A 143,819-nucleotide genomic window follows, 5' to 3' on the forward strand; every position below is an offset into this window, starting at 1 on the left:
AAAGTCTGGATCCTCACAAATTTTTTATTGTATCCAATGAGCAATCATAGACTTCTCAAATACATCCATAGTATTTGGAACTTTGATTATCTGTTTTAAAAAAGGCCAAGGGATTCTGCCTTTGAACGCAATTTCTTTGTGGAAGGAAAGTTTCAAGATCTTTATTTCCGTTGTTCTCTTTCAAAGAACGTCTTTTCTGTCAAAGGCCGCAGAAGATGCACCCGGAAAGCCCCACTGGAGACCCAGAAGAAAAGGAACAGAATCTGGGCCCCAAATGACTATCAATATTACAGTCTCATTCAGACTCTGGTCCAGGCCTTGAATGCCGCTTATTCCTCTAGATCGAGGAGGAGAAACAAGGAGGGAGGAAAGAGTTTGGTGTCTCCAAGGCTGCAGCCGTGGCAGGTATCGGGGTCCCGATATGGATCCATTAATCTGAGATCCTTTGGAGGAGGAATCCAGAGGAGAAGGAGGGGAACCAACTCAACAGATCTGGCCAATTCAATTGCTCAGGGAATAACGGTTCCAAAGAGTAGATACCATGGCATTTTGATATTAAACTCTGCTAATTTGAAAATGCTGTGTTCTTTTTTGAAATGAATTCCTGTATTTGTGGGTTTGTGATGAGCATGGTGGAATTTCCCCTTTGTTCCGTCCCCACTGCAGGTGGGTCTGTGTGCAGCTCAACAGGCAGCTAAACCCCCCTCTTCTCCTCCAGTGAAAGGGAGCCTGGGGTGGATCTGGGTGTTTCATTGGGAGAAAAGGGCACGGAGAAACTGAGGAGATGCAAAGAGTGAGAATCAAAGATAAATAGGAGATAGGCAGCATTAACTAAGAGCCAACAAAGAAGCAGCTGGAACCTCTCCAAGGATGCTCCGTGTGAGGGACGGAGGTCTCCGGATGACCAGGTGTCTCGGTCAAACCGGCTGCTTCCGTCTCCTCCAAAGGCTGAGAGAAAAGGGAGTCTGGCTTCAGACCATACAGTTAGGCTTATCTGCCCCCGGCCACTCGGTGGGGCTAGAGCAACAACAGAACAATAGATACATGTTGTGGCATGACAACCTTTATAAATTTGGAGGAGACCCTGAGACCATCTAGCCCAACCCCTCCTCTCTGCAGGAATCCCAGTTAAAGCTTCTCTGACTGATGGCTGCTCAGTCTTTGCATTCAGATAATCCATGAAGAGGAGACTGAAATTCTCTGCTTCACTGGTTCAGCTCTAAAACAGCAAATTCTCCTCCAAGCGTGGTGCCTGCAAGGGGACCTGGTCCTTGAGTTGGGGTCTCCCCAAACCACAACGTTCACTTCCTGAGATTCTTATGGCTGCATTTGCCTTCTTTCCATGAACATCTCCCTGCTGACTCAGATTCTGTTTACCTTATTTTTCGGACTATAAAACGCACCTTTCCCCCCCCCTAAAAGGGGGTGAAAATTTAGGTGTGTCTTATACACCAAATGTAGCCCTGCCCACCCACTGGCCCACACCCTTTGCCCTCTGCCTCTTTGCAAGCAAACAGGAAGAAAAAACAGCTCCTTTCAGCTTCAGCACAGCCTACTTAGCACAAGTTAATTGGATCGGCCTCCCGACTCTCAGCTCATTTGTTCTCAGCTGTTTTGCACAGGGCTCTGCTGCTTGCCGGAAAGAGGTAAATTGCTGGAGCAGATTTTTTTCCCCTTGTGCTAATCAAGCTATGCTGAAAATGAAAATGAAAGTAAAGCAGGCTGTTTGCTGTTTGCTGCAACGAGGCAAAATTGCTCAGAGGCAGAGGGAGATTTCTTTTTCTTCTTTTCCTCACCAATAAAGATAGGTGTGTCTTATACTCCGGTGCATTTTATATTCCGAAAAATATGGTAACTATGATTTTGAGATCATTTTCATAAACATTTGCTGATGATAAATATTGTTTCTGGAAACTTGATATTCCTCTCATTAAATTTTATTTTATTCAAAAAGGTAAAATACAAACTTCAAAAAATGAAATTATTACAAAGTCAAAACAAAATTAAATGAAACATTTTTTTAAAAAAATTGTGCATTAAAAACAGATAAAATCACATACGCATATATTGTTTCCCAGTTGAATACTGACAGGTGTATATTTCTCCCCCTTGCAAAATAGGCCCACAATTATATTATATATATCCAGTCACTAATTGCTGTTAGGACAGCTGCCTCATAGTATAATCTTAAATTGGGCATTTTGAGACCTCCTCTTTCACGTATATCTTGCATTATTTTTTGTTTTATTCTTGGTCTCTTTCCTGCCCATACAAAATTACTAATCCCCTTCTGCCATATCTTCAAATTTGCATCTTTTTTAAGTATTGGTATCATTTGAAAAAGAAATAAAAACTTTGGCAAAACATTCATTTTTACTACTGCTATTCTTCCCAACAAAGACAGTTGTAATTTTTTCCAGTTTTCAATCTCTCTCTGAATTTTTTGCCACAACGGTTCATAATTATACTTATATAATTTCACATTTGATATCGTAATATAAACCCCTAAATACTTGACCTTTTTTACTATTTCAAATCCTGTTACTCTTTCTAGTTCTTCTTTTTGATTTGTAAACATGTTTTTAGCTATTATTTTTGTTTTCCCTGCATTTATTTTGAATCCAGATACTTGTCCATATTGATTAATTATATCCATTAAACCTCTAACCAATTATACTGGTTGGGTTAAAGTAACAACCAAGTCATCTGCAAATGCTCGTAATCTGTAATCAAAATGCCTGATTTTAATTCCCTTTATTTTATCTGACCCACGTATTTTATTCAACAAGAATTCCAAGGTCAAAATAAACAGTAGTGGAGACAAGGGACATCCTTGTCTTGTTCCTTTTTCTATATTAAAGTTATCTGTTAAACTACCATTGACTATTATTTGCGCTGTTTGTTTCTGATATATTGCCTAAATAGATTGTGTAAAATATTCTCCAAACTGCATCTTTTCTATTATTTTCAATAAAAATTGCCAATTCAATCGATCAAATGCTTTCTCCGCATCAAGAAATATAAGCACCGCAGGGATTTGGTTGTTCTTCCCCAAATACTCCAATAAGTTAACCACTTGCCTTACATTACTTTTCATTTGTCTCCCATTTACAAAACCAGTTTGATCATTATGAATCATTTGTTGCATAACTAACATTAACCTATTTGCTAATATTTTAGCAAAAATCTTATAATCTGTATTTAAAAGTGATATAGGCCTATAATTTTTTGGCTGAGTATGGTCTTGGTCCTCCTTTGGAATCAAAGTAATAAAAGCTGTCCTCCAGGATGGGGGTACCTCTCCTCCAGATTGTATTTTCGTAAATAATTCCTTAAGTGGTCCCACCATTTCTAACTGCAGGTTTTTATAATAAGCAGCTGTCAAACCATCTGTCCCAGGAGCTTTACCCACTTTCAACTGCTTAACTGCAGTTCTTACATTCTTTTACATTTTCCTCATATCTACACAGATTTTCATTTAACCCCCAAGACCTCTTAGGTCCCTTCCCATACTCCAGTTCCATCCAAACCGGTCTATGATCTGTTAAAACTCTTGGGCATATCTTTGTCTTCTTCATCCTAGGAAAGAGATCATTAGTAATTAGTATAAAATCAATCCTGGAAAAGGATTGATGTCTATCAGAAAAAAAGGTAAAATCTTTTTCTTCAACATTCCTCTCTCACCAAATATCTCTCAACTCCATATCATCCATCATTTCAAAAAAAGATTTTGGCAGTCTAGAGCACATTGAGATGTTTTGCAAGAGCCCTTTTCTATCTTTTTTGATATCCAGAACTCCATTCCAGTCACCCAGTAAAATACATGATTTATAATCCCAATGTAGTAACTTGGAATGTAAAAGCTTGTAAAATTTTTCTTGTTGTTGATTCGGTGCATATACTCCGATTAAAAGTGTTTTTCCCCCTTTATTAAAAGTTCAATTGCTATAAATCTACCTTGATCATCTACTTCAATCAATTTAGCCATTAAATCTTTTTAAAAATATATAACTATACCATTTTTCTTCTCTGGAGCAGATGCAACAAAATGTGTTTCTAATCTTGCATTTATCAGATATTTTTGATCTTTCATTTTAATATGTATCTCTTGTAAACAAATTACTTCATTTTTAAACTGTTTCAGGTAATTTTCCTCCTCTCTTGTGGTGAATTTAGACCATTAACATTCCAAGTCAGAAATCTAGTTGCCATCTTTGGCTCTCTGAAGCTTCTGGAGCATCAGCTGAAAATCTTCATGAATTCTCTTTGGCCTTGTCCTCCCACTGCTTCTGTTTTTGTAGTTTCTTGAGTTGTCATCTGAAGTTGCTGTGCCTTTAATTCCTCTTTACGCTTGGCAGCCGCTCGGGTAAACCCAGGGGTGAAATTCACTTACCTTCCCTACCGGTTCGCAAATGTGTGCGCACTACCACTGAGCCCTCATCAGAGCCTCCCCCAGACTCCAGGACTGGCCCATGTCCCTCCCCAACCTCCTCACTGTCCGAATCTGCTGCCAGCTCCACTGGCCTCTGGTGGGCCACAACAGCTACACGGATTCTTCCTTTGGCTTCTGTCAATCCTGTCTCCAGGCGCAGAAGTGCATTTGAGACACAACGTGGCATCTGGAGAATTGATCTGGTGAATTTGGATTGAACTACTTCTAATGATGTAAAACATGAAGCTGACGGTCCGAGCAACGTCCCATAAAGGAGCTGTGCTAGCGACTTGGGCACAAGAAGTTTAAGAGCAGCAGGGACATAGTATTCTCCCTTTGTGCGGAAACAATGAAGAATGGTGCTGGCTGATCTTTGGCCCAGGGCAGCTGCATCTCTCTTGAACCCTTGGCCTGAATGGCCACCCCAGGGATTTGAAGGGGCTTCCCTGCTCTATTTTGTGGCCATTTAGATACCATGGATCAAGTTTTGGCCTTTTTGATCTTTGTTTTCTCATCATTTATGCCCAGTTGATTGTAATTACAGTACTGGAGAAGGGCTCGCAAGGCTCTTTTAAGGCCTTCTGGTGCCCTGGAGAGGATCACAGGGGCATCTGCATAGAGCAGGAGGGCGATGCTTCGGTCACCTATGTTTTGGGGGGACGGTGATTTGGTTTGTTTAGCCATTTTACCATGCCAGTTGTGTAAAAGTTGAAAAGCAGGGGGGGCAAAATGCCCCCGTTTAACCCCCTTTTGAGTTTTAACTGACTTCAAGATGGACCCCTACACCTCAGCTTGAGGGATGTTTTAGTATGTAGGGCAGGTAAGAGATGAAGAAGCCTGTGGTCAATTGAGGCAGCTTCCAGCTTCTCCCATAGCTTAGTCCTGGGAACCGTATCAAAGGCTGCCTTGAGATCTATGAAGCAGGCGTAGAATGATGCAGGTCTATTTGATATGTATTTTTCCATCAGTTGATGAAGAACTAAGCACTGATCGGTAGTGCCTCTCCCCTCTCTAAGCCCGGCTCCCTCTTCAGCGATCAAATTCTCCAGAGCCAGCCACTCTCCATCTGGAGGTGTTTTCCATCAGGATGACCAGGGAGAAGATTAGCCTGACAACTTTCTTCTTGATCAACCCATGCTTTCTGGGAATCAACCTCTTGTTTTCAAACAGTTTATGAATCGTCTTTTTTCTTTCTCTGTTCATTTTATTTGTCATCTGCTCTAGAATGTTCCCTATAATTGATCAATTGTGTCAATTATGTTTTCTCTATGCTTTGTCATATATGATGGACAAATCTTTCTCAAACCTTTTCATTCACTTATGAAGATAATGGCAGTATTTGTATCCCATTTAACCATATTTGGTGATTAGACAATTGTGGAAGAAAGATTCAATGTGGGATAAGAAACAAAGTTTTCAACTTTTCAAATTCTTGGATGTTCCCATTCTAGTTTCATCCCTTTCTGGAGAAGAACGAGTTTTTCAATATTTCTCAAAGAAAATTGTACTTGGACCAAAATGGAGAGATAACGGCAGATCTGGGCATCAAAACCTTCTTGGTCCTCCCCAAGGAGGATCCCAGGACAGAAATTCTGGCATATTTTGAAAGACAGAGACTTTCTATCATCCAAGATGTTCTTTCACAGCTAAAGTTGCTCAATAAGGTGGGAGAAGTTATGCCCTCTTTTCTCTGTTTTCCATTTTAAGTGGGAAAAGCCTAGAGTCTCCAGGGTGGTTGGCCTTCTATGACAGATGGTGTCATCTAATGGAAGCTCTTCGAGAGACGGGACCTAAGTGGAGTGGCTTTGCCATGTTTTATGGAAACCTTTCAAGATCTTACTGGTCAGAGGTTTCTTTCTCCATCATAGTTTTACTCTACATTAAAAAAAATCTAGTGGAATAAAAGCTTCCTCAATTTTTTACAGTAAACATTGTTCTCAGTTTTAAGATGAATATATCATTATACTTAAATCTTTTTTTCAATACCATCCCTCAAGACTTTATTAAGTAGAAAAGTAGTTTATTGCAATGTTAAATTCCAAAGCAAAAGGGAGGAACTACATGAAGATCTGCCAGTTGTTTTACCTCCTGCATCTGTTTAGAAGTAATCAAAGATTTCATGTTTACCTCAGTGAAGACCAGAGGTTACTTGTCTTCATCCATTTCTCCCTCCATTTTCCATGGACGGAGAGTCCTAACACCTTTTCTTTGGCATTCCTTGTTTTTCTGCTCAGTCCCTGCCTCAGTCCAAATGTGTGGAAAGTTGTCATCCTGGATTTGTCAAGAGGGCTCGAGAAGGAGAGCCAGTTTGCTGCTACGACTGCGTTCCTTGTCCAGAGGGGACCTTCTCCACTCAGGAAGGTGGGTCACACTGAGGAAAATGGGAGGCTTTGTGGAATTGGATCCATCCAGAACCTTTTCATGAAAGTGGAAGTTAAAAGACAGATTGAAGTTCACCTGGTTTTTTTATTTTTAACCTGCACAATTTCTTACCTAAAGTAAATCAAAAAGACTTTGAAGGAGAGGTTGGGAAGAGATGGGAGCTGAGAGATAGTGGCTGGCCCAAACCTATCTATTCAGATTTCATGTTTAAAGTGAAAATTTCTCTTTAGTGTGGATGTTTCCTGCCACATTTAACTCTCTGGGACCATCCGAGTTCTCTGAAACTTGAGGGACTGTCTTAGGTCCATCACCTGGAAGGATTACTATGATACCTTCTACATGCGCCTCCCCTTGAGGATCTCCGAGTTGCTGGTCCACAGGGAGGTAGTGTGGACAGTTATGGGGGAACCTCATTACACGAATATTCTGACAGCCAATTAGATATCCCAGGATAGGAACCCTCTGAGTCAATATATTAAGAAGTGCCATGGGTCAGGTCTCAGGATGTTTGCTTAGAAAGATTAGCTGATTCATTATTAACCTCTAATAACGTAGGTTCCTATGAAGATTCTGCACATTAACCAGGAAATAATTAACATCCTAGGACTTCCTCCAGTTTCATAGACTTCGCTCTACATTTGTTTGCAAATACATATTCTTTTGGTGAAATTGTTAAGGAACAAATCTTGGAAATTGATCCTGCTATCAGTTTAAGATCTTTGTTGAAAGATAGGAGGATAGAATATTAAAGAAATATTATTCTTTGGCTTTCTCAGATACACAAAAATGCACCAAGTGTTCAGATGATAAACATCCAAATGAGGACAGAGTCCAATGTATCCCCAAATTTATAACCTTCCTGTCTTATGAAGAACATCTGGGCATCATCCTGGTCTCTTTTGCCCTCCTCTTGTTCTTAATCACAGGCCTTGTTTTAGTCACCTTCATTCAATACAGAGAAACTCCCCTTGTCAAAGCCAACAACAGGGACCTCTCCTACATCCTCCTGGTCTCCCTCCTGCTTTGCTTCTTGTCTCCTCTTCTCTTCATTGGTCAACCAAGGAAAGCCACCTGCCTTCTCCGACAAACGGTTTTCAGCCTCATCTTCTCAGTTGCCGTTTCTTCTCTCTTGGCCAAAACCATCACGGTGGTGCTGGTTTTCCTGGCCACAAAACCAGGAAACCGAGTGAAGAGATGGTTGGGGAAGAGCTTGGCCAACTCCATCATCCTCTCTTGTTCTGCTGTCCAAATTCTCATCTGCTCCACCTGGCTGGGAGTTTCTCCCCCCTTCCCTGACTCTGACCTCCACTCCCAGCCTGGAGAGATCATCCTGCAATGCAACGAAGGGGCCGTTGTCATGTTCTACATCACCCTCAGCTACATGGGCTTCCTGGCTGCCATCTGCTTCACGGTGGCTTTCCTGGCCAGGAATCTGCCTGGGGCCTTCAACGAAGCCAAGCTGATCACCTTCAGCATGCTGGTCTTCTGCAGTGTCTGGGTGACTTTTGTGCCCACCTACCTGAGCACCAAAGGGAAATCCATGGTGGCTGTGCAGGTCTTCTCCATCCTGACCTCCAGTGCTGGTCTGCTGGGCTGCATCTTCATCTCCAAGTGCTACATTATCCTTCTGAGGCCAGACCTCAACACAAAGGAGCAGCTCACAGCCAGAACAAATGTAAAAGCATGAGACATAACACAAATATAATATTGGAAGAATTATTACATTTTCTTTTATTTGAAAGGAGATATTAAGTTCTTATATAGTATGCAGAAGTCAAAGAAAATCATATCTATATGTTCCACAATGGAAATTTTTGAATAACTGGAATTCTTGTTGTTCCCTCCCCTTTCAATAAATCTTGCTAAAGAGAACTTTGAAAGTTATTGAGAGGAATTTGCCAGCTACTTTATGTGACACTTATAGAAAATAATAATAGCTACTGACAGCAGCTAAAAGTGTGTTTGTGAGAGGGAATGAGTAGGAGAAGAGGTCAGGAGGAAGCTGTGGGAACCAAGCACCAGCCTGGTTGCCTGATCCTCTCCGTGAGAATTTATTTTATTTTTTTTATTTTACTTCGAATTTATATACTGCCCTTCTTCCTGGGAACTCAGGGCGGTGTACAGCCAGATAAAAACACATAATATAAACATTAAGAACAAATTAAAAGGAAATATCTCAATTTGGCCAAAAAATTTAAGAAACATACAAATTTAAAATCATTTAAAAGGCATTGTTAGGCCAGCCCGGCTTGTTGGAAAAGGAAAGTTTTAAGGGAACGGCGGAAGGCACGGAGGTCTTGGATTCTCCTTATCTCTGGGGGCAGCTGATTCCAGAGGGTAGGTGCCCTCACAGAGAAGGCCCTCCCCCTGGGGGTCACCAGCCTGCATTGCTTGGCTGATGGCACCCCGAGGAGGCCCTCTCTGTGGGAGCGCACGGGACGATGGGAGGTCATCGGTGGCAGAAGGCGGTCTCGGAGATAACTAGGTCCTATGCCATGGAGCGCTTTAAAGGTGGTAACCAACACCTTGAAGCGCACCCGGAAGACCACTGGGAGCCAGTGCAGCTCACGCAGGAGCGGTGTTATGCGGGAGCGCCATGCAGCTCCCATAATTACCTGCGCGGCCGCATTCTGGACCAGTTGGAGCCTCCGGGTGCTCCTCAAGGGGAGCCCCATGTAGAGAGCGTTGCAGTAGTCCAGGCGAGAGGTGACGAGGGCATGAGTGACTGTGCACTCGGAATCCCGATCAAGAAAGGGGCGCAACTGGCGAATCAGGCGAACCTGACAAAAGGTCCCCCTGGCAACAGCCGTCAGATGTTCCTCCAAAGACAGCTGCGTATCCAGGAGGACTCCCAGATTACACGCCCTCTCAACGGGGGCCAAAGACTCGCCCCCGATAGTCAGCGATGGAGTCAGCTGACTATATCGGGATGCCGGGAACCACAGCCACTCAGTCTTGGAAGGGTTGAGCTTGAGAATGCCGGAATGATGTGAAATATGCCATGTTTGACTGTCTCTCAACTGGGGAGGGAAATCTTATATAATTCTTTCTTGATTTCCTCATGAAACCTCCTTTGCAGAAAGAATTCAGCAGGACAGCTGTCTGGGATTTCAGTTTGGGATTGTTTTAATTTTGGTACATACGTTACACTAAAATAATAATACAAAGTAAATAAAAAAATAAAGTGTGTAAAGAAATTTAAACTGTATGTTTTTTTCCTTTCCTCAACCAGAGAAAGAAAATAGCAGTTTTCAGGCCCTTTAATTTTCAACTCCACAATTTCTACCTAAAGCATTTTCTCTGCTCCTCTTCCAAGCTTGTCTTGTCTGTGAAGGGCTGGAGAAGATGCCCATAGACAGAGGACCTTGAGACTCTCCCCAGGAGGAGGTGGAAGGCAGGGGTGAAATTCAAAATTTTTCCCTACCGGTTCTGTGGGCGTGGCTTGGTGGGTGTGGCTAGGTGGTCATGTGACCAGGAAAACCCACTATCAGACTTTACACAAAAAAACACAAAAGCTACACAACTGACTCAGACATAATGCAAAAGCAGCTGGACTTCACACAAAAAGTCTGTCACAGAGAGCTCAAAAACAAACTATCACAGTTTACACAAAAATTGTGTTTTGTGATGAGCTTCCCCCCCCCAAAAAATGTGCATTTCCAGCTGTGGAACAAGAAGCGCTCCTAAAACAAAATGTTCCTTTTTATTTTTTATATTTTATGAAGATGATCATGGCAAAAAATAGAAAATAAAGGTAGGAAAGGAAAGGGAAAGGGAAAGAAAGGAGAAGGAGAAGAGTGGGATAAAGGGGAAAAGAAAAGAAAGGGGAAGAAAAGGAAAGGAGTGGAGTGGAGTGGAATAGCTGAAAAGTCCAAAGTCCAAGAAAAAGGCTTCTTCCCCCCAATTCAGAACCGCCGATTCCTCCTCTGGGGTTGGAAGCATCGGGCCAGGACACCCCCCCTCCTCCCTCCTTCCTTCCTCCCCATTCATTTCAGGTGAAGATTCTGCTGCAGGAAGAGTTGCTGCCTGGATGACGAGGGGGGAGAGACTTGGGGGTCACAGACAGACACCCCCACCCCAATCTGAAGGGAAGACAGGAAACCCGTCAGCTAAACCATGAAGAGGCGGAGAGGATCTGCAGGGATCCCTCCTAATCCAGAAGGATCCTCCTTCCCTCCAGCCCCCCTCCCAATAACCCCCCCCCGTCTAACAGCTGCTGTTGCTGCTGCGGCTGTTTTCTTTTGCCTTGTCTAGCCAGGCTTTTTGCCTCTGCTTCTCCCCCCCCCATGGAATTATAGGGGGGGCAGAAGCAGCCCCTTCCTTCAGTGAAGCCCCTTCCAGGTTTCCAAGGCCCAGGAGCCTCTGGGATGTCCCGCCGACTCTCCGGAGTGGACGTCTCCGTGCAACCCGCCTTCCGACAGAAGCAATTCGGAGATCCAGTAGATTCCGCTCCCACCCGGCCCGCCTGCCCATTGGGTAGCTATTCCTGCAGGATTTGCACCCTCTGCCATCGGAGGTTGGGAATTCACCTCTAGTATGTATATATCTATTTTGTGCGGGAAATTCAAATGTTCTGTGAATTCTGATTAGTTAATGGTTGCCTCTGAAAAGTATATAAAGAGGACTGTTGCCTGTGTTTCTTTGCTGAAGTCTCACCCTGAATTAAAGAGCTGTTGTCACTAGCTTGCTTGTGCCTCTCGTTATTCCCACGCTACAACATTGACGACGAAGGTGGGATTGAGGCCACAAGAAGCAATTCAAAAAAGAGCTCTAACTTCCAGCCAGGGTAACGAACGGACTACGGAGACATATTGCGATGTCTGCCTACGTCCCGCCCAAACCTTTCGATCTGACCCGAGAGAAGTGGGGATCGTATCTGACCACATTCGAGTGTTCCCTGGAAGCAAGCGAGATGCAAGAGCTCTCAGCGAACCGAAAAAGAGCCCTGTTCTTAAACTACTGTGGGCCAGACATATTTGAGATGGCCTAATCCCTCTGTGAGCCAACCCAGTCCAGACGGTTCCCTGGGACGTTCTTCAAGCAAACCTGAGAGCACACTACGCTCTAGTTCCTTCGAAATTTGTACAGCGCTACGAGCTTCGACAACGTGTACAAAGGGAAGGAGAACTGGTCAGCGCATATATGGCCGCACTTCGAAAAGCTGCAACGCATTGTGACTACAGAGATCTAGACGACGCACTACTTGAGCAATTGATTTGTGGCATTAGAGACACTCGTTTACAGAGGTGCCTTCTGGCCAAGCCAGATCTAACGTTAGCCGGCGCGCTTGACGAAGCCAGAGCACACGAAGCATTCACGAAGGCTTCTGAAGCGCTACAGCAGCCACTACCTAGCAAAGACGGCCTGAAAACAGCCCCCGTTCACAGAGAGGAGGCGCGGACCAGCACAGAGGAAGAGTCAGACGAGGACATCTTCCACACGGAAAAGAAAAAGAGTGAGCAAAGCTGCCGCCACAAGAGCTGTTCTAGCTGTGGCGGGGATCACGAGAGACAATCGTGTAAATACAGAGACGCCATTTGCAGGCATTGCGACAGGAAAGGCCACCTAGCATGAGTTTGTAGAGCTCAATTTCCGTGTAGTCGCAGGCCACGTGACTACCACGACCAACCAGAACCGGCACGTTCAAAACAGCCAATCAAAGTTGACGGCGCAAGAAAACGGCGCGAGAATCAAAAGCGGGAGACCTACAGCACGAGAATCAGCCAAGCCAGCATGACCGACGATGAAAAAGTCTACATGAAAGTAGAGATCGAAGGCAGACCATGCAAAATGGAAATCGACACCGGGTCTACACTGTCTATCATGTCCTGGACAACACTCAAAGCACTCCTGCCTAAGTTCCAGAAAGCCCAGCTGTCTCGACACAGAGTTCGCCACCTCGACTACCAAGGAAACCGAGTTCCTGTGGAAGGCGTGGGCACGTTCCGGGTCACCTACGGCGAGTTCCAGAAAGAGCTGCCCCTGACCATCATAAGCAAGCCGCTACCAAGTCTCCTGGGCATGGCGTGGTTCCGAGCCCTCGGCATGGGCTTCACGGGTGTCCACAGCATCGGCGGGCCATCCCTCAAGGAAACCATCCTTCACGAGTTTCGGGACGTTTTTGAGGAGACTCTGGGCAAGTACGTGGGGACCCCTATCTCCTTTAATTTAGACCCCAATGTAGCACAAATCAGGCTAAAAGCAAGACGGGTTCCATTTGCGTTAAAGCCCAAAATCGAAGCAGAGCTCGACAAGATAATTAAGCAAGGGGTGCTAGTTCCTGTAGATCACGCTAAGTGGAAAACCCCAATAGTCACGCCAGTTAAATCGGACGGGTCAATTAGAATTTGCACTGACTATAAGTGTACGATCAACAAGGCGTTGCAGCAGAGCGCCTATCCCGTTCCGATCGTCCACCATCTATTACACTCCCTTGGGCCTGGCAAGCTATTCGCAAAATTAGACCTTGCGCAGGCGTACCAGCAGCTGCCAGTAAATGACGCTACAGCAGAAGTGCAGACCATAGTAACTCACAGAGGTGCCTTTAAATGCACTAGGCTACAGTTTGGGGTTAGCATCGCCCCAGGGATCTTCCAGAGCACCATGGAGCGCCTTCTACAAGGCCTCCCAGGAGTCGTCCCTTATTTCGACGACGTCCTAATTAGTGGCCAAGATGAAATACAGCTAGGGAATAGGGTTAGACAAGTCCTAACCAGATTCAGAGAAGCGGGACTCAAACTCAAACAATCAAAATGCAAAATAGCGGTTCCATCCATGGAATTCTTAGGCTACCGAATCGACGGCACAGGCATTCACCCCACGGAAAGCAAAGTCAGGGCCATTCGGAACGCGCCCACCCCCAAATCGAAGCCTGAACTGCAGGCCTTCTTGGGCCTTCTTAATTTCTACACCATGTTTTTAAAAGACAAAGCCACCATTGCAGAGCCATTGCACAGGCTCCTAGGAAAAAATGTTCCCTGGGTGTGGGGCAAACGAGAAGTGGCTGCATTCAACGCAGTTAAAAAACTTTTGTCTAAGGACAGCTTCTTCATTCAATACAACTCATAATTGCCTCTAGTACTTGTGTGTGACACTTTCCCCTTTGGCGTAGGCGCAGTGTTAAGCCATAGACTGCCAAATGGGTTAGAGGCGCCCATTGCATATTATTCTCGCACTTTATCTAGTGCCGAAAGAAACTACAGCCAGCTGGACAGGGAGGCATTAACAGCTGTAGATGGGGTCAAAAAATTTCACGAGTACTTGTTTGGCCGGAATTTTGAACTTGTCACGGACCACCAGCCTCTCTTGGGACTTTTGGCTAGAGACAAACCAACCCCGGCTGCTCTCTCCCCCCGGATGACCAGATGGTCCATTTTCTTAGCCGCCTATTCCTACAGACTGCTCCACTGGCCGGGCAGAACTCTGGGCCATGCTGACGCGCTAAGCCAATGCCCCTTGCCTGAACTGTTAGACAATCCGACTCCGGAAGCCCCCATTTTACTCATTGATGTTGTGTCCCTGGGCCCCATTTCTTCAAGCGAGGTGGCGAAGGCTTCTGCCAGGGACTCTGTTTTGCACACTGTAATGGGCTGGGTAATGCGGGGTTGGCCTACCAAGGTGGACAGTGGGGATTTTCAATTGTATTTTAACAAAAAAAATGAACTGTCAATGTTGGGGGGCTGCTTATTTGCGGTTAAGGCCTAGGGTTTTGGAAATGCTGCATGAGGGACGCCCTGGTATTGTTCGCATGAAAGGCCTAGCTCGTAGCTATGTTTGGTGGCCACACCTCGACCAAGACGTCACTGAGTGGGTGGGGAAGTGCAGGCCTTGCCAGGAATCCCGCTCAGATCCTCCTATAGCTCCCGTTCGGGAATGGGAAAAACCAAAGGGTCCGTGGGGGAGGATTCACATCGATTTTGCTGGCCCGTTCCACGGCCAGAATTTTCTAATCATTGTAGATGCCTATTCTAAGTGGCTAGAGATTGCTCTAATGCCATCTACAACTTCTGAGACCGTAATTAAAGTATTCAGGAAACTGTTTGCAATGCACGGATTACCGGACATCCTAGTGTCCGACAATGGGCCCCAATTCACGGCAACTCAATTCGAGGGCTACCTGGCCGAGTTAGGCATACGTCATGCATTATCTGCTCCTTTTCATCCGGCTTCGAATGGCCTTGTAGAGAGATTTGTGCGAATGGCCAAAGAAGCACTGTCCTGGCTCGAGGCAGGGGATTGGCAAACTAGGATAGACCAATTCTTAGCAATTCAGCATGCAACACCATGCCCCACATCGGGCCGCAGCCCAGCCGAGCTATTAATGGGCCGAAAGCTTAGGTGCATTCTCGATCGCTTACACCCCAATTACTCCTCCGATAGCTTCAAGGAGGAAGAGGGGGGATTAAGACAATTCCAAATTGGAACACCGGTATTCACCAGGAACTACACCAACGGGCCATTATGGGTAGAGGGAACCATCGTAGGAATCACCGGTCCAAAATCATACACAGTCGATATAGGGCATGGTAAAATTTGGAGGAGACACATAGACCAATTGCGTAGACGATTACAGCAACTCAAACACTGTGAGCCCTAACTTCCAAAGTTTTCCTGACACAGCTACCTCAAGCCCGAGTAAGCCAGAATACTTATCTGGCAAACAAGAGTTCCAGCGCTGCCCCAGTGAGTCAGCGCTCCCAGCCGGGGATAGCCACACCTCCGGAGAAATCCAGGAGGTTCCATTGGCGGAGCCAGGAGAGACAGGAGGTCCCTCTGACCGGCTCGACACCTCGCCAACAACTGAACTGTGCAGGTCAACCAGAACTAAGACACGCCCTGGTCACCTGCGTGATTTTGTATGTAAATATGTAAATAGATAGGATAAGTGCCTTCTGGGAGTGGAGGGGTGTTATGTATGTATCTATTTTGTGCGGGAAATTCAAATGTTCTGTGAATTCTGATTGGTTAATGGTTGCCTCTGAAAAGTATATAAAGAGGACTGTTGCCTGTGTTTCTTTGCTGAAGTCTCACTCTGAATTAAAGAGCTGTTGTCACTAGCTTGCTTGTGCCTCTCATTATTACTGCGCTACAACAACCTCCCTTCTAACCTGGCTGCCTTCGAGTTCGATCCCGGACTGAACCCCGCTCGCAGGTTTTGCGGAGCTGATGCTTTCTCCCCCCCCCGCCCCTTCTTTTTGAAAAAAAGAAACAAAAGACGGGAATGAGAAGTTTGAAGAGGGATTTCTCTGTCACCACCAAAAAGACAATTGCAAAGCAGGAGGGGGGAGCTGGCACAGAATGCAAGGAAAGCTTCTCCCCCCTTAATAAAGGATCCTCAGGAAGAGAGAGAGGGAGAGAGAGAGAGAATGCCAGCACAGCCCCCCCACCCCCCAGGCCAAGGGTGCCGCTGCTGCCCCGCCTGCCCCACCCCCCGCCCTGCGCCTCCAGGGCTCAGAAGAGACCCCTCCTCGGAGCCCCGATTGGCCATGGAGCCCCTCCAGCGGAGCCTGAGCGCCGGGGGCTGTGCAGGGGCTGGAGGGCCGGGGCCAAGGCTAGGCAAGCCCCCGCCCAACTTCTCCGGACGCGGCTGCCCCTCCCCTCTCGGCTTCCTCCGCTCCAGGTGGCAAGGTCTCCCGAGGACCCACCCTAGCTGCCCCCCCAACACACACAGCGAGGCCCCCAGGAGCAAGAGGGGCGCCCGTGGCAGCCCCATTGCCCTCCAGCCACCTGGGCTTTTCCACCTGCAACCGAAAACCCCCGAGGAAGCCTCCGGATCCGCCCAGCAACAGTCGATCTCCACTGACGTGGTTTGTGTCTTCTGTCAAACTGAGGATGGCCTCGAAGAAGAAGAGCCGGAGGGGCTGATGGGCTCTCGAGTCTCTCCAGCAATGGGTTCATTGAGTGGGCAATGGCTGATTTTGATGGGCTGGTTTAGAATGTCGCGTTCTTCGCCTTTGGGCTAAACCAATTTGACGCGGTTTCCTACGTCTTTTCCCCCCATATTCCATTTTATAGAACTTTCAATAAGGGAACTTTTCCTGGAAACCTCCCCTTGCGGAAGACTGCAGCTGCCCAGCAGAGGAGGAAGAGTCGACCGTTACTCAAATCCCGGTCAGTGAAGCCCTTTAAACTTCCTCTGAGCATCCAAGGACGGATAAGACCATCCGGGTCCTTCAAAGCCACCCAAGGATTCTGAGTCCCACCTTCCGTCTAGGATCTACTCCGTTTATGGATTTCTGGTTCTTCCTTTCATCTCCGACTGCAATGCCTCCCCTGGGGGTCGAGGGATCAACAGCTGCTGCCAATCAGGATGTTTCCTATACTGTTGTGGATTTAATAAGACCAACACAACTTTTGGGTTAATCAGAGACAATTTGTATATTGCGCAATAGGTTCAAAGCTCTGTACATGAAGCGTTGAACAAAGACAGAAATTAGGTACAATGGTTTTTATACCCTTCTAGACAAAGGATTCTTTTGAAGTCAGCAATTCATATGGTCATATACATTTGTCATTTTTAATTGACATTTCCTAATTACTGTTTCATTTTATTCTTTGCCAACAGTTATAATTCTTTTTGTAGATTACGGAAGCATAGACTCAAATCATCTTCTGATGATAGACAACTTTTAACTCATGTGGATCCCCTTGACCCAACCAACCTTTAAGCTGTATGTCATTAGAATGTTCCTTTCTTCTGACAACTTAGAGGCCTCCTAGAGGTACCAAAAGGATTTTGGCTGAGTTTGTACTTTTTCCAACCGGATGCATTTCCTGCTTTTAGAATAGAGTGAATAGAAATTTATCCAGTAGTCATCTATCAGAGCCCGCTTCATTTACATTAATACAATCCTCCCAGACCCCCCCTTCAATACAAATTCCTAATTCTCCAGGGTGGCCTTGATGAGGCCCTTGGACAGGAGACTAAACAGAAGTGCAAGGCAGTGGGACAGGCAAGGGCAGAAGCCACGGCTGTAAGTTTGGGCAAGGCGAGAGGGGGTCGTGGGGAGAGCCTTACTACCCATCTCTTCATCCATCCATCCACTTATCCATCCATCCATTCACCCATCCATCCATCCATCCATCCATCCATCCACGTGTGTCTGAGACTAGGTTGAGTGTCCACCTCTCTCCACTAAATCAACAAAGAGAAGATGGGATTTCTCTTCCATCTCCAACGGCCTCATCCAGGCCCCCCTGGAGAAGGAGGAATCTGCATGAAGTCTGCGTGAGTTGGCGGGAAACGGGAAGGGAAAGAGGGATTGAAAGAGGAGGGGGAGGGGAGGGGGAAGAAAGCCCCGTCCCCTTCCCTTGTCTTTGGATGATTTTCTAAGTACAAACACCCGAAGAAGAATCAGCCTGACCTGCTCAAAACTTCCGAGATCAAAGCAATCCGAAGGCCGCCCTCTTCAGAAGGGACCCCGTGCAGCTGTCTCGGCTCTGTTGATTTCCCTCCCCTTCCCCCTCTTTCCCCCCTCCCTCTCGTCTTTTCCTCCCTCCTCACCTGCCACCAGGTGTCCGCCACATATTTGTGACCTTCCCTTACGCAGCTCTTACGCAGCAGAGCAAACCCCACCCAGCCAGGCTACCTCAACAACCAACCCAAAATACCCAGGAGCTGCCAATCATCCCCGGCCAGACCGAGGTCCCTGCCAGAGTTGAAGAGGAAGGGATCTAGCAGGACGGCCAGTCTGGGCCGTTTGACCGAGGAAGGGAGGGTCTCCTGGGTCTGAATTGAAGGGCCCTCGTGAAGGGGCCTCTGCAGATCCCCAGAGCCGGAAGGTCTGGAGGGGAGGAACCGGGTCCACCTGAACTCAAACAAAAGGAGGATTTTGGCCCCCTGAATCTGGGCAGCTGCCCTTATTTCTCTCCTCCCCCAAGGCGGAGGAAGCCCCTCCTTCTCCAGATGTTGCTGTCTACAGTTGTGGGACTGAAGAAGGCCCCAGTTGTCCCAATCAACCCTCCCCCACCTGCAACTTCCCAATAAACCCCGAGATATGGTGGGGGGGAGGGGGCAAGATTCTAGAGTCCCTAGGACTTAGCCCACCTGCTCTCCACAAAGGCAAAGGGGGAAATGGGGGGGGGGGCGCCTGGACTTGGGCACAGCTATTCTATTCTATTCTATTCTATTCTATTCTATTCTATTCTACTCTACTCTACTCTACTCTACTCTAATTCTCCCCAGTGAAAAAAGAGATTTTAAGCTTTATTATTAATTCAACAGAATTAAACAAAACCATAAAGGCACAGCCTAAAAAGCATCCATCTCAAGCAAGATGACCCCCAATCTCCCCTAAACTGCCAGGATCTGCTTAAGGACGACAACTGAGAGACGCGAAGAGAGCAGCCAATTCCCAGAGGACCCAGCGCCAAGCTCCATCCAGAGGCTCCCAGGTCAAAGGCAACTTCGGGGCTTCCATCCCAGTCTGGACTCAGGACCTCCTGCCTGTTTGCAGGGGACCTCAATTGGGGGAGCCCAGCCTGGCTGCATGGAGACCCTGGTTGAGGCCCCCTCCCAAATGCCTGGGAGACGATGGAGAGGAGCAGATGCTTCTGTCCAGGCTCTCAGGGTTCTCTCTTCTCCCCCTCCCAGCCCAGCTTCAAGTGGAAGCGAAAGAGAAGCAGGTGAGCTCAGAAAGAGCTCTAAACTTCTAAGAGACAGATTGTGATTTCTTCTCCACGCAAAGGAGATTCTAGAATCCAGCCTCCCCCACTCGGGCAACGGGGCAAGGCGAGAGGGGAGCAGGGAGGCGCAGCTGCCTGGATGGTCTCTGGTGCTAAGCAGGGATGCGGAGGGTCTCCTCTGGATGGGCGACCCCAGCGATCTCTGAGGAAAAGCCAGCCAGCCAGCAGGGAAGCCTGTTTCCCCCCAAGAAAAGCAGCCCCCCCTCCTCAGAATCCCAGCTCCTCCTTCCCCTTCGCTCTGCCCCCCAGTTCCCAGGTGAGCCCCTATTAGGACACACACACACACACATATTAGTCTAGCCAGATCGCTGCCTCGCCCTTCCTACAGGGGGCGCTCTTCCTCCCCATTGGCCAAAAGCCTTCAGCCCCACCGAGGCTCCCTCCGCAGCCCCCGAGCGCTCCAGCCCCCCCCCCTTCGCTCTTTGGACTCCCAGGCGCCGTCCGGGGCCTCCGCCGGCCGAGCTGAAGGGCGCGAAGGAAGGTGGGGAGGCGCCGAGCAGCCCTTCAGCTCCGCCGTCCCAGGGGCTCCTCCTGCCTCCTCAGCCTGGCCGTCCCTCCGCCTCCCTCCCGCTTCTCCTGGGCCACGGAGCCCGCTCTGGCCGGGGGTGATGGGCGCTCCCGGGGATTCTGCCTTGGTGGTTGAGCTGGACTGGCTGGCTGGGCTGAATTGGTTGAACTGGGAAAGTCTCCGCCTGACCGACTCAAACCAAGGAGAAGCTTCTGGGAATTTATTCATTTGTCCCCCCCCACAGCCCCCCCCTTTCCTTCCATGGCGTTTTCCTCCCCCTCAGCTGCCCCAAAGTCTCCGGAGCTCTTCGTGGCGCCTCTCCTTCCGCAGCCCTTCCACAGCGGAGCCCAACCCAGCCGGCCCCAAAGCCCCGGAGCCTCGCTCAGCCCCGGGAAGCCGGAGGTCCCAGCCCCAGTGGCAGAGAGAGGGGGCCCGCGGGGGAGCCACGCGGAGGAAGGCAGAGGCTCTGGGACTCTCCGGGGCGGCGGGGGAGCCTGGGGGGGGCGGAGGGGAGGGGAGGGGCCAGGAGAGCCGGGGGGGCTTTGGGGACCGTCGGGCAGGGCGAAGGCAAAGGAGGGGCGGCGCTTGTGGGCGGGGGAGCCTCTCCTGCTGCTCCTTCGGGGGAGGGAAGAGGGAGGGGGGGCTTCCCGGCTCTTGGGCTCCTCCGCAGCGCCCATCCAGGCGAGACCTTCCGCAGCCCTGCTTAGCCCCGGAGACGCTCCAGGCGCTGCGGGAGAATCTGCGCGGTTCTTCGGCCCCTTCAACTGTGCAGCCGCCGCTTCCTCCGGCCGCGGCCCCTTCCTCTCCCCCGACCCCAAACGCCGCCTCCCTCCTCCCCCCTCGCCTGCCCCAAACGCCCCTCCGCCTTCCCCTGCCCCGCCCCCTTGCGCCCCGACCCCCCCTCCCCCGACTTTCAAGCCCTGGTCCCCCACTGCCCCAACCCCCCCCGCCCTCTGCCCCCCGCGGTCGCCCCTCCGACCTCTCCCCCGCGGAGGACACGCCGCCCCGCCGCCAATCCATTGCCCCCCCCCCCATTTTCTCAACGATTCCTGCCTTTAAAAAAAAAGCTTTAACAATGTGATGAAACCACGAAGGCCTCGGTAAACAGGCACAGAAGTAGAAATCAGGGGCCACCCAGGTGGAGGCTGCCTACTGCGGCTCCCCTCCCAAGAGCAGCTGGGGGGGGGTCGGGCAGCGCGGGGCCAGGGCGTGAAGGGGTGTGTGGGGCTGGTGTGGCTCCTCACCTGCATGGTGGCAAAGGAAGCCCCGCCTGGGTGGCGCCTTCCGCCCTTCTTCTTCCCCTCCCAGAGGGAAACCTGCAGTCCGGGATTGGGAAGATCCAGAGAAGGGAAGATGGTGGGATCCACCCATTATTCTTGCTAGTCCATTAGTGGGGAGGGTTGGGTCTTGATTGCGGGGGAAGGGCAAAGGCAGAGGGTTAACCTCTGGGATCAGCGATTGGCCCAGAGCCCCCCAGCTGGTGGGATTCGAACCCGGAATCTCTCCGTTCCTAGGCTGCTGCTTGGACCACTGGGCCGCCTCAGGCAGCCTCCGCGCAGGGAGAGTGAGCAGCCCCCCCCCCAAGCTCCAGGCAGGGCGCCATGGCTTCCCGGGAGGTCCGGCTCTGCCCGGGTAGGGAAGCGCCCAGGAGCGACCGCCGAGTCAGACCCGACCGCCTTCAAGCGCAGCGCAGAAGAATCGATGGAAACGCCTTGAGTGGCAGAGACGGCCTGGACTCCCCGCGGGGGAAGATGGGGGCCCGGGAGAGCCGAAGGAGACGCGGAAGACCGACTCTCGCTCCAGAGGGAGCCGCGGAGGGCAGCCAAGGGAGCGCAGCCCCGGGGGCGAGAAAAGCAAGAAGGGCCCCAGCCCCTCGGGGGAAGACCAGGCGGAGCTGCTCGGCTGACGTCACGGCTTTTCTGGGCCACTTTGCCTCCGGTTGCGCCCAAGGGGGAACCCCACGCCTTGCAAAGACCCCAATTGTGCCCCCCCCTTACTCAGCAGACCTTTGGAAGCCGGTTAAGAAGGGGGGGCTGGGGTCCTCCCCTCCCCCTCCTTTTTTCTCTCCTTCCTACTTCTCTTGCTTTCCTCGCTTTCTCTTTCTGGGCCCTCGTCCTCTTGGGCGGATCCCCCTCCCTGTCCCCTCCCGCCTTGGCCCCCCAGGAGCCCCCCCCTCAGGACTGGCTGAGGGCCCCTCTGGGAAGCGCAGCGGGCGAGGAAGCAGCGGAGCAGTGGCTGCCTGCATTGCCTTCCTCCCAGCCCGGCTGCGGGGATGGAGGGCTAAGCGGGCGGCTCTGCGCCTCTCCCCTCCCAGCCCCGTCGGAGCTCAGAGGCTGCGGGAGCCCCACTGAAGAGAGCTGCCTGGGGGATCGAGGCAGGGAGGCCTCTGGGACGCTGGAGCCAAAGCGGGGCTTCTGAGCGGCAGCTTCACCCGATGCCTCCCCACAAGAGGAGGACAGCTGGGCAGGCGAGGAGGAGGAGGGCGACTGAGAAGTTATTCTCCGGGTTAGCGGATCCTTCACCGCTGGGCTCCGGGAAACCTCGGAGGCTTCGCTTCGCAGTGCCCTTCACCGAGGTTGCAGCCCCGCGGGCTGGGGAGGAGGGGATTAGATCCGGCTGTCGGAGGGGTCCTTATCACCCACTAAAGGGACGGAGGGGGGAGGATGCAGGATCCCTTAGAAAGCCCTCCTTCCCTAGGGAGGGGCAGCTGCTGGAAAGAGGTGCTGATGGGGTCTCTCGGTGAGAGAGCCTTCAGGGACGCCCCCACCCCCACCTGGCTTGGTGAACAAGGGTTCTCATGAAGATGATGGTATAACTCTTGGAGGATGGGTCCTACAGCTTCCATCTTACCTCTTTTCCTACTTTCTCTTTCTACACATCTATATTTTCAGTCACTGACAGTAGGAATATTTGCTCAAATTATAAAGTGTCTGGTTCTTGGGAGCTGCAAAATATTTAAAAATTCCTATGAATGACTTTCACCGATTTCTCTTTAGCTAGATTTATTGGGATGAATAATGCAATAATTCCAGTCATTCAACCATTTCCCATTTCAAAACAAACTATTTAAGTGGGGATAATTACTGCCTTCTTTCAAATAAAAGAAACTTTTAACAATTCTTTCAATATCACATTTGTGTTATATCTCATGTTTGTACACTTGTTCTGGCTGTGAGCTGCTCCTTTGTGTTGAGGTCTGGCCTCAGAAGGATAATGTAGCACTTGGGGATGAAGATGCAGACCAGCAGACCAGCACTGGAGGCCAGGATGGAGAAGACCTGCACAGCCACCATGGATTTCCCTTTGGTGCTCAGGTAGGTGGGCACAAAAGTCACCCAGACACTGCAGAAGACCAGCATGCTGAAGGTGATCAGCTTGGCTTCGTTGAAGGCCCCAGGCAGGTTCCTGGCCAGGAAAGCCACCGTGAAGCAGATGGCAGCCAGGAAGCCCATGTAGCTGAGGGTGACGTAGAACATGACAACGGCCCCTTCGTTGCATTGCAGGATGATCTCTCCAGGCTGGGAGTGGAGGTCAGAGTCAGGGAAGGGGGCAGAAACTCCCAGCCAGGTGGAGCAGATGATAATTTGGACAGTGGAACAAGAGAGGATGATGGAGTTGGCCAAGCTCTTCCCCAACCATCTCTTCACCCGGTTTCCTGGTTTTGTGGCCAGGAAGGCCAGCACCACCGTGATGGTTTTGGCCAAGAGAGAAGAAACGGCAACTGAGAAGATGATGCTGAAGACCGTTTGTCGGAGAAGGCAGGTGGCTTTCCTTGGTTGACCAATGAAGAGAAGAGGAGACAAGAAGCAAAGCAGGAGGGAGACCAGGAGGATGTAGGAGAGGTCCCGGTTGTTGGCTTTGACAAGGGGAGTTTCTCGGTATTTAATGAAGATGATTAAAACAAGGCCTGTTGTTAGGAAGAAGAATAGGGCAAAAGAGACCAGGATGATGCCCAGATGTTCTTCATAAGACAGGAAGGTTATGACTTTGGGGATACATTGGACTCTGGCCTCATTTGGATATTTATCATCTGGACACTTGGTGCATTTTTGCGTATCTGAGAAAGTCCAAAAGCAATATTTCTTTTATATACTGTTTTTGTTACATTTCAAAAAATACCTTTTTTGGATGACAGCTGTTACCATGGGCATTTTCCAAGAAGTATTTCTTAGCTATTTCATTAAAAAGAGCAAAAGAAGGATATTTTTTAAAAAATGTAGCTAGGTATATGAAGTTGAGGGAAGTCCTAGGATCTTAATTATTTCCTGTGTAATGTGTAGAATCTTCATAGGAATCTACATTATTAGAGGTTAATAATGAATCATATAATCTTTTTAGACAAACATCCTGAGTCCTGCCTCATGGCAGTTAATATCCTGGACTTGGAGGATACCTACAGTATCTTGTAACATCTGGAAGCAACCTGGAATTCAGGAGAAACTTCCTATCAGTGAGAGCAATTAGCCAGTGGAACAGCTGGCCTCCAGAAGTTGTGGGTGCTGCAACATTGGAGGTTTTTAAGAAGAGACTGGACAGTCACTTGTCTGAACTGGTATAGGGCAGTGGTTCTCAACCTTCCTAATGCCGCGACCCTTTAATACAGTTCCTCATGTTGTTATGACCCCCAAACATAAAATTATTCCTAAAACCTTTGAAAATATGTGTTTTCCAATGGTCTTAGGCCAGGGGTCCCCAACCTTTTGGACCTCAGGGACCACCAAGTTCATCATTTTAAATTTTGCGGACCACTAATACGAATCCAGCATGTCGCTTGCTGAAGCACCTGGACTTTCAGTGACAGGATGGGGTCCTTTAGGCACTCTCCCTCCTCTCTCTCTCTCCCACTCTTTCTATCTCATTCTCTCTTTCTCTCTCCCTCCCTCTCTCTCTCCCCCACTCTTCTCTCTCTCATTCTCTCCTTCTCTCTCTCCCCTCTCTTTCTCTCTCTCCCACTTTTTCTCTCATTCTTTCTCTTCCCCAACTCTCATTCTTTCTCTCTCCCCCCTCTCTTTCTCATTCTTTCTCTTTCCCTTTCTCCCCCACTCTCTCATTCTCTCTTTCTCTCTCCCCCCACTTTCTCCCCCCTCTTTCTCTCTCTCCCCCACTCTCATTCTGATTCTCTCTCTGATTCTCTTTCATTTTGTCTCTCTCTCTCATTCTCTGATTCTTTTTCATTCTCTCTCTTTCTCTCTCTCTCATTCTGCCTTTCTCTTTCATTCTTTGTCTCTTTCTGTCTCTGTCTCTCTCTCATTCTCTCTCTCTCTCTCATCTCATGGGCCAGCCAGTGTCTTGGGGCTGAGAGGAAGTCAAGCGTCTCCCTGAGAGACCGAGGTGTGTGGAGCACCAACAAGGGCCGGAAGAAGTGTGGGAGCAAAGCACTACTTGAACTTGCATGAGCATTCGCCTTGGTATATTTGTGCCAGCCGGTGGCCAAGGCAGCCCTCATCTCCTGCCGCTTGGGACTCGGAGCGGTAAATGGTGACTGGTCTGGGGAGCAGCCAGATTTTGCTCTCCATTGCGGATGCCAGATCGGCCTCCTGTGAGCTCTCGTCTCTCGGGGAGCCCAACCAAAGTTTGCAGCGCCACTTCAGGGAGCGCTCCTCGAGAGACGAGAGCTTGCAGGGGGCCGATCTGGCATCCACAATGGAGAGCAAAATCCGGCTGTTCCCCAGACCAGACACCATTTACCGCTCCAAGTCCCAAGCGGCAGGAGATGAGAGCTGCCTTGCGCCGCAAATATACCAAGGCAGAATTCTGATGCCGCACTTACAGCGGAGAGAAGAAGCCGGATTTTGCTCTCCATTGCAGACACCAGATCGGCCCGCTGGAAACTCTCGTCTCTCAAGAGACGAGAGCTTGCAGGGGGCTGATCTGGCGTCCGCAATGGAGAGCAAAATCTGGCTGCTCCCCAGACCAGATGCCATTTATCACTCCGAGTCCCATCGCAAACGCCGCTTCTTGCCGCTTGTGTCGCCCCCTCGACCACCACCACAACAGCACCATTCATTCCGGACGGCGAGGGCTGCACTCCTTTTTCCGTATTGCACCACCTGCAAAAATGCAATACGAAAATTTCTCCGTGGACCACCAGTTGGTGACCACTGTCTTAGGGGATCCCTGTGAAAGGGTCGTTCGACCCCCAAAGGGGTTGTGACCCACAGGTTGAGAACCCCTGGTATAGGGTATAGGGGGTGGATTAAAAGACTCCAAGGTCCCTTCCAGCTCTGTTCTATTCTGGTTGATTGATTGATTGATTGATTGATTGATCTACATGACTGGTAGAATATTTGTGTAATGAGTTCCCCCCATAACAATCCACAGCACCAGATTATGGACCAGTGACACCTTCTCAGTGATCCTCAAGGGGAGGATCCAATATACAGTGGATTGCAAGGTCTTTCAGAAGGTGGACCTAAAACAATTCATCAAATTTCAAAGAAGTCAGATGTTCCTAGAAAGGTGAATTTAGCAGCACATATCCAAACTAAAAAGCAGAAGAGATATTTCCTCTGCTGTTAGTAAAGCTTGCCCAGTCTGCCATCCCCTCCTCCCATCTCTTCCCAGCCCCTCCTTCCAAGTCTTTTTGATTTACTTCCATTTAGATAAGAAATTGTGCAGATTAAAAAAAACAATGACAGCTGAGCTTCAATGTGTCTTTTAACTTCCACTTTCATGAAAATCCTCTGGATGGATCCAGTTCCACAAAGCCTCCCATTTTCCTCAGTGTGACCCACCTTCCTGAGTGGAGAAGGTCCCCTCCGGACAAGGAACGCAGTCATAGCAGCAAACTGGCTCTCCTTCTCGAGCCCTCTTGACAAATCCAGGATGACAACTTTCCACACATTTGGACTGAGGCAGGGACTGAGCAGAAGAAAAGGAATGCCAAAGAAAAGGTGTTAGGATTCTCCATCCATGGAAAATGGAGGGAGAAATGGACGGAGACAAGTAACCTCTGGTCTTCATTGAGGTAAATAGGAAATCTCTGACTACTTCTAAACAGATGCAGGAGGTAAAACAACTGGCAGATTCTTCCTTTAGTTCCTCCCTTTTTCTTTTGGAATTTAACATTACAATAAAGTCCTTTTCTATTTAATGTAGTCTAAAGGGATGGAATTGAAAAATGATTTATGTATGATGATATAATCATATTAAAACTGACAACAAAGTTTACTCTAAAAGATTTAGGAAGCTTTTATTCCATTAGATTTTTTAATGTAGAGTAAAACTCTGATGGAGAAAGAAACCTCTGACCAGTAAGATCTTGAAAGGTTTCCATAAAACATGGCAAAGCCACTCCACTTAGGTCCCGTCTCTTGAAGAGCTTCCATGAGATGACACCACCTGGCATGGGAGGCCAACCACCCTGGAGACTCCAGGCTTTGCCCACTTGAAATGGGACCTCAGGCTTTGGAAAATAGAGAAAAGACACCAAAATTTCTCCCACCTTATTGAGCAACTTTAGCCATGAAAGAACATCTTGGTCGATAGAAAGTCTCTGTCTTTCAAAATACGCCAGAATTTCTGTCCTGGGATCCTCCTTGGGGAGAATCAAGATGATTTTGATGCCTAGATCTGCTTTTATTTCTCCATTTTGGTCCAAATACAGTTTCCTCTCAGAAATATTCCAAAATTCATTCTTCTCCAGAAAGGGATGAAACTAGAATGGGAGCATCCAGGAATTTGAAAAGTTGAAAACTTTGTTTCTTATCCCACATTGAATCTTTCTTCCACAATTGTCTAATCTCCAAATATGGTTAAATAGGATACAAATACGGCCATTATCTTCATAAGTGAATGAAAATGTTTGAGAAAGATTCGTTCATCATTTACTGACAAAGCATAGAGAAAATATAATTAACACAATTGATCAATTATAGGGAACATTCTAGAGCAGATGACAAATAAAATGAACAGAGAAAGAAAAAAGACGATTCATAAACTCTTTGAAAACAAGAGGTTGATTCCCAGAAAGCATGGGTTGATCAAGAAGAAAGTTGTCAGGCTAATCTTCTCCCTGGTCATCCTGATGGAAAACACCTCCAGATGGAGAGTGGCTGGCTCTGGAGAATTTGATCGCTGAAGAGGGAGCCGGGCTTAGAGAGGGGAGATCAGGGCTTAGTTCTTCATCAACTGATGGAAAAATACATATCAAATAGACCTGCATCATTCTACGCCTGCTTCATAGATCTCAAGGCAGCCTTTGATACGGTTCCCAGGACTAAGCTATGGCAGAAGCTGGAAGCTGCCTCAATTGACCACAGGCTTCTTCATCTCTTACCTGCCCTACATACCAAAACGTCCCTCAAGGTGAGGTGTGCTATGCAGGGGTCCCTCTCGAAGTCAGTTAAAACTCAAAAGGGGGTTAAATGGGGGCATTTTGGCCCCCCTGCTTTTCAACTTTTACATAACTGGCATGGTAAAATGGCTAAACAAACCAAATCACCCCCCCCCAAAAAAAATAGGTGACCGAAGCATCGCCCTCCTGCTCTATGCAGATGCCCCTGTGATCCTCTCCAGGACACCAGAAGGCCTGAAAAGAGCCTTGCGAGCCCTTCTCCAGCACTGCAATTACAATCAACTGGGCATCAATGATGAGAAAACAAAGATCAAAAAGGCCAAAACTTTATTCATGGTATCTAAATGGCCACAAAATAGAGCAGGGAAGCCCCTTCAAATCCCTGGGGGTGGCCATTCAGGCCAAGGGTTCAAGAGAGATGCAGCTGCCCTGGGCCAAAGATCAGCCAGCACCATTCTTCATTGTTTCCGCACAAAGGGAGGCTACTATGTCCCTGCTGCTATTAAGCTTTTTGTGCCCAAGTCGCTAGCACAGCTCCTTTATGGGACGTTGCTCAGACCGTCAGCTTCATGTTTTACATCATTAGAAGTAGTTCAATCCAAATTCACCAGATCAATTCTCCAGATGCCACGTTGTGTCTCAAATGCACTTCTGCGCCTGGAGACAGGATTGACAGAAGCCGAAGCAACAATCCGTATAGTGGAGCTGGCAGCAGATTCGGACAGTGAGGAGGTTGGGGAGGGACATGGGCCAGTCCTGGAGTCTGGGGAGGCTCTGATGAGGGCTCTGTGGTAGTGCGCACACATTTGCGAACCGGTAGGGAAGGTAAGTGAATTTCACCCCTGGATTCTCCCCTCTTCTCTGATCCTTCCCTAGGCAGCCTCTCTTCTCCTCATCCCAAAAGTCATTCTCACACATCATTGCACTTCCTAAATAGATTATGGGAACTCTGGTGATATCACTGGATTTCAGTAACGGACTCACAAACAATTGTGTGATGTGATTAGAAAACTGAGGGGCGGATGGTATGATAACTAAATGGATAAAAACTGTCTTCAAAATGATACTCAAATAATTTTTAATCTTTTTAAATTTTTCCAACGACACCTGAAGGTTATGTTTGTTTACTTGATTGATTAGTCCATGGGCCAAATCAAAGTGCAGAGTTCCAAACACAAATTATTACTAAAATCCGATAAAAACAATTTAAAATGGAATTTGAATAAAATGCAATTCAAAATAAGATTGGAATAGAATACAATAATATATGGATAAATAAAATATGATAAAATGATATTTCAATATCACCCCTTCAGTCTACCCCAATCAGCCCCACAAATTCCGATCTCAACCGAGCCATTTTGCTCAAGTTCTGAGCTGTATTAAATGTTGTTTTCAAATTCTGGCTGCAGATAAGGTGAGTCATTTTGATATGGGATTCCCGATGGGTCCTTCCTTTGGTATATGGACCAAGGTACCTGCCTCTCACCCTCTTATGCAGGCAGCAATCAAATGGGATGTGAGCCAGGTCTTCTGCCTCTGCCACTCTGCCAATGCAGAGACGTCCATTATAAGGTCTAGAGTGGCATCTCCCATATCTGACCATTGTGTCCAGCTGTTTGAATCTCCCTCACGTAAATCTCTCCCTAAGATGTTTTGGCAGTTGTAACTTTAAATAGTTGTCTAGTTGAAAAGTAGGTTTGTATTTGCTCAGCCATTTCAACTTACCCACCTTACTAAGAATAGCCATGTCATTTTGTGCTTCTACATCCTTAATTCTTTGGGCAGCTGTTTTTTTTTATTGTTCGCCTGTTACGCAAGAGACAGGAAGGCCACAGCTACTTCCACAATTAATCAGTTTAGTGATCCAAGAGGTTTGTGATTGTGAGTTTATCTGCTCTAGTAAGCATAACTTGGGGAGTCTATCAGTCTCCATTTCATTGACTTTGTGCCAGTGGTTACATGCTTTGATTTTGGATAGTGGATGAATTGTATACATTCCCAATTCAGCTCTAACTGCTGCAGCAGATGTCCTTAGATCTACACCCACAATACAGCTCAGGTGCTGGGACTGTGTTTGTTCTAGAACTGTGGTTGAGTAGAAATCCCAAACTTCTGCTCCATACAAGAGCATAGGGGAAACCTTTATATACTTTAATTAATGGGCCAGGGATTAATAATAGATTAATGGGAATTAATAGGTTAGGGATAACTTTTTGCTATTGGATGTCAATTTTTCTGTTATCATTAATACTGTCAAGTTGATAAATCCCCTTCACGCAAGATTTGATCTAAGATGTAGATCCTAGAGTAAGCTAATTTGATGTGATTTAATTTAAAGAATATAAAGCTTTTCTACTTAAAAATCTTATTTGAAACTTCATTTAAAAAGTTTGATAAAATAACAATGGTTTTAAATCAACTTAAAGGCGATAATCAGAAGCAAGCAACAATTGTTGAATCGGATGGATTGGATGGATGGATGGACTGGAACTGAATTTTTTTTTTTTAAATTTGATTTATATGCCGCCCTTCTCCGGAGACTCAGGGCGGCTTACAATGTGTTAAGTAATAGCCTTCATACTTTTGTATATTTATACAAAGTCAGCTTATTGCCCCCACAAACTGGGTCCTCATTTAACCTACCTTAGAAAGGATGGAAGGCTGAGTCAACCTTGAGCCTGGTAAGATTTGAACCTGCAGAAATTGCAGGCAGCTGTGTTAATAACAGGGTGCATTAAACCACTGTACTACCAAGAATTTGCTGCTGGCATCCCTGAAGAAGGAGTCTGGTTTGAAGGCAGGCTGCTTGGAGATGGCTGGAGAGGCCATGGACCCTGAAGACTCAAAGTGGGCAGAACGGATGACTGAAGAAATGGATTCTTTCAAGAAGATTGAGGGAGATTGGGGAATGGACTTGTCATACTTAACCGGAAAACAAGTCTTAAGAGTTGTCGTGTTTCAATTTACAGGAGGTCCTGTGACTTTGGGGAATAGAAAGCAGTTGTTGGGAAAGATCCTAATTAAAGTTTTAAGGAAACGAATTATTATTAAGAATCAAACAAAGATATTGAATCATGAACAGATTCAGGATGGATCGGAGATAATGACTGTGGTGGTCTGTGGTAGATAAGAAGCTCCTGTAAATTTTCTCTGACTTAAATACAATAGCAGATAACAGACCATTTTGAAGTTTTTAATTTTAACTTTATTGTTGGATTGCCTGTTAACTACGTTTTTTATATACAGCATATAGATGACAAGTCAAGTAGTTGCAAATAGATGTGTAGTTTATAATTGTGGGCCTATTTTGCAAGGGGGAGAAACTATTATTGCTGTATTGTATTCAACTGGGGGGACAATATGCAAGTTTTGTCTGTTTTTAATGCACAATTAATATATATATATATTGTCCAGCTTTTTTTGTCTTTGTAATAGTTTTATTTTCCAAAGTTGTATTTTACTTTTTTGAATAAAATAAAATTTAATAAGAGGAATATCAAGTTTCCAGAAACAATATTTATCATTAGGACACAGAATGGTGCGTAAGTAAAAAGCAATAGAAAAATATTTGATTTTTAGCAACTAGGACTTGACTAACAATAGAGTCTCATATAAGAACATTAATGATGGACTGGAAGAAAGATGAGGGACACCAAACTTGATATTTATGTTTGTGAAAATGATCTCAAAATCATAGTTAACTAGAAACAGAATCGGAGTCAGCAGGGAGATGTTCATGGAAAGAAGGCAAATGCAGCCATAAGAATCTCAGGAAGTGAACTTTGTGGTTTGGGGAGACCCCAACTCAAGGACCAGGTCCCCTTGCGGGCATCACGCTTGGAGGAGAATTTCCACAAAATCTACGTGTGAACTTCAGGGAAGGAGAAATAAGCCAAGGAAGAGATCAGAGGAGCTGCTCTTAGCCTTGAGGAAAGAGAACAAGGAGAAGAGCTGAAGATCAGGAGGAGTCTGGGAGCCCCTTTTCCAACTGACACAATCTCTCGGTTGGAGAAGGGAGGATGCAGCCCTCTTCCAATCACTGACACAGGTTACACACAAGCGTAAGATCTGCTCACTATTATTCCAGGGTGTCAGACACGGAAAAATGAATTCAGTTACAAGAGAGGAGATTTTAGCTGAAGGAGAGAAAAAATATGATCAAAGGATGAGCTGTTTTATAGCTGAGCCAGTGAAGCAGAGAAGTTCAGTCTCCTCTTCATGGATTGTCTGAGTGCAAAGACTGAGCAGCCATCAGTCAGAGAAGCTTTAAGTGGGATTCCTGCAGAGAGGAGGGGTTGGGCTAGATGGTCTCAGGGTCTCCTCCAAATTTAGAAAGGTTGTCATGCCACAACAGGTATCTATTGGGCTGTTGTTGCTCTAGCACCACCTAGTGGCCGGGGGCAGATAAGCCTCACTGTATGGTCTGAAGCCAGACTCCCTTTTCTCTCAGCCTTTGGAGGAGACGGAAGCAGCCGGTTTGACCGAGACACCTGGTCATCCGGAGACCTCCGTCCCTCACACGGAGCATCCTTGGAGAGGTTCCAGCTGCTTCTTTGTTGGCTCTTAGTTAATGCTGCCTATCTCCTATTTATATTTGATTCTCACTCTTTGCATTTCCTCAGTTTCTCCGTGCCCTTTTCTCCCAATGAAACACCCAGATCCACCCCAGGCTCCCTTTCACTGGAGGAGAAGAGGGGGGTTTAGCTGCCTGTTGAGCTGCACACAGACCCACCTGCAGTGGGGACGGAACAAAGGGGAAATTCCACCATCCTAATCACAAACCCACAAATATGGGAATGTATTTAAGAAAGAATACAGCATTTTTAAATTAGCAGGTTTTAATATTAAAATGCCATGGTATCTACTCTTGGGAACCATTATTCCCTGAGTAATTGAATTGGCCAGACCTGTTGAGTTGGTTCCCCTCCTTCTCCTCTGGATTCCTCCTCCAAAGGATCTAAGATTAATGGATCAATATTGGGACCCCCATACCTGCCACGGCTGCAGCCTTGGAAACCCCAAAGTCTTTTCTCCCTCCTTCCTTCTCCTCCTCCATCTGGAGGAATAAGCGGCATTTAAGGCCTGGGCCAGAGTCTGAATGAGGCTGTAATATTGGTAGTTATTTGGGAACCTTCTTCTGTTCCTTTTCTCCTGGGTCTCCAGTGGGGCTTTCTGGGTGCATCTTCTGCGGCCTTTGGCAGAAAAGAGGTTCTTTGAAAGAGAACAGTGGAAATGAGGATCTTGAAACTTTTCTTCCACAAAGAAATTGGGTTCAAAGGCATCATCCATTGGCCTTTTTTTCCCCAGATAACCAAAGTTCAAAATACTATGGATGTATTTGAGAAGTCTACGCTTCTTCATTAGATATATAAAAAAATTTGTGAGGATCCAGACTTTCCCTTCAATGGGTCCTGGCAGACGCATCAATGTTAAATGGAAAGGAAGAATTCTCTCCCAAATGGAATCAAGTTCCATGAAGTGAACAAAGACACTGACTTGTCTCCACTTAGAGAGGGAATCCCTGAGGTATACTGCATATCCAGTTGTTGAGAACAGTTGTGATATAACTACACAAATTCCACTCCTGACAAGCACAGGAGTAAAAGTCCTCATGAAATTCTCTCCCTTCTCTGTGTCTGAAGCAAAGAGGCCAATCAGGGTCCATCTGAAATGGAGGAGCAGGTGGACAATTGCTGGGTACAGGATCCCTTCTTTGGGATTCATCCGGTAAAAAAAGGGGAATTTACTTTTTTCACTCAGAGCCTCTGAAGCAGTTTCAACTTTGATCTGAAAAAGCAATGAAGAATGCTGTGTTATATTTGGGGTCAGATCAAGTCAAAAATATTAGATTTTAATAAATCCAACCTGGTTCTCATGAATATATTAAAATAGTTTGTTTCTCTATCCCAGATTCTTTCTGGAGGAAATTTTTTAACTTCTTTCTCCAGTTATACAAGAAATAGGCAGACCTCAAAGCCTAATAAGATTTGTCAATTGCATAATCCAAGTTTGGTCTTTAATTGAAGTTTTCTCTGTTCCAACAGCCACAATTTTCAGAGTCTGTCAGTTTCCATAGATTAAATTTTATGCCAATGCCCATATTTTCTGAATTTAGACAAAGCAGAAATTGGGTAAATTCCCAAATCAGCTCTGAGGGCAGCAGCTGGAGTCCTTTTACCCACCCCAAGATCCTCCTCAGAGGCTGAGATTGGGTTGGTTCTGCTGGTGGTTTCTCTCTGGAGCCCCAAACATCAGATTGATGGAAGAACATGGGGGAAAACTGGGCCTCAGATACTTTAATCATTGGGGCTGAGGAAGCTGGAGAGCTGAGAGGTTTTCATTTAAGCACCACTTTCACTCCTGCCCTTTCTCTAACTGAGCTCCTTGGATGATGAGGGAGCCAAGATTCAGGCTCAGAGACTAGATCAGTGGTCCCCAACCCCCGGTCCGCGGACCGGTGCCGGGCCGTGGAGTACCTGGCACCGGGCCGCGCAGCGGCCGGGGGACATGAACGCTGCAGCGCAAAGGCTCCTGGGCCGTGCGCAATGGGCCGTGCGCAAAAGCTCCTGGGCCGTGCCCCCACCCCTGCGCGCGCTCAGCGGGCCGCGGCGATAAAAAGGTTGGTGACCACTGGACTAGATGACCTACAAGGTCCCTTCCAACTCTGTTAATCTGTATCAGTCTATACTATTCCAGACAAGTGGCTGTCCAGTCTCTTCTTCAAAGCCTCCAGTGATGGACCACCCACAATTTCTGAAGGGGAGACGTTCCATTCCTCACCATTAGGAAATTTCTCCTTAGTTCTAGGTTGTTTCTCTCCTTGATTAGTTTCTATCCATTGTTTCTTGTCTTGCCTTCTAGTACTTTGGAAAATAGGTGGACCTCCTCTTCTCTGTGGCAGCCCCCCAAATATTGGTACATTGCTATGATGTCACCCCTCATCCTTTTCACTAGACTAGACATACTGAATTCCTGCAACTGTTCCTCATATGTTTTAGTCTCCAGGCCCTTAATCATCTTTTCTGCACTCTTTCCAGAGTCTCTACATCTTTTTTATAATATGGTGACCAAAAGTGGATGCACTATTCCAAGTGTGGTCTTGCCAAGCATTTATAAAGCAGTACCAATAATTCATGTGATCTTGATTTTATCCCTCTGTTAATGCAGCCTAGAATTGCAATGGCTTTTTTGGCTGCTGCCACACATTGCTGGCTCATATTTAAGTGATTGTCCACTTTCACTCAAAGACCACTTTCACAGTTACTGCTATGGAGCCAGCTTTCACCTAATCTCTAAGTGTACATTTGGTTCTTCTAGCCTAACTAAAAAAACCTTACTTTTCTCTACATTAAATTTCATTTTGTTAGATAGGCCCAGGGTTCAAGTCTACCTAGATCCACCTGGATCTTCTTGAGCCTATCTTCTGGGGTGTTGGCTATTCCTGCCACTTTAGTGTTGTCTTCAAATTTGATGATTTCCCCATTTCTCCCCTCATCCAAATCATTCATGAAGATGTTGAAGAGAACTGGGCCTAAAATGGAACCTTGGGGTCCCCCACTGCTTGTTTCCCTCCATGCAGATGTAGTTCCATTGAGGACCACAGGCTGAGCCCATCTGGGGCTGATGCTGTCTATCCCACATATTTTCTGCTTCCCGAGAAATAGGTTGTGGTTTACTTTGTCAAAGCCTTTCTGAAATCCAAGTACTGTATACTACATGCACTGCATTTCACTGGTCCACTAATTTAGTCAGTTTTGTCAAAAAAAGAAATAAAATTTATTTATGATCTGTTTTTTGACCCTGCATTAGTCCTAGTAAGTCATTTCAAATCTATACTGAAGAACAAGGGTTCAAATATGCATCTTTCCCTTCCCCCTTGGTAAGCATAGATCCTTCTTCTCATGGCTCCATTGAACCCAAACCTCCCTCTCAAACAAGGGCTTGGATCAGGGCCAACAGTCTGAGCTCCATTTTGAGGGCAAAACATTTTCTCCATCATATTTCTCTGTTTATTGAGTCAAATGCTGCACTAACATCTAGAAAGCAGCAAACCTAGTTTTATGTCACTGATATAGATTATATATTTCAGGACAAATTTGTTGCCAATATTAGATTATTAGATTATTAACATGCATTATTCCTTATAAAATCTATATGGCTTTTAACTCTACCTTCTACTTCTTCTGCAAAGAATGCATTTTTCTCAAGCTTAACTAAGAGGATCATGGCATAAATTTTAGCCACAATATCTGCTAGTCTATTTGGTCTATAATTATAGAGTAATTTTTATTCCACATTTTAGATAGGTAAAATGCTACTATTGGCAACTTCAATCTGAGTGAATAGGGCAGGCATTATTTATGCGTGAAAATGAAGTTGCCAATAGAGGCCTCAACAACCAGGGATATTTTTTGATCAGTTAATAGTTGTTAGAATATCTTTTCCAGGGAATGTATTGCTTGCTTTTCAGGCCTTTTATGATTATTTTCAACATGAACATAATGGGGTAAAATATTGAGAATATGGAGAAAAGCAGCTATTGAATTCCATGGGGAAGACATGATTGCATCTATTGTTCACCCACCACCACCCACCCCTCACTTTACCAGGTTGAGAAAAACACACACAAACCTGTGGGACTTTGTAGGTGCCTCCTAATGTTGACATCTGGATGGAGATCTCCCTTTTAGCTACATCAATAAGAGACAGGAGGTTCTCCTTCCTTCCACAGCCGTAGTTGGGGACATTGGCTTCTCCAGTGGAGAGCATGTCCAGCAAGGCATCTGAAGTGAGGAAAGTGTTCAAATAGTTGTTGTGGATGTTGTAGCCCAGTGTGAGGTTGTGCAGGAACTGGGAATTCTTGTTGACCATTTGAATGTTGAAAATGAATCGTAAACCATATAAAAAACCATAAACCTTCCTATTGTTAAAACATGTTATTATAATCCAAAGCAACAATAAATACTTTTTTTTAATATATAATCCTCCACAAGCCTACTGAGCCTTAAACCAATATTGATCCAATGATCAGTTACACAAATATGGAAATGGGTTGAGGTACAGCAACTACAACTGATTCCACCACTACTTTAAAATCATTATTCAAGTGAAAAATTAAGGACTGGAGTGAGAAAGGAAAATAATCTGCAGCCCTTTCAGCTTTTTTTCAGATCCATTTTTGGATTTGAGTCTCTTTCACAAAATAGAAGCCATGGAAATCAAAATCATTCAGGAAATTAGACATATTCCCCAATATAGGAATAAATGAAAAATAAGAAACAGAAAAGAAGGAGAGGGTTAGAATGGAGGGAGTGTAACTCAATCACCCTGAATGACTTACGAATCATGGAAAACAAACTGAAGAGAAGGAGCCATATTGAAAAGCAACTTTATATGCAATATTTCACTTCCAGTGAGGACTATACCAATGAGATGGTCTCCTGGGCTGTAAAAGCTCCGTGGTTGTTTTCCATCTTGGTGCTCCAAACTCAGCGGGCATTTCATCCTCAGCTTCCCAGAGACTGGATGGGACAAAAGCAGCATCAGAAGCAGAAGCAGGAGATCCATAATTCATGAGGTGAATCAATGAATCCCTTTCCTGGTTCTAAAGAAGATTTAGAAGAATCAAAGGACTCTCACAAGGTGCAACATACAGTTGCTTTTTCTCAACACAGAGAAACATTCAGCTTCATCTTGAAAAGAGAGAGATGTACATTCAAGAGCACAGACTCTGCCTGTCCCAAAACTCCATATTTCTCTGCCCAAAGTCTCCCCTGGAGGATTCGGCCAAAGAGCAGAGCTGAAATTTTTATCATAATTCTCCCTCTCAGGAGGGATCCCTGGATAATTCAAGTAGTTCTTGGATTTGGAGATTGTTGGGAAATTCTCTGGAGAGAAATGAAAGGGAAATAATCCCCATGTGATTCATAATAACAGGGGCAAAGATGGAATTAAATCGGTCATCTAGAATTGAGAGGTTTGGGGTCTCCATGCTTGAAAGTGGCTCCGGAGGGAATACACGGCACCTGTGGCTGAAGAAAGAAAGAAATCTGAGATTTATTTGCATAATGATGAAAGACAAAACTCCGGGGGCCAGTTAATGCCGGAGCCTGTCACAGATCTGAAATAGCTGCCAGCTGAGTTGGAACCAACATTTACTCTATTTTGAAAGCTAATGCTCAAGGGCATCGCACAAAAGGGCTGATGCAATAGTGTGGCCAGACTCCAAGAACAAAATCAACTTTAATGAAAAACTAGTTTTTTGAACTTTGCAGAGTTAAAAAAATCAGGGAGAGACAAAGACAGAGAGAGAAGTTAGAAAAAACAAGTGAAAAGAGATGGAGAAATCAAGGCTGCCTCTCACCCCATGTGGGGAGGGGAGGGGAAGAGAGGGAGGGAAGGGGAGCTCAGGATCCTCGTGTTGCAGATGGAAAGCTGATCTTCAAAATCCAACTGCCATCTTCAGTAACCCAGGAATGCAGAAGCCCATATCCCATGTTCCCCTGCCAACGTTTCCCATGCACAGGCCAGACAAGGGGGCTCTTGCAGGGATGCCAGACAGGACTCTGCCCGGTTGAGTGGGGAGCCCCTCTTGGGAGAAGGAAGCTGTCAGATCCCTAAAAGTGATACTGCCATTCAATCGGAGGAGGGGGGAGACTTGGATTCAATTTACTAGCATTGCCTGTGTCAACAGATATTTTACAACCTATATCCTGGCGCCAAAGAGCCCTGAGATCCCCTTTACCTGCAGGAAGTTTTATGATAGCCATGTGGGTTGTTTCACTTTAAAGTAAATGGTGGGAATGCATGTTTGTTCGTGTTCTCAGAGAAACTAGTAAAGAAAACATCTTCACACTTGTGTATTGTCTAAAATCTGCATTCTGACTTAAAGGGAGGGGTCTCTACTGCTTTAATCCTACTGCTTTGCCTAAGGGTATTCAGGTCTTGCTTTAACTGGATGGCTGTCACTTCTGCTTAATAAAAGAATCCTTTTGAACAACCATGTTTCAAGAGTTCTCATTTTCTTAAGTTGGAAGGAGAGGCGATCCTTACAGAAAGCACGATCTGCAAAATGGTCAACCCAGAGAAGCAACCTTCGCTCTACTGAGGGGACCTTGCAAACCATGTCTGAACAAAGCAGAGAGCTGGGAGGAACCGATTGCTGGGGGGAGACAGCAACCACCACCCAGTCGGATGCCTGTTTTGTGCACCCCATCGGAGAGGATGAGGTAACCCTGGGGAATCCTGAAAAGCCCTGCTGGTCGATTGGCATCGGGAAGAAAGACGGCTGGGATGAGAGAACCAGAGGAGTCACCCTCAACTGTGACTGTCAGATGTAAATGCCTTATTCTCTAATGTGTAAATAGTGTACAAACAGGGTATCAGGGGTTAACTTATTCTTCACTTCTTAATGTATTCATAATTCACCATTCCCACATATAGCTCCACCCATTGTATATATAAGGAGCTACCTACACCCTTTTCCTTGCTTCTATCTGTGAATATTCAGTGAATATAGAATGCCTAATGTAAATAAAAGAATATATAGTTAAATCTTTAACTCTTGCTAATCTTATTGAGTCTGATCCTGAAAATATTGCAACAAATTTGGTAGCAGAGGATGGTTAATTGACTCAATAAAAAACTTTAAAATGTCTAAGAAAGATAGGCCCAACACCAGGGCCTACAGCAAAGAAATGGAAACGGAACAAGAAATAATCAACGAATCCACGAATGCAATTTCGAGAGAATCCGAAGAATACACCACTGAAGACGAAGAAATAATTGATGACCAGGAGGAAATCGAAATAGAAAATAACGAACTCAGGTCAGAGATATTAAAACTATTAAAAAGCCAGAAGAATGATGAAAGCCTCATCGCGAACCTCCAAGATATGCTGAAGAACAGCGGAGCAGCGAGAGAGAAAAACATCACCAATGAAAAACCTAAAGATCCAAAAATAGTGAGTGATATGACTGCGGAGAAAATCATTACAAAGAAGAAAAACGATGATCCCGCGCGAAAATTTGAATGGCGGCCATCTTGGTTTCAACCGGCCTCCAAGATGAACGAAGCAGAACCAATCAGCAAGCTCAATTCAAAATTTCTGGCGCGAAAAATGTTATCAGACAACGAAAACGAAAAAGAAGATTCAAACACCTCTGAAGAATCAGAACCAGAAAGTGAGGAAGATCCAACAAAACACCAAATAAAATCAGCGATGAAAACGCTCTTTGCTGCATTTGGGCCAAAACTGAAAATTACTAAAAAGATGCCGAAAAAGCGAGCGAGCAAGCCAATGCCTCAAGACCTGCCCGCTCCCATCCTGACTACTAGAGCGCTGACGCCAGAACCCAGAGAGCCCTGCCGATACCGCCCTACGCCGCAGACCGAAGCAAGCACCAACGCTCTCAATAGAAGAGGAAGAACAGCCACCGTCGTCAGAACCCCCAAAGTCGAACCAGAGACCGACTCATCTGAAGAAGAGCAGAGCGAGCAAGCCGCAATGAGGAGAACCTTCCACGACGACGCCGAAGAAGAAATGAGCAACGCGCATGCGCGAAACTACGCTGACGATCCGGGAAGACATGAACTGGAGAGAAGATCATGCAGACTCGTAGCGAGCATCCCCACGCCGTTTTGCAATTTTCTGCATTTACGAGACCACGGACTACCTCAGGTTGTAAGTAATGGACCCAATAATGTCGGAAATTTACCCAGTGACTTCCCAAAACTAAGGGTTGATGGCATTAATTTACAAGAATGGTATCAACAGCTCCAGGTTGTCTTTATGAAGGAAAACTTACTGTTTTTTATCACTAGTCCCCCAAAAAGACCTTGGACACTAAAAATAGATTGTTTACACCATAGAGCTTTTTTCTTAATAATATCTAGTGTGTCTCCTGCAATGTATCACAGCATTAAGCCAAATTTGACTGTTTCAGAAATTATTCAATGCATGTTTAATTTGTTTCACAGTGACAGTGTAGCTACCACCACAAGAATATCTAAAGACTTCTTTTCATCTAGGATAAAACCAGGGGTTTCCATAAGTGAACATTTGATATCTTTGAACAAAATAAGAGCTGAACTGCATTTGAGGGGGGAGGTGATTTCAGACCAAACAATGAAAAGTGTTATTATCAACTCACTTGATCCATCATGGGACAATTTTATGTCACACTTAGAAACAATCAATCTAGGATATTTATCCATAGAAAGTCTATCTAACAAATTGATAACAGAAGATAATTCTAGAAGGAATCGTTCTAACAATCACACAGAACATAAACCATATAGGAAAGTAGCTTTCCAAGAAAAATATAGTGGAACATTTAAATGTCATAATTGTGGATCCAGGGAACACAATAGAAGAGATTGCCCAAAATTCTTAAAAGAAAGATATAGATCAGAATACAGAAACAAATACGATTATAGACAGCCTTCCATAGAAAGGCATAGATATAGGAGCCCACCAAATCACAGAGAGAATAGAGGGGGCAGAGACAATTCAAAGGATAGAAAGTCTGGTTCACTGAATGGATTAAATAAACAAGACAACACTAACACACAACAAAGTGAGAACAATAATTGGCTTATTGATTCTGGAGCAACTAATCACACCACTAATAACAAAAGTATATTGTCTTCATTTGCAGAAGATAAATTTGTAATTAAGGTAGCTAACCAAGAAAAGGTTCAAGTATTAGGTAGAGGAAATGTAACCTTGCCTGGTCTAGGAAAAATAGAGGGGGTATTACTAATACCTGAAATACCTCATAACATATTAAGTGCCATAAAACTAAGCAGAGATTCTGACATTAACATTGTCTTTTCAAAAGGAAAGGCAACTTTGGAAAAGAATAAAATAAATGTAGGCACTGTGGTGACTAAAGGAGGCCTACCTTATCTGATAACAAAAGAAAAATGGTTACATAACATTGATTCAAATATGGAAGATTGTATTGAAATAGATGATGAGAATGTTAGCAACAGTGACAATGATGAATGTAAAATATCTCATGATCACACAGATGCACACAATGATAAAAAGCCAAAGATAGGTAAACCAATTCATGATGAGTGTGCTCACATATTGCATAGGAAGTTAGGACATGCCAGTTTTCCTGTAGTGCAAAAAATGACTGAACACGCAGAAGGTGTTAAAATAAAAAATTGTGAAAATTATCTGGAATGCTCAGTATGTAAATCTACAAAACTAAAAACTAGTCCCAGGCCAAGAAAATCTACCAGATCAACTAACAAAATTTTTGATTTAGTGCACATGGACTTAGTTGGTCCATTAACTCCATCAATCACTTATAGAAAACGTTACTTCCTGACAATAGTGGACGATTATAGCCGCTATGGATTTGTTTATACATTAAAACACAAAGATGAAACATTTCAAAAATTTAAAGAATTTTACAAACGCATAGAAACACAACACAACATCAAAATAAAACAAATTATGACAGACAGAGGATGCGAATTCATGTCTAAAGAATTCTCACAATGGTTAAAAGACAAAGGAATGTTACATTACACATCTAGTCCATTTTCTGCGTTCCAAAACGGGATTGTAGAGAGAAAAAATTCCACGTTACAAACCATGATTAGATGCACATTGGAAGATGCTGGCTTAAGCAAACAATTCTGGTCAGAAGCCTTACATTATTCAAATTACACACAAAATAGAACATGGTCCAGCATTGTAAATAAGACACCATATGAAGTGATGTATAATAGAAAACCAAAATTAGCACACATGCATATATTTGGAGTCACAGCAGACGTACACATACCTAAACAATTAAGAAGAAAGGGAGAAAATGTGTCCAGAAGACTCAGATTTATGGGATATGAGACTGGCACTAAAGGATATAGATTCATTGATAGTAACAACAAATTTATAGTCTCCAGAACAGCTGTGTTCCATGAACAAGCTAACTGGTCTAAATTACATCTTAATGAGATATTCCCAAATAAACATGAAGATACAAAACCTCATGAGAAAGGGACTATAGAAAAGCAAAATATCAACAAATATAAAAACAAAACCAAAACTTGGACAAATAGCCAACACAAAATAAAGACAGACACACTAACAAAAAAGGAAGCAAGATATTTGCATGATAACGATAGTAAACCCGAAAAAATCATTAGAAACACCAGAAATCAAATGCCAAATAAATACAAGGATTATGTAATGCACATGGATGGTGAACCAACAACACCCAATACATACGAGGAAGTGTTAAAACTTCCTCACGAAGAAAAAGAAAAATGGGAATTAGCAATGAAGAAAGAGATGGAAAGTTTACAAAGACTAAATGTATTTACACCTGCAATTGCACCTAAAGATAAGACAATTATTGGTACCAGGTGGATATATAAAATTAAGAATTTAGAGGAAGGAAATACTCTATACAAAGCTAGATTAGTTGCACAGGGTTATGCACAGAAATATCCGGAGGATTATACTGACACATATTCCCCCACTGTAAGAACAGAGAGTGTCAAAACAGCTCTAGTGGTAGCATCAGCACTCAATCTTGATGTATTCCAATATGACATACAGACTGCGTACCTACACGCAAAATTAGATAAAGAAATATACGTGAGAGCACCTCATAGTCAATATACAAACAGAAATGAGACTTGGTTATTAAACAAGAGTTTATACGGGCTAAAACAATCTGGTAAACGGTGGTATGATTGTTTAGTAAAAGTACTTAAGACCATGGACTTCAACGCTACCACTGCTGATAATTGTTTCTTTGTCAAGAGGGGTGATGATTACATTGAATTTGTATTGATTTATGTGGATGACATTTTATACATAGGAAAACATAAAGAAAGAAGAGAAACTTTTGTAACTAAACTAAATGAGCATTTCTCATTGAAATCTTTAGGCAAGGTAAACAAATACCTTGGTGTCCAAATTAATAAGACAAAAAGGGGATTCAAACTTACCCAGAGAGATAAGATCATAGAACTTTTAAATAAATGCAACTTAAACAATGCCAAACCTTGTGATACTCCTATGCAAACTGACTTTCTAAGAAATTCTGATGAATCTTCTCCCGAGTTCAAGGACAATACATTCTATAGATCAATCATAGGTTCACTCCTTTACATATCTAATTGGACTAGACCAGATATCGCTTTACCACTCAACTTATTATCTAGGCATGTCAGCAAACCAACAATGTATCACTGGGAAGCTGTTAAAAGAATTTTAAGATATCTAAAAAGTACACTAGACTTTTGTTTAATGTTAGAGCCTAATGATATTAAAGAACCAAAGCTCACGTGTTATGCAGATGCAGATTGGGCTGGAGACACCTCATGCAGAAAAAGTACATCTGGTTATGTATTTCTCTTAAATGACTGTCCAGTTTACTGGTACACTGGTAAACAAGAACTAGTGGCCACTTCAACGACAGAAGCGGAATATGTTTGTTTATCCAAAGCCGCAAATAACCTTGTATGGTTTAATGATTTAATTTCAGATGTCTGGAAAAAACCTGCTCTGCCCTTTGTTATGCATGAAGACAATAAAGCAGCCATTGAAATATCTAGATCTGATGCCATTGGACAAAGGTCCAGACATATAGATATAAAATTTAAACATGTGAGACAATTATCTCAGGATGGATTTATTAAAGCAGTGCATTGCGACACTTCAGAACAATTAGCTGATATATTGACAAAGCCTTTACCTTCTAAGCAGCACAAATATTTAACCTCTAAGTTGTATGTTTTGTATTGTCCTGAATCTGAGTGTAACTGGTGTTGTATAACGAATCGGCATTTAGAGGGGGATTTGTCAGATGTAAATGCCTTATTCTCTAATGTGTAAATAGTGTACAAACAGGGTATCAGGGGTTAACTTATTCTTCACTTCTTAATGTATTCATAATTCACCATTCCCACATATAGCTCCACCCATTGTATATATAAGGAGCTACCTACACCCTTTTCCTTGCTTCTATCTGAATATTCAGTGAATATAGAATGCCTAATGTAAATAAAAGAATATATAGTTAAATCTTTAACTCTTGCTAATCTTATTGAGTCTGATCCTGAAAATATTGCAACAGTGACAACCGAAAACCGGGGTGGAAACTGGAACTAGAAGCCCTTACTGACCAGGGGGGACTGACTGAAGCACCCCTGGGGGAGGACTATCTGAAGAGGCATATAACCCAATTAGTGATGGAAACTTTGGAAAATCTCAACATCCGAAGGGAGCCAGGACAACAATCAAAGAGCACTGAAAAGGCAGCAGTCGTAGATGATGCCACGGGAGGCACCCCCCTTCTGGAGCCTGCCTATCGAGCAAAGGGCACAGCAGCAGCGGGAGAAGACCCAGCAACCCCTCCCCCCCCAGGCTACACGCACACCGGCACCCATTCCCAACCACCTACGAGTCCTGCAACTGGAAAGAGAAACTCCCCCCCTTGGGGTGAAGTTTGATGGGAATCCGCAACAATTAGGATTCTTTATGGCATATGTGCTAACCTACATGCAAGAGTATGGGTGTGATTTCCAAACCCAAGGCTCCCGAGTGCGAGTTGTGACCCTAGCCCTAGAGGGTACCGCTGCCAGGTGGATGGTGACCCTACATAATGCCAACGCACCAGAACTGCGGAATTTCAACCATTTCATGATGGCCCTGTGAGTCGGTTCGAGGACCCACTGGCAGATCGCAAAGCACGTGACCGCATTAAGGTGGTGAGGCAGGGGCGACGGCCAGTAGCAGAGTATACTGAAGAATTCTGGGACCTCGCGTGTCGTGTGCACTGGCCGGAAGATATTTTGGTGAGCTGTTTCAAGGACGGGCTGAGTGATGATCTATACAATGCCTGTGTGGCCCGAGGGGCACCGAATCACCTACATGAATGGTATGTCACCTCCAAAGAAGCTGAGATCGATATGGCCAGAAACCAGTATCGAGCAGGGTGAGCATGGAAGAAATCCCCACTCCAATGGAAGCACGAGCCCCTCAAACCACAAACTGCATTCTCTCCGAGATCTTCAGCCTGTTTCAAGTGTGGAAAAGTGCGGAGTGTCATTTGCAAACACCCACTCGGAACCACCCACCGGAGGAGGGCCCTGCAAAACTGGGTTGGCGTGGGAAGGAGACTGTCCTGAGGAGCAGGGAGACCATAGAAGTCCCATCCCCTCCCCTCTTTGGGGAGGAAACCCTGGCATCTGAACAGGAGGAATCACACTCATTCGGAAGCGATCCAGATGATGAGCCACTGGTAAGCAAACCAATTAAACCGCTTACCCTCCCCTTAAGACTATTTATCCCAAACCAGAACAGGGAGATAAGTATCCCCACCCTAGTGGATTCAGGGTTCACCCCTTGTTTGATCAGCCCAACCCTAGTAGGGAAATTAGGGATTTATTTATTTATTTATTTATTTATTTATTTATTTATTTATTTATTAGATTTTTATACCACCCCCTCTCCCGAAGGACTCGGGGCGGTGAAGAGCCAAAATTAAAAAACATGCAATATAAACAATTAAAATACGTTTAAAACAGAATTAAATCTAAAATGGCTCCCCAATTTAAAACGCCTTACCCATACCCCTATAAATAAGACGAATTTAAAATTTAAAAATTTAAAATTTCCACATTTAAAAAGGGGGAAGATTTAGGCCAGGCCAGCTTGATAAAATAGAAAAGTCTTAAGCGCGCGGCGGAAGGTGCGCAGATCCGGGATCCTAAGTATCTCCGGGGGGAGCTTGTTCCAAATCGTAGGTGCCCCCACAGAGAAGGCTCTCCCCCTAGGGGCCGACAGCCGACATTGTTTGACATAAGAAAGCTGAAAACCCCTGTTGCGTTCTGCCAACTAGATGGGTCAATAGCAGGAGGGGAGCCAGCTTCTTTTGCCACTGAGCCTCTACATATAGGCATCGGAAGCCACAAGGAGAGGCTTACCTTTATAGTGGCACCTGGCATGGAATGGCCATTGGTTCTGGGCCTTGCATGGCTGAAAAAATGGAACCCAAAAATCAATTGGAAACAAGGCATCATAAATTTCCAGAGGAATGTGACTTTTGCTGAGAATCGAGAAACAGCCATGCCTGGTCACGCCATACCAACTGAGGGCATACCCATAGAATACAAGGATTTAGCTGAGGTTTTTAGCGAAAAAGCCTCAGATGAGCTCCACCCCCACTGTACCACTGACTGTGCAATAGAAATCTTACCCGGCGCGAAACTCCCTAAACCCAAGATGTACAGCATGTCACTGAGGGAGTTGGAAGAGCTGAGAACATTCATTGAGAAAAACCTAGCAAGGGGTTTCATCGAGCCAGCCCGACCAAAAATTGCAGCCCCAGTGTTGTTTAGAGAGAAAAAAGATGGTTCAAAACGCTTATGCGTTGACTACCGGAACATTAATACTATCAGTGTGCAGAACGTGTATCCTCTCCCCCTAATGAAAGATATGTTAGCACACCTCGCTAAAGGGAAAATTTTTTCAAAGCTGGACTTAAGGGAGGCTTACTACCGTGTCAGAATTAAGGAGGGGGATGAGTGGAAAACGGCATTTAACACCCCCCTCGTCTGCTACCAATTCAAGGTGCTCCCCTTTGGGCTACAAGGAGCTCCTGCAGTGTTTATGCAGTTAATAAATGAAGTGCTGCATCAGCATTTATATAAGGGGGTTCTGGTCTATTTGGATGACATTTTAATCTATACCGAGACCAAAGCAGAACATGTAAAACTAGTCCGGGCAGTTTTAAACAAACTTCGCTCTGCCAAACTTTATGCTAAACTTTCCAAATGTGAATTCCACCAAGAGAAGATTGACTATTTGGGTACCGCATTTCACACCAGGGGGTTGAGATTGATCCTCTAAAAGTGCAGGCTGTACTTGATTGGGACCCTCCACGCACACGTAAACAGTTACAGAGCTTCCTGGGTTTTGCCAACTTTTGCCGCCAGTTTATCCCTGCTTTCACTCAGATTGCCCTCCCCATCACCAAGCTCTTAAAAACAAAGGGGGAGGACAACCCTAAACCAAAGCAACCATTGAACTGGACTATGGAATGCCAGGCAGCATTTGAAAAACTTAAACGGCTGTTCTCAGCAGAACCAATTCTACAACACCCGGACACAGAGAAACCATTTGTCATACAAGCAGATGCCAGCGATGTGGCAATAGGAGCGGTCCTGCTTCAGAAGAATGAGCAAGACCAACTACAACCCTGCGCTTACACATCCAAAAAGTTGAATGAGACTGAGCAAAGGTGGGCCATTTGGGAGAAAGAGGCGTATGCAGTTCGTTGGGCATTGTTAACCTGGCGGCACTTCCTAGAAGGCAGTAAGACCCCTTTTGAAGTCTGGACTGATCATAAAAATCTAGAAGCCCTAAAGACCCCAAGGAAACTCTCCCCAAAACAAGTACGATGGGCTCAGTACTTTAAACGGTTTGATTTTACTCTAAAATATCTCCCGGGGGGGGGGAAACTTTCTGGCGGATGCGCTATCCAGAAAACCGCAATACATTCGTGCAAGGTCAGACGTAATCAAACCTATAGTACAAAACAGTCAACTAGCCGCTAAAGTAGTCACCAGATCCCAGGAAAAACAAGAAACAGTGACAGACAATGACATCACCCAAAATTTTAAACAAGCATTGGCCACTGATGAATGGTTTTTGAACAACAAATCCAGCTGTCTGATGAAAGAAGACTTGGCTTGAGTGGGGGGGAAGTTGTATGTCCCTGCAAGCCAAAGACTATGCTTAATGGTACAGTGCCATGACTCCAAATTAGCTGGACATTTTGGGTTTGTGAAAACTTTACACCTGATTAAAAGATAATTTTGGTGGCCATCACTAAAAAAGGACATAGAAAGCTATGTAGCAGCTGCCCCATTTGTGCAGCAGCAAAAAGACGCCAGGGGAAATCCCCAGGTCTATTGCAGAAGGTAGCTGAACCTGCAGCGCCTTGGAGAGAGATTGCTATGGATTTCATCGTGGAATTGCCAAACAGTGAGGGAAATACTGTTATTTGGGTTGTGACAGACCTATTTTCAAAACAGGCACATTTTATACCCTGCCAAAAGATCCCAACTGCTAAAAGTTTAGCCAAATTATTCCTAATACACATTTATCGACTTCATGGTGCTCCACAAAGGATCATCTCCGACAGAGGGGCTCAATTCACCTCCAACTTTTGGAGGGCGTTTTTGGGCTTACTTGGTACTGGCCAGGGGTTGAGCACCTCTTTTCATCCGTGTACTAATGGCAATTCTGAAATTTTGAACTCGGTACTAGAACAATATTTAAGATGTTTCATTAATTTTCAACAGGATAACCGGACCGAACTTTTGCCTTTTGCTGAAGTTGCGTTTAATAATGCTGTCCGTTCAAGCACTGGTTTTACCCCTTTTAGAGTAGCAACAGGCCAGGATTTCAGCCCCATGCCTGAACTACCCACAGAAGAACCCACCATCCCCTCACTTAAGGAGTGGATGGATAATTTGCAAAACACGTGGCCAGTGGTTAGATTAGCCTTACAGGAAGCTAGAGAAGCTTTTAAGATTCAAGCTGACAAGAAAAGGATGGAACCCAAACCTTTTCATATTGGAGACAGAGTATACTTATCTACAAAATTCCTGAAATCATTACAACCATCGAAAAAACTAGGACCAAAGTTCATTGGACCTTTCCCCATCACTAGAATCATCAATCCAGTAGCAGTTGAACTACTCCTTCCAAAGACACTCAGGCAGATCCACCCAGTATTCCATATCAGTTTACTCAAGCGAGAAGTAATCTCATCCCTCAGACCACCTGCATCTACACCACCTGTTCCCATCATGATTGAAGGTGAACAACACTTTGAGATCAAGGAAATCCTTGATTCTAGGATCCACAGAGAGAAAATCCAATACTTAAGTCACTTGGAAACATTTACCATCAGCACACAACGAATGGGCCGCTAAACACCAAGTTAGGGCTCCAACTTTACTGAGAAAAATTCACTCCCAATACCCTAACAAATACTATCATGAAATTTTGTTTATATTTGTTTGTTGTTTTTTTTACAGGTGGATACTTTCATTTTCTAAGGAGGGTAGCATGTCAGATCCCTAAAAGTGTTACTGCCAATCAGTTGGGAGAAGGGGGAGGCTTGGATTTGATTTACTAGCATTGCCTGTGTCAACAGGTATTTTACAACATATATCCTGGCACCAAAGAGCCCTGAGATCCTCTTAACATAGAGGAATGTTTATGATAGCCATGTGGGTTGTTTCACTTTAAAGGATAACGGTGTGAATGCATGTTTGTTCGGGTTCTCAGGGAAACTAGCAAAGAAAACATTTTCACACTTGTGTATTGGCTAAAATCTGCATTCTGACTTAAAGGGAGGAGTCTCTACTGCTTTAATCCTACTTGTCTTGCCTAAGGGTATTCAGATCTTTCTTTAACTGGGTTGCTATCACTTCTGCTTAATAAAAGGATCCTTTTGAACTATCAAGTTTCAAGAGTCTTTACTTTCTTAAGATGGAAGGAGAGGCAATCATTACAGATGGAGAAGAGGCTGAAGAAGCCAAGCCAAAAGGGTGGGGGTCAAATAAAGAGCAAAATTCAAAGCTTTGGGGGGGGATGAGAAGGAGGCAAAAGCTCCCAGAATTGCAGAGGGCAGGGGGCTTAAGCCTCTTCCTCAGAAAAGGCTGCAATGAAGAGGGTCTCCTCAGTTGGGGGCTCTGGAGGGGCCACAGGGGACCCCCCATCTTCCTCAGAGTCACGGAGGGTCCCCTCCAGGGTGAGGCTGGCTGTCTTTTCCCCCAGGGCAACCCCGGATCCCCCTCGGAAGACCCAGCCCTGCATGGCTTCTCCCCCACAGGTGCCTCTCCTGGAGAGACACGGAGACCAAGCAAAGCTGGAGAAACCCCGGGGGATGCGTCCCCCCCAACATTCAACCCTGAGACCCATAAACCAGGATAGTCTCTTCCCAGGAATGCCCCAGATCCCCTCCTCCTTCCTGGCCATCCTGGGCTTTCTCTGTGGGTCTGGGCTTTGCTTTGCCCTGGGTGCCCCATGCATGGAAAGAAGTGGCTGAGCAACATGGGATATGGTCTCCCACATTTCCAGGACTCAGAAGATGGAAACTGGAGGGAGATTTTGCAGATCTGTTTCTCTTCCCCACCACGAGGCTTCTCAGCTTCCTTCTCCCAAGAGGGGCTCCCGACTCAGCCGAGCAGAGTCCTGTCTGGCATCCCTGCAAGAGCCCCCTTGCCTGGCCTGTGCATGGGAAAGGGTGGCAGGGGAACATGGGACATGGGCTTCTGCATTTCCAGGTCTCTGAAGATGGAAGTTGGATTTTGAAGATCAGCTTTTTCATCTGCAACATGAGGGTCCTGAGCTCCCCTTCCCTCCCTCCCTTCCCACATGGGGTGAGAGGCAGCCTTGATTTCTCCATCTCTTTTGGTTTATGCTTTATGCTTTATGCTTTATGCTTTATTAAATTTGTATACCGCCCTTCTCCCGAAGGACTTAGGGCGGTGAACAGCCAAGATTAAAATACATACAATATAAACTTTAAAATAAATTAAAGCAGAATTAAATCGAATTGGCTTCCCAAAAATTTTAAACCCTTTACCCATAAAATAACCCATTAAAATTTTAAGCCAGCCCAGCTTGCTGAAAGAGGAAGGTCTTCAAAGCTCGACGGAAGGTCCGGAGGTCCGGGATCAGTCATATTCCTGTAGGTAGCTCGTTCCAGAGGGCGGGTGCCCCCACAGAGAAGGCTCTCCCCCTGGGGGTCGTCAGTCGACATTGCTTGACTGACGGCACCCTGAGGAGGCCCTTTCTGTGGGAGCGGTTTGGCCGGTGGGAGGTTATTGGTGGCAGAAGGTGGTCTCATAAATACCTGGGCCCTAAGCCATGGAGTGCTTTAAAGATGAGAACCAATACCTTGAAGCGCACCCGGAAGACCACTTGGTGGTCTTGGTGGTCTTTTCACTTGAATTTTTTCTAACGTCTCTCCCTCTCTCTCTCTCTCTCTCTCCACTCCCTCCCTCCCTCTCTCTCTGATTTTTTTTTAATTCTGCAAAGTTTAAAAAACTAGTTTTTCACTAAAGTTGATTTTGTTCTTAGAGCCTGGCCGCACTATTGCATCAGCCCTTTTGTGTGATGCCCTTGAGCATTAGCTTTCAAAATAAAGTAAATTTTGGTTCCAACTCAGCTGGCAGCTATTTCAGATCTGTGACATCCTCCGGCATTAATTGGCTTTCAGAGTTTTGTCTTTCATCACTATACAAACAAATATCAGATTTATTTGCTATTTCAGCCACAGGTGCCATGTATTCCCTGCATGGAGCTCCCAAAACTCTAAATTCTAGATGATGGATTTAATTCCATCTCTGCTCCTGTTATTTTGAATCACATGAGGATTATTTCCCTTTCATTTCCCTCCAGAGAATTTCCCAACAATCTTTGACTGCAAGAACTAGCTGAATTATCCAGGGATCCCTCCTGAGAGGGAGAACTGTGATAAAAGTTTCAGCTCTGCTGTTGGGCTGAATCCTCCAGGGGAGACTTTGGGCAGAGAAATATGGAGTTTGGGGACAGGCAGAGTCTGTGCTCTTGAATCTACGTCTCTCTCCTTTCCAGGTGAAGCTGAGTGTTTTTCTGTGTTTGAAGAAGGAAAGCAACTGGAGTTTCCACCTTGTGAGAGTCCTTTGATTCTTCTAATTCTTTTTTAGAAGCAGGAAAAAGATTCATTGATTCACCCCATGAATGATGGACCTACTGCTTCTGCCTCTGATGCTGCTTTTGTCCCAGCCAGTCTCTGGGAAGCTGAGAATGAAATGCCCACTGAGTTCAGAGAACCAGGATGGAAAACCATGGAGCTACTACAGACCAGGAGACCATCTAATCAATATAATCATCAGTGGAAATGAAATATTGCATACAAAGTTGCTTTTCAATGTGGCTCCTTCTCTTCAGTTTGTTTTCTATGATTGGTAAGTCATTCAGGGTGATGGAGTTGCACTCCCTCCATTCTAACACTCTCCTTTTCAGTTTTTTATTTTTCATTTCTTCCTATATTGGGGAATATGTCTAATTTCCTGAATGATTTTGATTTCCATGGCTTCTCTCTTTGGTCTGATTTTGTGAAAGAGACTCAAAAAGGGGTCTGAAAAAAAGCTGAAAGGGCTGCAGATTATTTTCCTCCCTCAGTTCAATCCTCAATTTATCACATGAATAATGAATTTTATTTAAAGTAGTGGTGGAATCAGTTGTAGTTGCTGTACCTCAGCCCATTTCTATATTTGTGTAACTGATCTTTGCTTTTGGATCAATGTTGGCTTAAGACTCAGTAGGCTTGTGGAGGATTATATAGAGCCTTGGTAGTACAGTGGTCTAAAGCACCCTGTTATTAAGACCAGCTGCCTTCAATTACTGCAGTTCGAATCTCACCAGGCTCAAGGTTGACTCAGCCTTCCATCCTTTCTAAGGTAGGTTAAATGAGGACCCAGTTGTGCGGGCAATAAGCTGACTTTGTATAAATATACAAAAGGATGAAGGCTATTGCTTAACGCATTGTAAGCCACCCTGAGTCTCCGGAGAAGGGCGGCATTACAAATATAAAAGATACAAAAGAAAGATATATATTATACATAACAAAAGTATTTGTTGTGGCTGTTGATTATAATAACTTTTTTTTCAATAGGACTTCTTACTATTTTTTATATTGCTTATCATTCATTTTCAACATTCAACTGGTCAACAGGAATTCCCATCTCTTGCACAATCTCACACTTGGCTACAACATCCATAACAACTATTTGAGCAGTTTCCACACTTCAGATGTCTTGCTCGACATGCTCTCCATTGGAGAAGCCAATGTCCCCAACTACAGCTGTGGAAGGAAGGAGAACCTCCTGGCTCTTCTTGATATAGCTGACGGGGACATCTCCATCCAGGCGTCAACATTAGCAGCACGTTACAAAGTCCCTCAGGTTTGCGTGTGTTTTTCTCTCTCTGGTAAAGTGAGGGGTGGGGGGTGGGGGGTGAGCAATAGATGCAATCATGTCTTCTCCATGGAATTCAAGAGCTGCTTTTCTCCATCTTAGCAAAAATCTCAATATTTTACCCCATTATGTTCATGTTGAGAATAATCATAAAAGGCCTGAAATGCAAGCGATACATTCCCTGGAGAAGATATTCTACCAACTATTTAACTGATCAAAAATATCCCTGGTTGTTGGGGCCTCTATTGGCATCTTCATTTTCACAGATAAATAATGCCTGCCCTATCCAGTCAGATTGAAGTTGGCAATAGTAGCATTTTATCCATCTAAAAAGTGGAATAAAAATTACTCTAGCAATTGAAGGCCAAATTGACTAGCAGATATTGTGGCTAAAATTTATGCCATGATCCTCTTAGTTAAACTTGAGAAAAATTCATTCCTTGCAGAAAGTTTTAGGTAGAGTTAAATGATATATAGATTTTGTAAAAAATAGTGCATAAATTAATAATATAATATTGGTAACAAATTTGTCTTGAAATATCTAATCTATATCAGTGAGGTAAAACAAGGTTTGCTGCTTTCTAGATGTTAGTGCAGAATTTGATTCAATAAACAGAGAAACATGGAGAAAATGTTTTGCCCTCAAAATGGAGCTCAGCCTGTTGGCCCTGATCCAAGCCCTTGTTTGAGAGGGAGGTTTGGGCTCAATGGAGCCATGAGAAGAAGGATCTATGCTTACCAAGGGGGAAGGGAAAGATGCATATTTGAACCCTTGTTCTTCAGTATAGATTTGAAATGACTTACTAGGACTAATGCAGGGTCAAAAAACAGATCATAAATAAATTTTATTTCTTTTTTTGACAAAACTGACTAAATTAGTGGACCAGTGAAATGCAGTGCATGTAGTATACAGTACTTGGATTTCAGAAAGGCTTTGACAAAGTAAACCACAACCTATTTCTTGGTAAGCTGAAAATATGTGGGAGAGACAGCATCACCCCCGGATGGGCTCAGCCTGTGGTCCTCAATGGAACTACGTCTGCATGGAGGGAAACAAGCAGTGGGGGACCCCAAGGTTCCATTTTAGGCCCAGTTCTCTTCAACATCTTCATGAATGATTTGGATGAGGGGAGAAATGGGGAAATCAACAAATTTGAAGACAACACTAAAGTGGCAGGAATAGCCAACACTCCAGAAGATAGGCTGAAGATCCAAATGGATCTAGGTAGACTTGAACCCTGGGCCTATCTAACAAAATGAAATTGAATGTAGAGAAAAGTAAGGTTTTATACTTAGGCTAGAAAAACCAAATGCACACTTAGAGATTAGTGAAACCTGGCTCAATAGCAGTAACTGTGAGAGGATCTTGGAGTCCGAGTGGACAATCATTTAAATATGAGCCAGCAATATGTGGCAGCAGCCAAAAAAGCTAATTCAGTCCTAGGTTGCATTAACAGAGGGATAAAATCAAGATCGCATGAATTATTGGTACCACTTTATAATGCCTTGGCAAGACCACACTTGGAATAGTGCATCCAGTTTTAGTCTCCATATTATAAAAAAGATGTAGAGATGATTAAAGGCCTGGAGACTAAAACATATGAGGAACAGTTGCAGGAATTCAGTATGTCTACTCTAGTGAAAAGGACGAGGGGTGACATCATAGCAATATACCAATATTTGAGGGGCTGCCACAGAGAAGGCAGCTATTTTCCAAAGTACTAGAAGGCAAGACAAGAAACAATGGATGGAAACTAATCAAGGAGAGAAACAACCTAGAACTAAGGAGAAATTTCCTAATGGTGAGGAATGGAACGTCTCCCCTTCAGAAATTGTGGGTGGTCCATCACTGGAGGCTTTTAAGAAGAGACTAGACAGCCACTTGTCTGGAATAGTATAGATAGATACAGATTAACAGAGTTGGAAGGGACCTTGTAGGTCATCTAGTCCAAGCAGACCCTACACCATTTCTGACAGATGAGGGTCCAGCCTCTTCTTGAAAGCTTCCAGTGATGAAGCTCCCACAACTTCTGAAGGCATCTTTATCTCTTTATTTCCAGGTTGAATCTCTCCTTGTTCAGTTTCCATCCATTATTCCTTGTCTGGCCTTTGTCCGGCCTTTGGGTGCTTTGGAAAATAGCTTGACCCCCTCCTCTCTGTGGCAGCCCCTCAAATATTGGAAGACTGCTATCATGTCTTCCCTGGTCCTTCTCTTCACTATCTCTTCTCACTTAACTGTAAGAAGGATCCTTCTCACAGTTACTGCTATTATGCCTGGTTTACTGCTTGAACAGGGGATTGGACTAGAAGACCTCCAAAGTCCCTTCCAACCCTTCCAACCATCAATCTGATGTTTGGGGCTTCAGAGAGAAACCACCAGCAGAACCAACCCAATCTCAGCCTCTGAGGAGGATCTTGGGGTGGGTAAAAGGACTTCAGCTGCTGCCCTCAGAGCTGATTTGGGAATTTACACCATTTCTGCTTTGTCTAAATTCAGAAAATATGGGCATTGGCATAAAATGTAATCTATGGAAACTGACAGGCTCTGAAAATTGTGGCTGTTGGAACAGAGAAAACTTCAATTAAAGACCAAACTTGGATTATGCAACTGACAAATCTTATTAGGCTTCGAGGTCTGCCTGTTTCTTGTATAACTGGAGAAAGAAGTTAAAAAATTTCCTCCAGAAAGAATCTGGGATATAGAAGCAGAAAAAGATGCAGCAATCCTTGAAAATTATAATAGGCAGTAATATGATTTACATTTTTATTTTTATTTTTTGAATTTTTTTTTATTTTTTAAACAAAACTTAAAAATTATCATCCATTACAATTACAGAAAGTGTATTGATCGGTTACAAATCTTTTGTGCTTAGTCCTCTATCCAACATTTTCTTACTTAACAGTTTATTACATTATTATCTCATTTACCAATTATTTAACAGTAAGTTATCCTCTATAAGGGGGGAAAAACCCCTTTATATGATTTGTTATCTTATCCATTTCATATTTCATTTCCATTCTTTTTTGTCTAACCATTGATAAAACAAATCCCATATCAAATAATATTGTTTATCTTCTTGTTCCCTAATTTCAAATGTCAATTTACTCATTTCAGCACACTCCAAAATTTTCTTGATAACGTCGTCATCCATTGGTATCTTCTCTCCTTTCCAGTTTTTAGCAAATACAATTCTAGCTGCCGTTAGAACATTCACAATTAAATATCTCACTTCTCTATTGTATATTTCTGGTAAAATCCCTAATAAAAATATCTCTGGCTTAAAGTCAATGTGTTTCTTTCTCATTTTTTCCAACCATTTGTGGATTTTAGTCCAAAATCTTTTAGCTTCTGCGCTTGTCCACCACATATGGTAATATGAGCCCGGAGTCTGATGACACTTCCAACATTTCTCCTATTTATTCTTGTACATTCTGGCTATTCTCGCCGGGGATAAATGCCACCTGTAAAACATCTTATACAAATTTTCCTTATATGCTGTTGATATTGTCATTTTATAATTCTGCAACCATAATTTTTCCCATTTCTCTAAGTCAATCCCATGACCCACATTTTTCCCCCATGCTATCATTGTTTTACATGATTTACATTTTTATTGTTTTTTAATTTGCTTATTATTTTCCACTATTATGATACAATTTTGTTAATATTCTGTCTTTAATATTTTAAACAATGTCTGATTAACAAACTATTCTAATACATTCATGAGAATCAGGTTGGATTTATTAAAATCTAATATTTTGGACTTGATCTGACCCAAAATACACTGCTCAAAAAAATAAAGGGAACACTTAAACAAGACAATGTAACTCCAAGTCAATCACACGTCTGTGAAATCAAACAGGTAGCAACACTGATTGACAATCAATTTCACAGGCTGTTGTGCAAATGGAATAGACAACAGGTTGAAAGCATAGGCAGTGAACAAGACATCCCCAACAAAGGAGTGGTTCTGCAGGTGGTGACCACCGACCACTTCTCAGTTCCTGTGCTTTCTGGCTGATGGTTTGGTCACGTTTGAATGCTGGCGGTGCTGTCACTCTAGTGGTGGCATGAGACGGAGGCTACAACCCACACAAGCGGCTCAGGTAGTGCAGCTCCTCCAGGATGGCACATCAATGCGAGCTGTGGCAAGAAGGTTTGCTGTGTCTGTCAGCGTAGTGTCCAGAGCATGGAGGCGCTACCAGGAGACAGGCCAGTACATCAGGAGACGTGGAGGAGGCCGTAGGAGGGCAACAACCCAGCATCAGGACTGTTACCTCCACCTTTGTGCAAGGAGGGACAGGAGGAGCACTGCCAGAGCCCTGCAATATGACTTCCAGCGGGCCACAAATGTGCATGTGGCTGCTCAAACGGTCAGCAACAGACTCCATGAGGGTGGTATGAGGGCCCGACGTCCACAGGTGGGGGTTGTGCTTACAGCCCAATACCGTGCAGGACGTTTGGCATTTGCCAGAGAACACCAAGATTGGCAACTTCGCCACTGGCGCCCTGTGCTCTTCACAGATGAAAGCAGGTTTACACTGAGCACATGTGACAGACGTGACAGGGTCTGGAGATGCCATGGAGAACGTTCTGCTGCCTGCAACATCCTCCAGCATGACCGGTTTGGCAGTGGGTCAGCAATGGTGTGGGGTGGCATTTCTTTGGGGGGCCGCACAGCCCTCCATGTGCTCACCAGAGGTCGCCTGACTGCCATTAGGTACCGAGATGAGATCCTCAGACCCCTTGTGAGACCATATGCTGGTGCGGTTGGCCCTGGGTTCCTCCTAATGCACGACAATGCTAGACCTCATGTGGCTGGAGTGTATCAGCAGTTCCTGCAAGATGAAGGCATTGATGCTATGGACTGGCCCGCCCGTTCCTCAGACCTGAATCCAATTGAGCACATCTGGGACATCATGTCTCGCTCCATCCACCAACGCCACGTTGCACCACAGACTGTCCAGGAGTTGGGGAGATGCTTTAGTCCAGGTGTGGGAGGAGATCCCTCAGGAGACCATCCGCCACCTCATCAGAAGCATGCCCAGGTGTTGTAGGGAGGTCATACAGGCACGTGGAGGCCACACACACTACTGAGCCTCATTTTGACTTGTTTTAAGGACATTACATCAAAGTTGGATCAGCCTGCAGTGTTTTTTTTCCACTTTAATTTTGAGTGTAACTCCAAATCCAGACCTCCATGGGTTGATAAATTTGATTTCCATTGATAATTTTTGTGTGATTTTGTTGTCAGCACATTCAACTATGTAATGAACAAAGTATTTACTATGAATATTTCATTCATTCAGATCTAGGATGTCTTATTTTTGTGTTCCCGTTATTTTTTTGAGCAGTGTATAACACAGCATTTTTCATTGCTTTTTCAGATCAGTCTTAAAACTGCTTCAGAGGTTCTGAGTGATAAAAGGAAATTCCCCTTTTTCCACCAGATGGAGCCCAAAGAAGGGATCCAGTACCCAGCAATTGTCCACCTGCTCCTCCATTTCAGATGGACCCTGATTGGCCTCTTTGCTTCAGACACAGAAAATGGAGAGAATTTCATGAGGACTTTTCCTCCTGTGCTTGTCAGGAATGGAATTTGTGTTGTTATATCACAACTGTTCTCAACAACTGGATACACAGCATCCCTCAGGGATTCCCTCTCTAAGTGGAGACAAGTCAATGTCTTTGTTCACTTCATGGAATATGTGTCCATTTGGGAGAGAATTCTTCCTTTCCATTTAACACTTAGGCGTCTGCCAGGACCCATTGAAGGGAAAGTCTGGATCCTCACAAATTTTGAAGGGTATAGAATGAACAAGCATAGACTTCTCAAATACATCCATAGTATTTGGAACTTTGGTTTTCTGGCAAAAGAAAGGCCAAAGGATTCTGCCTTTGAACCCCATATCTTTGTGGAAGAAAAGTTTCCAGATCCTTATTTCCACTGTTCTCTTTCAAAGAACGTCTTTTATGTCAAAGGCCGCAGAAGATGCACCCAGAAAGCCCCACTGGACATCCAGGAGAAAAGGAACAGAATAAAGTTCCCAAATGTCAATCACTCTTACAGTCTCATGAAGACTCTGGCCCAGGCCTTGAATGTCGCTTATTCCTCCAGATTGAGGAGGAGGAGAAGGACGGAGGGAGAAAAGACTATGGGGTCTCCAAGGCTGCAGCCGTGGCAGGTATGGGGGTCCCGATATGGATCCATCAATCTTAGATCCTTTGGAGGAGGAATCCAGAGGAGAAGGAGGGGAACCATCTCAACAGATCTGGCCAATTTAATTACTCAGGGAATAATGGTTCCAAAGAGTAGATACCATGGCATTTTGATATTAAACTCTGCTCATTTGAAAATGTTGTATTCTTTTTTAAGTGAATTCCTGTATTTTTGGGTTTGTGATGAGCATGGTGGAATTTCCCCTTTGTTCCGTCCCCACTGCAGGTGGGTCTGTGTGCAGCTCAACAGGCAGCTAAACCCCCCTCTTCTCCTCCAGTGAAAGGGAGTGGGGTGGATCTGGGTGTTTCATTGGGAGAAAAGGACACGGAGAAACTGAGGAAGTGCAAAGAGTGAGAATCAAATATAAATAGGAGATAGGCAGCATTAACTAACAGCCAACAAAGAAGCAGCTGGAACCTCTCCAGCAATGCTCCGTGTGAGGGACGGAGGTCTCCGGATGACCATGCAAATTCTCCTCCAAGTGTGATGCCTGCAAGGGGACCTGGTCCTTGAGTTGGGGTCTCCCCAAACCAGAATGTTCACTTCCTGAGATTCTTATGGCTGCATTTGCCTTCTTTACATGAACATCTTCCTGCTGACTCAAAATAAGTTACCGTATTTTTCGGAGTATAAGATGCACCTTTTTGTCCCCTAAAAGAAGGTGAAAATTTAGGTGTGCCTTATACTCAGAATATAGCCCTGCCCACCCAGTGGCCCCCACCCTTTGGCCTCTGCCTCCTTGCAAACAAACAACAACAAAAAAACCCAACTCCTTTCAGCTTCAGCACATCCTATTTAGCACAAGTTGATTGGATCGGCCTCCCGACTCTCAGCTGATCTGCTCTCAGCTGTTTTGCGCAGGGCTCTGCTGGTTGCTGCAAAGAGGTAAATTGCTGGAGCAGATTTTTTTTCCCCTTGTGCTAATCAAGCTATGCTGAAAATGAAAATGAAAGTAAAGCAGGTTGTTTGCTGTTTGCTGCAAGGAGGCAAAATTACTCAGAGGCAGAGTGAGATTTCTTTTTCTTCTTTTCCTCACCAAAAAAGGTAGGTGCGTCTTATAGTCAGGTGCGTCTTATATTCCGAAAAATACGGTAACTACAATTTTGAGATTATTTTCACAAACATACATATGAAGTTTGGTGTCCCTCATCTTTCTTCCAGTCCACCATTAATGTTCTTATATGAGACTCTGTTGTTAGTCAAGTCCTAGTTGCTAAAAATCAGATATTTTTCTATTGCTTTTTACATATACACCCTTCTGTGTGTACTGATGATAAGTATTGTTTCTGGAAACAATAATTCCCCAAAGTCATAGGATCTCCTGTAAATTGAAACTCAATGACTCTTAAGACTTGTTTTCCAGTTAAATATGACAAGTCCATTCCCCAATCTCCCTCAATCTTCTTGAAAGAATCCATTTCTTCAGTCATCCGCTCTGCCCACTTTGAGTCTTCAGGGTCCATGGCCTCTCCAGCCATCTCCAAGCATCCTGCCTTCAAACCAGACTCCTCCTTCAGGGATGCCAGCAGCAAATTCAGTCCATCCATCCATCCATCCATCTCATCCGATTCAACAATTGTTTCTTGTTTCTGATTATCACCTCTTTTTTTTTTGCATGTCCCAAAGTTTATATTTTTTTTTATTGACATAACACAAAACATAAATATACATACATACAAACAAACATACTATACATAAACAAACTAAACATTAAAATCAAGTATAATACCTGAACTTTGATAGTAGAGTTATCACGGTAATTAAATATTTGTATATCTAAATATGTATATCTTTCATTATATAACGATATTTATTTGACGATATTTATTTGATGCAATTCCATTTCCTCATTTTTGTGTTCTTGGGTGGTATTCCCTTATTTTATCTTCTTTTTCTCTAGCCAATCATACCATTTGTGCCAAATTAAATAGTAGTCTGTGTCTTCCTTTTCCTGTATTTCCTTTGTCAGTCTGTCCATCTCCACGCATTCCATTATTTTTTGTATTATCCGCTCCTCTGATGGCGTGTCTTCCAGTTTCCATGTTTGTGCGAAAGTAATTCTAACTGCTGTCAAAATGTGTATTATCAGGTATTTTATTTCTTTTTTGTAGTCTTTTGTCAGTATTCCTAGTAGATATGTTTCTGGTTGAAGTGGCCCTTTCTGGGAGGTAATTTCTTCCAGTTGTTTTTGGATTGTTTTCCAGAATTTTTTCACGTTTGGGCATGCCCACCACATGTGGTAATAGGTTCCCTTATGAGTTTTATATTTCCAGCAGTTTTGAGTGGTATTTGGGAACATCTTTGCCAGATGTGCGGGGGGTGTGTGAGATGCCACCTATAAAACATCTTGTATGTATTTTCTTTGTAAGGTACAGACATTGTCAATTTTATATTTATTTTCCACAATTTCTCCCAATTTTCCAATTTGATATTGTATCCGAAATTTTTGGCCCACGTGATCATATTTTCCTTCACTACTTCTTCCTCCAATTTGTATTTTAATAAGTAGTTATATATCTTTGTTATTAATTTATCATCAGATTGCAGTATAATTTTATCTAATTCATTCCATTCCTTTTGAATTCCAAATTTTTTCATATCCATTTTGTTTCTTGATTTCATCTGTAAATAGGGCCACCAATCTATGTCTGTACCTTGCTGTCTCAGTTCCTCTCTTGTTTTCATTTCCCCTTCTGTATTCAACAATTCATCGTAGGCTTTCATTTTATCAATGTCCATCGTATTCGGATAAATTTGAGCCTCCACAGTTGATATCCATCTTGGAATTTGGTCATAGTGTTTTCGCCTTATTTCCATCCAAATTGTCGCTAATGAGTGTCTAATATAATGTTTCCTAAAGTGTTCATGTTGCCTGGGTTCTTCCTCCCATAAGAATGCATGCCAGCCTTTTCACAGGTCAAATCCTTCTAATGCTAATGTGCGTTTATTTTTAAGTGTGATCCAGTCTTTTATCCAATTTAATGCTGCTGCAGTGTAGTATGTTTGCCAGTCCGGAAGTCCTAGACCGCCCCTCTCTCTGGTGTCTTGCAAATGCTTCAATTTGATCCTTGCTCTCTTTCCTTGCCAGATATATTTTAGAGTCATTTTATCCAGATCTTTAAAGTATGATTTCCCTGGATTTATCGGTATTACTCTAAATAAATATAGTAATTTTGGTAGAACTGTCATTTTAATCGAGGCAATTTTTGCCTAAAAATGATAATTTCAATTTGCTCCATACATCTAGGTCCTTTTGAATTTGTTTAGCCAATTTATTATAATTGTCTTCTTTGAGGTTGACACCTTTTTGGTGAGCCATATGCCTAAATATTTTATTTTAGTTGTTATTTGTATTTCTAACACATCTTCCAATTCTTTCTCCTGTGTTTTCGTCAAATTTTTAGTTAGTAGTTTTGTTTTTTGTCTGTTGATTTTCAATCCAGCCACTTCACCATATTGTTCTATCTTCTTCAATAATTCCATTCCTGATTGTTTTGGTTGTTCTAAAATAAATACTACATCGTTGGCAAATGCTTGTAATTTGTACTCCTGTTTTTTTTATTTTCGTTCCTTTTATGTCATTATTGTTCCTAATTTCATTCAACAGAGTTTCTAGTGCCAATATAAATAATATAGGAGATAAAGGACATCCTTGTCTTACTCCCTTCGATATTTCGAATTGGTCCGTTGTCTCACCATTTATCCATACTTTGCTGTTTGGTTGAAATATATTGTTTTGATCATATTTAGAAATTCGTCACCAATTCTCATTTTTTCTAATTGTAATATTAAAAATGTCCAATTGAGGTTGTCAAACGCCTTTTGCGCATCAAGGAAGAGCAAGGCCATTTGTTCATTCAATTTCTGTTCGTAATATTCCAGGATATTAATTATTGTCCTTGTGTTATTTTTGATTTGTCTGTTTGGGATGAATCCGTTTTGATCTGGGTGAATATAATCCGCAATAAAATTCTTCATTCTTTGCGACATTATTGACATAAGTAATTTATAATCCACATTCAAAAGCAATATGGGTCTGTAGTTTTTGATTTGAGTTGGGTCTGAGTCTTCTTTATGTATCAATGTAATAATTGTCTCTGTCCATGATGTAGGTATCTTAGCTTCTGAGATTGCTTCATTCAGGACCTGTAATAGGATATTGTCTATTGACTGATGTTCTGATTTGTAGAATTCTGCCGGGATGCCATCTGGACCTGGTGTTTTATTGTTGTTCTGTTTCTTCTTTGCTTCAATTAGCTTTAACATTGAGATGGGTCTATTCAAGAGTTCTCTTTGGGTTTCCGTTATTTCTTGGATATTGGTTTTATTTATGTAATCTTTGACTTTGTCTATTTGGATTCTTTCCTGTGCATATAATTCCTGGTAGAAGTTCTTTGCAATTCATCTCTTTTCTTCATTCATATGTTGCATTTGTCCTAATTCATCTTGTAGTTGGTAGATTACTCTTTTTTCCTTTTCTTTCTTCAGTTTATAGGCCAACCAACGTCCCATTTTATTTGCATATTCAAATTGGTTTTGTTTTGCCATTTTGATTTTCCTTGCAATTTCTATTGTTGCAATTAGGTTAATTTCGTGTTTAATGAGATTTATTTTTTCCTTAACTCTTTCCTGTCTGGTTCTTTCTGTAGTTCTGCTTCATGTTTTCTGAGGTCTATCAATGAGTTATTCCTTCTTTGCTGCTTCTCTCTATTTTTCTTCGCTTTGTAGGCAATTGTTAATCCTTTTATGTATGCTTTTGTGGTGTCCCAAAGAATTTGCAGTGATGTTTGTTCCTTCTTATTTATTTGGAAAAATATATCCATCTCTTTCTTTATCATTTCTATATATTCCTTGTCCTTAATAATTTCTCTATCCATCTTCCATCTTCCCCTTTTTTGTTGAAGTACTAATATAGGGCTATGGTCTGCCCATGCATTCGGTGTAATTTCGATTTCTTTTATGTTTTTCCTCAACTCTGTGGTCATCCAGGCCATGTCTAACCTGGACCAGGATTGGTGTGGATTCAAATAATAAGTGTATTGTTTTTTGGTTATATTCAATTCTCTCCAAGCGTCCTTCAATTGTAATTCTTGTGTCATATCATAGAAAGTGTCGGGGAGTGTCCTTTTCCTACATTTTTTTTTACTTTGATAATCATAGTCCGCATCTACAATTGCATTGTAATCGCCTACCATACATATATGTTCATAATCTAATTCTTTAATTATGTTGTGTATTTTTTTAAAGTACTGTTTTTGATTCCCATTCGGTGCATAGATTGATATTAGTAGTATATTTTGGGCTTCCATCTTGATGTCTATCATTAATATCCTACCCTCTTCATCTGTATAGATCCCTTTGTTTCTTCTCTTCCTGTTCTTTTTCCATTTTTTCTGTAGAGTGTTCTTGGCCTGTATTGTCCGAATCTTGTCTAGTTTCCTGTTCTTCTTCTGATATGAAGTGAGTATCAAAAAATTCTTGTGCTTTCTCTATGGAATCTATTTTATATTTCTTGTCTTCCCAGGATACTAGGATTCCTTCCGGCACCAGCCAGCAAAACATTATTTTGTGTTGGTTCAGTAAAACTGTTAAAAAGTTGTAATTTCTTCTATGTTCTCTAATTTGTCTTGGAATTTGTTTTAGGGTTATTATCTCCTTTCCTTTAGAGCAGATTTTCTCCTCTCTCATTAAGGTATAGATCTCTTCCTTTACTGTTTTATGTGCAAATCTGATGTGGATCTCTTTGGGTAGTTTGTTTCTGCGAGCATAATTCGTGTGGACCCTAAAAATTTCATCAATTTCTCTGTCAATCTCATTTTTCTCCTTTTGGGTGGCCTCCGCTAATATACTCGTCATCAGGTCTCTTAGGTCTTTGCCTTTAGTTTCTGCAGTATTTTGGAATCTTAAGAAGAACGATGCCTTTTCTAATTCTAAATATGTAATTGAATCCTCCAGTTCTCTATTTAATTCCATTTGATTTTGTTCCATGTTATCAATCTTTTTCTCCACTAGTTCCATTTTTGCTTCTATGTTCTGAATCTGTTCTTCATTTTTTGCAATATTTTGTTGGATTCTCTCTATCTTATTATCCATTTTTGATATTTTCGTTTATTTGTCCTACATCTAGTTTCAATTCTTTGTGGTTCTTTCTCATCTCTTCATGGTTATTCGCTATTGTTTCCTGCGTCTTATTCATCCCCTCTTGTATCATAGCTAATATTGATTGTATATTTTGTATGTTAAGTGCAGTGGAAGCTTTTTCCTTATCTGAGCCTAGCATTGTATCTATAGTTTTTTGTTGTGCTGGAGAGGATAATGTGGATGTCTGATTTGGCACTAATTTTTTCCCTGTTTTGGTTATTATCATTGAAGGTGTTGTCATCTTTGTTCTTTGTTTTACAATTTCCCAAATTTTCATACACTGTGTTAGTTAAGAGGATAGTTAATATGTTGCTATGCAGTGGTTAATCTGTATAGTTCTAGTTTTAAATAGTTTTGCTGAGAATATCGTTATATAAGGATTGGATCAATCAATGGGGTGGGGTAGAGGGAAATCACAGCATCTCAACAATTCATTCCTCTATTCTTATTTCTCTACAGTATAATATTTATATATCAAATTAGAAAAGTACTAAATTCTGTTCTGTATTGTATATTCTTTGCTGTTAATTAGTTGTTATTAAGGTTATTGTAAACAATATCTGTATAATATCTATATAATAAATATATAAATTTCTGTTCAATTATCTTTGAAGGTTTCTTTTTTTTTATTGAAAAAGTTTTCAAATACAAATTCCCCCCCCTTTTTTTTCACCTCCTCCCTAACCCCCCTCACCACCCCATCCCCCCTGTGACTTCTTCAAAATAAAAACCTAATACATAACAGATTATATAATATTTTACCACCCCCTTACTCCCCCCTCCAAATACTGACCCTTACTTCTAGTGATATTATTAATACTATTACTTCCCCCTCTTACCAAACACCTCAAAATAACATTCCATTATAACACTATATGATAACTTCTGATTTAACACAGTAATATTATTATAACTCCCAATTTATCGATAGTCTGCCCTTTCCCCCCCCTTCCCCATACTTATGTCTGTATATTAATATAACATTTCAAAACGACCTTTCACTTTAGAACTATATAATAAATCCTACTTTAACATTTAATCTTTTGTGTATATTAATATAACATTTCAAAGCAGCCTTCCCCGTGAATTCTAGTTTTACATTTATTCTACTCTATCCATTTCCTCCACTCCCATAAATACGTCTCTTAAGCATCCCTTTTCTTAATCTATACAATCAATACACTAGCCTATCTCCACCCACTTTCCTACAAGATTACCATGCACAACAATTCTTAATATCTTTATTCTTCTGCCCATCCTACTAAGAAAATATTCCCTTATATAAACAAAATCAATGACTTAAAACGTATAATCCATATAATATCTTCTTTGATGTCTTTCCACTGGATTGCTGACGCCATCATCCGGATTAGGGTAACATAACATCCCAGTTGCAACAGAGTATTCAAAATCCTCAGTTATCATCTGCCCCCATCAATAATGAATATCTTCACATATATATATATATATATATATATAAAAGAAAACAACCACCCGAGTGACTTTATAATTGTAATCCATATCTGTAATAGTGGCTTTCTTCAGGATTATTAATTCCCATTCTCATAATGGGGTAACATCCAGATCTTCTGCATGCCCCAGCATAACTCTCTTGCCTTATAGCTCAGCATAAATATAATACGTTGATCAATGAAAAAAAAAACCAAAAATAGATAATTCCAATCCAACAATTCAAGGCCCTTTTCACATCCCAAAATTACAGCATTGCAGAGGTCTGTCACTCTCCTCAGGATGATATCAACCTCTACTTCGCCTCATCCATCTTTTCATGTATTCAGTCATGTATTTTTTCAAAGTAACTGGCTTTACTGTTGCTTAGTTTAGAAATTTTTATTTTTGTGAGACCTATTTCTTTTTTTCCTTTCTTTTTGTGGTTTTGATTTCCATCCTGATTTCCTTTCTGCCAGTTGTGTATCAACTGGTCGATTTTCATTCTGTTTTATAACTTGATCTTGTTGGTTTTGTTTTTGTGACTCATATTTCTTTTCTGTAAGTTGTATATCAATTGGTTGATTTCCATCGTTATCTGTAACTTGGCGAGTCATCACGTTAGAATCCAGTGCCACTTCTCTCTTATTTATAAATAATCCATCTGAGGTATCTGAAGAATCCAAAGGCAATTCATCTGCAAAGGCCTCTGTAACTCGATGTTTTTCCTTTATTTCTAACTCCTTCTGCTTATCTTGTGTTGTGCATAAAGATGTTAAGTTCATTTTAAAAAAATTTTGATAAAATTCTTCCGCTTTTTCAACAGTATTTAATTGATATCTTTCTCCTTGATATCTCAATATTATACCAACTGGAATATTCCATCTGAATAAGATATTTCTTTTTTTAAGCTCAGCCACCAAGAAGCCAAATTTCTTTCTTTCCAATAATATCTTAGGCGGGAGCTCTTTATAAATCCAAATCTTTCTTCCAAAAAATTGCAAAGTAGACTTAAAAGATTTCTGCACAATATTATTTCTTATATCTTTATCTGTAAAATAAATCACCACATCTCTAGGCAATTGCCTTTGCTTTGCAATCCAGGAGTTTATTCTATAAACTCTATTGATCCTACAAAATACCTCCTCAGGTTAAACCTTTAAAATCCCAGCCAGAACTTCAGAAGATATTTTCCTTAAATCCTCTCTGTTATTTTCCTGTAATCCTTGCAGTCTGATCGCATATTCAGTAAAATTATATTGCATCAATAAAACTTCCCTTTCAATACGTTGCTGTATGTTTTCTACATTACAATCAGCTTCCATTTCAGGTTTTTCTTCTAAACTATTGTCTTGAATATTTATCAAATCATTCTCAATTTTTTCTATTTTATTCTCCAAGTTGTCCTCAATTTCCTCCACTTTGGTCTCTAATAGATTAGTATTTGTATCCAGCCTGATCATAAATTCTGAGAAACCATTAGCCATTTTTATAATCTTTCGATGCAAAATATCAAACTTTAATCGCACCAATTCTTTAGTTTCCTGCTTAAATTTCTCAAAGTTCTGATTCATAATCTCATCCCTTCTTACAATCTCCTCCAAAAGAAATTCAATTATATTAAAATCAGTTTTCTGAGACTGTAAGTTAAGAACTTGTTCATATAATTTGTGGATGGGGGAATCCCCCCCCCCCCTGCTTGTTTGTCCAGCTTTATAAGCCTAAACGCCATATTTCCGCACAGGCAAACTTTTTAGAAAAGAGAAAAAGAAAAACCCCAAGCCTCTTTCCAAACAGGATCAATATCAAATCAGATCTCCAGGAAGGAGAAAACACAAAAGTGTAGCTTTTTCTTCAAATGTAGCCAGGAGCATTTATTCCGCTACTTTGTGGCTTAATAAGAAACGGAAGGACTTTCCCTTTTCAGCTTCCCTGCTCCAGTTTCGGCAGTCGCCATTTTAAAAGATCTTTTTTACTTTATTGAATATCCTTTGCAAAATAAGTATTAATACTTGCAATTTAGGGTCCAGTTCCAGTTCCAGATCTCATCCTCTTTGATTAATCTGTTAGATATCTTGAAAAGCTTGTCTTCGTAGCCTTGCTCTGCAAAAAGCAGAGGTCTCCCAACGCCCGGAGCAAACGGCGAGTGCTATAGGGAGCGTCATCCGCTCGCCCCCAAGAGTAAAAAAAAGAACTCTGGGGGCTACGGAGAGCTCTACCTACACTCACCTGCTCTGTCTCACATTTCCTCCTGGAAATGGAGTTTTTCGAGCCGCCTTTCCGCTGTACAGGCGGCTCTTTACAGGCGAAGGGGCTGGCGGTCCCGAGGGACTGTCTGGTGGCTACGAAGAGCAAACAGGAAGCCCTCCTATTTTCTCTATTTTTGTCAGTATATGAATTGACAAATTTTTCTCAAAGTTTTTCATTCATTTTTGAAGATAATGGCAGTATTTGTATCCTATTTAATCATATTTGGAGATTAGACAATTGTGGAAGAAAGATTCAATGTGGGATAAGAAACAAAGTTCTCTGTTTTTCAAATTCCTGGATGTTCCCATTCTAGTTTCATCCCTTTCTGGAGAAGAATGAAATTTGGAATATTTCTGAGAGGAAACTGTACTTGGACCAAAATGGAGAGATAAAAGCAGATCTGGGCATTGACGGCTTCTTGGTTCTCCCCAAGGAGGATCCCAGAGAAGAGACTCTGGCGTATTTTGAAAGACAGAGACTTTTTATCAACCAAGATACTCTTTCACTGCTAAAGTTGCTCAATAAGGTGGGACAAAGCCTGAGGTCCCATTTCAAGTGGGCAAAGTCTCCAGGGTGGTTGGCCTCCCATGCCAGGTGGTGTCATCTAATGGAAGTTCTTCAACAGACAGGACCTACTGTATTTTTTGGACTATAAGACGCACCTCCCCCCCCCAAAAGAGGCTGAAAATTTGGGTGCGCCTTATACTCTGAATGTAGCTTTTTGGAAGCTTTTGTTCCAGCTCTAATGAGGTGCCAGCTGAGTGAAGCGATCTCCCTCCGTGCTTTGCCTGCTTCTCTCATTGCTGCTTCCTCTCAGCCATGCCTTAGAAGCTGTTTTTCATCCCCATGCAGGGAATAAAAAACCAGCAAGCTAATGTGCTGATCTGACCAGACTAAGGACGCTAGCCAGATGAATACATGGTAGGCAGATTTCCCCCCCTATTTTCCTCCCCAAAAACTAAGCTGCGTCTTAAACTCCGAAAAATACGGTAAGTGGAGTGTTTTATGGAAACCTTTCAAGATCTTACTGGTCAGAGGTTTCTTTCTTCATCACAGTTTAATTTTGTATTAAAAAGTCTAATGGAACAAAAGTTTCCTAAATATTTTACATTAAACTTTCTTCTCAGTTTTAATAAGAATATATCATCATACATAAATCTTTTTTCAATTCCATTCCTCCTGACTTTTATTAAGTAGAAAAGTACTTTATTGTAATGTTAAATTCTGAAAGCAAAAGGGAGGAACTAAATGAAGAATCTGCCAGTTGTTTTACCTCCTGCATCTGTTTAGAAGTAGTCAGAGGTTTCATATTTACCCCAATGAAGATCAGAGGCTACTTGTCTCCCTCCATTTCTCCCTCCATTTCCCATGGACGGAGAGTCCTAATGTATTTTCTTTGGCATTCCTTGTTTTTCTGCTCAGTCTCTGCCTCAGTCCAAATGTGTGGAAAGTTGTCATCCTGGGTTTGCCAAGAGGGCTCGAGAAGGAGAGCCAGTTTGCTGCTATGACTGCGTTCCTTGTCCGGAGGGGAGCTTCTCCACTCAGGAAGGTGGGTCACACTGAGGAAAATGGGAGGCTTTGTGGAACTGGATCCATCCAGAGGATTTTCACGAAGTGCAAGTTAAAAGACAGATTGAAGCTCACCTGGGTTTTTTATTTTTAACCTGCACAATTTCTTATCTAAACGGAAGTAAATCAAAAAGACTTGGAAGGAGGGGCTGGGAAAGAAATGGGAGGAGGGGGTGGCAGATTGGGCAAGCTTTACTAACAGCAGAGGAAATATCTCTTCTTCTTTTTAGTTTGGATATTTGGATAAGTTTACCTTTCTAGGAACATCTGAGATCTTTGAAACTAGATGAATTGTTTCAGGTCCACCTTCTGAAAGACCTTGCAATTCATTGTTTATTGGCCTCCCTTGAGGATCACTGAGAAGGTGTCACTGGGCCATAATCTGGTGCTGTGGATAGTTATGGGAGGAACTCATTACACAAATAGTCTGCCAGTCATGTAGATAGATCAATCAATCAATCAATCAATCAATCAATCAATCAATCAACCAGAATAGAATAGAGCTGGAAGGGACCTTGGAGGTCTCTTAGTCCACTCCCTATACCCTATACCCATGATGGTGAACCTATGGCACACATGCCAGAAGTGGCACGCTGCGCCTTCTCTGATGGCACGCGAGCCGTCGCCCCAGTTCAGTTCTGCCACGCATGTGCATGTGCCTCCCACTGGCCAGCTGGTCTTCAGGTCTCTGCTGCGCATGCGCAGAGGGTGGGGCATGTGCAGGGATGCATGCACATGCACAAGGGCATAGGGGGGTATGTGCGCATGTGTGGGGGGCACGCGCTATATTAAGGATATTCTTGGCTCATAACTGATGTTATGGGTTATTGAGCAGAGTACCCCGTGAGTATGCACATGAAAGTGGCTGAGAGTGAATAACCACAGTTAATATGACATGGAAGATGAAGCGTCAGAAGAGAGGACCGTTGGAGATCCTCCCATGCTGAACCTGATCGAACACAACTAAGAACCCATATTAGGTCTTATCTTGTGGCAATGGAAGCGTCAAAACGGGAGCATTTCGCCGCTCTCATTGCATCTGCAGAAAACCGCCCAGCGGCCTTGTTTCGTGTGACCCGCTCCCTCCTCAATCTGAGAGCGAGGGAGGATCCCATACAAGGCAGTGCTGAGGATTTCGTTCAATTTCTGCAAGACAAAGTCGCTCAGATCCGGACAGGGTTGGACTCTGACTGGGCAGAATCCGACAAGGGAATGGGAGCTAGTCTTGAAGGTGCTGGTATTGACCTATAAAGCCCTACATGGCATGGGACCGGGATACTTGCAGGACCACCTCCTACTGGCCTCCCACCACCCAGTGCGTTCACATAGAGCTGCCCTCCTCTGGGTGCCGTCGGCCAGACAATGATCACTGGTGATCCCTAGGATGAAGGCGTTCTCTGTGGCCGCACCGACCCTCTGGAATGGGTTACCCATCAAGCTCCGGACGGCTCCCGATCTCCGAACTTTCCACGCTGGTCTGAAGACATGGCTGTTCCAGCAAACTCCCTGATCAACAATGAGGTTTTAATTTTGGGGATTTTAATTTTCATATTGGTTTTAGGTGTTATTGTTGTTGTTTTATTTGTATGAGCCGCTCCGAGTCCTTCGGGAGAAGGGCGGCATATAAATTTTAAAAATAAATGAATGAATGAATGAATAAATAAATAAATAAATAAATAAATAAATAAATAAATAAATAAATATACTGACACACTGAGTTGTGGTAGTCTTTTACTTTTTTAGAAAAAAGTAAAGCAAAGTCCAATAACAATCCAAGTCATACACAGATTAGGCGATAGTTAAAGTATCAATTCAGGGATATTCCAAGTACAAAGTCTTCTTACCAGTTGTTGTCCTTACACAATAAAACAGTTCTTCTTGAGTTTCAAACAGGAACAAGGTCAGTATTAAAACATTAAATAAATAGTAGAAAGCAACAAGTAGCAATGATCAAATAGTGATCATACAGAGAGAACAGGTAGAGAGTAACAGCAAATAAGCAGATAAAATGGTGTAGTGTCCCCAAGCCATGATTCAGGTTTCTCCTTAAGTACATTGGCTACAGAGCTTAGACAATCAGGATACAGGATAATGCAATACAGTCTTAAAGCAATATAATACCTTTTGACAAACATGTATTGATAGTTTATATATTGCCTGACCAACTAGTTAAGACAATAGCCATTTCCTAACACACTATGCGATGGGGCACACACCATGCACGGGGTGCACACACAGGGGGCGTGTGTGCATGCCCAGGAGGCAGGGGGCATGCAGGGGGCCATGTGTGCATTGCATTTTGGGGGTTCGGGCACACGCACACACTTTGAGCACTCGGTCCAGAAAAGGTGAGCCATCTCTGCCCTATACCATTTCAGACAAGTGACTGTCCAGTCTCTTCTTAAAAACCTCCAATGCTGAAGCACCTACAACTTCTGGAGGCCAGCTGTTCCACTGGTTAATTGTTCTCATTGTTAGGAAGTTTCTCCTTAATTCCAGGTTGCTTCCAGATGTTACAAGATACTATAGGTATCCTTCAAGTCCAGTCCATGTGGCAGGACTCAGGATGTTTGCCTAAAAAGATTATATGACCAGATTATAAAACCAGTATATTATTAACCTCTAATAATGTAGGTTCCTATGAAGATTCTACACATTACATCGGAAATAAAAAGCATCCTAGAACCTCCCTCAACTTCAGTTACATTTTAGTTACATTTTTTAATAAAAAAAATATCCTTCTTATGCTCTTTTTAATGAAATAGCTAAGAAATACTTCTTGGAAAATGTCCCTGGTAACAGCTGTCATCTAAAAAAGGTATTTCTTCAAATGTAAAAAACCAGTATATTAAAGAAATATTGCTTTTTTTCTTTCTCAGATACAGAAAAATGCACCAAGTGTCCAGATGATAAATATCCAAATGTGGACAGAGTCCAATGCACCCCCAAAGTTATAACCTTCCTGTCTTATGAAGAACTTCTGGGCATCATCCTGGTCTCTTTTTCCCTACTCTTGTTCTTAATCACAGACCTTGTTTTAATCACATTCATTAAATACCGAGAAACTCCCCTTGTCAAAGCCAACAACCGGGACCTCTCCTACATCCTCCTGGTCTCCCTCCTGCTTTGCTTCTTGTCTCCTTCACTCTTCATTGGTCAACCAAGGAAAGCCACCTGCCTTCTCCGACAAACAGTCTTCAGCATCATCTTCTCAGTGGCCGTTTCTTCTCTCTTGGCCAAAACCATCACGGTGGTGCTGGCCTTCCTGGCCACAAAACCAGGAAACCGAGTGAAGAGATGGTTGGGGAAGAGCTTGGCCAACTCCATCATCCTTTCTTCTTCCACTGCCCAAATTATCATCTCCTCCACCTGGCTGGGAGTTTCTCCCCCTTTCCCTGACTCTGACCTCCACTCCCAGCCTGGAGAGATCATCCTGCAATGCAACGAAGGGGCCGTTGTCATGTTCTACATCACCCTCAGCTACATGGGCTTCCTGGCTGCCATCTGCTTCACGGTGGCTTTCCTGGCCAGGAACCTGCCTGGGGCCTTCAACGAAGCCAAGCTGATCACCTTCAGCATGCTGGTCTTCTGCAGTGTCTGGGTGACTTTTGTGCCCACCTACCTGAGCACCAAAGGGAAATACATGGTGGCTGTGCAGGTCTTCTCCATCCTGGCCTCCAGTGCTGGTCTGCTGGGCTGCATCTTCATCCCCAAGTGCTACATTATCCTTGGGAGGCCAGACCTCAACACAAAGGAGCAGCTCACAGGCAGAATAAATGTAAAAACATGAGATATAACACCATTGTGATATTGGAAGAATTGTTAACAGTTCTTGTATTAGAAAGGAGATATTCTTTCCATTTAGATTGTATGCAGGAGTCAAAAAAAAAATCATATGTATATGTTTCAAATTTGGAAATTATTGAATTCTTCACAAAGGAGCAGTTTACAGCCAGAAGAAACGTGTAAATGTGAGACTGAGGAATTTCAACTTTTAACATTTTCCACAGTTCAAACATAGAAAATGGTCCAAGCTCTTCTCCATGCATGAGTGGGCCAACTATTTTTCTTGAAATAAATAAAGGGTGTGTGGAAGATTGTGAGGAGACAAATTTCTTGGAGAAATGGGAGCATGTTAGCAAGACAGAAATATAGAAGGAATGTATGGAGCAACATTGATGCACTCATTTCTCAGTACATTTCACCCAAACTGCTGTGGCAACTGAGAAGTTTCTTTTTGTTTACACAATAACTCTTTCTTGCGGGTAGCAACAATACAAGGCTGGGGAGATAACTTGAGTCTCCCTAATTGTAAATATTCATGCTCACATCATCTATTAAATGAAATATGCATATGTACGATTGTCCTTTTCTCCTCCTTTCCTGGAATGTATAAATATGAGTGCATCTTTCTGTCTGTAAGATTTCCTCTCACTATTTTCTGGGGAGAACTTCGTCCAGTGGACACTGAATAAATAACAACTGCAGGGAGCCTGGATTATTGGTTTTTTGGCTCCTGGTTTGATTCCACAGAAACTGGTGTCAGGAGTGGGATTCACAATCTTCCATCTGCCACCAGGGACAACAGATGGGGCAGCCCTATAGGGTGAGTGTTGTGAGATTGATCCCATAACCCTTCCCACTGCCACATAAAGGCCACCATAGGAGCTTCTGTCAGACCACAGTCTGTGTCCAAGTGTCTCTTGTGGCTGGAAAGGTTTGTGGTCCCTTCCGTCTCAATTTCTCAGCCGCCCTGGCCCTGATGTGAGCTCAGCCGATTGATGTCTGGAGGTATCCAGGAACTGAGGGGGAATTTGGCTTTACAGAGTGAGTGGGACCCTCTGTTGAAGAATGGAGACTGACCCAGAGGCTCTGTGCAAACTCCCTTTTTCCTGTTGTCTGAATGGAGGAATTCAGATAATCCTAGGCAGGGAGGGAAGTGGATGATGGGGCTCCAGCAGACTCTGATTGGGGAAGGAATATTTCCCAAAGAAACAGAGAAACCTGCCATGTCCCAAGGCTGGGAGGGGGTCCAATGCCCCCACTGCAGTGGTGGGTAGCTACCGGTTCTCCCCGATCCACAAGAACTGGTAGTAGAAATTTTGAGCAGTTCGGAGAACCGGTAAATACCACCTCTGCCTGGCACCACCCCCAATCTATTCACTGCCTCTCGACTCCCAGCTGATCGGCTAGAAGGAAAAAAATCAGGGTTCACTTGAGAAAGAAGAGAAAAAAAATCAAGACACCGTCGCTTTAAATTGAGAAGCCAAGAAGCAGCTGCTGGAGGGAAGTTTTTGCTTGCAGAAGCAAAGTGACATTCAGAAGTTCGTTTCTGGGTCAGCTGAACAACAAACTGGATAAGAGGGGGACTTCTTATATGGTTCTATGTTTTTGAAGTTTTGGGGTTTGTGCAACATGGGCTTTGTGTTTCTAAAAAGGTTTGGGTGATTTCCATTGTGAATTATCTTGTCTTGAATGAGTTTTCTGCCTGCTTGTAAATGGAGCCGAACTTCCAGCTTCCACTTTCTATTATCTCTAAGCACCGTAGCTGTTTTCTTCTTACAAAGTTTCCTTTATGCAGCTGGCAGGAATGTGGAATGAGGATCAGGCAGGTTCCTTCTTAGCAGCTTGATTTTTCCTTGCTTTTCCTATGAGTAATATTTTATTTGGGGAAATGAAGAGGGGGGGAGTTTGATTCCTTCCCAGAGCAGGTGAGTGGGGTGGGGAGGGAATGGGGATTTTGCAGTAACCTTCCCCTGTCACTCCACACCCACCAAGCCACACCCACAGAACCAGTAGTCAAAAAAATTGAAATCCACCACTCCATCTTAATATGCTATTCCTGTTATGTGATGTTTCGTGTACATACAGAGAAAGAACCACTCTTGTGATCTTTGACTTTTAGGCTGGCTGTCAAACATCAGCCATAATAGCAATGACTGTTTTGAAAATAGGCGGGTTGTATTATACGAATGGCTATTTTATACATGAAATTATGCCTGAAATATTTCTGCACCTCTATTGGTTCTCATTGTCAGGAAGTTTCTCCTTAGTTTTAGGTTGCTTCTCTCTTTCTTCAGTTTCCATCCATTGCTTCTTCTTTTGCCTTCTGGGGCTTTGGAAAATACATTCTTTCTGGCAGCCCCTTAAAAGCCTGTTGCCTATCACACTCTTGGGCAAAGCATGGGAGCCTTTTCCTCCTTTCCGTGGTCCAGGAAAGTGCATCTCTAGTATGTAGATAATAAAGTGGAAAAAAGGTGAACAACATTTTTACAGAACTATAGATACGTTGAGGCTGGGTGTGACAAGGAATGGCTGGGAGGGGAGGGGCCAGGCCCTGGTCACCACTGCTGCCTCGTCTTCCGACAGAATCCCAAGTCCCCTCCTCCCCCCCGGGTCTTTCTGGGGTAGAGCAGCCCCATCGGAGAGCAAAGGAGAGAACCTCCTGGACACAGAGAGCCCCTCCCCCATCACAGCTCCTCCCTCTTGCCAGGGTTCAGCTAAGACTCACTGCCTGTAGGGGGCAGCATAGAGTCTGGCCCTGAAGTCCTAGCTGGGCCCTGGGAATTGAAATCGGGGCCTCCAGTTGATTGGCTCAAAGCCCCCAGCTACCTTTGATGCCTAAGGCGGGACTAGAACTCAGAGTCACTTACTGATTGGCTCAGAGTCACTAAAGCCCCACCTTTTCTTGATAGGTTGCAAGAGGGGTTGGCCACTGCCTTCTCCTCAACCTACCCCTGGCATTTCCTGGAGGTCCCTGTAATGTATATAGTTTTGGTGGGAAGTTTAAACGGTCTATTGTGATTGGTCAGCTCCCAGGCCAGCAAGGTATATAAAGGGAGCTGTGTTGCTGTAGCTTTTGCTGAATTCACACCATACATGAAAGTCCTTGCTTCCGCCTCTTCACTCACCCAATTTAACAGTCTCCCAACCCTGCTTTAATCCAGCCCTGCTTGAGCTTTTCCAAATCAGCCTGCTGCTGCATCCTACAGATAGTCCTCGACTTATGACCAGAATTGGGACCAGAAATGCCATTGCTAAGCTAGGCGGTCACTAAGTGAAGTTTTTCTGAATTTTACCATGTTTATTGCCAGTTGTTAAGCGAATCACTGGGGTTGTTGAGTGAATCCTGCAGTCATGAAACAAACACCGTTTCAACCACTGATTTTACTTGTCATAAATCCTTGTTGATTGCCAGGCACCCAAATCCTGACTCTGTGTCCAAGGGGATGCTGCACTAGTCGTAAGTGCGAGGACCCATCATAGATGGCTTTTTTTTAATGGCCGTGGAACTTGGAACTGTCGCAAAATGAATGGATATTTATTTTTATTTTATTTTATTTTATTTTTTATTTTATTTTAATTCAATTTATATGCCGCCCCTCTCCGAAGACTCAGGTATAAATGAAGACTCAGGTATAAATATCTGTGAGCAGGTCCTTGGACTTTCACCTGGACCGGTAGCTCCCAGGAACTGCCCAGGCCCCTCTCCTCTTGAAGGGCATCTCAGCTCTCCGGATCTTGATGGAGGGAGCACAGAAATGGCCTCTCTGCCTTTTGATCTCCAACCTGGGAAGCAGAAATTTGTGGGCTGATTCCTCAAGGAAATCCTGCTCTTACTTGCAGCTTCTGAACAGTTACTTCAAGATGTCATCTGGGCTTTGGATGTTATAACTATGGGTCTCCTTTCCGGAAACTCTTGCAAAAACCTTTATACCTTGCATAGATGAAGGATTTGTGAACTCTGTGTGTGTGTGTGTGTGTTTGTGTCTTGTGGTGCAATGGTCTGTTTTCTATACTTATCTTCTTTTCTTCTTTCTACTCCAGCTTAATTCAAGAAATTTAAAACTAATAATTAATAAATTTCAGTTGCCAGAGTTGACAAACACTGGATTAAACAGCATAGGAAGCCCACAATTTGGTTCCTTTGGGTTTACATCCTCATGTTTTGCCTGAATCCAGTCCGCAAATGGCACACGAGTGGATGGCCTCCAGGAGCCCCTTCTCCCTTCCATCATCCAGCAGGTGCATCGACTACAATTCCAAGAAGGCCCAGGGCTGGGTGGCCCATAGGTCACAAGCATCCACGATGATGCAATCAAAGCTCTGCTGGGAATTCTGGGAGTTGTAGTTGGACCTATCTGAAATTGCCAAGATGAGGAAAGCCATCCCAGGGACAGATCAAGACGCCTCCTGGATCCCCTCCTGGAGATGGACTCCATGTTTGCACCCAGGAGCGCTTTCCCCTCCCCCACTTCCTGCCTCCCTCCTCAGTTCCAGGAAAGAGGAAGAATCCCCTGCAATGAGTCATCCTGAGTGGCGGCCTCCCACTTGTGTGTCTTCTCCTGCCTCTGTTGCTCTGGACAAGCCCCTCAGAAGAACCCTCCAACCCTCCACAAAAGGCCAAGAATGAAGACGTGGCTGAAGAGTTCTTAGCCTCCATCTTGAAATAGAGCCAGCTAACCATCCCTGCCCCAAAGGAAGGAAGGGAGGGAGGGAGGGAGGGGTCCATGGGGTGTGGGCGATGGGGAGGTCCTTCCCTGATGATCTGCCAGCTTCTCAGCTCAGGGTCCAGCCAGGTGGGCGCAGGGCCAATGGCTCACCCGTCACTGACCCCCATGCCAGTTCCTGCTGCCCACAGCAGGCAGGAAAAGAGACACAAGGAAGGGACAATTTGACCAAAGGCGTTTCATCCTCCTAAAGAATCCCATCCCAGCTCCAGAGAGACTCCAGGCCCCTCAAAAGCCCATTGCATTCCGATGCCTTTGGACAATGGAGCACAGACTTGGGCGATTCTTCCTTGGAGACCCTGAGAATCGAATGGAGGGAGGGGCGAGGGGAGCTGTGCCCAAGGCCAGACCCCCCCCCTTTCCCTTCTGCCTTTGTGGGCGACATCTGGGATGAGGCCTGGGGGCTCCTGAACCTCCCCCTCCACCCGGATCTCAGGGTCGGGTGTATAAGTTGCAGGTGAGGGGAGACGATTGAGACAACTGGGCCCTTCTTCACTCCCACAACTGTAGCCAGCAACATCTGGAGAAGGAGGGGCTTCCTTGGCTTTGGGGGAGGAGAGAAAAGATGCAGGTGCCCAAGGGGGGGGCAGAAATCCTCCTTGTGACGAAATGGGGTTGAGGGGTACCCCGGACCGTGAACCAGCTCATGAGTAAACACACTGAGACTGAAATGATTCTGACAGAGGCGTCTTGTGTAAAAATATAATTTACTTTAAAACATTTAAAAAGCACTATGTCTTTAAGGAGACACATTAAAAACAAAGTCTTATCTGGGTATGTGAAACAAGGCTATCTCCCTAGATCCCTCTCCACAATACCAAAACAGTTCACAAAAGAATAAAGCTAGCATGAAGGTAAGCAGCTTCGGCGTCGATACATCATCAAGGCCATCATGGTGGGAGCAGCACGAGCTTCACAGCTGAAAGTCACCTGAAGTAAAAACAGTTCAAACAGCAAACATTGCTTGAAGCTTGTGGGAGGAAGAAGGTCCAGCAACAGCAGTCCCGATGATAGCTTGTGTGCTACAAAACAGCAAAAGGCAAGCATCCGTGGGAGTCTCTCTGTAGCGGCGTCTGGAGTCCTTATCTGCATTCTTCTCCCATCTGCGGCGTTGCAACAAGCTTCCTGCAGGAGCTGTGCATTTAGGCCTAGATCAGACTAGGCCCAAGTAGCAAGCAAAAGGTCCTTGCTTATATAGGGAGTCAACCTGCAATTAACTAGGGCGGGGAAGGCTTGCAGGTAATTGCCAACAGCAGATGGCTTGATTAAAACCATACTGTTTGTGAGTAGGCAGATAGCCACAGCAATCCTGGAAACACTCGTGACAATCCCCTTCTCTGCGGCTATTTGACTGGTTAACAAACATACATTCTACATTGGGTACATATATACATCAATGGTAAGTACATTCACATAGCCATCGACATTTTTCCCAGAAGATAGAGGTGTTGGTCACGGGGCAGCGGTTTGGTAAACACGTCCGCTACCTGTTCCTTGGTTTCACAATACACAGTCTTAATGAAACCTGTTTTCACCAATTGCCTCACATGTTTGATTTTAATATCAATATGGCGCGATCTCTGGCCTACAGCATCGGCTTCCGATATGTTAATGGCAGCCATGTTATCCTCATAAACTTTTATAGGTTGCATGGGCTGCCTCCATAAACTTACCAGAAGATCATCAAACCAAACTAGGTTATTGGAAGCTTTGGACAAACTCACATACTCAGCTTCCGCTGTGGAGGTTGCAATTAACTTCTGCTTCCCAGAGTACCAATACACGGGGCTACTATTTAGGTATACAATGTACCCAGAGGTACTTTTTCTAGATCTAACATCCCCTGCCCAATCGGCATCCGAAAAACAACTCAATCTTAATTCTCTAGTTGCTTCTGGTTCCAATAACAATGAATAGTTCACAGTACCTTTTAAATATCTCAGGAGTCGTTTGATTCCACTCCAATGGTACTGTGTGGGATGTTCAGAATGTCTAGATAACACATTTACACTTAGACTGATGTCCGGTCTAGTCCAATTTGCAATGTACAACAACGACCCAATCACGGACTTGTAAAGGGTCTTATCCTCAAACTCCGTACTCTCAGTGTACATATTCTTAAGGAAGTCCGTTGCCATAGGGGTATCGCATGGCTTCGCCTCTACCATGCTACACTTTTTAAGCAATTCCTGAATCTTATCTTCCTGAGAGAGCCGAAACCCCTTCTCGGTTTTTACGAATTGCACCCCTAAAAATTTGCTAATGTGACCTAATGGTTTTAGGGCGAAACTCTTACTTAGGTCCTCAGAGAACTTCTTAAGCCTGTTCTCTGATCTACAAATATATAGTATGTCATCGACGTACAACAGTACTGTTTCCCTAATGCCCTGATCTTCCTTGACAAAAACACACTCGTCAGCTGATGATGGTAAAAAACCCATCTCTCTCAGGCTTTTTGTGAGACACTCGTACCATCGCTTACCAGATTGTTTTAAGCCATATAGGCTCTTGTTCAACAACCACACATCGTCTTCCCGATGGCTTACTCCCTGAGGAATCCTCACGTACAGCTCTTTGTCTAACTGGGCGTGCAGGTACGCGGTCTGAATATCGAACTGATATACATGTTCACCTCGCATGGTAGCGATGGTGAGAGCTGTTCTCACGCTCTCAGGGTGCACCGTGGGCGAGAAGGTGTCCTCATAATCGTCAGGGAATCTCTGCGAAAATCCCTGCGCCACTAGTCTCGCCTTATAGATAAAGCCCCCACCTTCAATGGGCTTTTGCTTGAAAAGCCACCTGGTGCCGATCACCCTCTTGTCCTTGGGCAATCTTGTTGGCATGAATACATCGAGCCTTCTCAGGCTGTCTAATTCTGTATCCATGGCGGCCAGCCACTTCTGTCGTTCATGGTCAGGTAAGGCCAACACATCCTCATATCTCTGAGGGGTGGCCAAAACCTGGTCGACTGAGGTAACAAAGTCGTCGTACCTCTTAGGCTTATTGCCCCTGGTAACCCTAACTGGTCTGCCTTTAGGGGAGTCACTTACATCAGAGTCATCCGATGAGTCATCTACCTCGTGACTATCACTATGCGTCTCAGAAGCTGGGCGCCTATCCTTCCTGGCTACCCCCATCTTGCGCTTCAATACCCTTTTCAAGGGTGCCTGGGATGCACGCTTCCCAGAACCAGATGTATCCCTATCCTCGGGTAGGTTTTCCGATACATCCTCCGATTGCCTATGACGACTACGGGAAGGGTTCCGAGTAAGAATCTCATTGGCATGGATCTTACTCCAGTTGGCCCCTTCGTGAAAAGTGGCAGACCTTGATATCATTAATTTCCCGTTAGGGTAGGCAAACCTAAATGCCTTGGAGCCCTGCTCATAACCAACAAATCTCAGTTTAACAGAGATTGGGTCTCCCTTTCTCCTGAGCTCCTTCGGGACATGAACGTCGGCCATCACCCCGAAAACGTGGAGGTGTGCCAAGCTAGGCTTATGGCCGTATAGCACCTCGTATGGGGTCTTCTGCACTACACTAGACCACACTCGGTTCAAGGTGTAATTCGCGTATCTAACTGCTTCTACCCAGTACGCGAAGTCTAGTCCGGAATCCTCTAGGGCGCACCGCATCATAGTTTGTAATACATCGCTGCGCTGTTCTGCAACGCCATTTTGAAACTTAGAGTAAGGCGCGGTGCATAAGTGGACTATGCCTTTACTCCTCAACCAGCTGGAGAACTGCCTGGAATTAAATTCAGTTCCCCTGTCAGTTAAGATCTTCTTAACTCTGACCTGGTGCTGGTTCTGGACTAAGTTACAAAATTCCTTAAACTTAGTCAACGTTTCACTCTTGGACATTAGGGGAAAAACGAATCCAAATCTGCTATGGTCGTCTACTATGGTAAGAAAGTACCGTCTCTTACCCACGGAAGGTGCAAATGGACCCACCAAATCCATGTGGACGAGCTGAAATGGGTGTTCAGAGTACCTCTGAGACTTCTTGGGCGCAGATTTCGCCTTCAACTTTGCACTCCTACAAATTGAACAGTCTAGGAATGTGTTACAATCATTGATCTTGGTTCCCCTTGAGTGTTCGGTTACCTTTTTTACTATAGGAAAACTCACATGACCTAATCTACGATGCATCAAGTGAGCACATTCACTATGCAGCGGCTCACCTGTAGCAATTGCATTAGCATTTTCAGGTTTCCTACTATCTGACTCTAAGTTAAAATTTAAAAACTTTTTATTAACTTTACATTTGTCTTTACAAGGCTTCCTCTGGTGAAAGTCTTGATCCTCATCACCTAGTTCTAACTGTGATTCATTGTTACTACCAAATGAGATAGCATAATTGCTATCACTGCAGGACTCAGCATTCGTATTGGGGGAATAATAAGGCAAGCCACCTATCTTCAAAACCTCCCCAATCACACATTTGTTGTTTTTGATCACAGCTGTTCCTCCTGAGAACAGAATCTCCACTCTAGGGTTCTCAGATATCCTCATCAGGCTTAGCAGATTATGATCTATCTCTGGTACATACAATGCTCCGTGAATCTCCCCTATCCCAGGGATATAAACATCTCCAATGCCAACAACATTCACCTTTTTACCGTTTGCAACTTTGACCATGGATTGATGCCTTCTCATATTAGCAAACAACCTTCGGTCACTGACAACATGGTTACTGGCTCCACTGTCCATTAACCATAGTTGCTCTCGCTGTTCCCTTGTAAGCTCTGACTCAGTAGTTTCCACTATACCTACAGAGCTATCATTAAACCTGGGATTGTTCCCTTTGTTGCCTCCATTTGGCTTTTTACCCCTTCTGTGGTTAGGAACATCTATACTTGGCTTTCTACCAGGAGGCAATGGCCTCCTTTTACATTTATTATCAGAAGGTGCCTTTGAACATGCCCTAGCATTCACATTTTGTGGGCAATCCCTTCTATAATGTTCTCTTGAACCACAATTGAAGCATTCTCCGATAGTATATGCTCTATCTGAACTATCGGGCCTTCTTAAAGGTTTTTCCTTTTTGTGAAAAGCCGCCCTGCATTTTCGCAAGTTATCTTCAGCAATCAGTCTGCCAGATAACACTTCTAAAGATAAGTTATTACAACTAACATTATCCAGTTGCGATATAAAATTATCCCAGCTAGGGTCAAGGGAATTGAGTATAACAGTAATGAGGGTTTGTTCAGACACTGTTTCCCCCCTCAACATCAATTCCTGCCTTAACCTGTTTAACTCACATAAGTGTTCATTAATATCTACTCCCGCCTTCAACTTTGCGGAATAGAACTCCCTATAAACTCTGTTTGTAACATGGGAGCTTTTTGAACAAAATAGCTTATGTAGTTTCACCCAAACTTCTGTTACGGTCAGGTTACTAGGTATGCTGGGATATAATGCAGGGTTAATGGATATCAATAAAATACAAAAGGCCTTATGGTGTAAAATATCAACTTCTAAGGACCATGGTCTAGGTGGGGGTTTTAACAGCAACGATAAAACATTTTCTTTCATTAAAATTACTTGAATACTTTTAACCCATTCCTTAAAATTTCCTCCACCCACACTTAAACTTTTAAAATTAGGAGGAAGGACCTGTACATTATTAAACATGGAAATAGACATTAATTGATGTTCAAAATGTGGTCCGTCCTGGAACGGGCAATAAGGCATTGGAATGGAAGCACACAGCACAGTGTCTTCCATCTGGCATTCTGACGATCGTTCCTCCCCAATGGGAGGGATTAAAACTTCACGTTGTGCGGATGCAAAACTCATCCTGGCTTGATCACAAAAACTTGAGGGTCCTCTCTGGTGCACATCTCTAGGAATTTTTGGACGCGCTCCCAAATTCCTATCTTCAGTTGAGGTAGCCTCCGGAACCGTCCTGGATGTCGATGTCGTCACGGATGGATATATCCCACTCGTGGCGTGCGCTGAATTAGTCGCAGACATCAGGGGGGCTTTGGGATGCGCAGCTCCTATTTGTTGAGCCGATGGTGCCTGCAAACCATCACCTAAAATGGTTGCCAAAGTCTCTATCACACTTGCAACCTTACGCTCAACATGAGAGTCTCTTAAATTTTTAGCAGAAGTCACTGATGTCATCAAGAGAGCTAAAGTCTTTATAGCCTGATCTATGATGGCTTCAACAGCAGGTGGCGCAATGTCAACTTGGCCATGCTGGTTTAACAAAGAAGCAGGAACATTTGAATCAGGCAGTCTGTTATCCCCCATTACCCACTTATGGTCTGAGGTGGGGGTTTTAGGAAAAGATTGAAAGTCTCTTACCGATCCGGTGTTTTGTAGGACTTCGATCTTCTTTCCTTTCACGGCTGAATTCTTTAATAATTCACTAGAATCAGCAGTCGGGTTCTGACTTACTGTGGGCAAACCTAAAAACTGAAGGATTGCCTTCCTAAACTCATCATCCACCTCTGTATTTGTTTTCAAGACCTGAAGTGGCGTTCTTCCAGTCTCTACCTCTTTTGGTGATGATGGTTTATTCACTATCTTAGGCCCTTCAGGAGTTGAGGCCTCTGCTCCAAAACTTATAGCTCCACTATTCTCTAAATCAATTAGAGTTTGGGGGTTTTCAGCCAAAACATTTTTGGCCTGAGCCCCAGACAGTCCAGTTTGTGACTTCATACTTTGTGCTGCTGCTGCTGCCCTAGTCAACATCTATTCAACTGCAGATATTCCAGTCTAGCGCGTTACCACATGAGCGTAAGTTCGTTAAACCATCCTCTGCTACCAACTGTGACGAAATGGGGTTGAGGGGTACCCCGGACCGTGAACCAGCTCATGAGTAAACACACTGAGACTGAAATGATTCTGACAGAGGCGTCTTGTGTAAAAATATAATTTACTTTAAAACATTTAAAAAGCACTATGTCTTTAAGGAGACACATTAAAAACAAAGTCTTATCTGGGTATGTGAAACAAGGCTATCTCCCTAGATCCCTCTCCACAATACCGAAAACAGTTCACAAAAGAATAAAGCTAGCATGAAGGTAAGCAGCTTCGGCGTCGATACATCATCAAGGCCATCATGGTGGGAGCAGCACGAGCTTCACAGCTGAAAGTCACCTGAAGTAAAAACAGTTCAAACAGCAAACATTGCTTGAAGCTTGTGGGAGGAAGAAGGTCCAGCAACAGCAGTCCCGATGATAGCTTGCGTGCTACAAAACAGCAAAAGGCAAGCATCCGTGGGAGTCTCTCTGTAGCGGCGTCTGGAGTCCTTATCTGCATTCTTCTCCCATCTGCGGCGTTGCAACAAGCTTCCTGCAGGAGCTGTGCATTTAGGCCTAGATCAGACTAGGCCCGGGTAGCAAGCAAAAGGTCCTTGCTTATATAGGGAGTCAACCTGCAATTAACTAGGGCGGGGAAGGCTTGCAGGTAATTGCCAACAGCAGATGGCTTGATTAAAACCATACTGTTTGTGAGTAGGCAGATAGCCACAGCAATCCTGGAAACACTCGTGACACTCCTTTTGTTCGAGTTCAGGTGGACCCGGTTTCTCCCCTCCAGACCTTCCGGCTCTGGGGATCTGCAGAGGCCCCTTCCCCCTCCCTTCCTCCCGCAAACCTCTCAGACTGGCCGTCCCACTGGATCCTTTCTTCTTCAACTGTGGCAGGGACCTCGATCTGGCTGGGGATGATTGACAGTTCCAAGGTATTTTGGGTTGGTTTTGAGGTCGACTGTGGGTGGGGTTTGCTCTGCTGCATAAGAGTTGTGTAAGGGAACTTCACAAATATGCTGAGGACACCTGGTGGCAGGTGATGGGGGAGGAAAACGGCAGGTAAGGAAAAGACCGGAGGGAGTGGGAAAGGGGGGGGCAGAGAGAGAGAGAGACCAAGGAATGGCCAGAAGACTTGGGGTCCCTTCTGAAGAGGGAAACCTTCTCCCTGGTTTGACCTCTGAAGCTTTGAGCAGGTCAGGCTGATTCCTCTTCAGTCCTTTGCAGTTCCAGACTCCCCCAAAGGGAAAGGAAGGGGAAGGGGCTTCTCTCCTCTCCCCCTCCTCTTTCCAGGCAGCGACCCAGACGGAATGCAAATTCCTCCTTCATTGGGATCGCCTGGACAGGAGGCCACCCAGAAGTGCCACCTTCTCTTCATTGATGGATGAGACTGACGTGGACTCCCCTCTCATGCACAACATCCCTGGGAGGGTCAGTGAAGGAGAATAAAATATACAACAACCCAAGAAAAGGACCCCCAAGTCTTCCCTGGCTATGGGGGGCGGCTCCCCTCTTCTCATCCAGCCCCACCCTCACCCCAACCTCTCCCCAGGGCAGAAACCCTCATCTGTGAAATAAAAGACGTGCGTGCGTGCGTGCGTGCGTGCGTGTGTGTGTGTGTGTCCAGCTGCTTCCAGCCCCAGAGGAGGAATCGGGGGTTCTAAATTGGGGGAGGAAGCTTTGATTTCGGACTTTGGAGGTGGGAAGGACAAGAATCAGAGGGAGCACCAATGGGAATTCTCCCTGCTTGAGCGTCATCAGTCTCCGGGCAGAGTCCTTTGTGGCTTCACCTGGAGGAACCTAACCTAACCCTAGACGGGACCCTCCACTTTCTTTGCTCCCTTCAGGAGTCTCAGCCGGGGATTCCCGCTTCCCCCCTTCTTATCCCCCCCCCATTGACATCCCCAACAGCGGTTCTTGAACCCAAAACCGAGCTCTTATTTGCGGTGGGTCCGAAACCCCCACAGACCCTCCGGCAGCCCCTTTGCCAGGAAGGGAGCGAAAGGCAGGAGCTTCCGGGAGGGGCAGGGAGGGACCCCCGGGGGTTGGGGGAGGGGCACTTCCAATCATAAAGTGTGTGTGTGTGTGAAGGCGCCCAAGGACTCCCCAGGCAGCCCTCTCAGAGACCCCCAAGGCCTCGCTGGCTGTGGGGCTGCGCCTCCCCTTCAGCCATCCACTGCGGCCCCACTCCACGCCGGATCGGGGGAGGGAGGGCAAAAGGAAGCCCACCCTCCCCTCCAGGGCTGGCATGAGCCCCCCTTGAGCTGCGGCCCCCAAGACTGAAAATATCCCCCTCCCCCTTCCTCCGCTCCTCTCTCTGCGCCCAACTCTCCCCTCCATCAGGTGAAGTCAAGGGAGACTCTGCCCGGAGACCGATGACGCCGCAGAAGGGAGAATTCCCATTGGTCCTTACGCTTTTCTGGGCACGTCCTAGGCAGAAATCTTCATCGGTGAAATGAAACGTGTACGTGTGTATGTGTGTGTGTGTGTGCGTGTCCTGGCCAGATGCTTCCGGCCCCAGAGGAGGGATCGGGGGTCTGAACTGGGGGGAGGAAGCGTCGATCTCAGACTTTGAAAGTGGGAAGGGCCAGAACCAGCGGCTGCACCAATGAGAATTCTCCCTGCTTCAGCGTCATCGGTCTCCGGGCAGAGTCCTTTCTGGCTTCACCTGAACCCCTCCCCCTTTCTTCACCCCCTCCCTCCGATTCCGCCTGTGGGGCTGCGGGGCCCGTCGAGCTTCTGGCTCCTTTCCTTCCCTTCCCTTCCCTTCCCTTCCCTTCCCTTCCCTTCCCTTCCCTTTCCTTTCTCTTCCTTTCCTTTCCTTTCCTTTCCTTTCCTTTCCTTTCCTTTCCTTTCCTTTCCTTTCTGTCCTTCTTCTATCTGCCTTTCCCTTTTCCCTTTCTTTACTACCTTTATTTTCTATTTTATGCCATGATAATCTGAATAAAAAATAATAAAAAGGAGCCTTTTCTTTTAAGAGCGCTTCTTGTTCCACAGCTGGAATATGCAAATTTCCCTTGGAAAACTGGCAAAATGTCTTCCTGACCCACAGAAAGAGGGGGGGTTCCTTCACATTTGGGGCTAAGGGGCAGAGAATCCGCAAAGCACACTCTTTGGGGCATCTTCAGTGACATCCCAAAGGTGCTTTTCAAAAGAGAGCTGGAATTTTTTGTTTTTTTTCCCCCTTGAATACGTTTCGCTTCTCATCCAAGAAGCTTCTTCGGTTCTGACTGAATGGTGGGGAATGGAAGGATCTCTCCTCCTTGCAGCCGTTTGGTGGTTAGCATTGTGAAGGTCAGCCGTGGGCTCTCTGAGAGGCCTTGAGGCCACCTGGGGGTTTATCTGCACCCTCAGGGCCCCCTGAATCAGAGGGCAAATGGGGGGGGACCTCCTTGGAACTGGGGAAAGGACCCTGTTGCTGTCTTCGGAGAGAGCAAAGTCCACCCTCTGGACAGAGGAGACCCCTGGTTGGAAAGAGGGTCAAAGAGGCCATCTATGTTAAAACGGAACAGCCCCCTCTCAACAGAGGGGGAGGGGGAGGACCCCACCTCTCTCCTGTCTACCAGACCGTCCTGAGGACGTGGGGTTTGGGGCGGCCCAGTCTGTGTGCAAGGAGTCAGCTGGGTTTCCAGAATTGAGAGGATTTCTCCCAGCCTGACCTGCTTTCTGCCTCCATCCTCCAATGCAGCAGGCAGGAAGAGTCCTTGGTGGGAGGAGGGGACCCCGGAGACCCCCTGGGCTCCTCTTTCCAGGACAAGCTTAACATTGGGGCCCTTTCGCCCATTTCCTGCAATGCATAAGGGGCAGAACTCCTGGCTGACCCACAAGTACGACCACCTTGGATCGGGAAAGAGAGGTTTTACAGGAGTGATTGGAGGAAGTCCAGATTGTTCTCCCTGCAACACTGAGAAAATGCCCTGTTTTAACAAGACAAACTGACTGGCATCGATCAAAGACATTAATCGCCTTTATTGTGGCCCATGAAGAATTGTTTTCTCTTTTCAGAGACTTTTCATGGAGTCCCATTTTCTGAAGGAAATTGCAGGCCTTCACCAAATAGTGACAGTTGTCAGCCAGAAGACAAAGTAATAGAATTAATATTTTGTTTGGAAAATCAGAATTTAGGTTTCGAGAGAAGCTACCGTATATTCCAGAACAGGACATAATATTGTACATGTGTTTGTCTTCCAGTTCTTATAATCTCAATGATCCTTTAGGACAATTGTTGAACAGGGAGGGCAAATTATAATTTAAAGGAATCGAGGAATAGTGACAATAATGGAAAATGCAATCGGTCAATTAAAATCCAAAGAATAAAATGTGGAGCTATTCCCAGCTTTTCCCCCAAAGTTTGGTCAGAAGAGAGGTCAAGGAGCAGCTGAGGTCTCCTTAGTGTTACCTGCTTCCATCCTCCAATTCCTCTGCCTTTCAGATGGGGATGGGCAACCAGAGTTTGACAGGCGTCCCCCAAGGTCTCTGCCACCTGATGTGGTTGCAAAGGGGGAAAGTCAAAACGTAACCCAGACTTGGGGGGCTTAAAAGCAGAGTGCCAGTCTCTGTCAAAGCTTATTTCCACGAAGGCTTCTGGGGCTACCGGAGCATTTTTAGGAAACACAGGCTGGGTGAGGGCATCTCAGGGCTTTCTCCAGAAGTGAGGCTTCCTGCTGAAAAAGGCAAAGGGCCAAAGGTGGAGGAGAAGTCATTGTGGGCACGGAAAGATGGACTGGGATCTCTGTGGCTGTTGAATTTAATTTTAAATGTCTAGTAGGTGACCAGTGACCTGCTGGATCCCCTTTTCAGATCTGCTTCCTTCCCAGGATCTCCCTCAGCTCCTTCAATGAGGTTGGGGGGGGGGCTCCTGCTGTGTTGCTTCCCCTCAAACGCTGGGCAGACCCTCAGAGGGAGCCCTGATGGATGACCCCATGTAGCCCAGTCCACAATCAGCCCAGGAGAGGTTTCAGGACCTTTTGTGTGACGTCACAATCTTGCATCCAGCTGTGGAGAGATGGGGGGGCCCTCAGAGACCCCCCCAGCAACTGTGGGTCTTTCAAGATGGAGAGTCAGAAGCTGGAAGAGACATCCGGAGAGTCCCAGGAAAAGTCTGTGGAGGGAAAAGGAAAAACTGGGAGTGAAAGGCCTTGGAAAGAGGAGCTGAAAGACTTGGGGAGGGGGGAAGAGAGGGAGGGAGGGAGAAAGAGAGAGAGAAAGAGAGGAGGAAGGAGGGAAGAGAAAATACAGGGAAGGGAGGCTTAACTGCCTTTATGTCCTTGAACTGGGAAGGCTGCAGGAGTTTCTTGCAGGCACTGGAGATAATCTTTCGATCTCTCTGTCCAAGGTCAAAGGGATCAAGTGGATCACTCAGCTCCATCACAACCCACCATCTCCCCTCCCTCTCTTCTCTATCCTGGATCCTCTAGTTCTAGCCCATTTCTTTTCTTTTATAGAACCGACCGGCTTCCCTCAATTTCCCTTTGAGATTTTGAGATTTTGAGGTGGGAGGTTTGGGGCAGCTGGGAAGGAGAGATGCTGTCCGGTAGAAGAATTGGAGGGAAGATCAGATTTCAAATTTTTTTTGGTCCAGAGCTGGAAAATCTTCTTCCCTGAAAGTGCCCAACAGATGGAAAGAGGTCCAGGGGTGAGGGAGGAGGCATTCTTTAAGGGGGGCATCTGTGGCCCCTGCAGAGCTCCCCATTCCCTCCAATAGACCCCAACACCCTCTGTGGCCCTTTGGAATTTCCTCCCCCCAGAACCCAGATTGGCCCCTGAAGTAACAATTGCGCAAGACCATCCTTAGTTCAGGGGGCTGAATGAGAGATTTTGATTTCTTCTGCACACTGAGGAGATTTCAGAAGTTTAGAGTTCCTTCTGAGCTAACCTGCTTGTCTTTCACTTCTACTTGAAATTGGGGTGAGGGAGAAGAGAGAACCCCAAGATCGTTGAAATAAGCATCAGCTCCTCTCCATAGTTTCCCAGGCAATAACCAGGGTCCCCATGCAGCCAGGCTGGGCTGCCCCAGTTGAGATGCCCTGGAAACAGGCAGGAGGTCCTGAGTCCAGACTGGGATGGAAGCCCCGAAGTTGCCTTTGACCTGGGAGCCTCTGGATGGAGCTTGGCGCTGGGTCCTCTGGAAATTGGCCGCCCTTCAGGTCTCTTGGTTGTCGTCCTTAAGCAGATCCTGGCAGTTTAGAGGAGATTGGGGGTCATCTTGCTTGAGACGGATGCTTTTTAGGCTGTGCCTTTATGGTTTTGTTTAATTCTCTTGAATTAATAATAAAACTTAAAATCTCTTTTTTCACTGGGGAGAGTAGAGTAGAGTAGAGTAGAGTAGAGTAGAGTAGAGTAGAGTAGAGTAGAGTAGAATAGAATAGAATAGAATAGAATAGAATAGAATAGAATAGAATAGAATAGAATAGAATAGAATAGCTGTGCCTAAGTCCAGACCCTCCCCCATTTCCCCCTTTGCCTTTGTGGAGAGCGGCTGGGCTAAGTCCTAGGGACTCCAGAACCTTGCCTCCCTCCCCCCCTCCCCCGCCATATCTCGGGGTCAGGTTTATTGGGAAGTTGCAGATGGGAGGAGGGGTGATTGAGACAACTCAGCCCTTTTTCACTCCCACAACTGTAGGCAGCAACATCTGGAGAAGGAGGGGCTTCCTCTGTCTTGGGAGAGGATAGAAAAGATGGCAGGTGCTCAGATTCGGGGGGGCATGAAATCCTCCTTTTGTTGGAGTTCAAGTGGACCCAGATCCTCCCCGTCAGACCTTCCGGCTCTGGAGATCTGCAGAGGCCCCTCCACCTCCCTTCCTTGGCCAAACCTCTCAGACTGGCCGTCCCGCTGGATCCCTTCCTCTTCAACTGGTCCCATCACCTGGCTCTGCAAAGCGCAGAGTTCGCCCGAAGCCCGGAGCAGCGGCAAGGAAAATAGGGAGCCACATCCTGCTTCCTCCCCAGAGGTAAAAAAGAACTCTGGGGACTTCGCAGAGGGCTCTACCTGCCCTCGCCGGCTCTGTCTCAAGTTTCCTTATGGAAACGGAGTTTTTCGAGCCGCCTTTCAGGTGTAAAGGCGGCTCTTTACGGGTGACGGGGCTGGCGGTCTCAAAGGACCGTTTGGCGGCGACGGAAGCCAGACCGAAAGCCCACTCACCACAGTTTTCAAACCAGCTTTAGAATAAAAGCCAAATGGGAGACTTTGAGACAATCATCGGAAGATTGTGAGTTCTAGCTCTGCCTTAGGCAGGAAAGCCAGTTGGGGGAGTTTGGGCCAAGGTCCAGGAGGCTCTGAGTTCTAATCTTCCCACAGGCATGAAAATTTCCTGGGGGACTTTGGGCCAATCCCCAGGAGACTCTTGAGTTCCAGTCCCGCCTTAGTGCTTTTTGATTGCGGGTATGAAAGTTGGAAATATTTTCTCAGATTAATGTGGGAGACCAGAATTGGGGATTCCTAGAGTGTGAGATGGCTGAGTGTCCAATATTGTGTGGTTTGATGGAGGAAAGTGAAATTGTGAGGAAAACACCACTTCCAAGTCTCTCTGCCTTCTGCTTGTGGGAGAACCAGAGGGATTTGTGTGGTCCCAGTGAATTTTAGATTGACCTTGGTCTTATCTCCTTAAAATAGAATTTGCAAATAATTCACAATTAGGAGCCATTCTGAAAGCTAAACATTGATTCCCAATTGATCAGCAATCTGTGTGGTTGGAGAGCAGAACAGCTTCCATGGGTGCCTCTCCCTAGAAACCAGGAAGTCCCCCCCCCTCTATTCACCCCCTTCTTGGACCTGGATAAATATTATGCAGCATTGAAGGTTTGTGACCTGGTCAGTGATGCGGCTGCCTTTAGACAGGATCCCCTCAACCTCCTCCTGGGGAGAGTCTCCAGCTCCCCTTTCTCTGGGCATCTTCTCCAGCCCTTCACAGACAAGACAAGCTTGGAAAAGGAGCAGAGAAATTGCTTTAGGTAGAAATTATAGAGTGGAAAATTAAAGGACCTGAAATCTACTATTTTAATTCTACGGTTGATGAAAGAAAAAAAAATACAGTGGCAATTTCTTAAAACACTTTAATATTTCTTTATTATTTTGGTGTGAAGCACATACAAAAAAAACCCCCAAACCAATCCCAAACTGAAATCCCAGAAGCTCTTCTGCTGAACACTTTCTGCAAAGGAGGTTTTTATGAGGAAATCAAGAAAGAATTATAGAAGAGGGATGAAGATTTCCCTCTTCAGCTGAGAGCCAGTCAAACATGGCATTTCACATCATTCTGACATTTTCACGGAGAGGATCAGGCAACCAGGCTGGTTCCCACAGCTTCCTCCCGGCCTCTTTTCCTCCTCACTCTCTCTCTCTCACACTTTTAGCTGTAGGAACAACTGCCCAAATTATTTTTTATAAGGTGTCACATTCAATAGTTGTTGCTGAACAGAAAATTTATCTGAATGACTCTTACAGAGTTCTCTTTATTTTGCTGAAAGGGAAGAGAGCTAGAAGAATTCCAGTCATTCATTTGAAACATATAGAAATGATTTTCTTTTCCTGCATACTATCAAAATGGAAAGAATTCATATCTCCTTTCAAATAAAAGAAACTTTAATAATTATTCCAATATCATAATGGTGTTATATCTCATGTTTTTACATTTGTTCTGCCCGTAAGATGCTCCTTTGTGTTCAGGTCTGGCCTCAGAAGGATAATGTAGCACTTGGGGATGAAGATGCAGCCCAGCAGACCAGCGCTGGAGGCCAGGATGGAGAAGACCTGCACAGCCACCATGTATTTCCCTTTGGTGCTCAGGTAGGTGGGCACAAAAGTCACCCAGACACTGCAGAAGACCAGCATGCTGAAGGTGATCAGCTTGGCTTCGTTGAAGGCCCCAGGCAGATTCCTGGCCAGGAAAGCCACCGTGAAGCAGATGGCAGCCAGGAAGCCCATGTAGCTGAGGGTGACGTAGAACATGACAACGGCCCCTTCGTTGCATTGCAGGATGATCTCTCCAGGCTGGGAGTGGAGGTCAGAGTCAGGGAAGGGGGCAGAAACTCCCAGCCAGGTGGAGCAGATGATAATTTGGACAGCAAAAGAAGAAAGGATGATGGAGTTGGCCAAGCTCTTCCCCAACCATCTCTTCACTCGGTTTCCTGGTTTTGTGGCCAGGAAGGCCAGTACCACCATGATGGTTTTGGCCAAGAGAGAAGAAACGGCAACTGAGAAGATGATGCTGAAAACCGTTTGTCGGAGAAGGCAGGTGGCTTTCCTTGGTTGACCAATGAAGAGAGAAGGAGACAAGAAGCAAAGCAGGAGGGAGACCAGGAGGATGTAGGAGAGGTCCCTGTTGTTGGCTTTGACAATGGGAGTTTCTCGGTATTTAATGAAGATGATTAAAACAAGGCCTGTGATTAAGAACAAGAGTAGGGCAAAAGAGACCAGGATGATGCCCAGAAGTTCTTCATAAGACAGAAAGATTATAATTTTGGGGATACATTGGACTCTGTCCTCATTTGGATATTTATCATCTGGGCACTTGGTGCATTTTTCGGTATCTGAGAAAGCAAAAAAAGCAAAATTTCTTTAATATTCTGTCCTTTTATCTTACAGAAAATACCTTCTTTGGATAACAGCTGATACCCCAGGCATTTTCCAAGAAGTATTTCTTAACAATTTCATTAAACAGTCACTCCTTTGAAATGGCATAAGGTCTCCTGCTTGAGAAGGGAGTAGGACTAAATGACCTCCAAGCTCCTTTCCAGCTCTGTTCTGATTGATTGATTGATTGATTGATTGATCTACATGACTGGCAGAATATTTGTGTAATGAATTCCCCCCATAACTATCCACAGCACCACATTATGGACCAGTGACACCTTCTCAGTGATCCTCAAGGGGAGGATCCAATATACAGATTACAGATTAACAGAGTTGGAGGGGACCTTATAGGTCATCTAGTCCACTCCTCCCTGCCTAAGCAGAGACCCTACACCATTTCTGACAAATGGCAGTCCAGTCTCTTCTCGAAAGCTTCCAGTAATGAAGCTCCCAGAACTTCTGAAGGCCTTTCAGAAGGTGGACGTATAACAATTCATCAATTTTCAAAGAACTCAAATGTTCCTAGAAAGATGAATTTAGCAGCACATATCCAAAATGAAAAGCAGAAGAGATATTTCCTCTGCTGTTAGTAAAGCTTGCCCACTCTGCCACCCCCTCCTCCCATCTCTTTCCCAGCTCCTCCTTCAAAGTCTTTTTGATTTACTTCCATTTAGATAAGAAATTGTGCAGGTTAAAAATAAAAAACCAGGTGAGCTTCAATCTGTCTTTTAATTTGGGTCGAATTCCATAAAGCCTCCCATTTTCCTCTGCGTGAACCACCTTCCTGAGTGGAGAAGGTCCCCTCCGGACAAGGAACGCAGTCGTAGCAGCAAACTGGCTCTCCTTCTCGAGCCCTCTTGACAAATCCAGGATGGCAACTTTCCACACATTTGGACTGAGGCAGGGACTAATCAGAAAAACAAAGAATGCCAAGGAAAAGGTGTTAGGACTCTCCGTCCATGGAAAATGGAGGGAGAAATGGATGGAGACAAGTAGCCTCTGGTCTTCACTGGGGTAAATAGGAAACCTCTGACTACTCCTAAACAGATGCAGGAGGTAAAACAACTGGCAGATTCTTCATTTAGTTCCTTTTGCTTTCGGAATTTAACATTACAATAAAATAATTTTCTATTTACTAAAGTCTAGACAGATGGAATTGATTCTTTCTAAGTATGATGATATATTTTTAATAAAACTGATAACAAAGTTTACTGTAAAAGATTTAGGAAATTTTATTCTATTAGGTTTTTTAATATGAAATTAAACTGTGATGGAGAAAGAAACCTCTGACCAGTAAGATCTTGAAAGGTTTCCATAAAACATGGCAAAGCCACTCCACTTAGGTCCCGTCTCTTGAAGAGCTTCCATGAGATGACACCATCTGGCATGGGAGGACAACCACCATGGAGACTCTAGGCTTTGCCCACTTGAAATGGGACCTCAGGCTTTGGAAAACAGAGAAAAGACACCAAAATTTCTCTCACCTTATTGAGCAACTTTAGCCGTGAAAGAGCACCTTTTTTGATAAAAAGTCTCTGTCTTTGAGAATACACCAGAAACTCTTCCTTGACATCCTCCTTGGGGAGAACCAAGAAGATTCTGATGCCCAGATCTGCTGTTATCTCTCCATTTTGATCCAAGTACAGTTTGCTATCAGAAATATTCCAAAATTCATTCTTCTCCAGAAAGGGATGAAACTAGAATGGGAGCATCCAGGAATTTGAAAAGTTGAAAACTTTGTTTCTTATCCCACATTGAATCTTTCTTCCACAATTGTCTAATCTCCAAATATGGTTAAATAGGATACAAATACGGCCATTATCTTCATAAGTGAATGAAAATGTTTGAGAAAGATTCGTTCATCATTTACTGACAAAGCATAGAGAAAATATAATTAACACAATTGATCAATTATAGGGAACATTCTAGAGCAGATGACAAATAAAATGAACAGAGAAAGAAAAAAGACGATTCATAAACTCTTTGAAAACAAGAGGTTGATTCCCAGAAAGCATGGGTTGATCAAGAAGAAAGTTGTCAGGCTAATCTTCTCCCTGGTCATCCTGATGGAAAACACCTCCAGATGGAGAGTGGCTGGCTCTGGAGAATTTGATCGCTGAAGAGGGAGCCGGGTTTAGAGAGGGGAGAGGCACTACCGATCAGTGCTTAGTTCTTCATCAACTGATGGAAAAATACATATCAAATAGACCTGCATCATTCTACGCCTGCTTCATAGATCTCAAGGCAGCCTTTGATACGGTTCCCAGGACTAAGCTATGGGAGAAGCTGGAAGCTGCCTCAATTGACCACAGGCTTCTTCATCTCTTACCTGCCCTACATACTAAGACATCCCTCAAGGTGAGGTGTGATATGCAGGGGTCCCTCTCGAAGTCAGTTAAAACTCAAAAGGGGGTTAAACGGGGGCATTTTGCCCCCCCCCACTTTTCAACTGTTACATAACTGGCATGGTAAAATGGCTGAACAAACCAAATCAACCCCTCCCCCCCCAAAAAATAGGTGACCGAAGCATCGCCCTCCTGCTCTATGCAGATGCCCCTGTGATCCTCTCCAGGACACCAGAAGGCCTGAAAAGAGCCTTGCGAGCCCTTCTCCAGCACTGCAATTACAATCAACTGGGCATAAATGATGAGAAAACAAAGATCAAAAAGGCCAAAACTTGATTCATGGCATCTAAAGGGCCACAAAATAGAGCAGGGAAGCCCCTTCAGATCCCTGGGGGTGGCCATTCAGGCCAAGGGTTCAAGAGAGATGCAGCAGAGTATAAGATGCACCTACCTTTTTTGGTGAGGAAAAGAAGACAAAGAAATTTCCCTCTGCCTCTGAGCAATTTTGCCTCATTGCAGCAAACAGCAAACAGCCTGCTTTATTTTCATTTTCGTTTTCAGCATAGCTTGATTAGCACAAGGAGAAAAAAATCTGCCCAGCAATTTACCTCTTTGCAGTAACGTAGCAGAGCCCTGCGCAAAACAACTGAGAGCAAATCAGCTGAGAATTGGGAGGCCGATCCAATCAACTTGTGCTAATTAGGCTGTGCTGAAGCTGAAAAGAGCTGTTTTTTCTTGCTGTTTGCTTGCAAGGAGGCAGAGGGCAAAGGGTGGGGGCCAGTGGGTGGGCAGGGCTATATTTGGTGTATAAGACCCATCTAAATTTTCACCCCCTTTTAGTGGGGAAAAGGTGCATTTTATACTCTGAAAAATACAGTAACTGGAAACAGAATCTGAGTCAGCAGGAAGATGTTCATGGAAAGAAGGCAAATGCAGCCATAAGAATCTCAGGAAGTGAACGTTCTGGTTTGGGGAGACCCCAACTCAAGGACCACGTCCCCTTGCAGGCACCACGCTTGGAGGAGAATTTGCTGTTTTAGAGCTGAGCCAGTGAAGCAGAGAAGTTCAGTCTCCTCTTCATGGATTGTCTGAATGCAAAGGCTGAGCAGCCATCAGTCAGAGAAGCTTTAACTGGGATTCCTGCAGAGGAGGGGTTGGGCTAGATGGTCTCAGGGTGTCCTCCAAATTTAGAAAGGTTGTCATGCCACAACATGTATCTATTGTGCTGTTGTTGCTCTAGCCCCACCTAGTGGCCGGGGGCAGATAAGCCTAACTGTATGGTCTGAAGCCAGACTCCCTTTTCTCTCAGCCTTTGGAGGAGACGGAAGCAGCCGGTTTGATCGAGACACATGGTCATCCGGAGGCCTCCGTCCCTCACACGGAGCATCCTTGGAGAGGTTCCAGCTGCTTCTTTGTTGGCTGTTAGTTAATGCTGCCTATCTCCTATTTATCTTTGATTCTCACTCTTTGCATCTCCTCAGTTTCTCCGTGCCCTTTTCTCCCAATGAAACACCCAGATCCACCCCAGGCTCCCTTTCACTGGAGGAGAAGAGGGGGGTTTAGCTGCCTGTTGAGCTGCACACAGACCCTCCTGCAATGGGGACGGAACAAAGGGAAAATTCCACCATGCTCATCACAACCCACAAATACAGGAATTTTATTTAAAAAAGAATACAGCATTTTCAAATTAGCAGTTTGTAATATCAAAATGCCATGGTATCTACTCTTTGGAACCATTATTCCCTGAGTAATTGAATTGGACAGATCTGTTGAGTTGGTTCCCCTCCTTCTCCTCTGGATTCCTCCTCCAAAGGATCTCCGATTAATGGATCCATATCAGGACCACCATACCTGCCATGGCTGCAGCCTTGGAGACCCGAAACTCTTTTCTCCCTCCTTCCTTCTCCTCCTCGATCTGGAGGAATAAGCGGCATTCAAGGCCTGGGCCAGAGTCTGAATGATACTGTAACATAGATAGTGATTTGGGGCCCGGATCCTGTTCCTTTTCTCCTGGGTCTCCAGTGGGGCTTTCTGGGTGCATCTTCTGCGGCCTTTGACAGAAAAGACGATGTTTGAAAGAGAACAGAGAAAATAAGGATCTTGAAACTTTTCTTCCACAAAGAAAAGGGGTTCAAAGGCAGAATCAATTGGCCTTTCTTTTGCCAGATGACTAAAGTTCAAAATACTATGGATGTATTTGAGAAGTCTACGCTTTCTATGCTTGTTTATTTTATACCCTATAAAATTTGTGAGGATCCAGACTTTCCCTTCAATGGGTCCTGGCAGACGCATCAATGTGAAATGGAAAGGAAGAATTCTCTCCCAAATGGAACCAAATTCCATGAAGTGAACAAAGACGTTGACTTGTCTCCACTTAGAGAGGGAATCCCTGAGGGATGCTGTATATCCAGTTGTTGAGAACAGTTGTGATATAACCACACAAATTCCACTCCTGACAAGCATAGGAGAAAAAATCCTCATGAAATTCTCTCCATTTTCTGTGTCTGAAGCAAAGAGGCCAATCAGGGTCCATCTGAAATGGAGGAGCAGTGGGACAATTGCTGGGTACTGGATTCCTTCTTTGGGATTCATCCGGTGGAAAAAGGGGAATTTCCTTTTATCACTCAGAGCCTTTGAAACAATTGTATGACTGATCTAAAAAACAATGAAGAAAGTTGTGTTATATCTGAGGTCAGATCAAGTCCAAAATATTAGATTTTAATAAATCATGAATGTATTAGAATAGTTTGTTAATCAGACATTGTTTAAAATATTAAAGACAGACTATTAGCAAGATTGTATAATTTATCACAATTATATTAACACGTGCAAATGCCAACTGGAGTATTCTATTCCAATAAAGGGCCTATTATAATTTTCGAGGTGCATCTTTTAATTGCTGCATCTTTTTTTGCTTCTATATCCCAGATTCTTTCTGGAGGAAATTTTTTAACTTCTTTCTCCAGTTATACAAGAAACAGGCAGACCTCAAAGATTTGTCAGTTGCTTAATCCAAGTTTGGTCTCTAATTGAAGTTTTGTCTGTTCCAACAGCCACAATTTTCAGAGTCTGTCAGTTTCCATAGATTAAATTTCATGCCAATAATACCCATATTTTCTGAATTTAGACAAAACAGAAATTGGGTAAATTCCCAAATCAGCTCTGAGGGCAGCAGCTGGAGTCCTTGAGTACCCCAAGATACTCCTCAGAGGCTGAGATTGGGTTGGTTCTGCTGGTGGTTTCTCTCTGAAGCCCCAAACATCAGATTGATGTAAGAACATGGGGGAAAACTGGGCCTCAGATACTTTAATAATTGGGACTGAAGAAGCTGGAGAGCTAAGAGGTTTTAATTTAAGCACCACTTTCACTCCTGCCCTTTCTCTAACTGAGCTCCTTGGATGATGAGGGAGCCAAGATTCAGGCTCAGAGAAAACAACCCCAGGTAAGGAAAGGTGTTACTTGCTCTATTGTCTGACCATCCATGGCTATGATGTCATTTCACAAAGACCATAACTTTTGAACTTGCTTTATAAATTATCAGATAATTATTAAGACAAAAAAAATCCAAGTCTATACAATCCAATGTGTAAGTATGATAAAATCACATTATCTGTATAAATCAGTGTATTCCAATAGGAATTTAGCAGGCTAAACATGTGTACCTAGAACAGAACGTATAACAAAATAAAAGGGTTGGAAGGGACCTTGGAGGTCTTCCAGTCCAACCCCCTGTTCAAGCAGAAAACCAGGCATAATAGCAGTAACTGTGAGAGGGATCCTGGACTCTTGGTGGACAACCAATAAAATATGAGTCAAGAGTGTGCAGCGGCAGCCAAAAAAGACAATGCAATCCTAAATTTCATTAACAGAGGGATACGATCAAGATCAAGAGAGGTACTAATACTACCCTATAAAGCCTTAGTAAGACCACACCTAGAATCCTGCATCCAGTTTTGGTCACCACACTATAAAAAAGATGTTGAGACTCTAGAAAAAGGGCAGAGAAGAGCAACCAAGAGGATTAGGGGACTGGAGGCTAAAACATACAATGAACGGTTGCAGGAACTGGGCATGGCTGATCTAGTGAAGAGAAGGACCAGGGGAGACATGATAGAAGTTTTCCAATATTTGAAGGGCTGCCACAGAGAGGAGGGGGTCAAGCTGTTTTCCAAAGCACCCAAAGGCCGGACAATGAATAATGGATGGAAACTGAACAAGGAGAGATTCAACCTGGAAATAAAGAGATAAAGCTGCCTTCAGAAGTTGTGGGAGCTTCATCACTGGAAGCTTTCAAGAAGAGTCTCGGCTTGTCGTTCGTTCAGAACTGCGATAGGAAATAATCACCAGTAACGCACAGAGAATCAGGGTTTACTTTGGCAATGATAAGCTTGCAGTCAAAAGTAAAGTACAAGTCGGTGTTTTGGTTCAAAGTCAGCGCTGGGTGTAATCACACCACAGTGCTATTTAACAAAAACTCAGCCCCTTAAACATACATCCGGTGATTATCAATCAAGCACCCCCCACTCCCTTAACAGTAACAGCTTGGAGCACCAGAGCAGCGAGGACAGCAGAATCGGAGAGGCCCAGCAACGTCATCAATCATCGCCCTGAATGCTGCTATCCAGGAACTATTTGTGTGTTTGCTGCGGCTGCTTATCTCCACTCCTTTTCCTCCCACACCCTCCATTGATGGCGAGCTCCGGTAGGACTCGACAGGCGGCCCCCCCTACCGGGAGCTCACCGATAAATAGAAAGCATACAAATGTTAGTCACTGTTACGATCCTGTATTAGGTTTGTCTGGGTATTTCCGATGGAACCGTTGTATCAATCGGGCAGCGTGAACATCGGGTGCTGCCACCCACGAGGCCTGTGTTACAGGGTATCCTTTCCATCGCACAAGATATTGTAACATCCCACTACGAACCCTGGAGTCCAATATTCGATCTATCTCATATTGGTTGGTATGCACGGGACCCGGTGGAGTAGTCGAGGTACTTTCTATCGTCACCGGTTTCACCAAACTGCTATGGAATACGGGATGTATCCTACTGAACAGAGGGGGAAGTTTAAGAGCTACGGTTACGGGATTGATGACTTGTGTTATGGGAAATGGTCCTATATATTTAGGTCCTAATTTTTTACTGGGCAGTCGGAGTTTAAGGTATTTCGTAGATAAGTATACTTTGTCTCCTATCCGGAATGGTTTTGGATCAGCTCTTTTCTTGTCTGCATATTTTTTGTACTCGTCTGCTGCCTTTTGTAATGCTGTTTTTACACTTGGCCATACATGACTAATTTTATCGGCCCAACCGCGTGGCGTGTCACCGTCTGTCATAGGGGGATCTAACTCTGGAATGGCTGAAAACTCTCGGCCATATATTACTTGGAAAGGGGAGAACCCAGTACTGCGGTGAGGTATGTTGTTATATGCCACTTCGGCGAAAGGCAGGAGTCCTGACCAATTCGTCTGCTGGTAAGAAACGTAGCATCTGATATATCTTTCGACCATGGCATTGGCCCGTTCAGCCGCCCCATTAGTGCTCGGGTGGAATGCTGAACTTAACCCTTGAGAGGACCCAATTAAACGGACAAATCGTCTCCAAAACTTAGAGGTGAATTGAACACCGCGGTCGGATATAATCCTCTTAGGTGCTCCATGGAGACGATAGATATGTTGTAAAAAGAGTTCGGTTAATTGTCACGCGGATGGTATGCTTTTACATGGCACAAAGTGGGCCTGTTTCGAAAACAGATCTACCACCGTCCAAATTACAGTGTGGCCATGGCTAGGGGGGAGATTGACTATGAAATCCATAGCGATCTCTTCCCAAGGCCTGCTAGGATTCGCAACTGTCTGTAATAGTCCTAACGGTCGTCCAGACCAGGGTTTGGCGGTTGCACAGGTTGTGCAACCTTTTACGTATGTTTCTATGTCCTTACGCATTCGTGGCCACCAGAATTGCCTCCTCACAAGGTGTAGAGTTTTTAAATACCCAAAATGGCCTGCTGACTTGGCATCATGGCACCTGCATAACACTACGTTCCGTAAACGTTCTGGAACATATATTCTATTCTCCCTCCACGCTATTCCATCATTATAGCTAACCATAGAGGGGTTTTGGATTACCCATTGATCCTGTTGTAAAGCTGTTTTAAACTCGGTACGTAAGTGACCATCTACTTCTGTAAGTCTTAATAGGATTTGGGAAGGTGCAATTAGAGGTTCTATCACTTCCTCTTGCTTGCTATTATACTGTGGCATCCGGGACAGCGCATCAGCCAGGAAGTTTTTCCCAGCAGGAACATACCGCAACCGGAAAGAGAAACGCTGAAAATATTGTGCCCACCTTATCTGTTTGGGAGATAGTCGCCTGGGTGTTTGTAAGGCTTCTAAGTTTTTATGGTCCGTCCGTACCTCAAAAGGATGAGATGCCCCCTCCAAGAGATGTCGCCATGTCATCAACGCCCAACGGACCGCGAATGCCTCTTTTTCCCAGATCGCCCATGCCCGCTCTGTCGTGGTTAACTTTTTAGACGTATAGGCACAAGGTTGTAACCCTCCCTGCTGTGTTCTTTGTAGGAGTACTGCTCCTACAGCCACGTCGCTAGCATCTGCCTGGACTACGAATGCCTGCGTTGGGTCTGGATGCTTGAGTACTGGTTCTTGAGCAAAGAGTGTTTTTAACTGCTCGAAAGCCATTTGACACGCTGACGACCACGTCAACGCTTGTCCCGGCTTTGGTTTAGCCGTGGCCGGTTTGGTCCGTAACAGATCCGTTAGTGGTAGGGCTATTCCAGCAAATCTGGGAATGAACTGCCGATAGAAGTTTGCAAAGCCTAGAAAGCTCTGCAATTGCTTTCTGGTTCTAGGGGCCTGCCATTCAAGCACTGCCTGGACTTTTCTGGGATCCATCTCTACCCCGCTCTCTGATATTCTATAGCCTAGATAATCTATCCTCTTTTTGTGAAACTCACATTTGGATAGTTTCACGTACAGCCTAGCAGCTAATAATTTGTCTAAGACCTGTCGGACCAGAGATATATGTTCCTCTTCAGTTTGCGTGTAAATTAAGATGTCATCCAAATATACAAGGACACCCCTGTACAGATGTTCATGCAGCACTTCATTGATGAACTGCATGAACACCGCAGGGGCGCCCTGTAGTCCGAACGGCATGACATGGAACTGATAGCTTCCCAAGGGACAATTGAATGTTGTTTTCCACTCATCCCCTGGTTTGATTCGTATCCTATAATACGCTTCGCGTAGGTCGAGTTTCGTAAAGATACAACCGGTGGCTAGGGCAGCTAACAGGTCTTTCATTAAAGGAAGTGGATAGAGGGGCTCCACACACATTGCATTGAGACCTCTGAAGTCAACGCATAAGCGTAAACCCCCATCTTTCTTCCCACGAAACAGGACAGGGGCAGCCATCTTTGATCGACTAGGTGTGATAAAACCCCGGGCCAAGTTCTTGTCTATATATTTTCGTAATTCTTTTAGTTCGGGTTGTGTCATTGAATACATCCGGGGCTTGGGTAGCTTCGCCCCGGGTATTAACTCAATACTGCAATCCGTAGGCCGGTGAGGAGGCAGGGTCTCACATTCCTCCTCACTAAAGACTCTGGCGAGATCCTTATACACATTAGGATACGTCGTGTCTGCTGGTGGGCTCTCTACTTCTATTCCCCCTGCTGGCTCCTTTTCCTCCTTGGTAGGGGGAGGTCCCAACGGTAATCGAAGTTTGCGAAAAACCCCTTCCCACCATATCGTAGGAGCCCACTTGTCCAACCATGCTAATCCTAAAATTACTGGTTCTAACATTTTCTCCACTATAATAAACCGAATAGTTTCGGTATGCTCCCCAATATCGAGGTGCACCTTTTCTGTTATATGAGTCACTGGTGCCCCTCCCAGCAATGAACCATCCATTTGTTCAAATGTAATAGGGGTTCTCAACCGCACAACCCGCAGCCCAAGTTCGTCAACTATTGCCCTACGAATTAAACAACGAGTACACCCTGAGTCAATCAATGCCTCATATCGGCGTCCAGTGGTTGCCCGTGGGTTTCGGAGTACGACTGGTACCACAAAAGGTCGGATGGGGTCGCTCACCATCGGGTCGTGTTGGTCCTCATCGTCGTCATCACTATCCCCAGCCACAATCGGGAATTTTTCCGCCACCACTTTCTTAGTATCTGTAGCCAGGGGATCCCTCTCCATACAGGATGTTTGAGTCATTTGGGACCGTTCGGATGTTGGTCGGCCTCTGCCTCTCAACACAGCTCTAGGAGGGGGGTTTTGGTCCGAGTTGCGGGGCATGGGATGAGGACAGTCAGCTGCTCGATGACCAAGGCGATTACATCTGAAGCAACGAAACGCAGGCCGCTGGATCCTTTCCCCCAAGCCGGAGCCAGCATTCGGTTTAGTCTCCTTGGGTGTTTGTGTGCGTTCTGCTGGTCGTTTTCCTTGACTTGCAACCCCTTCACCCCGTATACGGAATTCTCGGAGACCGACGTCCAATTCGATGGCTGCCTTGTACCACACACTCAACTTGGGGGGCAAGCCCCGGTACACGCAGGCTTGCCGTAAATCATGGTCTAGTCCTTTATGGAATTGGTGCACCAGAAGACGTTCTGGCCACCCCACCAACCGAGCCGCAATCTTTCGGAACTCCTGTACATACTCCTTTGCTGGTACGCCCCGTTGCTTAAGCGCAAACAAATCCCCCTCTGCAACCTGGGCGCTTGTTTCGTCTTCAAATCTGGCACGAAGAGCCTCCAGAAATCGTCCCATGTCCACGAGTTCCCTTGCATGTTTAGCATGGAGGCCTGCCACCCACTCAGCCGCTTCTCCCGTCAGGACCCCCGTAACAGCAACCACCATAGCCCACTGGGAGGGATACCACTGTCCATATTGGTCCATATGGCTTATCACCTGGCTTAAGAAAAGAGCCACTCGTTCAGGGCTTCCGTCAAAGGAAGTCTGCAGGGCAGGCGGTCCCCAAACGGCCTGCGGGACCCACAGCCCCGGCGGGGCCCCCGGAGGCCAAGGCATGGGGCCTGGGGTCCTCGCTGCTCCAGTCGCTCTCCTGTCCTGCCTAGGTCGGTCCCTCGTCGCCCCGCGACCCCCAACAGGTAAGCCCCCTGCCAATTGCGTTGCTTGGGGCTCAGGACCGGCTCCAAGGTCTCCCGACGAGGCACCTTGGTCTTGTTCTGGAGGGGGTTGGTCCATGGATCGTCTAGAGGTCCGCTCCATCCTCAATTTAGGACTTGTGAGCCGGAATTGGGTCTCCGAAGCAGTCACCCCTGTATCCTGCCAAGAAGAACCTGGAGGCTCCAGCCCTGCAACCCAGGGCTGCCAGGATGGGGCGTCACGAAATCCAGATTCCCCAAAACACTCACGTAGCATATCCATGGTGCTGGGACCGGATGAGGCGGGATACCCCCAATCCCCTTCATCCTCCTCAGTCCATCGTCTTTCCCTCCAGCCCTCCACATCTCCACCACACTCCTGCTCTTCCAAGGCTGTCCCTTCTGCCATATCCCCCTTTGCTGCAAAGCCACAGGGACTCCTCACCTCTTGCGAAAAGGAACCAAGCGCTGACTTTCTCTCGGCTTGTCGTTCGTTCAGAACTGCGATAGGAAATAATCACCAGTAACGCACAGAGAATCAGGGTTTACTTTGGCAATGATAAGCTTGCAGTCAAAAGTAAAGTACAAGTCGGTGTTTTGGTTCAAAGTCAGCGCTGGGTGTAATCACACCACAGTGCTATTTAACAAAAACTCAGCCCCTTAAACATACATCCGGTGATTATCAATCAAGCACCCCCCACTCCCTTAACAGTAACAGCTGCGAGCACCAGAGCAGCGAGGACAGCAGAATCGGAGAGGCCCAGCAACGTCATCAATCATCGCCCTGAATGCTGCTATCCAGGAACTATTTGTGTGTTTGCTGCGGCTGCTTATCTCCACTCCTTTTCCTCCCACACCCTCCATTGATGGCGAGCTCCGGTAGGACTCGACAAAGAGACTGGACCGTCATCTGTCAGAAATGGTGTAGGGTCTGCTTGGACTAGATGACCTACAAGGTCCCTTCCAACTCTCTTAATCTGTATCTATCTATACTATTCCAGACAAGTGGCTGTCCAGTCTCTTCTTAGAAGCCTCCAGTGATGGACCACCCACAATTTCTGAAGGGGAGACGTTCCATTCCTCACCATTAGGAAATTTCTCCTTAGTTCTAGATTGTTTCTCTCCTTGATTAGTTTCCATCCATTGTTTCTTGTCTTGCCTTCTAGTACTTTGGAAAATAGGTGGACCTCCTCTTCTCTGTGGCAGCCCCCCAAATATTGGTACATTGCTATGATGTCACCCCTCGTCCTTTTCACTAGACTAGACATACTGAATTTCTGCAACTGTTCCTCATATGTTTTAGTCTCCAGGCCCTTAATCATCTTTTCTGCACTCTTTCCAGAGTCTCTACATCTTTTTTATAATATGGTGGCCAAAGCTGGATGCACTAATCCAAGTGTGGTCTTGCCAAGGCATTATAATATGGTACCAATACTTCATATGTATTCTTGATTTTATCCCTCTGTTAATGCAACCTAGGACTGAATTAGCTTTTTGGGCTGCTGCCACAGATTGCTGGCTCATATTTAGGTGATTGTCTACTGGGACTCCAAGATCCCTCTCACAGTTACTGCTATGGAGCCAGGTTTCACCTCATCTGTAAGTGTACATTTGGTTCTTCTAGCCTAAGTATGAAACCTTACTTTTCTCTACAATGAATTATAGTTTGTTAGATAGGCCCAGGGTTCAAGTCTATCTAGATCGATCTGGATCATCAGTCTATCTTCTGGTACGTTGGCTATTCCTGCCACTTTAGTGTTGTCTTTAAATTTGATGATTTCTCCATTTCTCCTCTCATCCAAATCATTGATGAAGATGTTGAAGAGAACTGGGCGTAAAATGGAACCTTGGGGTCCCCCACTGCTTGTTTCCCTCCATGCAGACGTAGTTCCATTGAGGACCACAGGCTGACTCCATCTGGGGGGTGATGCCGTCTATCCCACATATTTTTAATTTCCTGAGAAATAGGTTGTGGTTTCTCTGTCAAAGCCTTTCTGAAATCCAAGTACTGTATACTACATGCCCTGCATTTCATTGGTCCACTAATTTAATCATTTTTGTCAAAAAATAAAATAAGATTTATTAATGATCTTCGTTTTTTTATCCTTCATTATTCCTGGTAAGTCATTCATATTTACACTGAATAAGAAGGGTTTAAATATGCACTCCTTCCCTTCCTCCTTGGTAAGTGTTATGATCTTATAAGGACATCCGCCGGGGGATTGGCTGATTTCACTGGCAGGAACTTTAAATAGCTGTCATTGGCCGGCTGACTTGCTGGAGCCACATAAAAGGAGGCTCACCCGGCAGTTCGTTTTCCTATTGAAATAAAGTGATGATCGGACTATAGCTGAGTCACGTCTCTTTTCCCTGCGCTGATCTAACACTGGCGACGAAGGACGAGGAAAGAACCGACAGCAGATCAGCGGGCACGATCGCCACCACCACCCAGAAAAAGAGCTGAATCACTGAAGCGGAATCGCCAAAGCTGAGTCACAGAACCATGTCCAGACCACAGATCTCGCTGGCTCCGTTCGAGCCAAACCAGGAGAAATGGAAGTCCTTCATGGTCCGATTCAGACAATTCCTGGCGGGCAGCGGATTCACCGATCTGGACGACAACAGGAAGAGAGCTCTCTTCCTGGCTCACTGTGGCTCAGGGGTCCTGGAAATGGCCATGGACCTCGTGACACCGAGAGACATCGAGCTGATGCCATGGTCTGAGCTACAAGAAGTCCTTCAGGAACATTACGCTCCATCAAGCACCCCGTTAGCCAACTGGTTCGACTTCCATCAGCGGAACCAGCACGATGGGGAATCAGTCAAGGACTTCATATTGGCGCTCCGGAAAATCGCGGCCAGCTGCGAGTTCGAGAATGTGGATGTCCAGCTAAGGGACCTAATTGTCTTCGGAATGAGGGACAGCACAGTCCAAAAGAAACTCCTCAGCCGGAAGAAAGTGTCCTTAAAAGATGTGATCGAAGAAGCTACAGCCGCCGAATCTTCCGACAGAGCAGTAGCCGTGATGCGGAGATCCAAGGGGATCGACAAGATCCACAGGGATCCCCAACAATCTTCAGACGAGACCACCACTGGGTCTGACTCTGAATTTGAAATGGCTGTCCATAAGGTCACAAGACCCCAAAGGCAGAAAAAGCCTCAAGATGGTGGCCGGGAGGAATGCTGCGCCAGCTGCAACGGGGACCATCCACGCGCCAGATGTCACTGGCGGGATGCGACCTGCAGGCGCTGCAGGAGAAAGAGCCACATCGCTGAGGCATGCAGAGCGGCAGAACCAGTCTCAGAGGCTCCCAGGACCATGGACCGCGAATACCAGAGGTCATCCAAACGGTCCCAATACCCCCGGCGAGACGGAGAGAGCCACGTAAAGAGCAGAGGGGTCCATCAGATCACTATAGCGCATGCCGCTGCCAAGGGATCCGACAAGTTCCACGTGACCGTTCACGTGGAAAGGACACCATGCCCCATGGAAATCGACTCGGGATCGCCTTACTCGATCATAGACTGGGGGGCAGCTGAAGAAGCTCAAGCTGCAGCTATCCAAAAGACACCTCGAACTGCTGCAAGCAAGATGTTCTGTCCCCGTCCACACACACACACAAACACAGCCAGCCGAGGGTTAAGGAAGCACTTGGCACACACCCAGGTCTTTATTTAACTTGGCAGCAATATACACACCGTCTGCCAAGTGCTTTTATTTCCACAGAAACAGAAAGATAATATACTCAGCGTACAAGAGTCCAACAGAAAATAATATTCCTCTCCGCAGTTTCGGACGATGCTTTAGTGACTATCCAAGGTTTATTTTTGTTCGTCACAAGGATCACTGGCCACCACCCTCTATTATATAGTCTCTGGGGTGTGGTCCAGTGACTCAGTTCTAATCCCTAGCACGCCTCCTGAGCTGCTGCAATCGTTTATCACGCCTTCGGAGGCGTGCGTCCAGGAATGATGTCTCTCCTTCACTCTCATCCGAGACACCTGTCTCCCTGCTAATCTCCTCTCCCTCGGCCAGCACCTGAGACAGTGCCAGAGGGGAGGGGCCTGGAGAGGGAGGCCTGGCTGACTCCTTTTCCTCATGCTCGGAGCTTTCTTCCTCCGATGGGATAGGCTCAGAGGGCGGGGCCACAACACTATCCCCCACCGCAGGGCTCTTCCCCTGGGTCTGACGGTCGGGATGGGGTTGGGACAGGAACTGTTCGTGGAAAGCCCGCACCAGGTCAGGGGCCTGAATGGCAGACGCGTCCACCCAGGTGAAATCCTCGGCCCTGTACCCCTTCCAGGCGATGAGGTATTGGAAGCGCCCCTTCAGCCAACGGGAGTCCCGGATACTGTCCACCTCGTACGTCGAGGCGTCGTCCTCGTCGGCTGCAGCTGGGGGGGGCAGGCGTCGTCGGGCGGCGGAGATGGCTCGCGGGGGCCTCAGGGACCAGGAGGGACCAATGAAAAATGGGGTGGAGCTGCATGGAGCGGGGTAGAGTCAACCGGTAGGCCACCAGGTTGATGACCGCCTTGATAGAGAAGAGACCGATAAAGCGGTGGGCCAGTTTCCTCACTGGCTGGTCTGTGGGGAGGTGTTTCGTGGACAGCCACACCCGATCTCCTACTTCCAGTGGTGGCGTCGCCCGGCGGGCGCGATCGGCGAACCGTTTATAATCCTCTTTTGCCCGGATCAGCTGCCGCCGCACCAGTTGCTGCACCGCCTGCGGCTCCGAGAGGAAGTCCCGGGTCTCGGGAACAGGGGAGTCCATGATGATCAATGGGAAAAGCCGTGGATGGTATCCGACATTGGCATGGAACGGGGTCATCTGGGTGGAGGTGTGTTGGGAGTTGTTAAAGGCAAACTCCGCCAGGGGAAGGTACTCGGCCCAGTTGTCCTACTCTGGTTGACAAAACAGCGGAGGTACTGCTCCAGTATGCCAATGACCTTCTCCGTGCCCCCGTCAGTCTCCGGATGGTGCGACGACGACAGGCACACCTGCACCTCCAGCGCGGCCATCAGGCTTTTCCAGAAGCGGGCCGTGAACTGGGCCCCACGGTCCGAAACCACCTGATCCGGCAGGCCGTGGAGGCGGAAGATGTGCTGCAGGAACAGGCGAGCCGTGGTGCGGGCCGAGGGCAGGCTCAGGGATGAAATGTGCCATCTTCGTGAGCGCATCCACCACCACGAGGATGGTCGTGAATGTAGCGGACGGGCAGGTCAGTCAGGAAGTCCATGGAGATGGCTCCCCACGGTCTCTCTGGTGTCGGCAGCGGCTGGAGGAGTCCAGGAGGGGGGCCGGACGCGGCTTTGGCCTGTCGGCACGTCACGCAGGACGTCACGTAGGCGTGCACGTCGTGCCATACCCGAGGCCACCAAAAAGTCCGCGTCACTAAGTTCAAAGTCTTAAAGAAGCTGAAGTGCCCCGCCTGTCAGCGTTCCAAATTAGGCTCTCTTCCAGCGCTGACATAACAAGATGAACTTTTACCTAGTTTTGTATGTACAGATAGTGTTTCCTGGGAGACGAGGATGGGGGCTACATTCCTGTGAAAAGAACGTGCTGGGAGGTAGAAATGGATCTGCATGATGGCCAATGGGACATTGGGGTTGGAGAGCGGAAGAGGAGGGGGTTGGAAGGAGGGGCCAGTTTGGCTGCAAAATGAAATCAGGAATGTCGGACTCGGCTATTCTTAAAATAAAAGTGATTCATTAGAGTTTGCGTTTGAGAATGAAGTTTATTCAAGATAGCACCGAAACCTGACACCGCCGTGGGGTTGTCATGGCACTGGTTCATGACGAGGGCTCGGAGCGGACTCATGGGCACGTACAGCCGACCCCGGTGCCTGAGCAAGCCCTCCTCCACGGTCCATGGGGACGCGGGGCTGACGTCCGCTCTCCGCTGCTGCGACCAGTCGTCCCGTCGCTGCGCTTCCAGCACCTGAGCCCGCAGGCCCCTCGGAGATCGAGCTTAGTGAAGATCGAGGCCTCCAGCAACCTCTCCATCAGCTCTGGGATCAGCGGCGGGGGTAGCGATTCCGCACTGTGATGGCATTCAAGCGCCGGTAGTCGCAACACAGCCGTAAGTCCCCCATCTTCTTTTTCACTAAGAGGACTGGGGCCGAGAGCGGGGAGATCGAAGGCCAGATGAACCCACGGGCCAGGTTCTTTTCCAGAAAGTCCCGTAAGGTGGCCAGCTTGGGCTCCGACATGGAGTACAAACGTCCCGAGGGCAGGGGCGCGTTGGGCATCAGGTCCACCACGCAGTCGTAGGGTCGGTGCGGGGGCAAGCGGTCCGCCTCCTTCTCGCTGAACACGTCTGTGAAGGGTGTCAGCTCCAGAGGCAAGGAGACGTTCGGGGCAGAGACGTCCTGGCCGGCACAGGTGTGGCGAAGGTGGTTGACACACTGCAGGCTCGGGAACGAGATGGCGTTTCTCCACCATGCCACCTGAGGGTCGTGCGCCCGAAGCCAGGCCATCCCCAGGACCAAGGGAAAGTGCAGATCCGCCGTCACATAAAACTGGATCGCCTCCTCGTGGTTCCCAATGGCAAGGCGCAAGGGCTGGGTAGCGAATTTGATGGGCCCCGCCACGAGTTCCCGCCCATCGATAGTCTCGACCCTCAACAGAGGGTCCACTGGAACCAAGGGGACTTTGTAATGGGCCACAAAGGCCTGGTCCATAAAGTTCGTGGTGGCCCCCGAGTCCACCAGCACGTGCGCCTGGAGCCCCTCCGACCGGTTAGCCAACAACACCCGGGTGTTCAAAATCAGGTGCCGAGGGGGCACACAGTCCATAGCCGCCGACTCTGGCGGGGCATGGTCACGTGCCTGACCCAGGGTTTCCCCTAGGCCAGGCCTGGCCCGTTTCCCGGCTGGTCACGCCGAGACTCCGGAACAGGCTTGAGCGGTCCATTCCGCTTCCGGGGACACGAGGCGGCAAAATGTCCAGCCTCGCCACAATAGAGGCACAACCCCCCTTGGTGTCTCCGCATCCGCTCCTGGGCCGTCAGTTGTGGTCTGGCTGCTCCGAGCTCCATGGGCTCCTCAGCCATCGCCACAAAACGCGGTGCGGTCCTGGGCGCTGTCGGTGCGAAACGCGGGGGTGCCGACGCTGTCGGTGGTTCCAGAAGAGCCCGACAGGGCTGTCGCCGTTGCAGGCGCCTCCACACGAACCAGCTCGTCCTGCATCTCGTTGGAGAGGCCGTCCTGGAAGGCATCCATCAGCGCCGCCTCATTCCAAGCTGAATCCTGGCCTAGCAGTCGGAACTCCGCAATATAGTCCTGTAGGGGGCGCTTGCCTTGGCGGAGGTTCTTGATGCGCCTCGCTGCTGTCTGCACCCGGAGGGGGTCTTCAAACATGGTGCGCAGGTGTTGCAAAAAGCCCTGATAGTCCAGGAGCAAGGGGCTATTTTGCAGCAACAGGGACGTGGCCCATCGGGCGGCAGTGCCAGAGAGGGAGCTGATAACAAATGCCACCCGAGCCCGGTCATCCAGAAAATCCTCCGGCCTCATCGCCATGATGGCTGCGATCTCCGCTAGATCGGCTTCACCCCCAATACAACCCGCAAAGCAAAGCAAACAACTCACAGCCACCACGGAGTTTCAGAAGCGGAGACGTGGTGTTTGCGCTAAACTTCCAGGGCCTGCCGAAGTGGAGCTGGACAATGGACGAACCTGCAGACGGCACATTGACCAGCTCCGGAAAAGGTGGAGGGAAGTCAAGGGAAACCACCCCGATGAGGTAGACCTGTGCCACCCCAACGAGGTAGGCCTGCAACACCCCGATGAGGTAGGCCTACAACACCCTGAGGAGGTAGACCTGCCCCACCCCGACGGGGCAGGCTGGCACCAACCTGGCACGGCGGGCCGCCTCCACCCCAGCGAGGCAGACGAGGTAGACCGGCACCAACCCAACACGATGGGCCATCATCTCACCAACAACGCTGACTGGCGATTCCCCAGCAAAAGGGACTCCCACCATCATGACGGGGTAGACTGACGACAACCCAACATGGCAAGCCTACACCGACCCAGCGGGGTAGGCATCCACCACCCCGGCAAGGGAGACCGACACTACCCCATCGGGGGAGGCCTACCCGACCCCGACAAGGTAGGCCAACCCCACCCCAGTGGGACCGGCCAACAACAACCACAACTACAAGCGGGAGCACATCCATGGGGATGTTCCGCCACCGCCGACGGCGAGAGACCCAGAACAAGAGGCAAAGAAAAGGGAAAAGAGCCAAGGGTCCTACCGCGATTCAGCTGTCCAGTCTGAGCGAGAGGCGAACGCCAGGAACCGAGCATCCGTCATCCCGGCCAGGAAGAGGGACCTCACTGACCGCAGAACGATTCCTCCACTCCAGCCGGAGGCGCTAGGCGAGGCCCCGCACACTCAACGGCCGAGTCCCGGGATGTTCCACCGCAGGGACAGTAGAGAGCAGAAGGCCAACTCGTTCGGAGCAGCGTCGATGAAAGAACTGAGCCGCACAGGTCAGGTAGGACTATTAGCCGCCCCGCCTACCTGCGCGATTACGTGACCTATGTCGGCCACGGATTGACTGACTAAGAACTAGGAGGGGAGGGGTGTTATGTCCTTATAAGGACATCTGCCGGGGGATTGGCTGATTCCACTGGTGGGAATTTTAAATAGCTGTCATTGGCCGGCTGGCTTGCCGGAGCCGCATAAAAGGAGGCTCGGCAGCTCAGCCGGCAGTTCGTTTTCCTATTGAAATAAAGTGCTGATCGGACTATAGCTGAGTCGCGTCTCTTTTCCCTGTGCCGATCTAACAGTAAGCATGGATCCTTCTTCTCTTGGCTCCATTGAGTCCAAACCTCCCTCTCAAACAAGGGCTTGGATCAGGGCCAACAGTCTAAGCTCCATTTTGAGGGCAAAACATTTTCTCCATCATATTTCTCTGTTTATTGAGTCAAATGTTGCACTAACATCTAGAAAGCAGCAAACCTTGTTTTACCTCACTGATATAGATTAGACATTTCAAGACAAATCTGTTGCCAATATTAGATTGTTAACTTGTGCATTATTCCTTATAAAATCTATATAGCTTTTAATTCTACCTAAAATCTTCTGGTTCTTCTGCATGGAATGCATTTTTTCTCAAGTTTAACTAAGAGGATCATGGCATAAATTTTAACCACAATATCTGCTAGTCTATTTGGCCTATAATTTTTATTCCATTTTTTTAGATAGGTAAAATGCTACTATTGCCAACTTCAATCTCAGTGGATAGGGCAGGCATCATTTATCTGTGAAAATGAAGATGCTAATAGGGGCCCCAACAACCAAGGATACTTTTTGATCGGTTAAATAATTGGTAGAATGTCTTCTCCAGGGAATGTATTGCTTGTATTTCAGGCCTTTTATGATGAATCTCAAGATGAACATAATGGGGTAAAATATTGACATTTTTGATAATATGGAGAAAATAATATGCAGCTCTTGAATTCCATGAAGAAGACATGATTACATCTATTGTTCACCCACCACCACCCACCCCTCACTTTACCAGATGGAGAAAAAGACACACAAACCTGTGGGACTTTGTAGGTGCCTCCTAATGTTGACATCTGGATGGAGATGTCCCTGTCAGCTGCATCAAGAAGAGCCAGAAGGTTCTCCTTCCTTCCACAGCCGTAGTTGGGGACATTGGCTTCTCCAGTGGAGAGAATGTCCAGCAAGGCATCTGAAGTGTGGAAAGGGCTCAAATGGTTGTCATGGATGTTGTAGCCAAGTGTGAGATTGTGCAAGAGATGGGAATGCTTGTTGGCCAGTTGAATGTTGAAAATGAACCGTAAGCCATATGAAAACCAATGAAGACTCCTATTGTTAAAACATGTTATTATAATCAAAAGCAACAATAAATACTGATTTTAATATATAATCTTCCAGAAGTCTATTGAGCCTTAAGCCAACATTGATCCAAAAGCAATGATCAGTTACACAAATATGGGAATGGCTGTGGTATGGCAACTACAACTGATTTCACCACTACTTTAAATTCATTATTCAAGTGATAAATTAAGGATTGAAGTGAGAAAGGAAAATAATCTGCAGCCCTTTCAGCTTTTTTTCAGATCCATTTTTGGATTTGAGTCTCTTTCACAAAATCAGACAAAAGAGAGAAGCCATGGAAATCAAAATCATTCAGGAAATTAGACATATTCCCCAATATAGGAAGAAATGAAAAATAAAAAACTGAAAAGAAGGAGAGGGTTAGAATGGATGGATGACTGAATGACTTACAAATCATGGAAAACAAACTGAAGAGAAGGAGCCATGTTGAAAAGCAACTTTCTATGCAATCTTTCATTTCCAGTGATGACTATACCAATGAAATGGTCTCCTGGGCTGTAAAAGCTCTGTGGTTGTTTTCCATCCTGGTTCTCTGAACTCAGCGGGCATTTCATTCTCAGCTTCCCAGAGACTGGATGGGACAAAAGCAGCAGCAGAAGCAGAAGCAGGAGGTCCATCATTCATGGCATGAATCAATGAATCCCTTTCCTGTTTCTAAAGAAGAATTAGAAGAATCAAAGGACTCTCACAAGGTGGAATCTGAGGTGTCTTTCCTGATTCAAATACAGAGAAACACTCAGCTTTATCTTGAAAGGAGAGAGACGTACATTCAAGAGCACAGACTCTGCCTGTCCCTAAACTCCATATTTCTCTGCCCAAAGTCTCCCCTGGAGGATTCGGCCAAAGAGCAGAGCTGAAACTTTTACCATAATTCTCCCTCTCAGGAGGGATCCCTGGATAATTCAGCTAGTTCTTGCAGTCAAAGATTGTTGGGAAATTCTCTAGAGGGAAATGAAAGGGAAATAATCCCCATGTGACTCATAATAACAGGGGCAGAGATGGAATTAAATCAGTCATCTAGATTTAAGAGGTTTGGGAGCTCCATGCTTGAAAGTGGCCCCGGAGGGAATACACGGCACCTGTGGCTGAAAAAACAAATAAACCTGATATTTATTTGCATAGTGATGAAAGACAAAACTCTGGGGGCCAGTTAATGCCAGAGCATGTCACAGACCTGAAATAGCTGCCAGCTGAGTTGGAACTTTATTTTGAAAGCTAATGCTCAAGGGCATCACACAAAAGGGCTGATGCAATAGTGTGACCAGACTCCAAGAACAAAATCAACCTTAGTGAACAACTAGTTTTTCAAACTTTGCAGAGTTAAATAAATCACATCCAGAGAGAGAGAGAGAGAGAGAGAGAGAGAGAGAGAGAGAGAGAGAGAGAGAGAGAGAGAGAGAGAGGGAGAGAGAGAACCTAATGGTTACAGAATCTAGTATACCAGTATATCATATTCTAGTATTATTTATTATATCCTTATTATTGTTTCCCTTCATTCCACACTTTTTATTTAAATGATGGAATGCTTTCCATCGCGGGAATCATGTGACTACATGATAACTCTTAATTGGCATGCTCCAGATGGAATAAAAGAGGCCACCACTCAGGCTGGAAAGTCCAAAAGTTGCTACTCCTGCAACAAGAAAAATCACAAACAAAACCCATTCATACCACAATGACCACACCAGTTTTTGGAAAAGTTTATTCTCAGCAGGTCTTCTTCAGGAATCACTTGCCACTCTTTAAGTTCTTTCACTGGTCCTTTTACATGGGTGTAGTGGTCCACCCTTTGTCTTTAGGTTGGACTGCTGTTTCAGTAGTCAGCAGGACTTGGTAGGACCTGTCCCAGGCTTGGCTAAGTTTGTCCTCATGTCAGGTTTTATCAGGACCCAATCACCAGGCTGGAACTTATGAACGGCAAAATCGAGAGGTAGGGTTTGAGCCAGGAGTCCTTTGATTCTGAGGTAAGATGAAGAAGAAGAGAGGCCACGTATACAGTTCTTTACGAACATGTCTTTAGTTCCCTAGTGTGGAATTTCCCCCATTCTGTCCAAGCGTGGTAATCCAAACATCATTTGGCAAGGCAAGCGTAAAGATTTGGTTCACAGCAGAGATGATTTTGCATTCCATGGAACATGACATTCCCACTGCCTCCATTATTAATTGAAGCACTTTTGCAGTAAAATGAGTCTCTTGGTTGCTGTCTATAGCTTCTACTGTCCCATATTTAGGTATTATCTGTTAATTTTGGTGACTACTGCTGAGTGGCTCTCATGGCTGGATAAGCCTCAACCCATCCAGTCAAGTGATCCACTATCACCAATAAATATCTAAGTCTCCCCACTTAAGTTAGTCTAATGAAATCAACTCAAATGCATTGAAATGGTCTCACGCTAAAGTAGCCCTCCCTTCTCTTTCTACTGCTCACATTTTCTTTAACTAGTACTTCTCACCTAACACTTGAACATTCAGTTCTTTCTGCCGCTGCCATCCTGGCTTCCAAGTAGCACCTCAAGCTTCAAAGAAATTCAAAGCTTGATTTCACAAGCCTATGCAAACCAACTTACCTAAATGTCTTCTCTTACCTGCTACCACTTTCTCTTCCCATCTATAAACAAATTAACCCCTTCTCAGCACCAATATCTGATCGTCCTTCTAAATCTCCTTGTAAACTGAGCTGGATTCAAACAAAAACAAGCATACTCTCAATCAAGATCATCCTCACTTGAGGAGGGGCACTAGGGCTCCTCCAAAAGTCAACTTTCTGCTTTCCTTCACTAACACTGCCATAGCTGCCACTGCTTGAACACAAACTGGAAATCCTTAACAGGCAGGATCTAACATTTTAGACAAAAATGCCACTGACTCTCTCTTACTACATATTGTAATTTCTAACTCATCTCTGTAACAATTCCTAAAAAGGCAGCAACTTGTGCTGCTAACAAACAAACAAGCAAGCAAACAAACAAACAAACAAACGGATAGGATAGGATAGAGCACCTTGTCAAAATTGCATTCCGAGCCAAAAACAGTGAAACTGCAAAGGCAGGTATCAGATATCACCCTTTATCCTGCCTTTTTCAGGCTGGTTCAGCAGAGAACCAGCCCGCAGCCCCCCTTTTTCCTGCTTCTGTCCTCCTTTCATCTCTCAGCATCCTTTCAACAAAACAACCCTCTGCATTTCTCTGTAACCTCAACACACAGGCATTCACAGGTCTCAGGATCACTTTACTTTATGAGCTTCGGGACATCTCACACACACACATTCACATTTGTACTGCAATCAGACTTTTTGTATACATCAATTTCACATACAAAAATTTCATTTAATGCTTCCTCCATGCAAACCAAATTATTTCAGGGAGCTTTTCACAAGCCAATGCGCTCCATTTTCTAAATAGCTTTTTGTGTACTGTTGTTAGAGGGTCTCCTGCAGGTTTGGAAATGATTACATACATACACATACACACACATACCATCAAACATTTCCAGACCTGTGGAGGTTGTTTTTTGTTTTTTGTTTTAATTTTATTTCCTTGGGCAACCTATAGCTTATTCTTAAAGCAGTGGGAAAACTCAGAGAGCAGTTTAAATCATAAATATGATTGTGGGCCCTAACTACTTTCCATTTCCCACAGCTCCAAGCCGAGATGTTTACTTAATTTGCAGGCTAGCCAGACATATCACAATCAATTCTACATACTATTATTATAGATGCATATCCAAGAATTTTGTAACAGAAATCACACCAGATTGATCAAGTCAAATTATATGAGTCTCCCCATTTAGGCAGGTTTTACATTTTTATTACCTGCTAAAACCCAGGTGGGAAGAACAATAAACAATTTCTTCTTTATTCTTAGTTCTTTCAGACTTCTCTGGCTCTTTTGAGAATGGTAAATTATCAAGATCTTTATAACACTGCAATATTTCTTTGCCACCCATAGATCTCTCTTTAGACACTAGATTGTTACTACGTGCCTCTGCCCTGGGGGTGTTCTGTGTGTTCTCATTCTAACTTGGACCTCTGAGCAATCGCTGGCCCATTTTAAAGATCAAGATGTATAAGAGGTATACACATCGTTTGCATTTAGCCAGGGCTCTCATGAGCAAGTTTGAACTCCATTTTTCTTTTTTACAGACAACTTTTACTGCCACAACATTTTTCATTCATTTTTTTTATACTCTTTTTTTTTGTTTTGTTTTTTCACAACTTGTTTGTAACGTGTTCCAGTGGGCTAACATAGCCAAATGGAGAACACGGCCCAATTCTTGTTACTAGTTATTTGTTCCAAACAGGCTACCAGCATGGTTGCCCATTTTTCCCAGGGGATTCCTTTCTGTCAGCTCGAAGCCTGACTAGACTCTCTTTCTTCCTGAGGAGATTTCCCACACCGTTCTATCGGTGCGAAGCCTAACCAAACCCTCTCTTTTTCCTTAAGAGATTTCCCAGACCTCCCCTGCGGGTCCGAAGTTTGGTCAGAGCCCTCTCCTGCACTACAGATTCTTATTCCAACAGTCACACTCCTTTCAAAGCGATTGTCTCTGGCTGATCTCCTCTCGGATAATCAGAAACGCAGATTGGATCTCCACACATCGCTTCGAGGGCAAACCTCTGAGGAATTTCCCTCGTCTCATTCACACACTCACAAAGCAACACTCCCCTTCCCAAGAAAAAAAAATATATACTCACCCAGAAGAACTCAGTTCCATACCCCCCCACAGTGCAAGCCTCTTTGTTAGGCGTTCAGGACAGGCAGGATCGGAGCCTGCCAGCAAATGACCAGATCAAAGTCACTGGATAAATTTTTCCAGGAGCGCTCTTGACTTCGGTACTGGTCCAAGCTGGTTTCTTCCGTCTGCCTTTAATGAAGGCCACCAAGCCTCAAAGCAGCTCAGTTTGTGGGAAGCTGAATGCAGCCACCTTGAAGAAACTTTGCCTTCAAGTCCCTGTTCGGGCGCCAGAAATGTAAGGTCCCAAAATACACTTGAGTCACCAGAATGCCAAAGAGAGAGACTCAAGACGAGGCTTGCAAAAAAAAAACAGATTTTATTTATGGCCAAAAACAAAATCCAAACAAAATTTCCCTGGCCCTGGAAAGTAGGAGTCTATCCAGATCAACATAAATGAAGACTGAGATAGTACCATGCTCTTAGATGGCACAAGAAAAAAAAACAGGGAGAAGATTAATATGGGTTCAGGTCAAATGGCAGGGACATGTTTGACAAATACCAGATACATTACAGGCCTAATAACAGAATATGTTTGTTACAGGAGATACAAATAGGCATAATATATGTGATACAAATACAAAGGCATATGTGTATTACAAGAACCTAATGGTTACAGAATCTAGTATACCAGTATATCATATCCTAGCATTATTTATTATATCCTTATTATTGTTTCCCTTCAGGTCACCAACCTGGAGTGGCACCAAACTCCATACTTCTGGGTGACCTTCTCCAGCAGACTCTGGGGACAAGAGACCCGGTTGAAGGACAGCAGAGGTCAATTCCCTTGTTATTGAACTATCTTCCTCCAACATCACTTTCCTGACACGTCCTGACAGGAAGGACCACAACCACTACAGGAATTGACCCCAGGAGTGTAGTTGTGGCTTTTCACAAACAACTTTTTCTCCATCCTGTCCTCTGCACCTGGAGCCCTGAAGAAGCTCAGGATCCCAAGAGGAGAAGTTGCTTCTCCCTGTAATTAATAATGATTATCTGGGCCTTGGAGATCTCCATACCTGTGATAGAGAGAGCAGATTGAAGCCACATGTAAAGGATCTTGTATCAGAAAAGAATAAATTTGTCAATCTCTGTGGGAACAAGTTTTGGGACAGGCAGGATCTGTGCTCTTGATTGTACCTTTTTCTCCTTTCCAGGTGAACCTGAGTGTTTCTCTGTTTATATCAGGAAAGTCGCTGGCATTTCCATCGTCTGAGAATGCTTTGAATTCTCCCAACTGTTCCTGCTGTGGGTGTTAGAAACAGGAAGAGGATTAATAACGCTCCATGAATTATGGACCTCCTGCTTCTGCTTCTGATGCTGTTTGTGTCCCATCCAGTCTCTGGGAAGCTGAGAATGAAATGCCCTCTGAGTTTGGAGCACCAGAATGGAAAACAATCATGGAGTTATTACAGGCCAGGAGACCATCTCGTCGGCATAGTTTTAACTGAAACAATAATATCACCTATAATGTTGCCTTTCCACAGTGCTCCTTCTATAATTTCTCATGCGTAAGTCATTCACAGTGATGGAGCTGCATCCTCTCCATTTGCAGTCCATTTGCAGTCCTAACACTCTCCTTCTTTTCTTCTCATTTCACTTACTTCTATATTATAACTAATTTCCTGAATGATTTTGATTTCCATAACTTGCCTCTTTTTTCTTATTTTGTGGAAAAGACTCAAATCCAAAGATGGGGTTAAAAAACCTGAAGGCAATGCAGATTATTTTCCTCTCCCCGTTCACTCCTGAATTCATCACTTGAATTCATTTTGTTTAAAGGAGGGACTGAAACAGTTGTAGTTGCCTCTGCCCAGCCCATTCCCATTTTCTATAACCGATTATTGGTTTTGGATCAATGATGGCTTAAGACTCAGTAGGCTTGTGGAGACAAAAAGGAATAAATTCTTTTAAAAAGTTTGCTGTTACTGTTGATAATAACTTGAACATTTTTCTACAGTGTGGTTTCTTCTAGATTTATATTCACCTTACCATTCATTTTCAACATTCAAGGGGTCAACAAGAACTCCCAGCTCCTGCACAACCTCACACTGGGCTACAACCTCCATGACAACCATTTGAACACTTTACGCACTTCAGATGCCTTGCTGGACATGCTCTCCACTGGAGAAGCCAATGTCCCCAACTACGGCTGTGGAAGGAAGGAGAACCTCCTGTCTCTTTTTGATGCAGCTGACAGGGACATCTCCATCCAGGCGTCAACATTAGCAGCACCTTACAAAGTCCCACAGGTTTGTGTGTGTTTTTTCTCTCTCTGGTAAAGTGAGGGGTGGGTGAGCAATAGATGCAACCATGTCTTCTCCATGGAAGTCAAGAGTTGCTTTTCTCCATATTAGCAAACATGTCAGTTATGTTTTTTTCTCTTACGTTCTTGTTCAAATTTCTCATACAAGGCCTGAAAAGCAATAAGGTCATTGAAGAGGATTTTCTGCTAGGTATTCAAAAAATATCCTATTTGTGGATAAACTATTGGCATGTTGATTTTCACACTTGCCATATGCAGTTGTATGCAAGCTGGCAATAGTAGCATATATATATATATATATATATATATATATATATATATGTATGTATGTGTGTGTGTGTGTGTGTGTGTGTGTGTGTGTGTGTGTGTGTGTATAAATATTTGTTTTCTGAGGTTTTCGTGGGTGTTTGTATGTAGGTCTTTGGTTATTCGGGTTTTCTCCCGCATAAAATTGGAAGTGTCTCGGCAATGTTTCGATGAAGGAGAAAACCCGAATAACCAAAGACGTACATATATTTGTTTTTCTTTCTTTTTCGTAGGTTTTATGTGTCTTTCTCTTTAGCCAGGTTCTCCCTACGTGCTGCATAACATCTTGGTTTACGTAGGGAGAACCTGGCTAAAGAAGTTTCATAAAAGTGTATAATAATCAATTAATAATCTAATCTTGTCAACAGATTAGTTTTGAAGTATCTAATTACACGACGTGTCAGTTGGGTAAACCACAGTTTTCTAGCTTTTATAGATGTTAGTGCACCATTTGACCCAGAGAGCAGATCAATATTATGGAGGAAATTGATTGCCCTCCAAATGTAACTAGCCTGTTGGCCCTGATCCAGGCCCTTGTTTGAGAGGGAGGTTGGGGCTCAATGGAGCCACGAGAAAAAGGATCAATGCTTACCAAGGGGCAACACAGAAGAATGAATATTTGAACCCTTGTTTTTCAGTCTGGATATGAATGACTTACCAGGACTAAGGAAGGATTCTCATGTATATGGCTAAAGTGCTAAAATATTTACTTATTTAGCATATGGCAAAGGTATAATTAGCTAGGAGTCTACAATGTTAGTACATAGTATTTGTTTCTCTGCCAAAGAGTGTGAGTCCATTCAGTTTGTGCCCATGAGCTTCTCCAGGGTTCACCACAGGGGGTGAACCAGCTCCACACCAGAAAGCCGAGAGGTGTCCTGTGGCATCATCTGGGCCTTCTCTCGCCACCGATGGTGCCTCACAGTTGGGTGTCACATCCAAGCAAGACCAGCATTGTTATGGGCCTGACATCTGTACCAAACATGCCACATTTCCCACCAAAGCGGTACCTATTTATCCACTAGTGTTGTCACATGCTTTTCAACTGCTACCATGTTTCCATGAAAATAGGACATGTCCTGAAAATAAGGCCAAGCCTGATTTTTGGGGTGGCATAAATATACACCCTCCCCCCCAAAATAAGCCCTAGTGTCAGGGTGGGTATGGCCAGCACAGGAGACAGCTCTTCCCTTCCACCGGTCACCTCAGGGCTTCTCGGCGAGTTCGAGAAGTTTGATTGAACTCGCAAGTTTTATTTTAACTCTACAAAATGTTTGACAAGTGATGGGAGCTCACCCCGCCATGCAGTGGTAGAACTTGAACTGCCGGAACAGATCCAGTGTCTTTAAGCCACTGAGGCTCCTACTTGCTAAATACACGTTGGTTTAAACTGATAGTACAGGACAATTATCCTGTGGGTTAGATTGCGTAGACCAAGGGTCGGCAACCCACGGCTCTGGAGCCACAAGCGGAAAGACACTCCCTCCGCGCACCCATTTAACTGTAACTTCTGTACATTTAGAACATTACACACGCCTTCAGATTTACTTCCCTAGCCTGCACGTGACTGTTAGAGCCAGGAGAGATCATGGATTGAGTAAAATGTGGTGAAACTCACTTAACAACACTCTTGCTTAGCAACCAAAATTTGGGGCTCAATTCTAGTCATAAATCAAGGACTATCTCTGCCTTTCTCTGCATGACAGCCTTGTCCTAGTAAACTCCTTCTCCTTTCTGGCCATTTTCCTCTCTGTTAGAGGCACCCAAATAATCCAGACAATATAAGGTTTCCTGCTGGAGCAGGGGTTGGACTAGATGGCCTCTAAGGTCCCTTCCAGCCCTAGATTGCTGTCCTGTTTCAAAGTGACTTCTGAAGCCACATCTAGTGCCAGGGTTTGTCTTTCTTTCTTTCTTTCTTTCTTTCTTTCTTTCTTTCTTTCTTTCTTTCTTTCTTTCTTTCTTTCTTTCTTTCTCTTTCTCTCTCTCTCCCTCCCTTCCTCTTCCTTCCTTCTTTCTCTCTTTCTTGTCTCTCTCTCCCTTCCTTCCTTTCTCTTCCTTTCTCTTTCTTTGTTTTCTTTGTCTGTTTTTCTTTCATTTTTTTTCTTCTCTCTCTCCCTTCCGCTTTCCTTTTCTCTTTCTCTTCTTTCTTTCTTTGTCTCTCCCATCCTTCCTTTCTTTCTCTTTCTTTGTTTTTTATCTCTTTTTCCTTTATTCTTTCTTTTTTCCTCTCTCCCTCTTTCCTTCTTTCTTTCTTCCTTTCTCTCTCTTTCTTTCTCTTTTTCTTTGTCTCTCCCTTCCTTTTTTCCTTCCTTCCTCTTTCTTTGTTTCTTCTGTCTCTTTTTCTTTCATTCTTTTTTCCATCTCCCTTCCTCTTTCCTTCTTTCTCTTTCCCTCTCTCTCTCTTTCTGTCTCTCCCTTCCTTCCTCTTTCTTTGTTTTTTCTGTCTCTTTTTCTTTCATTCTCTTTTTTCCCTCTCTCCCTTCCTTTCCTTCTTTCTCTTTCTTTCTTTGTATCTTTCTTTTTCTTTCTTGTCTCTCCCTTCTTCTTTCTTTTTTTTCTCTTTCTCTCATTTTCTTTGTCTCTTTCTCTCTCTCCCCCCCCCTCTTTCTTTCTTTCACTCTCTCTCTCCCACTCTAAGTGGTGAAATCTAAATTTTTTTTTAGATTCTGTGGGCATGGCTTGGTGGTGGTGGTGGGGTAATGTGACTGGGTGGACGTGGCCATTTTTAAAAAAATTTTAAAACCATTTTTTCTACAACCTCTTCCATGAAGAGGTTGTTAAAAAAATGCTTTCAAAAGGCTCTGACGATTCCAGCTGAGTTGCCTGATCGGCAGAGGCTTTTTTAAAAAACCTCTGACAATCAGGCAATTGAGCTGGGATCGTCAGAGCTTGGATCGTGAGAGGCATTTAAAAGAAAAAAACTTTTTTCTTTAAAACTTTTTTTCTTTTAAATGGCTCTGACGATCCAAGCTGACATCATCATCTTGGGGGGGGGGCAAAGTCTAGGAGAGTGAGACTGGGTGGCCCGAGAGAAAATGCCTGGCTCCGACGACGGCGGAAGCAGCAGCAGCAGCAGGCGGAGGCAGGGCAAGGGTCGAAACGGGAGCTTCAGTGCCCCAAAACTTTTCCTGCGTGGCTTTTGCCGCTGCAGGCATCAGTGGCGCGGGAGCAGCGGAGGGGCATCCCGGAAATCCCCGTGGCCAGGCCCGTTTGCCACCTTCCTCCCCCACCACCGCCTCTTTGTTTACGGTGCTTACCTTCCACGGCTGGTCCATAGTCCGGAAGGCAAGCTGACTGTAATTTTCGGCAGCCCCCAGCCAGCCGCAACTGCTGGAAAGCAGCAGGCAAAAATGCCCCCGAAAAGGCTTCTTTGGCAGCCGCTTTCTCTGCAGGCCGCCAAAACATACCAACAGAGAAAGCTGCTGCTGTTGCCGCCATGTTCCTTGCGCATGTGCATCCCATTGGACTTGCAAGGCAATGGGATGCACGTATGTGAAGAACATGGCGGCAACGACCATGGCGGCTGGGGCAAGCGACTGGCGACCGGGGGAACCAGTTCGGTGGCGTGGCCAGCTGGCCACCGTTACCGGTTCTGTTACCTTGGCCAAATTTCTGCCAACGGTTCGCATGAACTGGTGCGAACCAGGAGCAATCCACCACTGGTGAGAGGGGAAGAGAGGGAGAGGGACAGACACAGGGATACAGAAAGAGAGGGGAGAGGGGGAGAGAGACATAGAGAATGGTTGTGTGGCTGGATGGGACTGGGGGACTGGGTGGGAGTGAGTGACATCGAGTTGGCCACGCCCACCCAGGTTTTGTGGCTCCCGGTGTGTTTTTTTTCTGTAGGAAACAGGTCCAAGTGGCTCCTTGAGTGTTTAAGGTTGCCGACCCCTGGCGTAGACTCTGGAGAAAAGGTGGCTCCTTCTGAGATAATCATTCTGATTATTGATCAATCAAAGTCAAAAGTTTTGGTCTTTGGAAAACAAATGTGGCCAATGCAGCAAGTAACACTTTTCTTTACTCAGTGTCACTTTTCTCTGAGACGGAATCTTGGATCTGCCATCATCAAAGGAGATCACCTAAAGCAATGGCAGGATTGAATTTAAAGTTTAAATGATGGACCTGAAAAAGGAAATCATAGTTATCCAGCTTTCTCCCCAATTATTAGACGAGTATATAATGCCAAAGTTAACCCCAAGCCCTTCAATTGAACTGAAGTTTGGGGCTTAATATCTACCTCTACTGAACAAACCCAATCACAGCACCTGAGGAGTATTCTGGGGGTGGATAAAAGGACTTCAGGTGCTGATTCAGAGCTGAGTTGGGAATTTCCACAATTTCCCCTTTCTCTAAAATCAGAGGAAATACAGTCATGTGAAAAGGAAAGTTCACCCTCTTTGAGTTCTTACGATTTTATGTATCAGGACATCGGATAAAAAACCACCTGCTCTTTAGCACTTCTTAAAAGGCGGTAAATACATCCTCAGATGAACAACAAAATAGGACATATTACACCATGTGATCATTTCTTTCACAAAAAGAAAGCCAAAACGGAGAAGTTATGTTTGAAAAAGTAAATGCACCTTATGATACAATAGCTGGTAGAATCACCTTTAGCAGCAACAACTTGAAGTAATCATTTTCTGTATGGCTTCATCAGTCTCTCACATCCTTGTGGGAGGAATTTTGGCCCCTCTTCTTTAAAACAGTTCATTGAGGTTTGTGGGGGTTTGTTTCTGCACAGCTCTCTGGAGGCCCCACCACCTCATTTCAATTGGGTTGGGGTCTGGCATTGACTGGGCCATTGCAACGCCTGGATCCTTTCCTTTTTCAGCCACTTGCTGGTCGGCTTGGGGTCATCAGCCTTTTGCATGACCCAAAGTCCACCAAGCTTCAGCTGTCAGACAGATGGTCTCACATTGGACTCTGGAATGTTTTGGTAGACAGAGGAGTCCATGGCCGAGTCAATGATCGCAGGGTGCCCAGGTCCCATAGCTGCAAAAGAAGCCCAAATCCTCACCCCTCCATCTCCGTGCTTGGCGGTTGGTGTGTCATGGTGCTGATAGGCTGTGTGTGGTTTCCACCAAACGTGGCTCTGTGCATTATGGCCAAACTTCTCCACTCTGGTCTCGTCTGTCCAAAGGAGAATGTTCCAGAAGTCTTGTGGTCTCTTCAGGTGCAACTTGGGAAACCTCAGCCGTGCTGCCATGTTCTTTTTAGAGAGAAGTTTCCTCCTGGCAACCCTTCCAAACAAACCAAACTTCTTCAGTCTTTTTCTGATTCTGCTGTCAGGAACTGGAACATTTAACAGGCTCACTGAGGCCTGTAGAGTCTCAGGTGGAACTCTTGGTCTTTTTCTGCCATGTCTCTGAGCATTGCCCGGTCTGACCTTGGGTGAACTTGCTGGGATGGTCCCTCCTGGGAAGATTGGCAGCTGCCTTGAATGTTTTCCCCTTCTGAACAATCTTCTTTGCTATAGAATGATGGATGTTAAATTGTTTGGAAATGGCCTTGTAGCCCTTCCCAGATTGATAGGCAGCAACAATGGCTTCTCTCAGATCACTGCTGGAGTCTTTGCCCTTTGGCATTGTGTTAACACAGACCTCAATGCTGGAGACCAGAAAACTCCTGAAACTTTGGCTTTTAAAGAGGCCGTCACACTTGTGATGATCGATTAATCCAGGTCCCTTGATCAGCAGCACCAGGCTTCCTCTCAGCCTCTTCACACCTATGGAAGCAGTCAGGGTGTCCTTAGCCTTTCACACCTGGCTCCTCCATTTCGGCTCTCTTTCTGTATAATAAAGGAGGACAGGGTGTTATATCTCCTGTGTTGCTGTTCACCTGAGGTTGCATTTACCTACTTTTAAGAACTGTGTAAAACCAGATCCTTTTTACTGTGTCCTGATACATGAAACCAGGGAACTCACAGAGGGTCTCCTTCCTTTTCCACAGGGCTGAATTTCTTAGTGTACAATTAAACCTCTGGAACCTGACAGAGTCCCCAAGTTCTCTGGGTTAGAAGATGCAGAATTTCAATTAAAGCTCTCTAGGATTATGCATCTGACAAATTATATTAGGACCTAAATATTATATTAGGTCTCCCTATCTCTTGTGTAACTAGAGAAGAAGCCCAGAAATAATCAAAGTGGTAGATAAATAAATAAACAAATATTGCTTCACCAAGAATCTGGAATATTGAATGTCAACTGCATAAGAAAGAGAGAGATGAGAGTCTTGGGCTGCACATTAGACAAACAACCTATTGGGAAACTTGTGTTAAAGCAACACATTCGCTGTTCAGTCAGAATTAAAGATATAATACGGCCCTTTATTGGAACGAAACGCTCACTTGACACCTGCACATCTGGATCTGATTGTCCCAAAGGTGCTTTTTTCAAGAGGCAACTGGACTTTCTGGTTTTTCTTTGAAGACCTTTTGCTTCTCATCCAGAGCTGAAGAACCTGGACTGAGAATCTCCAAAGACATGTGGGTCTGATTGCAATAAGTTGTGATTCAGAAATATGTTTTTTTATTCTTATTCTTTTTTATTTAATTTGTTTCTTGGGCTCCATTTTTATATACAGTGTCGTTAACACTGTGCTTAATATTTTGTTTCTTGATATGGCATAATTGCTAATCAACAATAATCTATTTAATTTGTTCATCAATACCAAGTTGAATTTATTAAAAAAATAAAGTTTTGGACTTTATCTGATCCCCAATATATCACAGCTTTCTTCATTGTTTTTTTCAGATTAGTAATAACCTTGTTTCAGAGGCTCTGAGTGATAAAAGGAAATTCCCCTTTTTCCATCAGATGGAGCCCAAAGAAGGATTCCACTACCCAGCAATTGTCCACCTGCTCCTCCATTTCAGATGGACCCTGATTGGCCTCTTTGCTTCAGACACAGAGAAGGGAGAGAATTTCATGAGGATTTTTCTTCCTGTGCTTGTCAGGAGAGGAATTTTTGTGGTTATATCACAACTGTTCTCAACAACTGGATACACAGCATCCCTCAGGGATTCCCTCTCTAAGTGGAGACAAGTCAACGTCTTTGTTCACTTCATAGAATATGTGTCCATTTGGGTGAGAATTCTTCCTTTCCATTTAACATTTATGCGTCTGCCAGGATCCATTGAAGGGAAAGTCTGGATCTGTACAGCTTTGGGAACATTAACATTGGAAAAGCACAGACTTCACAAATACGTCCATAGTATTTTGAACTTTGGTTATCTGACAAAAGAAAGGCCAATGGATTCTGCCTTTGAATACAATTTCTTTGTGGAAAGAAAGTTTCAAGATCTTTATTTCCACTGTTCTCTTTCAAAGAACCTCTTTTCTGTCAAAGGCCGCAGAAGATGCACCCAGAAAGCCCCACTGGAGACCCAGGAGAAAAAGAACAGAAGAAAGATCACAAATCGTTACCTTTTCTACAGTCTCATTCAGACTCTGGTCCAGGCCTTGAACGCTGCCTATTCCTCCAGAGGGAGGAGGGGAAGGAAGGAGGGCGAAGGGAGGTTGGGGGCTCCAAGGCTGCAGCCGTGGCAGGTATGGGGGTCCCGATATTGTCAGATATGAAGAAAATTGCTTCTAAAATAATGTTTCATTACAGCTTCCACTTCTGCGTAATAAATAAAGAAAATAAGGGACTAGAAAGTCAAGGATTTTTTTGAAAAACTAGTGAAAACGGTATTGTTCTTAGAGTGAACAAAGTGGTTCAGAAAAGTCTAGAAAGAAAAGTGGGGGGAGGGATTTCTGAGAAAGAGCTTAATGGACACATTTCAAAAATAACCAATTTATGCAAAAGAGCAATGGAAAGTTACTGATGCAGAATCACACCAGGCCATGGAGACAGGGGGTTGCTGGGGAAAATAAGGCCAGGAGTTGAACAGGAGCTCCAGATAGGCCGAGAGCTTGCTAGTCCTTCAGCCAATGGGGAAGCAGGACAGTGTTGAGTGACGGGGGGAAGGGCATAAAACCTCTTGCATGCTTTGATCCGGGTCCACCTGGTGGATTTGAATAGAATAGAATTTTTTTATTGGCCAAGTGTGATTGGACATGCAAGGAATTTGTCTTTGGTGCATAGGCTCTCAGTGTACATAAAAGGAAAAGATACGTTCATCAAGAATCATAAGGTCGAACACTGAATGACTATAATTATAACCCTGTGACTATAATTAAGTGTTGTGATATGGTAGAACCTAGAATTTTGAAGGTCTCTACTGTGGATTCTGTGTTGTCTAGTATTGTGAGAGGTGGAAGTATGGGAGGGTTTCTCCTAAAGTCCACCACCATTTCTACAGTTTTGAGTGTGTTCAGTTCCAGATTGTTCCGGTCGCACCACGAGGCTAGTTGTTCAACCTCCCGTCTGTATGCGGATTCATCATTGTCTCGAATGAGGCCGATCACTGTTGTGTCACCTGCGAACTTCAGTAGTTTAACAGATGGATCCTTAGAGATGCAGTCATTGTTATACGGAGAGAAGAGAAGTGGGGAGAGCACACAGCCTTGTGGGGGTTGGGGGGCTGTGCTAATTGCAGATGCTTTGATAAACTTTTGCTCTTTTAGGGTACCAGATTGCCTTCCTTGCTTTATTGCTGGTTTCCTATTTCTAACAATATGGATCCATCAATCTTAGGTCCTTCAGAGAAGGAACCCAAAGGAGAAGGAGGGGAACCTTCTCAACCACATTGGGCTTCAGAAGATCAACGGTTGGGCCAATCTGATTGCAGGAGACATCATCTTCTAAGCACCAGGCCCCACGACAGATAGATTTTGGTTTTAAACGCAGTTAATTTTTTTTTTATTATTTGATTTATATGCCGCCCTTCTCCGGAGACTCAGGGCGGCTTACAATGCGTTAAGCAATAGCCTTCATACTTTTGTATATTTATATAAAGTCAGCTTATTGCCCCCACAAACTGGGTCCTCATTTCACCTACATTAGAAAGGATGGAAGGCTGAGTCAACCTTGAGCCTGGTGAGATTTGAACTTACAGTAATTGCAGACAGCTGGTGTTAATCACAATGCTTTTAGTCTGCTGAGCCACCAGGCCCCTGAATTTTAAACGGATGTATGCATTTTTAAATACACTCATGTCTTTATGGGTTTGTGATTAGCATAGTTGAATTTTACCTTTATAACTTTGAAGGACACTTTGAGACCATCTAGCCCAACCCCTCCTCTCTGCAGGAGTCCAAGTCAAAGCTTCTCTGACTGACGGCTGCTCAGTCTTTGCCTCCTCAGTGAAGGGGAGGCTGAACTTCTCTGCTTTGAGGGCTCAGCTCTGAAATGGCTCCTCTTTTCAGGGTCTTTTTCCTCTCCTTCAGCCAGAATCTCCTCCCTTCTGACTGAGCTCATTTCCCCACTTCCCCCTCCTCCCTCTGGAGCAACATGGAAGAGATCTGAAATGACTTTGAAATGGTCACTAAATGAACCATTTTTCATAATCAACCTGATGTTTTCCAGGCGTTTATAAATATTTTTTTCCCTATGATTCATTTATCATCTGCTTTAGAATGTCCCCTATAATTTACCAATTGCATCAATTATTTTTCGTTAATATATATTTGCCAATATAGGGTTGAGCAATTTGCTGAACATTTGTTTTATTTATGAAGGGAGTAACGCCTATTTTTCTAAATGTATATTTTGATGTTAGGCAGCTGTAGAAAAAAGATTCAAATGTGTAAACGCTAAAGGGGATTTTTTTAAAAAAAGCTTTCAGATGTTAAACTTCCTGGATGTTCCCCTTCTAGTTCCATCCTTTCCTGCAGAAGAATGAGTTTTGCAATATTTCCATGATGAAACTCTACTTGGATCAAAATGGAGATGTAGCAGCAGATCTGGCAATCCTGAGCCATTTGATTCGCCCCATGGAGAATCCCATCGAACTTCAAATGGGGACTTTGGAAAGACAGAGACTTACTATTAACCAGAATGCTCTTTCACAGCTAAAGTTCCTCAACCAGGTGGGAGAAATTTTGGTGTGATTCCTCTTTTTTCCAAAGATTTGGGACCCATTTCATGTGGACTAAGCCTAGCTTCCAGGGTCCATGACCTTCATTGAGAATTGAACATGGGGAGTAGAAACCTTATAGTTTTCTTTCTATAGACCACTTGGGAGCCTTCAGCACTATCGACCACTGTTCTTCAGGTTCTGTAATACTGAAGAGTCTTTGTAGCTGGTTCAGCCATGTCCAACCTGGGATGAGAAACCCTCAAGTGCTGGAGGTTGTGTTGTTAAGAGCCTCAGGTCTGCTTGTTCCTTGTCCTGAAAGAGCAAAGCAGAAGGGGATTCTGTTGAAGAGACCCTGAATTGAGGTTTGGACTGAATGAGATGAAATTGGATCATGGCTGGATGGAGCTCCTGGGGGTCCCATTGGGAGAGAAGCTTCCTCTTGTCCTGCTTAGGGAAAGGAGGTTGGGAAATGGTTCCCTCAAAGGGCAGGTCCATGGTCTGTGATGTTTTTAAGTAGTCCAGACCTGGTCAAAGGTAGCCATATCTGTCTTTCACCCAACTGGGGGGAGCAATTGACCTTCTGCCCCTAGGAAGGAGGTCCAAGACTTTCAGTTCACGTAAAATGACAGTGACCAGTGAGAGAATCCCTTGTCCCAGAAACCTGAAACACAACTTTAGTTCAAAGAAAAGGTCTTCCCGATATCAGAAGTAAGGAGACAGATTGTGACAGGAAATGCTACTTAGATTTGGCCTTTGATAATTAAGAGGGCTCTTCATCTGAAAATGAATGGCCTTGTTGATCTTGAGTGTTAGCTATCTTCAGTCCCTCTGCTTGAAAAGGAGTCTCCACATTCAACTACTATTAAATGTGGGTCTGACTTTCCATGCCAGTTGGAGTCTCCTAATAGGAGTCCTTCAACACAAAGGACTTTTTCTTGGATAACTGGATGGGCCTTAGAAATATCCCCTCCTGACCCAGGACTCACACTCATGTCCCCTCTGTTGCAGCCAAAGGTTTGCGACTTAACCTTTTTCAGGGAACCTTCTCATGATCTCCCCTCAATCTCACTGCAGTTCTAGAAACTATGCAGAAACCTTCAGTCTTAAGAAAGGAGAATATTGGTAGTTCAGGGCTGACATGAGGGGTCCTTGGTGCTCTCTGAGCTTGCTTGTTTTCTTCCAGGCATTTCATTACCCAACTAGGTAACATCATCAGCTATAATTTATGAGGAATTTTTGCTTTGTCTCTTAACGGGGAGACTGTTTTGAACTAGTGTCAAAGGGGACCAGCTTTGCAAGGCTTTCTGTAGTCCAGAAGAAACCTTTCCAGACCCTACTGGTCAGAAGTTTCCTTTTTAATAACGTTATACTCTACTTAAATAAATCTTTATTAAATAAAATAATTTAATAAATCTTTGACAATGACTGTATTTAAAAATTTAATATGATCATCATCACCATGGATAGATAGATGAAGAGTGGAGGAATGCCTTTTAATACAGTCATGAGGGGGAACCTTTACGTTTGTCACAATGCTTAAATCTTTTCTCAATTCCATCCTTCCAGAATTTATTAGGTAGAAAAGCCCTTTATTATTCCAATGTATTGTGCCAGAAGCAAAAGGGAGGAACTAAAGGAAGAACCTTCCAGGGTCACATCTCCTACACCTGTTTGGAAGGAGTCAGAGATTTACTATTTACCTCAGTGAAGCATAGAGGCTACTTGGCTAATGTCCATTTCTCCTCCCATTTTCCATGGATGATGAGTCCTAACACATTTTCTTTGGCATTCCTTGTTTTTCTGCTCAGTCCCTGCCTCAGTCCAAATGTGTGGAAAGTTGTCATCCTGGATTTGTCAAGAGGGCTTGAGAAGGAGAGCCAGTTTGCTGCTATGACTGCGTTCCTTGTCCGGAGGGGACCTTCTCCACTCAGGAAGGTGGGTGACACCAGAGGAAAGGAAGGCCTGGTGGAAATGGATTTATCCAGAGCATTTTGATGAAAGTGCAAATTAAAACATGCCTTGAAGTTCAACTCTTTTTTGTGTTTATTCAAAATGCACTAGAAATCCTCCAATTTCATATAGTTAGCTACAAATGTATTAGAAAATTATATTATCATTATTTTCTGTGGAATGGTTAAAGAACACATCTTGGAAAATATTGCTGGAATCAGTCCAAAAAAAAGGACTTCTTGAAATGTAAAGGATATTGAGGAAATATTGCTTTTTCCTTTTCTCAGATACAGAAAAATGCACCAAGTGCCCAGATGATAAATACCCAAATGAGGCCAGAGTCCAATGTATCCCCAAAGTTGTAACCTTCCTGTCTTATGAAGAACATCTGGGCATCATCCTGGTCTCTTTTGCCCTACTCTTCTTCCTAACCACAGGCCTTGTTTTAATCATCTTCATTAAGTATCTAGAAACTCCCCTTGTCAAAGCCAACAACCGGGACCTCTCCTACATCCTCCTGGTCTCCCTCCTGCTTTGCTTCTTGTCTCCTTCTCTCTTCATTGGTCAACCAAGGAAAGTCACCTGCCTTCTCCGACAAACGGTCTTCAGCATCATCTTCTCAGTTGCCGTTTCTTCTCTCTTGGCCAAAACCATCATGGTGGTGCTGGCCTTCCTGGAACTGTGTAGAAGTCATTCAGAGAAATTTGCTGTTCAGCAACAGCTACTGAATGTGACACCTTATAAAAAATAATTCCGGCACTTCTTCCTACAGCTAAAAGTGTGTGTGTGAGAGAGTGAGGAGGAAAGAGGCCAGGAGGAAGCTGTGGGAACCAGCCTGGTTGCCTGATCCTCTCCGTGAAAATGCTGGAATGATGTGAAATGCCATGTTTGACTGTCTCTCAGCTGAGGAGGGAAATCTTCATCTCTCTTATATAATTCTTTCTTGATTTCCTCATAAAAACCTCCTTTGCAGAAAGTGTTCAGCAGAACAACTGTCTGGGATTTCAGTTTGGGGTTGTTTTTATTTGTTGTTTGGTACTTTACACCAAAATAAAAAAATAAAGTAAATAAAAAAATTAAAGTGTGTAAAGAAATTTCTGCTGTACATTTTTTCTTTCATCAACCAGAGAAATAAAATAGCAGTTTTCAGGCTGTTTAATTTTCCACTTTACAATTTGTAGGTAAAGGATTTCTTGTCTGTGAAGGGCTGGAGAAGATGCCCAGAGAAAGGGGACCTTGAGATCTCCCCAGGAGGAGGTTGAGGGGATCCTGTCTAAAGGCAGCCGCATCACTGACCAGGTCACAAACCTTCAATGCTGCATAATATTCATCCAGGTCCGGTCCCCCGCTGGACGCTCCTCTGGGATCGTCGAACCCATTGCCTGTAAGAGCCGCCTTTTTCAGCGGAATGGCGGCTCGAAAAAACTCCGTTTCCATTAGGAAACGGAGATAGAGCCGGCTGGGGTGGGTAGAGTCCTCTGCCTAATCCCAAAAGTTTTTTATTTACTTTTGGGAGGGAGCGGAAGAGACTCCCCGTATCCCCAGCCGATGCTCCGGGCTCTGGGAAATCTCTGCTACACGCAGAGCTAGGGGGCAAAAGCAAGCCTGTAAATCTGTCAAATAAATTAATTAAAGAAGATATGAGCTGGACCTCTGATCCTGAAGCGCAAGTATTCTTTTTATTCTATTTTGCCTAAGAAGTGAAGTGAAGGGAAAAAAGTTTTTTAAAATGGCGATTGCTGCTGCGGCTTGAAGAGAGGCTGAAAGGGAAACTCCTTCTGTTTTCAATTACAAAGCAGCGGAATGAATACTTTTGGCTGTAACTGAAGGCAAAACCTCACTCTCACTTCTGTTTTTTTTTCCTTTTTTTTCCCTTGGGGATCTGATATTGATCTTGGTTGGAAAAAAGTTTTTTTTTTTTCTCTTTTCCAGTAAATTTTGTCTGCGTGGAAAAATGGCACTGAGACTTATAAAACTAGACAAACAGGCAGTGGGGGGGGGATTCCCCCATTAATAAATTACATCAACAAGTTTTAACTCTCCAGTCTCAGAAACCTGACTTTAATATAATAGAATTTCTTCTTGAGGAGATTGTAAGAAGGGATGAGATTGTGAATCAGCAACTTGAAAAATTTAAGTTGGAAATCAAAGAAATTGGTGAATTGGTGAAATCTAAGTTTGGCTTTTTGGATCGAAAGATTTTAAAAACAGCTAATGGCTTAGCAGACTTTGTGATTCAGTTGGAAGCAAATACTAAATTATTAGAGTCTAAAATGAAAGAAACTGAGGAGAATTTGGATGACAAGTTCCAAAAAATTAAAAAGGATTTGGCAAACACTCAGGATAATAGTTCAGAAGACAAACTTAAAATGGAGGCTGATCAAAAGACTGGTAATGAAGAAAATGTACAACAGAGGATTGAAAGAGAAGTTTTAATGATCCAACACAATTTTACAGAATATGCAATTAGACTGAGAGGTCTGCAGGAAAATGACAGAGATGATTTAAGGAAGATATCTTCTGAAATTCTGGCTGGGATTTTAAAGGTTCAACCTGATGAAGTGTTTTGCAGGATTGACAGAATTTATAGAATAAACTCCTGGTTGGCAAAACAAAGGCAATTGCCTAGAGATGTGGTGATTTATTTCACAGACAAAGAAATTAGAAATAATATTGTGCAGAATTCTTATAATTCTACCTTGCAACTTCGTGGAAGAAAGATTTGGATTTTTAAGGAACTCCCGCCCAAGATGTTAATGGAGAGGAAGAAATTTGGTTTTCTAGTGAATGAGTTAAAAAAAAGGAATATTCTATTTAGGTGGGACGTCCCAGTTGGTTTAATATTGAGATACCAAGGAGTAAGATACCAACTGAATACTGTCGAAAAAGCGGAAGAATTTTATCAAAAAATTTTAAAAATAAATTTAACATCTTTAGGCATAACACAGGACAAGCAAAAGGAGCTGGAAATAAAGGGAAAACATCAAATTACAGAGGCTGTGGTAGATAAACTGTCTTCGGACTCCTTGGATACCCCAGCTGGACTGTCTATAAATTTGAGAGCAGTGTCATCTGATTCTAATGTGATGAATTATCAAGTTACAGACAAGTGCGTAAATCAACTAGTTGATATACAAGTGATGGAAAAGACATATGAGATAATAAAACAAAACCAACAAGATCAATTTACAAAGCAGAATGACAACCGATCAGCTGATACACAACTTGTAGGAAGGAAATCTGGATGGAAACGCAACCCGCAAAAGAAAAAGAAAAGAAACAGATCTCGTAGAAATAGTAGTTTCTAAACCAAGCAACAGTGAAGCCAGAGATTTTAAAAAATAAATGAATATGTGAAAAGATATTGGAGGCGAATTATCGTTTAATACTATCTTGAGGAAAGTGGCAGATCTCTGCAATGCCGTGATTTTGGGATGTGGAAAGAGCCTTACATTGTTGGATTTGAACTATCTATTTTGGATTTCTTTTACCGATAAATATATTATAACTATTTTGAGTTACAAGGCAAGAGAGTTATGCTGGGGCATGCAGAAGATCTGGCTGTTACCCACTAAGATGATGGGAATTTATAATCCTGATGAAAACCACAATTACAACTATATGGAATATAATTATAATGTCACTCGGGTGGTTGTTTTTACTTTTATATATACATGAGGATATTCATTATTGATGGGGGCAGAAGATGACTGAAGATTTTGAATAAACTGTTGCACCAGGATGCTATGTTACCCTATTATGGATGATGGATTTAACAATCTAGTGGAAAGACATCAAAGAAGATACTAAATGGATTTATAAATTTATAAATTATAAATTTAAAGTTATTGTCTTTTCTCTTTTTATAAAATGGAATGTATATATAGACATATGTATATTTTAGCAGAGTGGGCAGTGGATTATATTTAGAATTGTAGTGTATGGTAATCTTGCAGGAAACTGGGTTGAAATAGGCTAGTTTAGTGATTGATTAGTTTAAGAAAAAGGATTTTTAAGTCATATATTTTGGGGAGTGGAAGAATTGGATAGAACTGAATAAATGTTAAATTTGGAGAAGGCTGCTTTGAAATGTTATATTAATATATATAAAAGATTAAAGGTTATGTTGTTGTAATAATAATAATATTTTATAAGTTTGGGGGAGGAGAAAAAGGGTAGATTATTGCGAAAAGCGGAGAAAAGCGGAGTTATAAGAATATTATGCTAAGGGTCAGTACTTTGAGGAGTGAGTAAGGGCATGGTAAAATATTATGTAATTAATTATGAATTAGCTTATTGTTGTGAAGAAGAAGTCACAGGGGGGGATGGGTGGTGAGGGGGGGTTAGGGAAGAGGGGGGGAAAGGGGGAAAAACTTGTATTTGAAAACTTTTTCAATAAAAAAAAAAAAGATAAGCAAGACAAGACAAAAAAAAAAATATTCATCCAGGTCCAAGAAGGGGGTGAATAGAGGGTGGGGGGAACTTCCTGGTTTCTAGGGAGAGGCACCCAAGGAAGCTGTTCTGCTCTCCAACCACACAGATTGCTGATCAATTGGGAATCAAAGTTTAGCTTTCAGAATGGCTCCTAATTGTGAATGGAATCCCTCTGAAAATTCCATTTTAAAGATAATAAGAAAAGCTCTGATGGCTCAGACCAAGATCAGTCTAAGATTCAGAGTGACCACACAAATCCCTCTGGTTCTCCCACAAGCAGAAGGCGGAGAGACTTCTGGCTTTGCCCAACATGGAAGTGGTCTTTTCCCACACTTTCACTTTCCTCCATCACCCCACACAATATTGGACACTCGGCCATCTCACACTCTAGGAATCCCCAATTCTGGTCTCCCACATTAATCTGAGGAAATATTTTCCATGTTTCACAGCCCCAATCAGAAAGTACTCAGGTGGGATTAGAACTCGGGGGTCTCCTAGGGATCAGCCCAAAGTCACCCAGGAAACTTTCACGCCTAAGGGAGGATTAGAACAAAAGGTTCTTTCTACGCTGCTTCCCTTCTCCCCTCCCCCGTCGCCCGAACAGACAGCTGTCACTCAAGCCCCCGTCCTGCCGCCTCCCTCCCGCCGCCTCGTCCCCGCAGGAGCCTCCTCGGGGCTGGCCGGGAGCCTCGCCAGGGAGCCGGTGGGGGCGGCTGGACAGGCTTCTTCCCAGCCGGGCTGCGGGCTCTCCCTGCGCCTCTCCCCTCCCGGGCCACGTCGGGGCTGCGGACCTGAGCGCGGAGGGGCCCCGGGGGAGAGGGGCAGGCGGGAGGCGGGACCCCGAGGGGGCTGCAGGGGGAGCCTCTCTCCGTCTCCCCGCAGACTCTGCACGGCAGGCGGCGAGGCTTTTGATCCCCCTCCAGGGAAAGGGGCTCCCTTCGGCCCCCGCCCCACCCGCCCCTCCCACCGCGGGGCTCCTCCTGCCTGGCAGCTGCTGCCCAGAAGCCCTGGAGGGGCAGCCGAGGACCCTTCAAACCCCCCAGGACCCCAAATCCCCCCTTCTGCCTCTCTCAAGGGCTGCGCTGAGGCCCCTCCCAGACCCCCCCCAGTACCCGGATCTTCTGTGTGGGGGGAAGTTGCAGGGGGTGATGGGGAAGCTCAGCCCGTCTTCGCCCCCCCCAACTACCGATGGCAACATCTGGGCCAGGTGAGGCTTCATCCACCTTGCAGGAGATACGAGAGATGCAGCCCTCCAGATGCCTCCCGCCCCTCTTCAGAGACCGAAGCCCTGATCGGAGGAGGCGGTGGGTTGAGGAGGCGCTTAAGAGAAAGGCTGCTTTTCTAGACCTGAAGTGGGGTAATGGGGGGGAGCAATGGATTGGCTGCCCTGACCCTCACCGTAACCCTCCGCGGGTGGGAGGTTGAAGGGGCGACCTCAAGGGAAGGCTGAGCGCTCAGGCTCTCTTCCAAAAAGCCAGGAGGGATTTTGGCAGCCCGGGGCAAGGACTTCAAAGTCAGGGGAGGTTTTGTGGCTGGTGTGCCTTGTTCCCACGTTCCCCGGATGCAAAGGGAGTGGGACAGGGAAGGGGCGGGCTGTAAATTTGGGCAAGGCGAGAGGAGGGCGGGGAGGCGCCTTACTATCCGTCTGTCCATCCATCCATCCTCCATCCATCCATCCATCCATCCATCCATCCGTCCATCCGTCCATCCATCCGTCCATCCATCCATCCATCCATCCGTCCGTCCATCCGTCCGTCCATCCATCCGTCCATCCATCCATCCATCCATCCATCCGTCCATCCATCCGTCCATCCATCCATCCATCCATCCATCCATCCATCCGTCCGTGCCTGAGACTAGGTTGAGCATCCATCTCTCTCCGTTAAATAAACCCATAAAGAGAAGGTGGCATTTCTCTCTAATCTCCTGTCCATGGCCTCATCCAGGCCCCCCTGGAGAAGGAGGGATTTGCATGAAGTCTGCCTGAGTTGGCGGGAAACGAAGAGGGAAAGAGGGAT

At 45.0% G+C, this 143,819-nt stretch overlaps 3 protein-coding genes, 1 long non-coding RNA gene and 1 pseudogene across 5 annotated transcripts; 2 read left to right on the top strand and 3 right to left on the bottom strand.

Moving 5' to 3' along the window:
- Window positions 1-22,925: 22,925 nt before the first annotated feature.
- LOC132710311 (vomeronasal type-2 receptor 26-like) lies at window positions 22,926-37,872 on the bottom strand. Its single transcript, XM_087871948.1, has 6 exons — window positions 37,646-37,872; window positions 36,937-37,225; window positions 33,298-34,092; window positions 27,451-27,663; window positions 26,741-26,867; window positions 22,926-24,063 (listed from the first exon to the last, which is right to left on the bottom strand). The coding sequence occupies exons 1-6, from the start codon at window positions 37,870-37,872 to the stop codon at window positions 23,153-23,155; spliced, it is 2,562 nt and encodes an 853-aa protein (XP_087728074.1). The 3' UTR covers window positions 22,926-23,152.
- A 20,518-nt stretch (window positions 37,873-58,390) lies between these two features.
- Window positions 58,391-76,304, top strand: LOC148113229 (vomeronasal type-2 receptor 26-like; annotated as a pseudogene). The gene is made up of 4 exons (XR_015728546.1): window positions 58,391-58,747; window positions 58,845-59,368; window positions 71,854-71,929; window positions 74,829-76,304. The product of XR_015728546.1 is annotated as a vomeronasal type-2 receptor 26-like (transcript).
- An 18,957-nt stretch (window positions 76,305-95,261) lies between these two features.
- On the bottom strand, window positions 95,262-99,478 carry LOC117659414 (vomeronasal type-2 receptor 26-like). Its single transcript, XM_087872375.1, has 4 exons — window positions 99,470-99,478; window positions 98,277-98,489; window positions 97,573-97,699; window positions 95,262-96,749 (listed from the first exon to the last, which is right to left on the bottom strand). The coding sequence occupies exons 1-4, from the start codon at window positions 99,476-99,478 to the stop codon at window positions 95,839-95,841; spliced, it is 1,260 nt and encodes a 419-aa protein (XP_087728501.1). The 3' UTR covers window positions 95,262-95,838.
- A 1,296-nt stretch (window positions 99,479-100,774) lies between these two features.
- On the bottom strand, window positions 100,775-119,244 carry LOC148113230 (vomeronasal type-2 receptor 26-like). Its single transcript, XM_087871951.1, has 3 exons — window positions 118,538-119,244; window positions 117,826-118,114; window positions 100,775-101,792 (listed from the first exon to the last, which is right to left on the bottom strand). Exons 1-3 carry the CDS (start codon window positions 118,765-118,767, stop codon window positions 100,974-100,976), a joined length of 1,338 nt encoding a protein of 445 aa, XP_087728077.1. The 5' UTR covers window positions 118,768-119,244; the 3' UTR covers window positions 100,775-100,973.
- Window positions 119,245-137,190: 17,946 nt separating this feature from the next.
- On the top strand, window positions 137,191-138,461 carry LOC148113231 (uncharacterized). Its single transcript, XR_015728397.1, has 2 exons — window positions 137,191-137,352; window positions 137,655-138,461. It is a non-coding gene; the product is annotated as an uncharacterized LOC148113231 (long non-coding RNA).
- Window positions 138,462-143,819: the final 5,358 nt, after the last annotated feature.

This window comes from Pantherophis guttatus, chromosome 6, assembly GCF_059756535.1.
Source record: "Pantherophis guttatus breed Tessera chromosome 6, ASM5975653v1, whole genome shotgun sequence".
In the NCBI taxonomy this organism is placed as follows: Eukaryota; Metazoa; Chordata; class Lepidosauria; order Squamata; family Colubridae; genus Pantherophis; species Pantherophis guttatus.

Coding starts and splice junctions, on each gene's coding strand:
- LOC132710311 (XM_087871948.1), bottom strand. CDS start 37,872: ATGGATCTCCTGCTTCTGCTTCTGATGCTGCTTTTGTCCCATCCAGTC. Junction 34,093..36,936: donor GCACCTACAAAGTCCCACAG/GTTTGTGTGTGT, acceptor TTGCTTTTTCAG/ATCAAAGTTGAAACTGCTTC. Junction 26,868..27,450: donor GGCTAAAGTTGCTCAATAAG/GTGGGAGAAATT, acceptor TCTTCTGCTCAG/TCCCTGCCTCAGTCCAAATG.
- LOC117659414 (XM_087872375.1), bottom strand. Junction 97,700..98,276: donor GGCTAAAGTTGCTCAATAAG/GTGAGAGAAATT, acceptor TTTTCTGATTAG/TCCCTGCCTCAGTCCAAATG. Junction 96,750..97,572: donor GACCTTCTCCACTCAGGAAG/GTGGTTCACGCA, acceptor TTGCTTTCTCAG/ATACCGAAAAATGCACCAAG.
- LOC148113230 (XM_087871951.1), bottom strand. CDS start 118,767: ATGATGGACCTCCTGCTTCTGCTTCTGCTGCTGCTTTTGTCCCATCCA. Junction 118,115..118,537: donor CAGTTTGTTTTCCATGATTT/GTAAGTCATTCA, acceptor TTTTAACAATAG/GAGTCTTCATTGGTTTTCAT. Junction 101,793..117,825: donor GCACCTACAAAGTCCCACAG/GTTTGTGTGTCT, acceptor ATTGTTTTTTAG/ATCAGTCATACAATTGTTTC.